Source organism: Nyctereutes procyonoides, unplaced genomic scaffold (genome assembly GCF_905146905.1).
Source record: "Nyctereutes procyonoides isolate TBG_1078 unplaced genomic scaffold, NYPRO_anot_genome, whole genome shotgun sequence".
Lineage (NCBI taxonomy): Eukaryota > Metazoa > Chordata > Mammalia > Carnivora > Canidae > Nyctereutes > Nyctereutes procyonoides.
This window is the reverse complement of record NW_026575128.1, coordinates 19,901,503-20,045,681: the sequence shown is the minus strand read 5'-3', so window position 1 is coordinate 20,045,681 and position 144,179 is coordinate 19,901,503. Positions and strand designations below refer to the sequence as shown.

The 144,179-nt window shown below is 41.2% G+C and overlaps 1 protein-coding gene, 1 non-coding gene and 2 pseudogenes across 2 annotated transcripts; 3 read left to right on the top strand and 1 right to left on the bottom strand.

Moving 5' to 3' along the window:
• Positions 1-3,320: 3,320 nt before the first annotated feature.
• LOC129520962 (U6 spliceosomal RNA) lies at positions 3,321-3,427 on the bottom strand. Its single transcript, XR_008666725.1, has one exon. It is a non-coding gene; the product is annotated as a U6 spliceosomal RNA (small nuclear RNA).
• A 26,515-nt stretch (positions 3,428-29,942) lies between these two features.
• LOC129520749 (14-3-3 protein zeta/delta-like) lies at positions 29,943-30,717 on the top strand (annotated as a pseudogene).
• A 48,443-nt stretch (positions 30,718-79,160) lies between these two features.
• Positions 79,161-119,892, top strand: E2F7 (E2F transcription factor 7). The gene is made up of 13 exons (XM_055342042.1): positions 79,161-79,204; positions 79,965-80,057; positions 87,424-87,702; positions 90,887-91,055; positions 95,379-95,669; positions 97,035-97,193; positions 98,650-98,784; positions 108,559-108,744; positions 109,218-109,290; positions 111,750-112,251; positions 113,526-113,781; positions 115,360-115,781; positions 117,135-119,892. Exons 2-13 carry the CDS (start codon positions 79,965-79,967, stop codon positions 117,339-117,341), a joined length of 2,772 nt encoding a protein of 923 aa, XP_055198017.1. The 5' UTR covers positions 79,161-79,204; the 3' UTR covers positions 117,342-119,892.
• Positions 102,380-102,876, top strand: LOC129520839 (small ubiquitin-related modifier 2-like; annotated as a pseudogene).
• Positions 119,893-144,179: the final 24,287 nt, after the last annotated feature.

The following is a 144,179-nucleotide window of genomic DNA, read 5'->3' as shown; positions in this document are numbered from 1 at the left end:
GGAACCACTAAAGAGCTTTAAGTGGGGGAATGACATGACAGATTTGTGAGTTTTTTAAAAATCTCTCTAGCTTCAGTCTGGTGATTCCAAGGTGAGGGGGGAAAAAAGCAGGCTGAACACAAAGTGAGCATAATTCATTCAAATAGTTTGCTATAAAAATTTGAAAACCCCCACTGAGCTGGATTTCCATCCAAATCTCACAGTGCACCACTTTAAACCTTACTTATGAACTTCACTCACATTTTTAATACTCAGGTGATGAATTCCCCGCCCCCCCTCAGGTGATGAATTTAATCACAGAAGGTTGCATTGTATTACTTACTTCATGTATTTTGAAATGTGAGTTTTTCACTGAGTCAGCATGGCCATATCGCTTAGCTCAGGAAAACATGTCAATCCTTATGCCCCTCAAAACTGCCATTAACACACATGGCATCAATTTTTTCTAGGTGATGTGAAATTAAATCATGACTCTTAGCAATGTATTCTAATCAGCTACTCCATTAACTGTTTTCAAATGGTAATCAACTAGGCTCCAAATGAACAGTTACATATTCAGCTTGCTCCATGAATTCTATGAATGCATAAACCGTAACAAGTTGTAATTATATTACTTTCAGAAGTCATTTACAGCAATTGAACAAACTAAGAAAAATTCCAAGATTCTTGTGTGACAGCGCAATTAAACAATATGAACTGCAAGACTCCACTTCATATTCTAAAATTTAGTTAAGATGTATTTTCTGAGAAAAGATCGTTTTGGAATACAGACATTGTTCAGGTTAAGGCTTTATAACTTTAAATTATGGACCACCGAGCAAAATTATCAGAAAATTTTTTGTTATGTGCCTTATTAAATAAATTTCTCTAACAGGGAGAAATCTTCTCTTTCAATACAGAGGTAGGTGTTACTCTCTGTAGCAAGAAGACTGCTTGGGAAAAGATAATTCTTACATTTATAGTACCTACTATGTGCCAGGTGCTGAGCTAGGGACGCTGTTTTTGACCTATGTCATCTGTTTCATACTGAATACTTGATAGAAGAACCCAACTTCCTCTAGTCAGAATCCCTCAATTTCAAGTAGTAGTTATAAGAGACTAGTAGCATTTCAATTACTTATTGCTACATAACATACCACATCCAAACCTTAGGAGTTTAAAATAACAACCACTATTTATTATCCTTCATGATTCTGTGGATTGATCAAAAAGTTCTGCTCTGTGGTGATGGCTTGGGCATTGGGTTAGTTGGAAGGTTTATATAGGAGCCTTGTTCCCATGGCAAATTGTTGGTGTTGGCAGCCAGCTGGGAGCTCAGTTGGGAGTGTTGGCCAGACGCTTTGGTTCTTCCCTATGGAGGTCTCTCTACATGGTTGCTTGGACTTCCTCATAGCATTGGAATTGTGTCCCAAGAAGAAACATTCTAAGAGTGAGCATTCTAAGAGTATAAACCTGGTATGCAAACACTTATTGTGGTAGGTAAAATAATGGCCCCCACAAAGACAGCCATGCTCTAATCCCTGAAACCTGTGAATATGTTATCTTCACGCAAAAGAGACTGCAGATGTGATTAAGGTAGAGATGGGAAGATTAGCCTGGATTATCTGGGAGGGACCAATGTAATCAGAAGAGTCCTTGTAAGAGGGAGGCAGGAGTAAGACTGATTTGAAGATGTTATACAGGTGGCTTTGAAAATGCAGGAAGGGGCCACAAACCATACATATTCACAGGTTCTAGTGATTAGGGCACAGACTTTTCTGAGGTTCATTATTCTGCTTATCATATTTCTCCAAAACTGAAATCTTTGTGACAAAGAGAGGTGAGAAGTACAGCATTAGTCTACTCTGTGCCCTGTCTAGGAATAAACCCTCAAAGGAGCAATTAGCACAGATAAATGCATCATCATTCTGCTGCTCACTAGCTCCAACAGCATTCTGAGGAGACAATTTATTTGAGATGTTACTCCTCCAAAATTAGTCACAGTTGGGTATTTCATAACCGGCTCTGCTTCATCATTAAAGGGCAAGTCTCCTCCAACGAGCAGCAATGCTGTTTTTACAATAACTCCATAAACTGCCTTGACAACGAAGAACAAAACCTGAAAATCAAGTATTCAAAATGAACCCATGATATCATTTAATGGACTGTGTACCCACAGCGGCAGATACATCCCTCTTCACTCTGCAAACATTTTGCACTTTTGTTTCTGCTCTGAATCTACTAGTGGCTTTTTCATTGTCAAACGCAATGTAATTAGGGCTTCTGTGGTGAACTGTGATTACCCTCTGTTTTAAAACACGTGTCTCCTACCTATAGATGCATAGAGACTAAGATGAATAGGTAGGCAGAGACAGCTATGCTTTTTAAGAAATCCAAACGCCTTACTGATACCTTTTAAAATATTAATTTTTAAAATATTGTATTGGACTCGGTTGGGGTGCCTGGTTGGCTGTCTGTAGGGCATGCGACTCTTGACCTCAGGGTCATGAACTCAAGCCCCACAATGGGCATGGAGCCTACTTAAAAAACAAAATAAAACAAAATGCTATTAAAAAAATGTATTGGACATGCTTGACAAAACAAAGCTGTAAAGAAAACGAAGCTTAAGAATTAAGCTAAGGAATACTGAGATATCCCAAGTGAGGAAAATTTTATCCCAACATCTTTGTTAATTGTCATTCAAGTAGGAGAAAAATAGATAAATGAGTTGGTGTAAAGACGTTTTATATTCACTGAAATCTTTTTATGACGCAAGTTTAAATTCTGTTCCCGAAAGGAAAATTTCAGAGTGCTGCCCATACCACCACCAGTGATGGAGACAGCCTGGGGAATATTAGAACCGCCTGGGAAGAATTAAGTTTGGAAGCTTTTAGCGAACTTCATACAGTGAGGTGGAAGGGAGCCTCCTTCTGGTCAACTATGTAGAAGAGCATGTTGGTTTTTACTGAAAGTTCTTTGCCTACGTTACAGCTGAAATTGCAACAAGCTTCTCTTACTGAAAAAGATTCTGCAGTATTAATACAGGAAGAGGAAAGAAAATAATCACCCCGAACTACCTCAGCAGAAATATGCCCAAACATACATGCACTTCAAAGTAAAGGAAGTTCCACAGTGTTTCAACTGCTAAATAATCATTTTACATAATCGTCAAATTCCAAAGAAAACATAGCCTACACATTAAATACGTTCTCAAATTATCAGTAGGCTTAGGACAAATTCTATAAGCTAAATAATTTGCAACTGAATTTTCAAATGACCTTTTATTTATTAAAATATGCATTAATTTAACGTAGTCTAGATGTAAATTTCTAACTTTTTTTAGAAATAAGGGATGCTTCACAAATTTGTGTGTCATCCTTGTGCAAGGGCCATGCTCATCTTTAACGTATTGTTTCAATTTTAGTATATGTGCTGCCGAAGCAAGCACTAGACTTTAATATTTATTATAATAAATGTGCTATAGGAGCATAAATCCTGATTCATATATTTTAATTTACAAATCCATCAGTTTGATTAATAGAGCCATTTTTCTCTCCAATCATGTTAAATTACATCCATAGCCAGAACCCTGAAGTAAATTATGAGCTCATTCAGGAAACATCCTGCCAAGAGAGTATTTGGCACACAGTAGGCAGTCAATAAATATCAAAAACGATAAACATTTATTCTATCAAAGCATACATAGCAGTATAGATTTTCAACTGCGTGTAAACTCTTCAATTGAAATGTTAACAACAGCCCAGTTGGTCCCTCATCCAACACACCTGAGAGTTGCTTTCCCTTCCATTAATTGAAATGCATTCAGGAGAGAGACGTTAATTAATATTAATCAAGTCTACCAGGAAAGTAAGGTGGTGCTATTGCCAATGTACTCTTGAGACCATATAATCATGATTTTAGAGTCACTGCATTCTTTGTTCCTTCAGTTTATGCTGATATTTAATTGCATGTGATAATCACTGATCGAGAAAAATCAGGTTCTACCTGAGGCCTACCTGGGTGAAGTCCAAGTCATTGTGAGACCTTATGTCCAATTTACCCCAGGTTCTGGTTTACCAGGTAATGTCCCACCGTGCTGCCATGCATGCCTGGCCTGTGTTAGTAGAGCCAGGCACGAGAGCCCTAACCCGTGTCCAGGAAGCAGAGGGAAGTCTTTGATTTCACTGGGAGGCCACAGGGCTATTGCTTGCATCCCCTTCTGGACCCATAAAGTTCCTATTTGTTGCAAGAGCATTTATTTGGAAAATTAAGGGACAAAGGGCTTGTTTGCTTTAAGAAAAGCAAAGAACAATCTCAATAATTTATGAGAAGTTTTATTTGATTACTGGGTCAGTGGTTTAATTTTGCATATGTTCTCATGAATGTAACCACTGTGTTTTATGTGAGGATCGTCTTGTAAACTACATGCACTGGCAGAAGAAAATCAGTTTGCAGCACCCAAGACAGTAGGGAAATTGGCAGCCACGGAAAACACCTGTAACGCTTTCCTCCCCAGCTTCACAGCTAACCACCAGCAGAGGAACACCCTTGCTCAAACACTCTCCTCAGCAGTGCTTAGCTCTTCTGTCAACCAATTACCTTCTGGCTAAATTTTGGTGTGAAATAATGACAGCATTTACCCTAGTGCTATTTTGTTCAAAATATTACCTAATTTAGTAATCTGTTTCTCATGTCTCATGTGCTCCTATCAATGGCAAGTTAATTAACAACAGAGAAATTCTGTGGGGTGTGTGTGTTTGCATGTGTGCTCACACATGCATAGGTTGACATGTTTTGTTTCAAGTGGCCGAGACCTACACACTAAAGTGTACTTATAGGAACTTAGAGCCTTGTATATTTACCTCATTCCTATCAGGGATGGGAAATCCAACAGTGCAGACAATTCCCTCCTGAAGTTGCCATTTTAATGCAAGTGGGTGCTGTCAATAAACTCCAGACAGCCAAAAAAAAAAAAAAAAAAAACCCTCCAGACAGCCTTTTTGGTTTTTGTAAGCAATCTTGGACCCTGTGGTTCTCTAAAGTGGTTATCAAAGGGTTATGATAGCACTTCATGGCTGCAGCTACTGTGTGTGATAAGAACCCACCAGATGACATGGTACTGGGCATATTCCCTTTAATCTCCTTCTCATATTGCTGAAACTGTGCAAGACATATATTTTATCCCTATTTTATAGATCAGGAAAGTGAACTTCAGAGAAGTTTAAAGTGGAAAAGATGATATGTGAACCTAAATTAGCCTGACTCCAAGGTTATGCTTTTTCCACTATATGCACAGCCACTGACTTTATATACTTCTAGGATTAGAGCCAGCCACCCAACCTTATTTTCTAAGCCCTGCTTTTCTGAGCAGTTAATACTCTTGAGACACAAATGCTCTACATATGGCTTTCCAGCTAGAAGTAGACACAGTCATTTACTCACTCTGCTGAGCTAAGGCCCAGAGAGTATCCCTCCAACCACCTGAGATATCGAGAGGGTAGGAACAAGGTTTATGGAACACAATACAAATAAAGCTTCTCTCAGTCACTCCTAAGAAAAATCTGATGGGCATCCTTCACTCATTCATTCAACAATCATTTCCTGAGGGACTCTTTGCCAGGCACTGTTTTATGTGCTGGACTTAAAATAATGAGTAAGAGATAGTGTTCACTCTCAAAACACTGGAAGTATTAGGGAGACAGTCTCGCAAAAGAGCAATTTCTATGTAGAGTGATTAAAAACTACATTGGAACAAGCATGAGATTAGTAGACACAAAGCAAGGGCGACCACTTGCTATGGAGTGTTTAGAACAACTTCCAGGAGAAAAATAGCATCCCAGCAGACTTTTAAAGAACAAACAATTGGCAAGCCTGGCCATTGAAGTGAGACAGTTTTCCAGGCAGAAAGGACAGGATACACACAGACCTAAAAGTGAGAGGGAACCTGCATGTTCCAAATCCTGCAAGGTCTCCTGTGTTGCTGGAGGGAGTAAGTGTAGAAAATAATGACACTGGACAGTTAAAACAGATCATGAAGGTTCTGGTGAGAAATGTTAGGACTCCATCCTAGAAGTAACATATTCCCGGACCAAAAACTTATGATTTACATCTCTTAGCCATCCAATTAGAGTCTAAGAGACCTAGGACATTGCTCACCTAACCCAACTAAGGAGCAAAACACTATTCTTATAAGATTTTTCCCTTTGCGCTCCTCACTCAGCCCTAAGGAGTAATTGTGTTGTTTTTTCCTTGGCAGTGACATGATTTTCCAGCAGTCTCACGAATACTCATGAGATAACCGGGAGGGAACAAAACAGGGGAGGGTTGGTGCCAAAGAGGGTGTCATTCATTCATTCATTGGTCCATTCATTTGTTCAGTCATTCATTTAACCCAGGCAATGCAGCAATAACCATTTAAAACAGGAATTGGCAGTCTATCACCTGTTAAGTCAAATATGTCCTATCACCTATTTTTGTAAATAAAGTTTTATTGGAACACACCTATATGTGTTCATTTATGCACTGTTTGTGACTATTTTCACGCTAAAAGAGTGGAGGTGGTTTGTTGTAACAGAGACAATATAGACCACAAAACTGAAAATATTTACTATCCTTTACAGCAAAAGTCTGCTAAGCCCTGCTTAGTTGATTTAAATTCCAACTCTGCCATTTGGGCTCTGAATCTCAGTTTCCCTTTCTCTGAAGCAGAGATGATAATAATTATGTTGTCTAATAGATTTTCTGTGAAGATTAGATCATTTTATGTGCAAAGTTCCCAGCATAAAGTAAGCACTGAATAAACATTAGTTGTTGGTGGTACTTATTCCTTCACCAATATTGCAGGTATGGCTGGGAAACTGGACAAGGACTACACTGGACATTGCATCCAGTCTCCCTGGCTGCTGAGATGTTTGAATGCCTGTTGGGTAGGCACATGGAGAGTAGAGTATCCAGGTGTGGATTACACAGGAAGAGTTAAGGCTGGGTATAGACATTTGGGAGTTAATAACATATGATATATTTAAAGCCACAGACCTGGATGGAATCATTGGAAAAAGCATATGTGGAAAGTAGAGGAGGGCCAGACACCAAATCCAGTTGAGGTTTGTGAACATAAATTTAAAGTTAGCCTAGAAAGCACTGTTGCATTTTTTCCCCAGCTACATTCAGTTGTACTGATCCAATGATGGAATAGGAACAAAGTTGAATTTACTCAAGGCTGGATTTCTCCCAGATCAAAACAGTAGGAGGAGTAAGGCAAAGGAGCTGAATATGTATACATGGAAATTATTTAACAATAGACCGAGAAATTTTAACCAGGTAAAGGTAAAGATGGATGTTGGCCAGTGAGATAACAGTAAAGTCAGTGGACTGGGGTTCCTAATGGCATCCAAGAATTACTGGAGTAGATTACTCTCACTTAGTTACACTAGAGTAAGTGAACTGGAGAGGTAGGAAGAGACGGTCAAAGAATAAACAAAAATAGTGATGGTGAGAAATTTAGTAAACTAATGGCTAAAATCCATAATGCATGGGGGGAGTGATGCGGAAGAGAGTAGATTGCTTTAAAAGGTGTGTGTGTGTGTGGGGGGGAGATGGCAAAGTATATAACCTAATTCCATGTGCTTCAAAGACCAGCGGGATTAAAGAGGAAATGGAAGTAATGGTATAAATCCAGCCTTAAAGCAAAAGTTGGGCACCTACCCCAAATAACTTCAGTCACAGATAAGCAAATAAGAGCGAAATGCTTACATAGTAGAGGCTACATGTAAATAATGTAAAGAAAGGTCATTACTAAGGTAACATTAGCCGCTGTAAGAAATAGATACAACCCAAATGCTCAGGGGCTTAACTTGATAGAAGTTTACTTCCTGCTCAATAAACTCAAAAGAAATGATCCCTTGGAAGAGGAAGGGCTCTTTTCCATGTAGTTATTCAAATACTCAAGTGGATAGAGACTCTTCCATCCTCAACACATGGTTTCTACAAACTGAAGGTTGCTGGAGAGGAGGGGGATAGGCGGATGGGGCAACTGGGTGATGGACATTAAGGAGAGCACGTGATGTAATGAACACTGGGTGTTATACAAGACTGATAGGGGATCCCTGGGTGGCTCAGCAGTTTGGCACCTGCCTTGGGCTCAGGGTATGATCCTGGGGCCCTGGAATCAAGTCCTGAACTGGGCTCCTTGCATGGAGCCTGCTTCTCCCTCTGCCTGTGTCTCTGCCTCTCTGTCTCTCTGTGTCTCTCATGAATAAATGAATAAAATCTTAAAAGAAAAAAAAAGACTGAGAATCACTGACCTCGACCTCTGAAATGAATAATACATTATATGTTAATTAATTGAATTTTTAAAAATGTAGTTTTTAAGGCTGCCATGGTTATTGACATCAAGACAGTAAAAGAGAAGGAGATGAAAAAAAAAAAGAGAGAGAGAGAAGGAGATGAGCACTGCATTATGGCTCAGGCCTGGAAGTGATCGACATCATTTTCTATCATTTAGTAATGTGGCTGGAAATGGAGTCTATATTTTGTGCCCAGAAATAAAATAAATTTGGTGACCTGCAGTAGAAGTCTAGCGAACAGTTTAATCAGGAAACTTTTGTGGAACTTTATCAGAAAAAAACAATAAATCATGGTATATTAAAAAATATCATGGACTCAGAAGTATTTGAGAAGTATTTGGCACTTGGGTGGTTCAGTCGGTTAAGTGTCCAACTCTCGGCTTCGGCTCAGGTCATGACCTCAGGGTGGTGAGACTGAGCTCTGTGTGGGCCTCCATGCTCAGCATGGTGTCTGCTTAAGAGATTCTCTCTCCCCTTCTGCCCCTCCTGCCACCCATTCTCTCTCTCTCTCTCTCAAATAAGTAAATAAATAAAATATTCTTAAAATTTAGCTTTATCATATACATGAACTTGAGCAAGTCATGGAAACTTATTAATCCTTATTTATAAAATCATGATAAATAGTAGTTTTCTTGCCTTAAAAGGTACTCCAAAATATCAAAATAAGATATCATGTATTAATAATGTCCTATAAATTCTGAAGACTGCATAAATGTGAGTTATTATTACTACTACTGTGAACATAAACTGTTATCTGCCCCATTCTTGTTCCTTTAAGTTAACTATATATTCCTGTGCAAACTTGCATTATAATTTTGTAAAAAGCTGCTTCAAATACCCACATTTCTTATCCAAAATCCTCATACGTGCATTTCACTTGTCCCCCTAAGTTCTGACTCTTGGCAAACCCAACCTTCCACTTCTCGACTTTGGTATTACACTTAATTTTCATTTTCTGCCTATCTCCTAGTATCGAGACTCAAGTTCTAAGTTTCCATCTTGTTTTGCCCTGTGACACATCTGCAGGGAAAAATCTATACCTGTTAACTCCTCTGCCTTCACAGAGAGTGACCTGGGTGCTCCGCTCCATTTTCTGTCGATGGCCACTGTGCTTCTGAAAGACTCCCATAGTCTTTGTCCTGCACAACCCTAGAGGCCACTGTTCATATAGTTGACCAAATTATTATAATGTTTTAGCAGATGGCAGCAGATATCTATCAAGACAATATCCCATCAAATAGAAGTTACTGTCTTGAAGAAAAGGTCCCTTTTCCTCATTCACCCTAAGGTACCACATGGATTTGTGGTTGATCCCTTATGTGAGGTCTAGTCCTGTCCAAATGTGAAGGAGAGTCATGTGACCTGTCCAGGACGAATAACCCAAAACTCAAGAAGACCGCACCTAAGGGATGCCTGGGTGACTCAGAGGTTGAGCATCTATCTGCCTTCTGCTCAGGGCATATATTGGTCCCAGAATCGAGTCCCACATCGGGCTCCCTGTGAGAAGCCTGCTTCTCCCTCTGCCTATGTCTCTGCCTCTCTCTGTGTGTCTCCATGAATAAATAAAATCTTAAAAAAGAAGAAGAAGAAGACTGCACCTAAAAGGCTCAGAACTGTGTCAGAACCTTGTCTCTTAGGTAAAAAAAAAAAAAAAAAAAAAAAAAATTACCAGTTCCTAATGATATAGAATTGTTGATTAAAAGAGCAATACAACAGTAAAACATGTGTTATCTATGTGCCTAACCTCATTATTACACAAAGCAGTATGTAGATTTCCTATCTTGATGGGTTGGTTCTTTAAAAAAACAAACAGAAAACCTTTGTTTCAAAGCCAAACCCAAATACTCCATTCCATCACAGTTAAAGTGAAAACAATGACCCCAAGTGTCCATGCTTTTAGACAACAATCTACTTATCTTCTGGATCACAATTTACATTGATAAGTCTATATAACTAATGTCCAAAGATCCTCCCTAGTTGAAAACCACAGCTAAAGTCAGATATAAAAAAAAAAGTCAGATATAAATATACACAGTGAACAGCAGTCAAAACATAACTTTTTTTTTAAAGATTTTATTTAGTTACTTGACAGAGAGAGAGAGAAAACACAAGCAGGGGGAGCAGCAGGCAGAGAGAGAGAGAGAGAAGCAGGCCCCCCACTGAGCAGGGAGCTCCATGAGGGGCTTGATTCCCAGGACCCTGGGATCATGACCTGAGCCAAAGGCAGGTGCTTAACCAACTGAGCTACCCAGGTTCCTCAAAACATCCATAACTTAAGAGGAATTGGCCCAAGGTAAATAAATAAGGAACATGCCTTGGCTTCTATCTATCTCAGTACACGTTAAGGAAATAATTCCTTTTCACACTACACTATGTTAATCAATTTACCTTATGTAGCCCCTTTCATCTCTGCCTATTCAATCACAATCATCTTTAAAGACACAGCTCGAAATCTACATTCTTCTTAAGAAAACAAATAACTGTGTGACCCCATTTATATGAAGGATTTAAAGTATTCAAATTCACAGTCAGAAAGTAAAATGGTGGTTATCAGGAAATAGGAGGAAGGGGAGATGGGAGTTGTTTAATAAGCATAGGAGATTCTGTTTTGCAGGACAAAACGGTCCTAGACACCTGTTACAAAGTAATGTGAATATACTTAACACTATTGACCATACTCTTAAAAATGGTTAAGATAGTAAATTTCATGTTATTTTTTACCACAATTCCAGACTTTAACTTATGTAACTTTGTAAAGCTGTAGCGATCAAAACTGTATGGTACTGGTACAAAAATGGACATCAGTAGAACAGAATAGAAAACCCAGAAATGAGCCCACAACTTTATGGTCAATGAATCCTACTCAATGGGAAAAAGACAGTTTCTTCAACAAATGGTAATTAGGAAAACTAGATAGTTGCATGCAAAAGAATTAAACTGGACCACTTTCTCATATCAAACACAAAAATAAATTCAAAATGGATTAAAGATTTAACTGTGAGACCTGAAACCATAAAAATCCTAGAAGAGAACACAGACCTTTCTGACATCAGCCATAGCAATTTCTTTCTAGATATGTCTCCTGAGGCAAGGGAAACAAAAGCAAAAGTAAACTATTGGGATTTCATCAAAATAAAAAGCTTTTGCACAGCAAAGGAAACCATCAACAAATTAAAAAGCGACCTATGAAATTTGAGAAGACATTTGTAAATGGCATATTTGATAAAGTATTAGTATCCAGAATATATAAAGAACTTATAAAGCCCCCAAAATGAATAATCCAATTAAAAAATGGGTAGAGACAAAAAAAAATGGGTAGAGACATGAATAGACATTTTTCCAAAGAAGATGTATATAGATGGCCAATAGACACATAAAAAGATGCCCAACACCACTGATCATCAGGAAAATGCAAATCAAAACTACAATGAGATCACTTCACGTCTGTCGGAGTGGCTAAAATCAACAACACAAAAAATAGCAAGTGTTGGCAAGCATGTGGAGAAAGGGGAACACTTTTGAACTGCTGGTAGGAATACAAACTAGTGCAGCCACTCTGGAAAACAATATGGAGATTCCTCAAAAAAAGTTAAAAATAGAACAAACCCTATAACCCAGCAATTGCACTACTAGGTATTTACCCAAAGAATACAAGAATACTAATTCAAAAGGATCCATGTATCCTGATGTTTATAGCAGCACTATCTACAAGAGCCACATTATGGAAACAGCCCAAGTGTCCACTGACTGATGAATGAATAAAGAAGATTTGGGGTACACACACACACACGCACACTTACATACAAATATACATATAACAGAATATTAGCCACAAAAAATAATGAAATTTTGTCATTTGCAATGATATGGATGGAGCCCAAGAGTACTATGCTATGCAAAATAACTCAGTGAGAGAAAGACAAATATAATATAATTTTACTCTATGTGGAATTTAAGAAACAAAACAAATGAACATGGGGGAGGAAATAGAGGCAAACCATAAAAAAGAATCTTACCTATGAAGAACAAACTGAGGGTTGCTGGAGGGGAGGTAGATGGGGAGATGGGCTAAGTGGGTAAAGGGGATTGAGGAGGACACTGGTTATGATGAGCACTGGGTGTTGTTCTGTAAGTGATGAATCACTGAATTCTGTACCTGAAACTAACATTACACTGTATGTCAACTAATTGGAACTTAAGTAAAAACTTTTAAAAAAAAGAAAAAGAAATAAATTTTTAAAATTCTTCATTCTTCTGAAATCCTTTGCTAGCCATCCTGCCTGAGATGATCCTGTCCTCTTCTCCCAAATTATCATCTGTCCTGTTACTTCTTGTTTAGTTGTGTGTCTACTTGCAACAACTACTTTCATCTGAAACTGTTAACTTGGTATTTTTAATATAACAAGTTTTTATATATGTGAGCCTTTATGAGAAAATGATAATGAAATTATTTTAAAATCAGTGTCTGCATCTTCTGTTATATCCTCTCTGTGCTCAATAAGCACCTACCATTTTAACTAGTTGAGTCATAGCAGGACCCATAAGATTTGGAGAGCCAAGGCTGAAATCTGAATTCAACGTAAAGGATAGTGCGAGAAACAGATAATAGTAAAAATCATCAGAAAAGACATTACTAGCAGTCAAGGACAATAAGCAGATGGTGGCCACTTTCATTTGCTCATCCTTTTATTCAATACAAGATTACAGAGTTCCTATGGGGAAGATACATCCTCGTTCTATAGGATACAGGATGATAAGAATCTCTGCCCTTAGGAATGTCTAATACTGTAGTTTCTGACTCTCTTCCAAGAAAAGCTGTAGCAAGAGTGGCCAGACATGTTGGTCCAGGATCTCAGGGTTAAAAGCCAGATATAGTAGAAACCCAAGGACAGAAACACATGCAAGGGAAACAGAGAAAAAGGAGAAGTTACGTTGGTTATCAGGTACAAGAATAGAGAACAAACGCCAATGTATGAGACAAAGACAAAGGTCAAGTAAATAGTAATGGAGCAAGAATTAATGACCAAGCCTAGACCAGGGTAAAAATTGGGTCTTTGGCCATTGTCAGAAACAGGATACCCAGATTTCTCTCTTAATGCATGCATTTCCAATTACAGTAGGTGGGTTCCCAAGAGTTAAAGGCCCAGGGTCAGGCAAAGTGGGCAAGTAGAATAAATCTACAAGCAATCAAATTAAAAATACTAAGTGCCACAGGCAGATGCCAACTGTTATAAGATGCTGCAAGAGGCCATATAATAACATAGCAGCCAGCCCAACTCTTGATGTCAGAGTTCCTCAGTTCAAATCACAACTATGCCAGTTATTTGTTACGTAATGTTTGGCAAGATAAGGATATGTCTCAGTTTTCTCGTTTGTAAAATAGAAACAGTAACTATACCTGGTTTACAGGTGGTGTTGTAAGAATGAAATGAGTTAATTTATGTAAAAGGTTGAAGAGAGTGTCTAGGACATAGTAAGCGATATAAAAGTATTACCAATTATGAGTTAAAAGCATGAATGATCACTTCCAGATGTAAGGTCTAGAAAAAACTTTGTATAGGAACTGGCATTTGAATTTACTAGTGAATGATTAGGTACAACTTGAATGCACGGGAAGGGAGCACAGGGGCAGGTCAAAGTGGCTCAAACTATATTTAGAGGAGAAAGAGAAAAAAGATGGTTGGAATATAGGGCATATATCAAAGAATAATAGGAGATAGAACTAGAAAGGTGATTTACAGCCAGATAAGATGAATGCCAGGCCAAGCAGTCCAAACCTTATCCAGAACGCAAGGCAGAAGCACTGTGGGATTCTGAACAAGGGAGGGGTGCAATAAGAGATGAATTTGAAAGTCCTTTCCTGCACAGACCATGAAGGCACTAAAAGCTATGTGCCCAGGCAAGGAGTACAATTGCTCAGGAGAGGTATTAAGGGTCAGAGAAGAGTTGTACACAGAAGGCATCATTAAAGTCCTGCAAAATGTAGAGTTTTAAGCAAGTATCCAGGGAAGGGAAATAAATAAAATCTATAAAATGCACAATCTATTAACATACCAAGTACATGCAGTATGCTCCTCTGTGACAACAGAGAATTGGAATCTCTGTTCATGACATTTTTTGCATCTATGTGGATTGCTCATCTCTACGCATGTTCCTTAAGAAAGAATTCAAATTCCTCCAAAATATTATCTCAGTCAGGATCCCCAATCTTATTTCTCTCCAGCCCCCAAAGCACATCCCATGCTACAGCCAAATGGTATGGCTATTCTCAACCAGTTATAGAAAAAAAAAAAAAAGACATTCTAAATCATAAAGCACCAGGAAAACTTCAGGATTTATTTATTATTTTTTTATTTTTTTTTCTTCATTTTAGGCTTCCATTCACCCAGTTTTCTCCTCCTGAAGAGTCCTTTTATCTTCAACTACCAAATTCCTATCTAATCATTGAGGCCCAGCTGAAACACTGCTTTCCTTATAAAGCCATCCTTATGAGGAGCCATCTCTCCAGCAGGAAATGATCTCTCTCTCGTCCGTTCTCTCAGCATTGGATATATTACTCTCATATCACTAGGATTCAATGCAAAATGCAGTAAATGCTATTTGTGAACATGTCATAACTATATCACTACTGATTGGTTTTCTTTTCTTCTTCTTCTTCTTCTTCTTCTTCTTCTTCTTCTTCTTCTTCTTCTTTTGAGAGAGAGTGTGGAGAGTGTGTGAGAGCAGAGGTGGGGAGGGGGAAAGAATCTGAAGCAGGCCTCATGCTGGGCATGGAACCCAATGTGGGGCTCCCTCTCAAGACCCTGAGATCATGACCTGAGCTGAAATCAAGAGTCGGAGGCGTTACTGAGTCATCCAGACACACTCATTACCAATCAATTTTTTAAAATTGTAATAGTGGGCAGCCTGGGTGGCTCAGTGGTTTAGCGCTGCCTTCAGCCCAGGGAGGGATCCTCGAGACCCGGGATCGAGTCCCACATCGGGCTCCCTGCATGGAGCCTGCTTCTCCCTCTGCCTGTGTCTCTGCCTCTCTCTCTCTCTCTCTCTCTCTCTCTCTCTCTGTCTCTGTCTCTCATGAATAAATAAATAAAATCTTTTAAAAATTGTAATAGTGCTCGAGAGTTTACAAACACTTCTCATCTATGTATGTGCAGAATAAACCAATCCTATTAACCACTTATTATTTAAAAAAACAAGAAAATTTTTATTATTCTCATTCCTTCCTGCTGATGAAAGAACAAATGAATTACCCAAGGTCACACCACATCAAGGCTTGAGCCCAGATCCAGGGAATTTGCTCCTGCATGTTCTCTCACCCATTAAGTTCCACCTATACCCTCCCTATGTGAACCCTTGACCTCCAAACCTCCCAGTGAAAAATTTGAAAATATGAAAAATTTCATATTTTGAGGACTTTTCTCATTCTTATTTTCTTGAATGTTTACAGAAATCCAATGCTTCATTGCATCTTTATTTTAATCTTTATTGCTTTTTCTGGTTACAATAGTAACGCATGCTAACCATAAAAATTCAAATATTTCAGAAAAGCATTACACAGAAAGCAAAGAATCCTGCAATTACTCAGTTCATTGGTGCTCCTGCTCTGCTAGCACCATGCCAATGAGTAGGATCTCCACTGTGGGCCACCCTCAAAGGCAGAGGCTCCAACACCTTTACCTTTTTAGTTCCCAGGTTATCATTACTCCACCTGCCATAGCAGACATTTCTGCTTTCACCCACTCCATGCCTCCAGCCCATTTATGATAGAGCTTCAGGCAGCCAGGACCACCTGATTAGAGGTGCAGTCAAAATGAAGCCTATTTGCCACCCTGGATACAGCAAACATGGAGGAATCGTGTTGTCCTTCTCCGAGGAGCAGACTGGATCCGGCCACGCTATACCCAACCACTACTAACTTAATATAGTTTTCTTAGTACAACGCTCAGCAATATAATAGATAATCTGCCCCACTTCCATCCAGGGAGGGAGCGAGGATAGAGGAATCCTCAGAATTTCACATGAATTTATAATATTCGATGACTTGGGATCCCTGGGTGGCGCAGCAGTTTGGCGCCTGCCTTTGGCCCAGGGCGCGATCCTGGGGACTCGGGATCGAGTCCCACGTCGGGCTCCCGGTGCATGGAGCCTGCTTCTCCCTCCGCCTGTGTCTCTGCCTCTCTCTCTCTCTGTATGACTATCGCAAATAAATAAAATAAAAAAAAAATTAAAAAAAAATATTCGATGACTTTCACTTAAGCATCTTGCTTTTCCCATAACTCACTTATAATAGATAGTTTTTCATTTTTCACTTGCTAGCTTCTGAGCTAGACCAAAAGGGACAATCTAGCAAAGGGGGAAAATGATTGAGTGGTACAGGCACTAATTCATGAAGTATAACATTTCTCTCTGCCAATTCCTTTCCCTTGTCAAATTTTTGCTGGAATCAATAGGTTATTTTTGGAATCGTTAAACATAGTACTGAATCAGGCAAATTATGCTACGAATAATATCACAAGAACTATTCAGAGAAAGAAAATAATAGATGATTAAGTGCCTACAAGGAATCTTCCTAGGATAATGTTTTCTAATGAATTATATGACGTGTATATTTAGGGAACTATTTTTCTCTTGAGAGGAACGCTGCTTTATTTACTTGGGAAAAAATCTGAATGATGCCCCCCACAAATAGTCAAATTCTTGGTTTTCAAATAAGTGTTTTCATTTAAATAACAAAGGTACAGGGAGAATAATATTCAATAATCTAATTTCATATTTTGAGGACTTTTCTCATTCTGATTTTCTTGAATCTTTACAGAAATCCAATGCTTCATTGCATCTTTATTTTAATCTTTATTGCTTTTTCTGGTTATAATAGTAACGCATGCTAACCACAAAAATTCAAGTATTTCAGAAAAGCATTACACAGAAAGCAAAGAATCCTGCAATTACTCAGAATTGCTACACTTCTACAGTCTCCAGCTATAGTTTCCACTTTTCTCAATCTGTTAACTCTCTCCTGACCTCTTGAAATCAGCCCAGTTCCTCCTTCCGTGTTACAGCCCTACCCTCTCCAGTTCACGTGCAAACATCCCTCATAATTTAAAAAATATCCTTGACCCTTCAGTATCTTCTAGCCTTACAATTGTCTCTCATTTCTTTCTCATCTGAGCATCTCAAGAGTAAGTTTTGTTTGTTTCTCAGATCACTATGATCTGATTTCTTTCCCTTCTAGTCAACTAAAGCCATAAGGTTCTAATGTCCAAATATAATAAACACATTTGTTATCTCAGAAATCCTCTCTCCAGCTTTAACACTCTTAACCTCTCCTTCCTTAAAATATGTATCTCATTGGTTTGATTACATTTCTCTGTCCTGATTCTCTTTCTATGTCTCTGGTAATGCTTTCTTGATCTGCTTTATCATTCCATCTCCCTCTGCTTGTCATTCTTAGGGTGAGGCTTTGTCTGTGGTTCATTTCCCTTCTTGCTCTGCATAAGTAGCATCATTTGAGTTATCTAATTGATCTCAAGGTTTTTACAACCACCTATCACTGATAACCCCAAAATCTTATCGCCAGCCCCTCCCAGTATCTTCAGGTTCCACATTCACACATGTACCTGTGTTTCCCAAAGGCACCTTTAAATGGACATTGTACAGAGTGAATTCAATCATTGCCTCCACCCTTTACCAATCCAAGAGACCTCCTGCTCTCATCCACGTGTCAGGTATTGACACCCTTGTGCACCTGCTCACCCAAGCAAGACACTGGGCATCATTTCTCACTTTTTCTTCATTTTTCTTACAGACTTAACCATCCAAACATATTTTGAATCTGTTCCCTTTTCTCTCATTTAAGCTCTATCCTTTCTTTTATACCTCTTCATGACACTAATTTTCTAGATCCCAGTCTTGGCCCCTCAGATACATCCCATACTGCTTTCAACATAAATTTTAGAAAACTAAAATCTGATCCTATTCTTTCCTGCACTAAATGACCAATGATCCCCCTCAGCTTTTAGATGAAAATTCAAGCTCTTTAGTATGGCATTAAGGTCTTTTATAACATGGCTTCTGTAATTTTTCTACTACCATCTCACAATTTGTGATCGAGCTATGCTAAACTACTTATGATTCCCTGCATACATTACTAGCATTACATTACAGTACTTTATACTCACTTGCCTGTGTAGTTCTTACTCATTCATTTCTTTTTTAGGAGAACAAAATAAAAGTTAGCTTTTACTGTTCCTGAGGCTCAAAGGACGTGCAGACTGGATTTCTGTTCTGAGAACAGTCTATTAGACTTCTGCAGAGCAAACTCCTGCTGGGGCAGAGGAGAACTAAGAAAAGCAGACAAAATATTTTTAAAGATTTGATTGAAGGCATATGAAAGATTCCAAAACAGTGAGGGTTTAAGGGACAAATATCCAAGAAAGAAGGGAAATGTGGAAAGGCGAGCTCAATTTTCCCCTCAAAGCGTTTTCTGGCATGGATTTAAGTTAGTACAGCCACTTTGGAAAACCATTTGGGAGTATCTACTAAAGCTGAACTGCTCATACCCTATAAACAAGCAATACTACTCTTAGGTACCTGCTCCATAGAAATGTGTAGCAAAAGGCTGTAGAAGAATGTGCATTAACAACATTATTCACAATAGCTCCAAACTAGAAACTGATATTATTAGAATAATGATTACATTATTATTATTACATATTATTAGAATAATGATTTACATTATACTTACACAATAGACTGCTATACAACACTGAAAATTAGTGAACTATTGCTATACACAGCAATATGAATGCATTTTCTAAGTAAACTTTGTATGAAAATGCCACATACAAGAGGACATACTGTAAGACTTCATTTATATGAAGTACAAAAATAGATTAAACAAATGCATGATGTTTAAAGTCCAGATAGTGGACTTTGTAGAGAAAGAACTGGATCCTGGTAATATTCTAATATTTGATCTGACTAGAGTTGACCTGGAGGTATACACTGTACGATCATTTGTCCAGCTTTATACCTATAATTCGTCCAATGTGTGTTATATATGTTATACTTCAATAAAACAAAATGTCTTTTAAAAAAGGAAAAAATGACATCTGTATCTAAATAGAAAATAGTATTATGTACAATTGAAAAGGGGATAGAAATATAAAGCTATGTTTTAGAGAAACAATTTTGAGAAATTGTATAGCTCAGTGTATACTCCTTAAAACCTATTACCATGGGATCCCTGGTGGCTCAGCGGTTGAGCATCTGCCTTTGGCTCAGGGCATGATCCTGGGGTCTGGGATTGAGTCCCACATCGGGCTCCCCGCATGGAGCCTGCTTCTCCCTCTGCCTATGTCTGTCTATCTGTCTGTCTCTCTCTCTGTTTCTCATGAATAAATAAATATTTTTAAAAAATTAAAAAAAATAAAACCTATTACCACTAAATTACTGGAAAACTATCAACCACAGATAAGTGTCCAAGACATACATATTATTTACTACCACAAAGAACTCATGCAGAAATATTATTTGGACACAATAAGAAAGCTTCTCTTTCCATAAAATATGCTATATTTTTCAGAGAAAGCCCAAATCAAAAATGGTTTTCAATTTTTTTCCAGCTGACATCACCTGGGAGATGCTATTCAAATTTCATTTGTTTTAGCATCTGATGAATGGTTTGGACTGAGGCTGCTAGAAGGCTTTTCCTGGACTTTGTAATAGGTAACTCTGTCTTTACAAAATGCTTCACTGTGTATGAGTACTTAGAAGACATTCCAGGTTTCTCACATTCGTGTTTTGATACAGACAAGGACTGCATAGGCAATTCTGTGCTTTTTCAAAGTGCTGGAAAAATATTTCAACAGCTTCCAAGATTTTTTCCTAGTCTCGGAGGTCAGGAAAGAGCTTATGTTGAAAGATCTTTATTAAAAAAAATAAGAACCAGATCAATTATCAATGTCAGATCAGTGTATTTAGATGGTAAAAATGGTGTTCAAATGAGCCACTTTCAGCTGGTGGCCCAGCAGAAATAGCAGAAGGGAGATGAGCTGAGAAGATGTAGAATTAGGCATCCACTTTTTGGCTACCTAGTGCCTCTACCTTATCTCAAGCTGTGGCAATTGCATCTAACCTTCCTGTGATAGACAGACACTAAGATGGCTCCAAATTAGCCTTGCCCCCTGGTATTCATAACTCTGTGGAATTCCCTCCCTTCAGTGAGCAGAAATTGTGACTTGCTTACAACCAGGGGACGCTCTGTCATGTTTGTGATTTCATCGCCTAAGATACTAACTTCCCTCTTGCTAGCAGACTCTCCCCATTGACTTTCACCCTTGCTAGCTTTGATGAAGCAAGCTTCCATACGGAGAGGCCTGTATAGCAAGGAGCTAAGGGTAGCCCCCAGGAAACAGCCAACTAGAAATTGGAACTCTCAATCCCATGGCCCACAAGGAATTGAATCCTGGCACCCCACAATCATGTGAACTTGGAAGAGGCTCCTTCCTTAGTTCAGCTTCAGAAGAGACCCCATCCCTGGCCAACAATCCTGACTGCAGTTTTGTGAGAGAACCTGAAACAGAAAACCCAGCTAAGCCATGCCTAGACTCCTGAGTCACAGAAACTGTGAGACCATAAATGTATGTTGCTTGAAACTACCAATTTTGTGGTAATTTTTTACACAGCAATAGATCATTAATACAGGTTCCAATATCTGTTTTACTCCCAGAAGGTCACTGAAATTTTAAGTGGGTTAGTCTCAGAGCAATCATAAATTATCATATTTTTAATAAGAAGCCCTAACTTGATAGGTTTTTGAATAGGAGAAAAGAGCAACATATTTCTAGAAATCAATTTTAATGCTATTAAATTCTGCCATTTTTGAGTGTCTGAGGTGAGCTGATGAACAGTTAGTGAACTTCTAAACATTTCTTTTATTTTAGTTGGCAGAGACACTGTACATTTTCATAACCTGTGGCAGACAATATTTTTCAAAGGTGGCTGCAACAATATCCTCCATCCTATGTGCTGTCATGCAATGTGACCTCGCCACTCCTCCATCAAAGGCAGTCTTGTTCCCTCCTCTTGGGTCAGACCTTGTGACATGCATGTTATCAATAAAATGTGCAGAAGTGAGGCTTCATGATTTCTGAAGCTAGGTCAATAAAAGCCACACAGCTTCTCCCTGTTCTTTTGGCAGTTTTCCTTCAGAGCACTTCCTTTCAGCTTGCTCCTTCCCCAAACCCAGCTGTTATGCTGTGAGAAGCCAAAGCCAAATAAAGAGGGCATGAGTATCCTACTCCAGTGACAGGGCCAGCTGAGCCTAGCCTTTAAATTCGGTACCAGTCCCATGAGTGAAGAATTCTCCTTACAGTTCCCCAGCATTTTGGGTCACCCCAACCTTGCGAGTTTTCCCAGCTGAATTTCCAGACATTGCAGAGCAGAGGCAAACTGTGATGATCAGTTTTATATGTCAAAGTTGGCTAGGCAACTGCACCCAGTTATTCAATCAAACACAAATTAAGGTGTTGCTTTGTCCCCCTAGATATAAGTTTTATATCTAGTGTAGATAGATAGATAGATAGATAGATAGATAGATAGATATAGATATAGATATAGATAGATAGTTTTATATCTATATAAGAAGGTAATTTTGTAGTCATGATTAACATCTACAATCAGTTGGCTTTATGTAAAAGACATTATCCGGGGTAATATGGGTTAGCGTAACCCAATCAGTCGAAAGCTTTCAGAATGGAATAGATTCCTTGAGGAAGAAGAAATTCCACCTGTGGCCTGCAATTCCACAGGTGGAATTTGCAGAGAAACAATAGAATACAATTGAAGACAAGAAGAAATTCCACCAGTGGCAGCCCCCGTCCAAGATACTGAAGCCTGCCCTTATTGAAAGCCTGCCCTGAAGGTGTTAGACTAGCTTAATTAGCCCCCACAATCATGTAAGCCTATTCTTTGCAATAAGCTTCTTAATACACATACATCCTGCTGATGCTATTTCTCTGGTGGAGTCCTGATACATAAACCATCTGGCTATGCTCTGTCTGAATTCTTTGCCCATAGGAAACATAGCTTAATAGAAAGGTTGCTTTTTTGATACCACTAAGATTTAATTATTTTTTATGCACCAACAGGCAACCAGAACTCTTCCTGTTATTTAACCAACTTCAATAGAATTCCCTAAATCACAAGAAAATGCTGATTGTATGTGCTTCGCAGATCTCACATATTTTAGGCAAAATATAGAGAAAGTAGACCACATTCTGGACTCTGAACACATTATCATTCATTATATCACTGACATTGAAATTTAAAAGACATTTTTCTATCTTTAGTCAAGACTATATTAAAAATATACAAGACAAAAGCTATTCCTGGAGAAAGCAACTAGATTTGTAACCTGGATTTTCCCCTGTTGTATCAAAGCACCAGTCGCACAAATAATAATGATATAACATTATAGTGATGAACAGTATTTCTTTAGCTGTAGCTCTACCTTGTTTTACACAACTTCTATTCTCTAAAACCTTCCCTTCCTTATCACTCAATTTTTCTGAGGATGCCTTATTTGAGGTTTCAATCAAATGAATATAAACATGTTTTTTTTTTCCTGCTTCCACCTGGTGCCCACCACATTTCCCCACACATCAGCACCCCTTGGCGGGTGGTGCCCCAGCGCCAGGCCAGCACCTGCTGTCCATGGTGCTGATTTCTGTGCCAGCCACCCTGCCTCCTCCTGACACAAAGCTCGGCCCCATGCCACTGGCGAATCCATTAAGCCCAGATAGTGAAGCCAGAGACTCAGACTTGCATTTTTCCAGGTGCTGCCATGAAAGGTTTTGAGCCTTCCCATGGTGGTAGGGGCAGGGTATGGCTGAAACTTCAAGCATTACTAATGTGTCAGTGCCCTAAATGTAGCAAAATTTCTTATTTTCTGTACTCACCTTATTCATCCCTCCATTTTTTGTACCATACTCTTTTTTTAAAGGGTACCAATGCAATGCTGCTTACTCTTTTTGATGTATATATTATTAATTCTTCTTTTGTGAAAATGGATTTTTACATTTTTATCTTTGGACCTTAGCTTCCTAGAGATAAACTCATAAGCATCATGCTGAAAAGCAAATTTCAAAAGCAGACAGCACATTGTACTTAAAATTGGTCCTCATTTCTGATTACCAAGCTTGCTTGTTAATTATGTTTCTTCTTAGAATAAGCTCATTCTCAAAAAGTTTTTTTTTTTTTTTAGAAGTTCTTGTAATAGACCCTGAATGAACCTACCCTGATGTGTTTAATTCTAAGGTAAGTAGCACTGAGGCTTTAGCTTGGAAATGTCTATGATACCACATTTATTTAAGAATTTAGTTTAGGGGATCCCTGGGTGGCTCAGTGGTTTAGCGCCTGCCTTTGGCCTATGGAGTGATCCTGGGGTCCCGGGATCGAGTCCCGCATCGGGCTCCCTGCATGGAGCCTGCTTCTCCCTCTGCCTGTGTCTCTGCCTCTCATTCTCTCTCTCTGCATCTCTCATTAATAAATAAATAAAATCTTTAAAAAAAAGAATTTAGTTTAGTTGAAGGAAAGTTGTGAGTTCTTGTTTCGCTTTCAGAAGTGAAAAACCCAGAATCCCAGTTTTAATTAAAACATCTTATTTGGGCATGTTGACTTATTTGAATTCACTGATTCTACACTTGCAAAGAATGTGTAGTTAAGGGATGGGCTTTGGAACAAGACTGAGTGTTTCCCCACTCTGCCATTTACTGGCTGTCAGACCTTGGAAAAGTTACTTAATCACTGTCTGTGCCTCAGTGTTCCTAGCTATAGGATGAGGATGTTGACAGCGTATACCCCACAGGATTTTAGTGGAACTTATTTCACATTAATAAGCACTACTGGCAAAAAACAGTGCTTAATATATAGTTGCTCTATATATGGATTTGTTAATATTATTTTTTTATTTATTTAAATTCAATTTAATTAACATAGACTCATTAGTTTCAGAGATAGAATTTAGTGATTCATCAGTTGCATACAACATCGAGCACTCATTACTTCAAGTGCCCTCCTTAATGCCCATCACCCAATTACCCCTGTTAAAATTATTTAACAATTGCTGAGCCTTGTAACTTTACCAATCACCCGGGCAAAGGGCTTCTCATTTAGTGACACTAGATGAGTAAGAATTGATGTGGTCTGAGCATGTGCCAAGGGTTTTGCTTATTTTAATACTTCTGTGCATTCTGCACAAAGGAAGGAAGATGCATATGTGCAAATGTTTGTACTTATTTGTAATAAGGCATTAAATTTTAGTACATGTCACAATTAGAAGAGTGTTTTTCTTGGGAGACGGTTTACAAGCAAACATGTTTTATTGGCATATAAATATCTTTACTATGTAAATATAGCCATGCATTTTCACCAGCAGCTGGCATAGTTATATGGTGCTAATATTTTAGATATATATGTGGCCAACATGTGAGCTCCCATGTGTCAGGCTATATTATTTAATTATAGTCCATTGACATAAATGTCAGAATTATTCCCATTTTTAAAAAGATTTTATTTATTTATTCATGAGAGACACACAGAGAGAGGCAGAGACACAGGCAGAGGGAGAAACAGGCTCCTCACTGGGACCCCGATGTGGGAGTCCATCCTAGGACCCAAGATCACGCCCTGAGCCAAAGGCAGATGCTCAACCACTGAGCCATCCAGGCGTCCTAGAATTATTCCCATTTTGACCAAGAGGAATACCTCCAATGTAGACAATCCTACTCACTGCTAATTTTTATATTTCCTTATCTATTACTTAAAAATACTGAGGTAATGAATTAAATTAATGAATTAACAAAACAAAACAAAAAGGTGTAAATAAAACTTGGATTCACACACACACATGCACACAAATATTCATAGAGGCTTTATTTCTAGTAGCCCCAAACTAGAAACAACCAAATTCTCTTTCAATGACTGAAAAGGTAAACACACTACAGTATATCCAAATCATTAAACACTACTACTTCAGCAATAAAAAGGAATGAACTATTGATACACACAATAACTTGGATGACTCTCAAGAGAATTGTGCTGAGTAGAAAAAAAAGTCATTCTCAAAAGATTATATATGTAATTCCATTTATATAAATCTCTTGAAATAAGAAAATTCTAGATATGGAGAATGGACTAGTAGCTACCAGAGGTTAAAAGACGGAGTTTAAGTGGAGGTAGCTACAAAATAGTAGCACAAGGAATCTCTGAGATGGAACTGCTTGGTCTCTAGGCTGTATTGGTTTCATAGGAATTGACACATAGGATAAAATTGCTTAGAACCAAGTACACACACATACAAAGGAGTAGATGTAAAGCTGACAGCAAAATATCAGTAAGATTATCAGTAGCAATCTCCCACTTTCCCACTTGATACTGCATTATATTTATGTAAGATGTTATCATTAGGAGCAACAGGGTCCAAGGCATACAGGATCTCTATTCTTACAATTACATGTGAATCTACAATTCTTTCAGAGTAAAAATTTTTACAAGAAAGAGGTGCATTTAAGAAGTTTCATAAAATATTATATAATATACCAATTTTTAAAGAGATTTATTTATATATTTGAGAGAGAGAGAGAACACAAGTAGGGGGCAGGGGCAGAGAGAGGGGGAAACAAGCAGACTCCGGCTGAGTGCAGAGCCTGATGCAGGGCTTGATCCCAGGACTCTGAGATCATGACCTGAGCCAAAACCCAGAGTCGGGCACTCAGGTGACTGAACCACATAGGTGCCCCTAAAATGCCAATTTAAAAGTGAAAAATCTAGATCTAAAAATAGTATGATTTCATTACCAGAATATTTACTATATCTGTTATTTTTAAAGGAGCAATTACATAATTCTGCTTCAATAATTATTTATTGACAGCCCACGGAGCTCCAGGCATAATAGCAGGCATTTCAGAAAAGAAAATATTATTTGGCCTTCAAGGATACTCTTGAGGCAGGTACTACAGTTCCTATTTTACAAATGAAGAAACAGACTGAATAATGTTAAGGAACTTGCCCAAAGTCCCACATAGAGTATGCAGCAGGTTTGGCACTTGTCCCCAGCCCGGTGCTTTTTCTAGCACTATACCAGATCAGATCTGTCATACAGAAATGTCCTAGCAGCACGAAACAACAGGATGAATTTAGGAACTTGCATGGCGCATTTTGTCTTAGGTTTTTATCATGAGAAAGGAGTAACTAACTGCTTGTTGCTACAATCCCTAAATTTTTAAAATTAACTTAAATTCAATTAATTAACATAGAGTGTATTATTAGTTTCAGAGGTAAAGTTCAGTGATTCCTCAGTCTTATACAGCATCCGTGCTGGGGCACCTGGGTGCTCAGTGGTTGAGCCTTTGGCTCGGGTCCTGATCCCAGGGTCCTGGGATCGAGTCCCACATCGGGCTCCCTGCAGGGAGCCTGCTTCTCCCTCTGCCTGCATCTCTGCCTCTCTCTCTCTGTGTCTCTCATGAATAAATAAAATCTTAAAAAAAATACACTCAGGCCTCACTACATCACTTACCCTCCTTAATGCGCATCACCCAGTTACTCCAGCCCCCACACCCCTCCCCTCCAGCAACCCTCAGTTTGTTTCCTATGCACGATCCCTAAATTTTAGTTCACTTTTCCTTTGTCTTCAGCCACAAGAAAATTCTAATTACTCTCCCACCCACGTCTACAAAGAGCATCCTGGTTCTTTCCCTACACTCATTTCATAAAAATACCAAACCTGACTCAACCACTAAATCCTCTTTGCCCACCCCAACCACTGAGCTGCTGAAGATAGGAAAACAATAAATAGTTTTCTTCAAGGAATGAGGAAGATGGTCCCTAGCTTTATAGGCCAATCTATTTATATCTCAATTTCCTCCCTCTAACATTGCAACTTACGTATCTTACTCTTTCAATGTTTGCCACATACCACTTAAAAATACGTAAAGTTTTTTTCCTTAGATTTTCTGTTTCCCTCACAATGCAGTAGCATATATTGTTTAATATTCATATTTTCCCAAGATACTATTTCCCAGTAAAAAAAAGGAATCCATTATCTGATTTTTTCAAGGTTGCCCTTGAAATATATTATATTATGCTAAACCAGAATGCAATTTCTATAAATGGCTTTTGTTTATATATGAACCAACCCCAGGAAATATATAGATCTTTCCAAAGGCAGTCCCAAAGCAGCACAGAGGTATAGGCGTTATCATTATTCCCAGCCTTCCTCACCTCAATAATGGCCCCTCCTCAGTCTACAGTTACTCAAACCAGAAAGCCAGGAGTCATTCTGGACACTGCTTTTTTCCTTCATCCCCATAGTCCATTTATTTATTTTTTAATATTTTATTTATTTATTCATGAGAGACAGAGAGAGATACAGAGGCAGAGACACAGGCAGAGGGAGAAGCAGGCTCCATGCAGGGAGCCCGATGTGGGACTCAATCCCAGGACCCCAGGATCACACCCTGGGCTGAAGGCAGGTGCTAAACCGCTGAGCCACCCAGGGATCCCCCCATAGTCAATTTATTAATGACATTTGTCCACTCTGCATCTGTAATACATGCTGGTTCTTTCCCCTTCTGTCCCTTTGTATCACCAACCCTAAAGGAAAGTCCACCACCATCATTGTCAAGTGGACAATGTATTAAGTCTCTTCATTTTCCTTCTTCCTTCCTCTTGTGTCCCTTCAGTCCATTCTCCACACTGAGGCCTGAAAGTTCATATCACTCATCTAAAACTCCTCAATGGCTTCCCACGTCACTTACGATAAAACCCAATGCCCTGAACAAGACGGAGGTTTGAGAGTCCCTACACTGATCTCGGTTTCTCACTCAGCCCACCCTGTGACCACTCTCCTCTTGTCCCTTCAGCTACAACCACATCAGCTTCCCTAGATTCCTCAAACATGCCGCATTCTTTCTCGCCAGGGTCTCACGGGTGTTGTTTATTGTCCTGGCACAGTCTTTCCCTTTTCTTCTCTCAAAACTGGCCATCTCCTCATCAACCTTCAAGTCTCTGCTCAGATGTCACTTTCCCAAAGAGTCTGGTGTCACCAGAAAACTTAAAAAATGGCTCGCCATCAGCCCCTTGGTTCTCCCTCATAGCACCCCATTTTTTTTCCTTTAAAGACGTTTTACAATCTGAAACTACATTCTTATGTGCATTTACTGCTTTCTCTCCTATTATATACATCCTAATAAGGCAAAGACTGCTTCTCATTTAATCACTTCATAACCATATCTATCATACCATAGATCATCCCCAAAATTGTTGAATGAATGAAAGTACAAATGAAGAAATCAAGGCTCAAAGATATACAATATTTGCTCAAAGTAGGAGTTAATAATCTTCTAAAACAGAACTAGAATCATAATCCCCTGTTCCCACCTAGCATTTGAGCCATTTTATTATACTTTTCTTTCTTTCTTTCTTTTCTTTCTTTCTTTCTTTCTTTCTTTTCTTTTTTTTTTTTTAGCATGGGGTGCAGAAGGAGAGGGAGAGAGAGAGAGAGAGACTCTTAAGCGGGCTCCACGCCCAGTGGGAATCTGACAGGGCTCCATTTCACAACTCTGAGATCATGACCCAATCAAAAATTAAGATTTAGACACTGACTGAGCCACCCAGGCACTTCTATCATACTTTTCTTTTCTTTTTTATTGACGATTTTATTTGTTTATTCATGAGAGACACAGAGATTGAGGCAGAGACACAGGCAGAGGGAGAATCAGGCTCCATGCAGGGAGCCCGATGTGGGACTCAATCCCAGGACCCCAGGGTCATGCCCTGAGCCGAAGGCAGAGACTCAACCACTAGCCACCCAGGTGTCCCTATCACACTTTTCTTAAAGGAGTATGAATTATTGTAGGGTTTTGTGGCATGAAAGTATAAAAATTAAAGATATTCAGAATTCAAAACCCTGACTCCAAGGCTGTTGCATTCCATAACTAAATGAACCACATACCATCACCACTATTGATTCAGCTCTTTTGAATGTGATTATTAATTCTTAATCAGTAATTGTTCACAGTTATTTTCAAATTGCAAAAGACCCAGAGAATAGTTGCTGCTTCAATGTATTTTTCACTGATGTGTAACATCAATACGATACCTTATTTTACTGTTAAATTCAAAATAATGAACGTTCTAATGGAGAGTTAATATGAGTAACTTTTATCATAATATCATAAATATTTTTTCTGGTGATTCTGTGTACTGTTTCATTTGTGCTTAGTAGCCTTTTAGTTATCTTTGTGTTTAAATGTGAGCAACTCTGAAAAAGAATGAATTTTATGTGCTTCCAAAAAAAGTCAAAGATGTGTGCTAAATTGGTTTGAAGTTTTTGAATTTTACATCACCTATTAATCACAGACTATACAACTTGGAAAAACTAAAGTCATAATGTTTGCAAGAAGTCATAAAAATGTCTAAGGAGGGTGTCTGTGGAGCCGCTGTAGCCTGTGAGCAGCCAGATTCACAGACAGAGTCTCAGCCTCACCGCTGCCGCCCAGAGACTGCTGAGCGCCCCTCTGTCCGCCGCCACCCACTCTGGACACAGAGCACCCAGTCATGGATGAAAATGAGCTGGTGCAGAAGGCCAAACTGGCCGAGCAGGCTGAGCGATATGATGACATGCCAGCCTGCATGAAGTCTGTAACTGAGCAAGGAGCTGAATTATCCAATGAGGAGAGGAATCTTCTCTCAGTTGCTTATAAAAATGTTGTAGGAGCCCCTAGGTCATCTTGGAGGATCATCTCAAGTATTGAGCAAAAGATGGAAGGTGCTGAGAAAAAACAGCAGATGGCTCAAGAATACAGAGAGAAAATTGAGACCGGGCTAAGAGATCTCTGCAATGATGTACTGTCTCTTTTGGAAAAGTTTTTGATCCCCAATGCTTCACAAGCAGAGAGCAAAGTCTTCTATTTGAAAATGAAAGGAGACTACTAGGGTTACTTGGCCAAAGTTGCTGCTGGTGATGACAAGAAAGGGATTGTGGATCAGTCACAACAAGCATACCAAGAAGCTTTTGAAATCAGCAAAAAGGAAATGCAACCAACACATCCTATCAGATTGGGTCTGGCCCTTAACTTCTCTGTGTTCTATTACGAAATTCTGAACTCCCCGGAGAAAGCCTGCTCTCTTGCAAAGACAGCTTTTGATGAAGCCATTGCTGAACTTGATACATTAAGTGAAGAGTCATACAAAGACAGCACACTAATAATGCAATTACTGAGAGACAACTTGACATTGTGGACATCGGACACCCAAGGAGACGAAGCTGAAGCAGGAGAAGGAGGGGAAAATTAACTGGCCTTCCAACTTTTGTCTGCCTCATTCTAAAATTTACACACACAGTAGACCATTTGTCATTCATGCTGTCCCACAAATGGTCTTTTGTTTACGATTTATGACAGGTTTATGTTACTTCTATTTGAATTTCTATATTTCCCATGTGGTTTTTATGTTGAATATTAGGGGAACCAGTTAACATTTAGGGAGTCATCTGTTTTCATCTTGAGGTGGCCAATATGGGGATGTGGAATTTTTATACTAGTTATAAATGTTTGGCATAGTACTTTTGGTACATTGTGGCTTCACAAGGGCCAGTGTTAAAACTGCTTCCATGTCTAAGCAAAGAAAACTGCCTACATACTGGTTTGTCCTGGTGGGGAGTAAAAGGGATAATTGGTTCCAGATACAGGTGTAGTTATTGTGGATACTTTAAGGTTTAGAGCACTTACAAGGCTGTAGTAGAAATGGGTATCCCATAGATACTACATGTGAACCACAAGTATCTGTGGAATACTCATTCTTAATGTGCACACCTTTGACTACAGTTGCAGAAGTGTTCCTTTAGTTGTGACCCAAATTACTCTGGATAAGGGCAGAAACGGTTCACATCCCATTATTTGTAAAGTTACCTGCTGTTTGCTTTCATTATTTTTGCTACACTCCTTTTATTTGTATTTAAATGTTTTAGACAACCTAAGAACAAATGTACAAGTAAAGATGCAGTAAAAATGAATTGCTTGATATCCATTACTTTATATATATCAAGCATAGCAGCAAAACAAAAATCCCATGTATTTAACTTTTTTTTTAGGGTTTTTGTTTGTTTTGGTTTGGTTTTTTGCTTTTGTGATTCTTTTTTTTTTTTTTTACTTGCCTAACATGCATGTGCTGTAAAAATAGTTAACAGGGAAATAACTTGAGATGATGGCTAGCTTTGTTTAATGTTATGACATTTTCATGAACAATCCAAGCATAATTGTTAAGAACATGTGTATTAAGTTCATGTAAGTGGAATAAAAGTTTTATGAATGGACTTTTCAACTACTTTCTCTACAGCTTTTCATGTAAATTAGTTTCTTGGTTCTGAAACTTCTTTAAAGGAAATTGTACATTTTTAGAAATTTATTCCTTATTCCCTCTTGGCAACTAATGGTCTTTTACCAAGTTTAAATACAAAGTTTATCATAACAAAATACTACTATTATAACTACTACTATTCCCAACCATGTCCCATATTCCTCCCCTACCCTGGGGGGGGGGGGAAGCTTTTTTTCAGAGACAGGGGATTGATTGGAAAAAAGTAATGTGTTCCATTTAAAATTTTGGTATATGGTATTTTCTAACTTAGGAAGCCACAATGTTCTTGGCCCATCATGACATTGGGTAGCATTAACCAAGTTTTGTGCTTCCAAATCACCTTTGTTTTTAAGAATTTCTTGATATTGTTATAGCCTACCTTCAATTTTGATCCTTTATTCTGTCAGGTACACAGGATTACCTTTTTTAGCCTTCTGTCTTGTCACCAACCATTCCTACTTGGTGGCCATGTACTTGGATAAAAGGCCGCATGATCTTTCTGGCTTCACTCAATGTCTAAGGATACCTTGCTTTCTTTGCTTGCATCCCACAAACTATTTCCCTCATCCTATTTACTGCAGCAAATCTCTCCTTAGTTGACGAGATTGTGTTTATCTCCTTGTAAGCCCTACCTATCCTGAATGGTCTGTCATTGTCTGCCTTTAAAATCCTTCCTCTTCCTCTCTTTAAATAATGATGGGGCTAAGTTATACCCAAAGCTCACCCTAAAGACTATTTCCTCAGTACCTTGCAGAAAACACCAAACAAAAATACCATTTTTAAAGAGGTGTATTTTTTTTTCTTTTAGGATGTAAGCTCCACAAGAGCAGGGACAATGTTTTCTGTATGTTCTATTGTGCCTAGTACACTGTAAGTGCTCAATAAATATTGATGATGGGAGGCAGTGAGTCTTGATGATAAGGTTGAGAAACTGAAATCCCAAATACAAAAAAAAATGTCTAATGAGTATTTGAATATCATAGACTTCTTTGATTTACAATTTTATAAAATTTGAAAATTGTTCTTTCTACTTTACCATATTTCTATGGAGAACAATTCCACTTAATTCTGGCTATTTTTACAGTCTCTAGACATGTATCTATCATTGCTAGCTATAATCATTGTTTTATAGTGATCCCCTATTCTTATATATTTTATTCATCTCCTTCATTAGATCACAACTGTCTTTGAGGGAAATCACATCTACTGCTATTTCTTTTGACACTTTCCACAAAACCTCACAAAACGCTATGCCCATTGTAGCAACTTAATAAACATTGGCTCATTGCCTGAGGGAAGCAATTGACAACTCAGTCATGAAGAATTCACAGTGGTGCATAAATTTATCAATTTATTTTTTACATTCCCATGAGAGGTGATGCACCAAAATACTTTCTAATCTTAGGTGAGATCCTCTTGGTAATCAGAAAAGAAAAGGGAAAAAAAATGTCACTTACATTCGTGGCTGGCTAATTTTGTGATAACAGGCTTTTCAGTGCATAGAAACTAAACTGCATGAATGAAAATGGAAAAGGATGTGTCTGTGTGGGTTTCTTTAATTTGCTCCTTAACTTACTACCTAGATTTGGAATATTTGATGTCAATTTAGGAGACATATATTAACAACCATACTTCATAAGAGAAGAAAAACATTTCCTAAGATAATACAAAAATGCAAAACAACATTTGTTTGAAGATGGATGGGCTTTGAATCTGGATATTCCTGAGTTTAGATCTCGATTCTGCATTTATTCATGGTGTGACCTTGCATAGGTAACTTACCCTCTCAGAGACTTGATTACCCCAACTGTAAAAGAGGAATAAAAAAACCCTACATGTAGCATTGATATGAGGACTCAATGAATTAGAACCTGTAAAATGTCAAGTACTGCTAGCATGAACAAATGCCTACCTAATGTCCTTCTTAAATCTTCTTCCATAAAATCTCTCCTTTTGCTACAGATGGTAGTTGCTGGAAAGGTAGCTGATGAGGGGAAGAAATATATAAATGATCAGATAGTCGCTGCAACAGGTAGCAATCCTCCCACACCAATTTCTCCTCTCCTGCCACTCCACCTCCTCACTGCAGGCAAGGTTCATTAGCAACAGCAGTCTCCTAAAAAAAATCAAGCTTAGGGACGCCTGGGTGGCTCAGTCCGTTAAGTGTCTGCTTTCAGCTCAGGTCATGATCCCAGGATTATGGGATCCAGCAGAGAGCTTGCCTCTCCCTCTCCCACTTTCTCTGCCTGCAGTTCTGCCTATTTGTGCGTGTGCGCTCTTTCTCTGTCAAGTAAATTAATAAAATCTTAAAAAAAATAAATAAAATAAAATAAAGTCTTCAAAACAAAACAAAACAAAACAAACCCAAACTGTTAAGGGCCCTGCACAACATTTATCTGCCTAGTTTTCCTCTTTCCCCATAACTTTCATTCTTAAATGGAAGATAAGGTTATGACATCTGCTCACCAGAAATCTTCAATAACCATTAGAGACTTGTCAGTCTCAAGTCTGGTCAATGCATCCTACCAGTCTCTCCCCGCTGCAGGTCCTCACGCGGTTCACCAGAACTCTGACCTTACAGCTTAGCTCTGGTGCTATCTTTCCCATGTAAAGAACACTCTGGCACTCCCCATTTTGTAAAGTTGAACTACTTACTATAGTTCTCGTGACCTTCCATAACTAAAACCCACCCGCCTATCTACTCTTTTCTCTTGATACATCTTGTCATGAGATCAAAGAGTTGTTGGTAAGTCCTGGACATGTCCTAAACCACATGCCTTAACTATTACTGTTCTTTCCACTTGATATGTCCATTTCCACTTTCAACCATTAAAATCCTAACCTTTCTATAAAATACAATGAACACATCTTACTATTTTTGGTTTAACCTATCTTAAACTTTCTCATCCCTTCTTCCTTATCTGAACACCAACTCAACATTCAAGTTCCAAATGTGGAAGCCATTTTCTCTTTGAAGCCCTCTACAACCTTCCCACCTCCATAACCTCAAGTAGAAGTGACCACCTGACACATATTCCCCTAAGGGCCTCCCTCCATCACAGCGCTAGTCTCACTTACCCATATTGCCCCCATTTACACCCCAGGCACCTCTGAAATGCCCAATCAAAACAACATCAAGGTTGGAAACTGCTGCTCTACATAGGAAAATTAACTAAAATTACTCAAGTTTGCAAAATACCTCATGAAAATCCCACCTTAATGTTACAAGTATTAGTTTTTCAAAAGACTGCCCATGGGAAATATTGGATAGAAAGAAATCTTAAATATCTTCATCCAAATATGAGACTGAGGCCAGAAGGAATATGAACAAACGGGACAGAAGACAAGAAAGAGGGCATACGCATTTGGGAAAGATTAAAACTAATACATACTGCACTCAGCAAACTTTGTTGACTGTAGACTATATTCAGAGCTCTGTGCAAAAAGTTATTTTAAGAGCCTAGGGATTATGATGATGTCAGATCTGAGAGCCTTTTTTTTTTTTTTTTTAAATAAAGGCAGACTGCCACATGCAGCACCTCATCTGGATGTGTCTGGAGTCTGGGAAGCTTCATTCCCAGACTTCAGAACAAATGTGCTCCCTACAAATGGACCTTGAGAGCTTGTTTGGAGGTTCTGACACAGCTACTCCAACACCCTCCACTGAAGAACAGTCCTCTTCTTTCAAGGAAGATTGTCCTCTTTGACCGATCATACAGCTTTGGGAAGGTCACACATGGAGCACTGAGAGAGGAAGGGGACACCTGCCTAGCCAGCCAGAGGGGCCAAATCAGCCCTGGTGATCGATGGAGTGACAGACGTCACAACCAGATTGCCCTCACATCTGAGAGACATTTCTTTAGAGAGAGAGAGAGATGGGGGAGGTTGAGAGGGCATGTGCACAAGAGAGAGACTCTTATACAGCCTCCACACCTAGCACAGAGCCCAGTGCAGGGCTCAGTCTCACACCCTGAGATCCTGCTCTGAGCCAAAATCAAGAGTCTGGCACTTAACAGAATGAACCACCCAGGTGCCCCCCGAGAGACATTTTTGAGCCTAGAATCAACACGAATTGGTGACTGAACATGAAGTGGAGTGTATGTGAGAGGGAGTAATCAGAGGTGATGACTCAGAAAGCAAGAGGAGGAGGATAGTGCAGTCACTAACCAAGATAAGGAAACACAGAGCAAAGAGAAAAATGGTATGGAATATATAATGGAGTGTGTCGACGGGAGAAGGGGGGTTCCAGAGGCCACAGTGGAAAGAGAGGCAATCAGTAAGACAAGGGCCAGGCAGGTGAGGTCAGCATGGATCAAGACGAAATGGCAGTGAGAGTTTGGGAAAGGATGGCAGGCCAAGGAAGGCGTCCTTGCCTTCTGGCTGATAATCCTGAGTCACAGAAGAGTCAGAAAACTATGTCAGGGCCTGGAGGGATGTGGTAACGATGGAATAGGACAATGCATCCGAGTCTGGTTCCAGTACTCCAAGTGGGACTCTGATTTCACAGTTCTACAGTGTCCTCCTAAAAATACTTTCCTAGATGCCTTATCCTGGAGAAACTCTCACCGTGGTTCAACGTCATGGAATCACTGCTTGGGGCGTAAGACATAATCAAAGGTATCTGGCTTTCAAACTGTGCTCTGCAAAGCCCTAAGGACTTCATGGAGGGGCTGCAGGGTCCAAAGAACACTGAAGGGATTGAGGTCTGAGTACCTACCCTCATCTAATCAGTGAGATACCCTCTGAATTTGTTTTACACGGGGGCTTCTCAGAAATAGGTCCTTACTAAAAAGAATTCCACAGTTAAGAAAAAAAGTTTGTTTTTTTAAAAAAGAAAAAGATTTAGAATTAACTGAAGTGTCTTAATCAATAATGAATTATAACTTAAGCAATTTGTTATGCATCATAAAGCAATGTGGTTTATAAATTTTCCATAAACTACAGTGGATTTAAGAGTATCCCATTAATAATGTCACTCTCACTGACATTTCCAGCTGCATTTTTGAGTGAGAGAAAAAAGAATAATGATATTACTAGTGTAGTAGGAATTTCACAAAATCCAGCTATATTCATGGGACTGTGTTATTGATATGAAAGTTCTCCTTCATAAGTGTTGATGGGAATAAATGTTGACAACTGGTGATTTCGTGATATCCAAGCCCTTAATACCTGTAGAATATTCAATTCACCCACTTCCAATCCAGAACCTGGGAAGAATAAATGACTCACTGAAGGCTCAGAGAGTGGTGTCCTTTCTAAGGCCCAAAAGTCAGACCTGTGGACACCCTTATACAAAGGAGTTTCATGTAAAGGTTTCATAGTGATAATGATTCAAACAAGGCTAAAACCTATTCAGAAAAGCCAAATCAGAGGAAGAGCATCACATCTAGCAAGGAGAAAGGGAGGAGCAAATAATTGAAGTACGGGTCAGGGTGGTGAGGAAGGGGACTGACTCAAAGCAAATTCAGGCCCTTAGATGTGTGGGGTGTGGAAATGCCAAGCTTTTCGGCATTAGCCGGGGAGGCAAATGGATGCTTGAGTCCACCTCAAAGAGCATTTACTTCTTTAAGCCTCAGCAACAATGGCTTTTTAAAACTATGCCTCAACTTAGATAAGAACTCATGGGAAGCTTCAAATAAGCAGAAGGGAAAAATACACTTTATAAGATTTGATTAACAGTATGGTTTCACAAGACCCTCAGCTACAACTATCTGTGAAAATCATAAAATATTTACTGGTGTATCTTATTTAGGGTCATGTTTCCACATGTACTGTCTCAGCCCATCTTCTAGGCGTGATGAGATTTGCAAAGTAAATAAAGTTAAACTCAAAATGGATGAAAGATCTAAATGTGAGACAAGATTCCATCAAAATCCTAGAGGAGAACACAGGCAACACCCTTTTTGAACTTGGCCACAGTAACTTCTTGCAAGATACATCCACGAAGGCAAAAGAAACAAAAGCAAAAATGAACTATTGGGACTTCATCAAGATAAGAAGCTTTTGCACAGCAAAGGATACAGTCAACAAAACTCAAAGACAACCTACAGAATGGGAGAAGATATTTGCATGATGTATCAGATAAAGGGCTAGTTTCCAAGATCTATAAAGAACTTATTAAACTCAACACCAAAGAAACAAACAATCCAATCATGAAATGGGCAAAAGACATGAAGAGAAATCTCACAGAGGAAGACATAGACATGGCCAACAGGCACATGAGAAAATGCTCTGCATCACTTGCCATCAGGGAAATACAAATCAAAACCACAATGAGATACCACCTCACACCAGTGAGAATGGGGAACATTAACAAGGCAGGAAACCACAAATGTTGGAGAGGATGCGGAGAAAAGGGAACCCTCTTACACTGTTGGTGGGAATGTGAACTGGTGCAGCCACTCTGGAAAACTGTGTGGAGGTTCCTCAAAGAGTTAAAAATAGACCTGCCCTACGACCCAGCAATTGCACTGTTGGGGATTTACCCCAAAGATTCAGATGCAATGAAACGCCGGGACACCTGCACCCCGATGTTTATAGCAGCAATGTCCACAATAGCCAAACTGTGGAAGGAGCCTCGGTGTCCATCGAAAGATGATGGATAAAGAAGATGTGGTTTATGTATACAATGGAGTATTACTCAGCCATTAGAAACGACAAATACCCACCATTTGCTTCAACGTGGATGGAACTGGAGGGTATTATGCTGAGTGAAGTAAGTCAATCGGAGAAGTACAAACAGTGTATGATCTCATTCATTTGGGGAATATAAATAATAATGAAGGGGAATATAAGGGAAGGGAGAAGAAATGTGTGGGAAATATCAGAAAGGGAGACAGAACATAAAGACTCCTAACTCTGGGAAACGAACTAGGGGTGGTGGAAGGGGAAGGGGGGGTGGGGGGAATGGGTGACAGGCACTGAGGGGGGCACTTAACAGGATGAGCACTGGGTGTTATTCTGTATGTTGGTAAATTGAACACCAATAAAAAATTAATTCATTAAAAAATAATTAATTAATTAATAAAGACTGGATGTTAGGAACAGTCGGGGGAGGGGGGGAAGGGGTGCCTGGCTACTGGGACTTGAAACTGAACTTTGCTGACAAGATACAAATTTAAAAACCAGAAACAGCATATTCGGAGCAAGTCATTGTATACGATATAAACAGAGTTCCCTGGGAATGCAATTGTTAGAGGGCATAACGCAGTGATAAAGCAAAGACAGAGCGAGCAGTTTTAACTACAGGCAGTAACCATAGGAGAGGAGTGCTCTAGAGCACTAAAGAGATAGAATTGGACACAATGGATAGACCAACACTCATTTAACTCCAGATTTAGAGTAGAAGTTGATCAAGCTTGTTAGTAAGATCCAATGTAGAGACACCAGGACCTGCCTGTCACTTCAATAAACTCTTGTTCCATAAAGACTTCTAACTCTGGGAAATGAACTAGGGGTGGTGGAAGGGGAGGAGGGCGGGGGGTGGGGGTGAATGGGTGACGGGCACGGAGGGGGACACTTGACGGGATGAGCACTGGGTGTTATTCTGTATGTTGGTAAATTGAACACCAATAAAAATTAATTTATAAAAAAAATAAATAAATAAACTCTTGTTCCTCTCTGTCATATCTCCTTCATTCATATGCTTGGCAACAAAAATATTATAGTAATTTATACCATCATTAATAATAAATAGAATATTTAGAATAAATAGAATAATAAATAGAATAAATAGAATAATATAGAATAAGTAATTTCATTTAACTGTCATAATAAGCCAACCAGTGTCATTAGGAATAATGGTGCCAACAGGTATCTTTAACTTTCTCTCTTTCTCTCTCTCAGCCACTCTCCATTGTTTGATATGGAAAGCTGACTTTTTTGAAATGTGCTAGGCCAACTCACTATAAATTCCCCTTCCAATCAGCTTGCCAGCACAAGCCACCTCTAAATAGAAATTCTGAAACTATCTCTGATTATTATCCCCACACATGAGGAGTTAAGACTGAAAAGTTAGGTGATATGCTCAAGGTCACATTGCCAGGATTCAAATCCAAGTGCTCTGACCATAGATACACACAGAACTGGAAGACTCAGAAACCTATTCCAGTAGCCATGTGGTTTGCCCTCATGAATCTGGTAGGTCATTCATCCCCACTCAAGCAACAAGCATCCCTTGAAATGCAGTCGTCAGCTGTTACTCATTCTTGTGATTCAGCTTCCCTTCATCTCAGCACCTGTTGACTGTGTTCTCCCTCTATCACTGCTACTACTCTTGCTGTGCCTCATCTTAAAAATTCCCAAAAAGTGAGGATCCAGTATAGTTGGTAGGTCATTATCCAAAATGGAACCCTCCTATAGTATGCTGAAAACATTTGAGGAAAGCCTCTGATGTGAAAGAGTTAAAACAAACAGATGGAAGAAAGCAAATTGGAAAAACTTTGCAGTGAGAAGAAAACCTCAAAATGTATTAATATACTCACAGAAATAAAGAGAAAAATATATCCAAGAACCAATAGGATGGATTTTTTTTAAAAGGCTATTTGGAAATAAAAGAGTTCTTGAAAAAAAAATTTTAAGATGATAATAGAGTTAGAGTGAATAAGCCAACAGTGGAAATAAAATGATATACTAAAAAAAGAAAATCCAATTAATCCAAAAGAAGGCAGAAAATATGAAAAATAACCAATGACTAAATGAGACAAACAAAAAGCCAATGGTAAAATGGTCAATTAAACCCAACCAGATAGTTAAATGCATTACATGAAAATGGTTTAACCACTACAATTAAAAGGCAAAGGTTATCATCTGTATTGATTGGGAAAGAAAGATCCAAGTATATGTTGTGTACAAGAAGCCACTTTATTTTTTTATTTATTTTTTAAGAAGCCACTTTCAATGTAAAAATAGGTTTAAAGTAAAAGGATGAAAAAAGATGTATGATGAAAGCCAGCCAAGAGCACAAAAAATGTTTTGGTATAATTGAAATGGTTCATATACTGATTAAACATACATTGTCAAAATTGACTAAACTGTTCACTTAAATGGGTGTGCTTTGTTGTATATAAATTATACACACCATATAGTTTAAACATCACCATGAAGCTGATGTTTAAAATATTTTTTTTTTTTTATTTATGATAGTCATACAGAGAGAGAGAGAGAGAGGTGCAAAGACACAGGCAGAGGGAGAAGCAGGCTCCATGCACCGGGAGCCCGACGTGGGATTCGATCCCGGGTCTCCAGGATCGCGCCCTGGGCCAAAGGCAGGCGCCAAACCGCTGCGCCACCCAGGGATCCCCGTTTAAAATATTTTTAAATGATTGTAGAAATTAAAGACACAATAGAAATCCTGAAATAAATATTAAGCAAATCTCTCAGAAATAGAAAAATACGGAAGTGGTCTATAGTAGAACAATGATAGGAACATCAGAGAATTAATTCAGGAGATCCAACCTCATTATATAGGGGTGTTCCAGAAGAACATGCAGAAAGAGGAAATAAAAATCAACTTCAGAAAATATTAACAGAATTGAAGGATGTGAGTTTCCAGACTGAATGCCCAACAGGGTGGATGAAAACAGACTCACATTAAGGTGCATTCTTGTAAAAATTCAGGCCACTAGGAAGAACAAATACAAAAAAAAAAAGCTTTCAGAGACCACAGGTTTTACACACAAACCATCAAAAATAATGATGGCATTTCAGCTTCTCATTAACAACAGCAGAAGCTGCGAAACAACAGAGCGATGCCTTTAAAATTGCACAGGAAAATGGTTTGCCTCCTAGAATTTTGTATCCAACAAACTATCACTCCTGACTATAATTGAGTCTGAAGGTGGAATAAATACATTTTAGAATATGCAAGTCTCAAAAACTTTGCCATTATCCTTTCTTTCTCAGGAAGCTACTGATGGATGTTATCCGATAAGATGCCAGAGCAGATGAAGAAAAAGACTCAGAACTGAAGAACCAGAGGTTCCTACACAAGAAAGGAGAGGAAGGAAATACCAGGATAAGATCCAAGGACAGCTGGGCAGCAGGGATTGAAAGCAAGTTTTGAAAGCCACTGCCTAAATTTAAGTGAGTTAGAAGTTCCTGGGGAAGTTATTTCCCAAAGATGAAACTGATAGAATTTCAGATGTGTTCATGAGAGATTTAGACAGCTGGGTGCGAATTGGGGCTTGAATTTGTGATAAACTCATTAAAAGAATAATCATCAACAAAAATAATTATGAATTCCAGGAAAATCCCAATTTGTCCATAATAAATAATTATATTACATTACTCAAGTGTAACTAGTATTTGCATAGTTGTAGTTCTTTAAATGCATATAGATCCAATACAATTTTTCAGTACTATGAAACTTTACTGAGAGGATGGCGGAATGGATGGATGGATGGATGGATGGTGTGTGTGTGTGTGTGTGTGTGTGTGTGTGTGTGTGTGATTGGGGTGGGCGAGGAGGGGAGGGAAAGAGAGCTAAGTCTTCACCTCCCATAGTCGGAAAGTAGTAGATAACATCTAAAACTGAAAAATTAAGAAGTAACAATCCATTAAAGTTATTGGTGCCTTTTCACAATGAGCCTTACAGAACTTTGTTTCTTTATACAATCTCAATGTAGCACTTCGATATAAGGAAAATTTTATTTAAAAAATATGGAAAAGCCTAAAAGATAGTTTTTAATAAGGCTAAAGCAAATTGGGAGAGCAGCAGTTAAAAAGATTTACAGGAGTGGATATCACATTGCTTCTCCCTGAATCCTTCATTCCTCCTGCTGAGTAGACGCATCACATAAAAATATGACTAGCAGTAGTAAAGCGAGGCCCTCACATAACTCGTTATATTATTTGTGAGACTGACACAGTCTTTCTCTGAAGAGCTCAGCTGTTGTACTGAGAATATTAAGCATGGAACATGTTAACGCTATGAAATTAAAAACAAGGGATGTGTATGGAAAGAGGAATGAGAATGAGAGATTACAAAGAGCAAATGAAATCAAATCTGCATTAGAAGATAATTAAGATCAAGCCCCTGAATAATTCTATAGCTTCCCCAGGACATTAATGATAGAAACTGGTAGTGTTATTAATTTTCTCATTCCCTCAAGAGGTCAGTATCCCCACTATTTATCACTTACATCTTTTGCTGTTCTGAAAACACTCAGATATGCTTTGACCATCTGAAGTTATCAAAAACCAATCTATGCCAGTTTACTAAGATTGCTTGAGTCTAGTTTGGGGAAATATATTATCAGAACTGCCTGTGGCTTAATCTCTCTGTTACTGGTGCTTTGCTCTACTCTTTGGAAGGCCAAATAATAAGTTAAAATAATCTGGCCTGGCTCAGTCCTGCATTCCTGGAACTTTTCTTTCTGTTTTGCCCTTTACCAGACATTGGGTCATGAACTTGGGAAAGACTGAGAATACCTGGCTATAACATTAACTCTTTGGGCTCTAAGTTTGTCTACTATTGAACGGAACTGACTAAAAATCATTAGCCAGAGTCAAGAACATCTCCCTATTCTCATTATAAGTTGGTCTGTTTATCTCCTTAGAACTCCCTTTAAAAATTAAAAAAAAAAACAAACAACGCTATTTAAATAAATAAATAAATAAATAAATAAATAAATAAATAGCAGGGCTTGAAAAAGAAAACAGTGATAACTAATTTTATCCTGACTTTAAAATACGAGAACAAAAATATATAAAAATAAAATAAAATACAAGAACAAAGAGAGTTTAATCAAAGAGGACCTGACATTAATTCCCTTTTATCACCCACTTTCTCCATGGTGCCCATCATGTTAGACCCTTTATTTAATGTTATCTCTAATCATCAATATAATTCTTTATGGTAGCTATTATATCTGTAAATTACAAGTCGAGCACACCAAAGTTTTAAGCAACCCAGTCTTCCCTAGAGCACCAGATGGGCCATAGAAGCAGCGTCATCAACTGGAATCCCATCTTTCCATAATTATAATCTTCTACTGTAAGGAGGTGTGTCCTGGTAACAAAATTATACCAATCCCAAAGTTGTTGCAAGGATTAAATAAATAAAAAATAACAATACAACTAAAGCTTTGAGACCGATGCCCTAAACATATGTGTTTAATACACGTTGGCTATTATTGAAATTATTGTCATTAGAGATTTAATAAGAATAGTAATCTTACCTTCCTTTCCCTTTTATTTCCTCTTGTCCTTTGGCCAAAAGGAAGTAAGAGATGCAATATGCCTTTAAATAGAAACAGGTGGCTTCATGACTTAAAGAGATTTAATTAAATGTTCTTTCTCCAGGAGATCTTCTCTGTTAATCAGTACACAGGTCTGTAGGACAGAACCTGTTCTGAAAGTCATAATCTGGCTATTTATCCAGAATTACTACCCTGTACAAAATCTACTGTCCTGTCCGGTTTAGTTCTTTGGTAAGACTGCTACTGAAGTATTCATACTGCTTCCTGTGAGTTCCAGGGCCAGCGTCATAAAGTGATGCTTATGACTCATTCCCTTCTCTCACCCACGTAGAGTAGAGGTGAGACCAAGATGAAGTTTGCATGGATTTCCAACACTCTTCCATTAGCTAACTCATAGCACAGTTCTACTTGGATAAAACAGCCACCACACTTCTAGAGGCTGTAGCAATCAGCTGCCTAAGTGCAATTATTCCCCTCAAGAGCCTCTCCTAATGTTACTTAAGCCCTCAACCAATCAGGCTTCATGCACTTATCTTACAGTTTTCCCTATGGGCTCCCTCCCACATTGTGACATATTCTTAACATTCATATAAATCTCTTCCCTTCATCCTCTCCCCACAAATACCAGCCAGTTGCAGGTGAGTTTTCTTTGTTCTCCTCACATGAGCTTCTCCACACCAGGGTCTTTAATTAAATCTTCACTGCCTTTCTGACTCAATCCCTTACCTCCCACCGCCAGGCTGTTAGTGGATTCACAGCTGCTGTAAGGCTCCTCATCTCCACCTCCTTCTCCTTCTCTCCTCTTTAGGCCTCTCTTGGAGTTTCTTCTAACAATGATGTGAGAAGTGAGTTCTTTGGTCTTCTCCTCAAGTGGCTGCCCATAGGAAAGATTAGAAAAGAAAAAAATAAAAGCTCAGAATCTGGGAAACAATATTTCATTACTTATTACTCTACAAAATACTTGCCCTAATCATGACAGTGCATAAATGAGTATAGATATAATTATTCCGTTATTAGAAAGGAACATTACAATAGTGCCTCTCATAAGACCCACATGTGTGAACGTTCATCCATATATGAATCCATCCAATAAAAATACCTGATTTACCTGCCATGTGCTAATCACTGTGGTAATGCCAGAGATACAAAAGGGAATCAGATGGAAAGTGGATTCAAGGAGGAAGGGCCAGACTAGGACCAAGGAAGCCAGGTAAGACAATAGTGCAATAGTGTAGTAGTACAGGCAAATAATGATAAGGTCCCAAAAGAACCCAAATAGGGGCAGTGGAGCTAGGAAGCAGGGCAGAGACACAAGATAAAAGGAGAGTATATCAGAAGGATTGTGGGCATTTTTTTTAGAAGGATGTGGGTATTTTTTGTGTGTAAGATTCAGGGGGAAAAGAAACAAAAGTCTAGAGTGCCTTCAAGATTTCTGGATAAGACTAGGTACATGATGTTATCATTCCCTGTGAGAGCGCTAGGAAAAATCAGTTTGGAGGGAAATAATGGATACAGTTTTGGAAACTGAGATACCTATGGCACATCAAGGTGCAGGTAACTACTAAGTATTTAGATTAAAGCTAGATATATAAGTCTGTTGGGTTAAATACTTGCCACAGAGTAGAATCTCAATGTCCTCAGTGGGTAGCAAAAGCTGTTTTATGAGAATATTCAGGGAGAATGGCTTGCAAGACAAAATTACCTTCACTTCAAGATACACTAAAATGTTTCCTTAGGAACATAAACCATATTACATTGGCCTGTCACAGAACTGCTTTAACTAAATTGAATCTTATTCTGATGCCATTATCTAAATGGAAGGTGTTTAGAAGATACAGACTCTGGGAACTCATGAGTTCATCTTCTGGAATGATGACATTGAAGATCTGATCCATATTCTTTGGAGGCCTCCTCATCCACCCCCGAGGGGAACTTTTGTTCCATCCCATTCCACCCAAGACAAAATCTTGTTCCACAGTGTTTACTATGATATGTAGCAATGGTTGGATTTCTAAACAACTGGTACCCTACAGGCATTTTTGAATGCATGACCATGATGAGATCTCACCCTCTTCTCCCTGATTTCTCAAAAGCTTAAGACTAAATTTAGGACTTACAGTGTAGTTAGCTCATTCCTCCTGGGTGATATTTTCTCTCCCTTATTTTTTTTTGTTCCTTCTGTCTCATACTGATTTTATGCTACTCAGTTGGATTTTCTCATATCCTTATTAGCAGTTTTAAATCATTCCTGAGACAAGATGTATTGTTTAGAAAGTATTTATTCATTTACCTCCCTTTAGACTTCATGAATCCTCAGCCTATAAATAGGAGTCACATAAGAGAATGAGACGTCCAGAGAGCACTCAAAAAGAACAGAAAAATTGATCATTCACATTTTAGAATGGAAACAAGAGGAGGAATTGGCAAAGGAGACTGGAAAGAAATCACGAGATGACCCTGAGAGAACCGTGCCAGAAAATCCAAAGAAAGAAAACCGACTACAGAGAATCAAATGCTGCGGAGATAAACTATAATGAAGTCTGAAAATAGTCCATTAGATCGGATAATTAGATGATGGCCAGAAATGGCAATTTCATTGACTTGGTGGAATCAGTTGCCCAACTCCTGAGGAATGAGTCAAAGAAGAAAATAAGTATAATCTTCCAGTTACAGAGTGAATATGTAACAGAAATAAAGGGCACAGCTAAAAGGAATATGTTGGTGATACTCTAACTGCACTGTCTAGGGACAGAATGTGGCTACACTTGCTGTGAGCATCGCATAATGTATAGAGATGTGGAATCACTATGTTGTACACCTGAAACTTATGTAACATTGTGTGTCAACTATCCTCAAAATAAAAAAAGATGTTTTTAAAGATAATTCTCATGAGGCGTTTGACTCAGAAGTGAATAGGAGATATTAACAGACAGCTAGAGGTTGACTTGTGACTAGAGATGAAGTTGTTTTGAATATAAAGAGGGGATCCCTGGGTAGCTCAATGGTTGAGTGCCTGCCTTCAGCCCAGGGCATGGTCCTGGAGTCCCGGGATCGAGTCCTGCATCGGGCTCCCTGCGTGGAGCCTGCTTCTCCCTCTGCCTGTGTCTTTGCCTCTCTCCTCTGTCTCTCATGAATAAATAAATAAAATCTTTAAAAAAAGGAAAGATTTGAGCATATTAAGACTGCAGGGAAGAACTGAATTAAGAGAATAGGAAAGTATGGGAAAGAGCAATATGAAGCAGTACATCAGGTTTGGGTGACTAAAGCTTAGGGGCAAAGATTATATTAAAGATTTCAGAGTCCAGCAGGTAGCCATGCAGGTAGTTGTAATACGGGACCTTCAAGAAGAAGGTCCAAGTAAATTAACAGTTCTAATTAGAGATACATGGCACCCAACCCAAGTCTTAACCCTTAAGACTAAAGTGTTGAATTTATCATCCATGTAGATAATCAAGTCATCCAGGATCATGCCATGACACGAAAGACTATGATCCAGATGCCAAATCCTCAACAAATTTGGAGTGATGTCAATTGGACAAGCTAGACGGTAGCATGGACAGAAGACAGTGCCCAAAATGGAGGGGGGGGGGTTGCGTAAAGGTAAAAGAGAGATGGTGTGCCTGGGGCAAAGGCAATACTGAGAATAGTGTTGCCCATGGGCTCTGGACAATGGGAGGCAGTTTTAAGCAGTCTCCTGTGAGACCTCTGTGAGGCAAGGCATGGAGGTGAGATTCAGAGAAGGAACTTCACGTAGGGCAAGAAAGGTGAGAGATGAACTGCCACTCTGTTTATTTTTTGGAGAAAGACTAAAGATGGGGGTTAGAATAAAATCACACCCGCACATTATACATTCCCCATTTCCCTGAGAAAAAAAATGGAGAGGACGATAGCACACACAAGCCTCCAGATGATCACCTACATGCCAGTTTAAGGATGTCCATGGGGAAAGCAGATCTGAAATGTTGAAGAGATGGAAGCTTTTCCTGACGCACTACAGTGGGTAGCAGCTGCCACAGTGTTGGTTACCATGATGTGACCCAAAACTTCTATGTATGTGGAAGAGGAAGAAGGAGGGAGAAGGGTAAATAAGATGACGACATCACCAGTGAGTGATTTGTTGGAGGTGGGGGGGTAGAGGGCGGTAGAGAAACAATGCTTTTAACGCATTAGTAAATTAAAAGTTCTAATTAGAGACACATGGCACCCAATCCTTTCCCTTTAGAACTCATTGTTCGAAGAGCTCCACAATCATCCTGGGGGAAGAAACCCTGAACTAGTTTGTAACCTTTCATAAATCAAAGAATATCAAATATACTTGACCATCTTGCTTATAACTTTTATTTAAAAAATTAGTTTCTTTCATGTGTACAGCTAAAGAAGATACATATTAGTAGCTCCAGTCACTTTGATGTTCTAATAATTCTCAGTGAGAATTTTTAAAAAGATTTTATTTATTCATGAAAGACAGAGAGAGAGAAAGAAAAAGAAAGAGAGAGAGAAGTAGAGACATAGGTAGAGGGAGAAGCAGGTTCCCTGCAGGGAGCCTGATGTGAGACTCGATCCCAGGACCCCAGGATCACGCCCTGAGCTAAAGGCAGATGCTCAACCACTGAGCCACCCAGGCGCCCCGTCTCAGTGAGAACTTTTAAATGAAATATAGAAGTCCATTAATGTTTCATATGGGGTTCAAATTCTTGGGCATAGAGGGGGATCCAAGTAATCAGATTTTTCTGTAAAGATGATTTTGTATTGCATGTTATCACACTTAAATCTTACAGAGCTTTAACTTAGAGCTTTGAATACTGCACAATCCACGTAGCAGCCAGATTGACACACTAAATCTTAATGTTTCTAAATTAAAAAGTCAGTAGCTATTTGCCAACTAAATTTTCAATCTGCTACATCAATTCATGCATAAAAACTATACCCTGTGGAATTCTACATTTTTATAGCTCTCTTCCTCATAATGAATAATGTATATTTGATGCAATATCAAGTTCTGCCCTTTTTGCTTTAATTTTTTTATATTTATGTAATTTTGTAAGCGTATAATTTTCTATAAAGCTAAAAAAAAGCACTCTTGCAACGGTTATTTCCATCAGATTAAATGTGCATTATAGAAACAATTATAGTATTAAAAATATTGCTGTCTTCCTTTCACCAAAACAACCCACATCCAATTTAGAATCTGAAGCAGCCAAACTGCTCTAATATTACTATCTCATACATTTGACTTACAATAGTTATGTTTTATCCATCATAATCATCTAATTTTTAAAACTGTAAGCATCATGGAATACCTGGTTCAAAGTAGAAGCAATCATTTAAAAGGAAGTTGCTGTAAGTAGATATTCCTGAAAGTTAAAAAGTGAATGCTATTATGTCCATAGACATTTTCTGCTACCGAAGTGCAGCACTCCAAAACAGAAAACTGAACCATAGAAGTAGGAGCACAGTTTACAGAAGAAATTGGACGTAAAAGTTTTTATGGTATTTAAATAAGCTTTCTCAGATCCATCATCTCTTACCTGACCAGCCAGTGACTCCTACACCATCACCCCACCCGTCGTCACCTTACTTCGACTTCCTTTTAGGTTGGCAGTAAAATCTGACAGTGTTTTCTTTTATGGCTCATTTTATTGCTATCATGCTAAAAATAAGAATAAGAATCCATACTCCAAGAGTACTTTTACAATCCTTCCTCATTTTTCTAATACTTTTGTGGGAATTCTTATAATTATTTAATCCATACCACTTAACTTATGAGTGTGAACTTAGAGTTCTAATTTCCTTCCTTCCTTCCCTCCTTTTCTTCCTTTCTTCTTTCTTTCCAAATATAAGCCAATTACTCTAACACTTTGTATTAAATGATACATTCTCGGGGTGCCTGGGTGGCACAACTGGTTAAGTAGCCAGCTCTTGGTTTCAGCTCAGATCTTGCAGTTGTGAGCCCCTGCCTGGGGCTCCACACTCAATACTGAGTCTGCTGAAGTTTCTTTCTCCCTCTCCCTTGGCCCCTCCTCCCACTCTCTAAAATAAATAAATAAATCTTAAAAAATAATATATTCTTTCCCATTGATTTTAATGACAACTTTACCACATACTAAATTCTGACATTAATAGTTCACACCTTCACAGTGCTTACGACAGGCCAGGCATTATCCTAAATACACATATCGCCCTTATAGCAAGTCAGTACAGTACAGACTAGCTTACCTCTGTTTGATGGATATGAAATATGAAATACAGAAGGTTTAAGAATTTTCCCAAGGTCATACACTACAGTGCTCTCTTCCGCTGTGTATACCTCGTCCTGAACTCTGTTCTGTCCCATTCTCAATCCCTCAGCTGGCATCACATAATTACTGTAGCTTTACCCTACATTTTGACATCTACTAGGGAAAATACCCTTCACTATTTCTTTGCTGTTTTCTTGCTGTTCTCAATCTTTAACATAAATCACATCATTACCTTCAGAAGTTAAAAAATATACTTTGAATGGAACTGTATGAAATTTACAAATTTGAGGCAGAACTGATAACTTTAGAGCACTGTATCATTCCATCCAGGAACATGCCAAAACTCCTCATTTATGTGGATCTTCTTTTTACGCCCTGTGAAAGAATGCTGAGGTTTTCTTCATATAAGTCTCATATTCTTGCTAAATTTATCCATAGGCATTATATGTATTCCATATTTTTTCATTATAGTCTCTGCCTCTTTCAAGAAAAATATAAATTGGAAAGTTCTGTATTCATGCATATTTCTCACATTTCTACTGAATTCTCTTAATTTGTTTCAAGAAGATTTTCAGTTAATTCAGTTGGATTTTGAGTTATTTATCTTCTGAGGAGAAAGATAATCATATCCATTTCTTCCTAATATCTATATTTCTTTAGTTCTCCTGTGGTATTGCTTTGATTATGACCTCAACAACAATACTAAATAAGGCAGTAAGGCAGAAAGGATTAGTCGTCCCCAACTATCTAGTCTCTTCTTCATCCATAGAAAACCCTAATTTTTACATAAACACATGACTACTCAGAAGAAGGGCTACAGTTTCCGGCATTCTTGGCAACAAAGGGTGGCCATGGAACCAATTGTCAACGTCAGCAGAATTATCATATGGCAACGTCCATAGCATTCTTTAAAAACAGCAAATACATTTGTCTCCCTTCTTCCTTACTCATTGTCCTTTCCGCCATCCTCTGCCTTAAATACAGATCTGATATCCGGAACTTGAGTTGCCATCTTAATTTTTTAGAAGGAAGGCTACACCCTAGGAATGCCAGACTATGTCTGGGTACCCGAAGAGGCCATGGAGTAGATCCACTTCACCACCCTTGACTGCCTTTCTCCAGTTTTCCTGAATAAGAGAAATAAAGCCAAATCTAATCCTAACAGATATGATTGTGATAGTGATGATCACCCTTTTTCCTGAAAATAATGGAAACACTATCTGTGTTTCATTACTTGGTATAGTATTTATCATAGGCTTCTCACATATATTGTTTCTTAATTTAACAAAGTTTCCCTCTAACTCTCATTGATGAAAATTTTAAAATCAGAAATGACTATTACTTTCATCAAATGATTCTTCAGCATTTATTTAGATCAGCACCGTTCAACAAAGCTTTCTACAGTGATGTGCTAATTCATAGCCACTAGCCATATGTGGCTACTAAGTACTTAAAATGTGGCTTGTGGGAATGAGGAACCAAATTTTTTTTATTTTTTTAGGAACCAAATTTTTAAGATAATGTTACTTCAGTCATTCAAATTTCAGTTGGAATAGTTACGTGTGGCTAATGCCCACCATGTTGGACAGAGCAAAACCAGATGATCATACAGATATTCTCTTTTAATTGATATAAGATATTGAAATAATAGGCATAGTAATGCTAAACCATCTCTGGAACAAAATCTACTTGGTAATGCTAGATTTGACTTGCTAATAAATTGTTAATGTAATAAGATGGAGAAAATTGCATTCACCCAGATTCCTAGGGAAAGCACTATATTTGTATAGAAGAAATGCTTCATGCGTCTCTTGGGGTGGTATATAGGACCTTGAGGAAATGTGCAAATAACAAGGATAATAGAATTTGCTCTCCATAATGAAAGGGTATAGAATATTAAGTCCCAAACAGAAAAACTGAGAGGGACAGAGTGGAGACTGAGAGGCTGAGTACTGCACAAGGGAGAAGGAGAACAAAATAAAACATTAGTGACACTATAGAAAAGGAATTGGGAAGAAGAGAAATTTCAGGTGGAGGTGTTTCTGCAGGATTCTGCATTATTCTATAGAATAATGGGATATAATGATATCACATTACATCATGTGATATAATTCCTGTTTTGGTCTCCACAGTAAGTCCATAAAGATTATTAATGTTGTGAGGTGTGTGTGCATGTGTGTTTTATCTATTGGATGTCTTCACAGATATTTTATTTCTATGTCCTTCTAGACATGTGGTAGGATTTAATTTCCTCAACCTCTTGAAATTACAATGGCTCGCATTAGCCAATAAATGTGAGTGAAAAAAAATAAAAAAAATAAATAAATGTGAGTGACAGTAACATGGTTGGAAGCTCTTAGTGTCTATACATGGTTTTCCACATTTCCTTTTCTCTGCCATGGCTGTTGGTCATGTTCCAGAAAATGGAATGTCTGGCATGTATGACCTTGAATGAGGACTATATACAGCAGGGCCCACACCCGTAGTAAGGCACAGTGTGCATGGGAAACAGATCTCTGTTGTTTTAGGCCACTAACATTTTTAGATTGTTACTGCAACGTAACCTAGTCTATCCTAACCAATATGGAAATTGATAGTATGGAATAGTGTGTTGCTGTATTAAAAAGAACCAGTAAGAACACTAAAATATTTGGCTCTGGATTAAGTAATGGGAGGTGGATGGTGAGGAAAACACTGTTAGAGCATGAAAAGATGAAAATCTATTTTATGCAGTGAGAAATCATTTAACGTAAGGTAAAGAAAACAAAGACATACAGCAAATATGAGAATTATGTTCAGAAAAGAATTGTGGTTATACTAGTACATGAAACTGACTGAAATCACGTAGGAAAGAAGACATCAATGTTTTTGAGGGTTTTGAGACTAAAAACAGTTATGGCTGTTCTAGATTTAAGACAACCATAGGTCCCAAACTTCTATGGAATGGAAAGTGGGTGAATATAGCTGCTCCAATCAAGGACATAGTCCTTGATGCCCACTTCACATATAACCAAAGGGAGGAAAAAACAAGAATCTCTTAGAGGTGGAAGCTAGAAACAGTGATGAAAAATGGATGGTCAAATGCGCCAACTCAGTGCTAGTTCAAGGAAAAATCCCTACATCCAGAAAAGGGGAGCTTTTCCTACTACCCAATCCCTGTATATATTGAGTGTGTGAGGGGCAGGCAACATTTTGGTTCAGAAGTCTCCAGAAGCTACACCCAGGCTTGCCGTAGATTAAGAAGCATTACCTCCTTCTTGGTTAAGAGACTATCACACATTACCGAGATCCTGGACTTTGACACTCATTCTATTAGACTATTGAAATTTTGAGTAGTCTCCCTTGGATAGGAAAAAAATGTACTTTGAATGTAGAAAGAGTAAACCAAATAACTGGTGACCAGAAAGGAGTTCTCTAGTAATCATTAGGACTATTTGCAAATATTGCATTTCTTTCTACTTCCAGGATGAAGGTAGGATTGTTCTTACCCAACTTGCAAGCGTTAGATGTAGACATATGACTACCTTAGCCAATGGTCTCTAAGTAGAAATTCTATATATATAATATATAATATTGTATATAATATATTATATTTTATATATAAATAATATATATTATTATATTATATATATTATATATTATATAGTTTATTATTATATATAATAGAATCTCTGTGACAATGCATTAAGAGCTAGCAGTCACTAAATAATTTTCCAAATGGTTGACACTCTGAAAGCCTATATTCCTGTGTGAAAAAGTCCCCAGCTGACCTTCAGTAGAGGAAGCAAGAAATAAGCCCTCGTTGTCCTAAACCACTGTGAATTTGGGGTTGTTACCACAGTAAAACTTCTATATATCCTAACAGATAAAATGTGGTTGGGTTTTCTGAGCACACCAGGGAAGGGGGTGAGTTCTATACTCAGTGATGCAGGACCAGAGTCATCCTGTGGAGACAAGGAGACAGATGTCTTCTGGTTTATATTCAGGATGTAGGCATCTATACTCATGTGCACTCATTGTGTTCTTTTTGTGCTATGATTTTTCAGTTTTTATCTTAGTTATGCTAACCTTAAAGATGGGTAGAGAAATTTTATGGGTTCCCCCCCCCATGATTTGGAATGGTGAGAGGAACAAAGGAATTATCTGTCCCTTAATTACTCTTTTAAGTTCACCTATAAAACCAGTATGATCAAAAGTATTTCACTTGCAGGTGAAAGATACCTAAATTAAACTAGCTTTAGCTTAAAAGAAGAAAAAGAAGAGGAAGAAGAAAAAGAAAATTTAAAAAAATTTATTGCACCAGGGACTCCGGCAATGCTGGGAAATGTTCTCTTTTCTTTGATTTTCGTATCTGTATCTGAGTGAGGGGCTAAATTTGTATGGGAAGCAATAGCTGTGACCATTCTGTTATGGATTCACGTGATCCCCATTAGCAATCCAGAAGAGAACTTTTCCCACAGATACAAATACAAAGAAAGAACTCCATTTGGGTCACATGCCCCAATTTGAATTCATATATTCAAAGATAGTTGCAAATACGGTTCAACATGATGGATTTGTTTCTGTGGCCAGAAATCAGCATACTGTGATTTCCTGGTATCGTAGTATCATATAATGGAGGTGAGGGAGGATTCATCCCCAAAAGAAGGAGTGGTACCTGACCAATTCAGGAAAAAAAGAAAGAAAGACAACAGGCAGATACATAGTTGTTAGGTAAAAAAAAAACAAAAAAACAAAAAACAAACAAACAAACAAAAAAAACTCCATAGATATCTGCTCTCAAAAATATGGGCTTAGCTCTGGAGGGGAACAAATCTTTGGCAACATTTTTCAAATCCTTCCACAGTCATTGGTTTTCCTAACTGTACTTGAGTCAATTTTGATAATTTATATATTTTTTAGAAAATGTAGATTTTCAACTTCGTTGAAAATGCCTTATAATGTCCATCAAAATGAAAGCCAATGGCATAATGCCAAGAGCAAATCTGTAAAAGTGATTCTCTGGGGGACAGAAATAAAAGTATTTCAAGCTGCAGCTCTCTCTTGGTTTGGCTTAATCCAGGAATAAAATTGAGTGTCTAGAGAATGGATGGACTGCATATCCTTCAGGCAATTCTCCATATATATTACTTTTCACAATTGAGCTTTTGATAGGTACTGGGCAGCATAGATTTCTAGGTTATAACCTCTGACAAGAACTTGGAGCACAAATTATTTTACAGTGCTCAATTTCATATGTTTCATTGGTCAGTCAAAATGGAGAGAGTTGACAGTCTCGTATGAAAGCTGAGACATCTAACTAGGATATATGTCTGAGGAGAAAACATAGTGTAAGTCCACAGAATAAGTACTCATGGATGGAGCCCAGCTTTCCTCAGAACAAGACAACTGAACAAAACACAAGACAGAATGACAACATTCTGTGAGAGCTGAGAGAAGCTACCATGCTGCCATCAGAGGGTGGAAAAGAAAAGGGTCATTAGGGTTTCATCAAGGGAGCTGTCGTAGGGATGGGCATTGTGAGATGAGGGGGATTTCCATGGGCAGAAGGAAAGCAGATGAGCAAGAGAGAACTTCATGAGCATGTCCATGAGATACATTTCTTGAGAGTTTAGGAAATGGATGAAGGGATAAAACAAAGGCTGGATGAAAAGAGGGACCAAAGTATTTATTGTCCAGCCACTGTGGTGTAAGGCCGTCCAAGCCAAACACTGAATGATGTGGCAAGTGGCGCTGAGGTACCAAAGTCCATGCATGTCCCAGCTCCAGCTGAGCTTCCAGAATTCAGCTTTACGAATGACCCTAGATACAATCACAGGAAGCAGAGGAAAAGTTCAGCCAACACTGAGAAATATTATAATGTTGTCATTTGAGGCCACTGCATCTGGGTGTGACCTATCCCACTAGGTATACCCTCAGGTCCGGAACTGCTTGCCTGGCCTGTGCTGCCCTTGTACTAATGTGAGCGAAATAACGGGTCTCTTCCTGGCTCTAAATCACCCTTCGCCAAGGCCTATGAATCTTTTTCTTCTTTCAGAAGGAGGACCTCAGCGGTGTCGGTATGGAAGGAAAGAAGTTAACAGCGCCAAGTTGTTAACTGTACTGTGCCTATTAACATTCACCTTGTATGCATTTTCACTTTTCCCCACATTATAAAATGCTTTCCTTAATTATGATGTCAGTGATGCTTTCAATGACTAGATGTTCCAAATCCAAGGTTCTACATTTTTCCCATTAAGATGTACATGATGGCTGACATTTCCATGAGTGAACCCTTGCATGGGCTGATCTCATGGGCTCTGAAAGCTTACTCCACTGGCTATAAAATGCTCTCGCCTCCATTCCTTAGTGCAGCCCAGTCTGGAGGTGTTGACTTCACGAATATTTGTGAAAATCTAGAATGCAATTCAAAAATGTCCATGTAGGGGCGCCTGGGCGGCTCAGTCAGTTAAGCACCCGACTCTTGATTTCGGCTCAGGTCATGGTCTCAGGGTCCTGAGACGGAGCCCAGTGTTGGCTTGTGCTCAGAAGGGAGTCTTCTTGAGATTCCCTCTCTCCCTCTCCCTCTGCCCCTCCCCCGATGCATACTCCCTCACATGCATGCACTCTCTTTCACAAATAAATGAATCTTTAAAAAAAGGATACTAAGAAAACATCATGGGAAGTTTGTTGGAATAATTTGCTCCTTGATTCAACTTTACAAGACAATGAGAGAAAAAAATACCCTGATTCTTTACCTACTCCACTCCCCTCTACATAAACTGTCCTTCCTTCTTTCACTTCTAGATAATTTAGCCTTTGATAGCCACTTGCTCTCTTTAATTCTCTCTCAAAAGGCAGTATCTATTGTTCTTTCAACTGATTCTTTTTAAAAGATTTTATTTATTCCTGAGAGACACAGAGACAGGCAAGCCACAGACAGAGAGAGAAGCAGTCTCCCTGTTAGGGAGCCTGATGTGGGATTCGAACCCATGCCCTGAGCCAAAGGCAGACACTCAACCACTGAGCCACCCAGGGACCTCCTTCCAACTGATTTTGATGCACTTTTCAATGTCTTTCTATGATGGAAGACTGCATTTTATCAAATTGGTTCTTTACATGTCTCTCTGGCTGTAAGGACATGTCCAGTTACCATCTTTACTCTTCCAGTTCCAGGATCAGTACACAACAAATAGCAGGCACTTTGTTATTCTTGGCAGAACTGAAATTAAGTATGAAAACTAAAAATATTACCTGTTTAAGAAAATGTAAGCGAAGTTAAGCAGAAGAAAATATTCTCATGATTAATTTACACAATACCTTTCTAAGAAAGAAATGATTGGTGAATATAATTAATTATAAATTAATTGTAAAAGCAATGGTGGAGAATAATAGAAAAAATGAGAACCAGAAACAGCTCAAATAAAAACAAAAATTGTGATTAATTCTCAAACATAATTAATAAAGCAGTGACAAACATTGCTTTTTTAGCTTTCTAATATCCTCTATTCTTTCTAGAACTTGAAATTTGGTTTATTTTCTTAATTTTTTTTTTTTACTTTTGAAATCTGGCTTATAATTTGACCCTGGGCAAAAAAAAAAAATTTTTTGACCCTGGAAACCATTACTATATTCCAGGTCAGCATATTATCTATTAGGGGATCCTTCGTCAATAATTTCAACGCAAGGTCTTCAATGGCAGGAGAATGGAGAAAAGAAGAACAAAATAACTGACCAGTTAGGACTTTCCTCCTTTTCCCTATCCTTACAGCCATTGAGGAAATAGAGATAAATTAGAGATTGGAGACAACTATTATAAAATTCCAGTTAGTATCTTCAGGTAACTCAGGAGCTATCATAGTCACTGGGACAAAAATGGATGTTCATGAAAAGAAAAATCAATGAAATTTCTGAAAGGAAGAAGCTCTACCAGTAATTCCAAAGCCTGCCTGACCGTAGCTCCAGAATCAGTAGCCATATTTCCAGGAAGACACCCCACTGGTCGTGCAAAAGAGTAGTGCTAGACTAAGCTGGGATCTGACGCTGATTTTGTCAGCCATCTTTTAAACGACCTTTATTAAAGTATAATTTACAATTATAAATTGTATATTTATAAATTATAAATTATCATAATTTATAATATATCATATAATTATATAATTATCATAAACTACACTTATTTTAAGAATACCGTTAAAAGAGTTTTGACAATTGATAACTACCACAAGTTGTAATCATCATCACTATCCAGATACAGAACATTTCCTCACCCAGGAATGTTCAGTGGCTCTTTTCAGTCAGTCCCACCTCACTCCTGGACCTGGGGAAACTCTTACCTGCTCTCTCTCTCAGGGGCTTAGTTTTTGTATTTTCTAGAATGTCAGTAAATGGAATCACACAGTACGCATGCTTCCTTGGCTTCTTTGCTGCATATATTTTTGAGAGTCTTCCATGTCGTGTGTTATTCTCTTTATTATTGAGCAATAGTCCACTGCATGCTATACCAGTTTGCTAGTTCACTCACTTGCTGATGGATCCTTGAGATGTTTTCAGTGTTGGTGCTACTATGAGTAAATCTGCAATGAATTAATGAGCAAGGCTTTGTGTTGACATGTATTTCTATTCATCTTAGTTAAATACCTATGCACAGAATTATTAGATGATATAATTGTATGCTTAAACTGCAAATTTGTTTTCCAAAGTGTACTATTTTACACTTCTTCTAGTAATATATGAGTTACAGATGCTCCACATCTTTGCCAACACTTGATATTGTTAACCTTTTTCATTTTCTTTAGTCATTCTGGGGGTTAGTAGTCATATATCACTGTAGTTTCAGTTTGCATTTTCCTGATAACTAGTAATACTGAGCATTTTTTATGTGTTTTATTGGCCACTTGTGTCTCTTTCTTTTGCCAATTATCTGTTCAAATCCTTTGCTTATTTTATTATTGGATTGTTTGTCTTCCTATTTTCGGGTTGTAAGAGTACTTTATATATTCTGGATACTGGTACCTTTTGCACAAATATTGAAAATAATTTCTCCCAGTCTGTGGTATGACTTTCATTTCTTCAGTGGTTTCTTCCAAAGCATAAAGGTTTTAATCTTTATGAAGTCTAATTTATCCTTTTAAAAATAATTTATGGCTTGTACTATCAAAGAAACTATTGCCTACTCCAAGGTCATAGAGAGTATCTCCTATACTTTCTCCCAGAAGTTTTATAGTTTTGTCTTTTACATTTAGGGCTGTGAACCATTTCAAGATAACCTATGTAAATAACGTAATATACATACTGAGACTCATTTTATTTCTCTCGATACCCTGTTATTCCAATACCACTTGCTGAAAATATAAGCAGTGGATCCATTGAATCACTTTGAAGTCATAATCAAAAATCAATTTATATTCAATTTGTATGTATATTATAATTATATATCTATGTAAGTCTGTATAATTACTTCTATATTTCTGTATAATTACATATTTTTTCAAAGGTTTTATTTATTTATTCATGAGAGACGGGGGTAGGGGGGGAGAGAGAGAGAAAGGCAGAGACAGGCAGGAGAGGCAGGCCTCCTGCGGGGAGCCAAATGTGAGACTCTATTACACCCTGATCCAAATGTAGACCCAGGTGTCCCTGATTCTTATTTTTCAAGATTGTATTGAATATGCTAGACTTTATGCATTTCCATGGAAATTTGATAATAAATTTGCCAGTATCTACAAAAAAAAAAGGCTACAGGAATTTTGATTGAGATTATGTTGAACCAATAAAACAATTTGGGAAATTTTGAAATTTTAATAGCATTGATTTCTCCAACCCATGAAACTAATATATGTTCCCATTTGTTTAGATCTTCTTTAATTTTCCTTAGCAATACATGGTAATGTTCTAGGTGCAAATATTAAATATAGTTTGCTAAATTTATTTCTAGGCACTTAATTTTTGTGCTATGTATATAGTATTTGTTTCTTTTGATTTTCCAATTGTGTATTGCTGATATAAAAAATTCAATAGAATTTTGTATATTGACATTGTATAGTGCCATCTGTCTAAATTCGCTTCTAGGAGCTTTTTATAGATTCATAAGGATTTCTTACATATAATATCATATCTTCTGAAAATAGAAAGTTTTGCTGCTTTTCCTCCAATCTATATACCTGTTATTTGTTCTTCTTGCCTGTTGCAACAGCTAAGACTTCCAGGAAAATGGTGACTAGAGGTGGTAAAAACTATACCCTTGCCCACTCCTAATGTTAGAGGGAAGCCATCCAGTCTTACACTAGTAAAAATGATGCTAGTTGCAGATTCTTCAGACTCCCTTTATCAGGATGAAGAAGTTTCTTCCAGTTCTACTTTCCGCAGGATTTTTAAAATCATTATTGAGTGTTGAATTTTGTAAGTAATTTCATTGTACCTATGGCAATAATAATCGGATTTCACACCTTTTATTATTTTTAATATGGTGAATTACATTAATTGATTGTTGAAGGCGAAATTAATCGTGCATATCTGGGATGGGATAAATCTACTTTGTTCATGAGGTGTTATCCTATCTATATATTGCTAGGTTTGATTTGCTAATATTTTGTTAAGACTTGTTCTGTCTGTATTCCTGAGGGATTTGGGTGTTTAATTTCATTATCTTTTAATACATTTGTTTTCAGAGGAATTCTGGCCTCATAAAATGATATGGAAGTGTACCTTTCTCTTCTATTTTCTGAAGACTTTTATGTGTGACTGGTATTATTCTTTCTTAAACTTTTGGTAGAATTCACTAGGAAGTCCATCTGAGACTAGAGTTTTCTTTGTGGGAAGGCTTTTAATTACACATTCTAATTGTTTAAAAGATACAATGCTACTCTGATTTTATCTTTCTTTTTTTATTTTTTGTGACTTTCACTTCTGTTCATTTTTGTTTATTCCATTTTAGCAGTGCATTTCTGTCACTAAGTCTATTTTATCTGGTGCAACTGTGTAAAAAGTTCTGTAGGCTATATACTTAGGCATGAAACTTGAAGCTTTGTTTATGCTAGTGTATCTTTATTTTCTTTTAATCTCTGCTTTTATTATACTTTTATATTTTCTTTTCTTTGGTTTTATTCCATTTTTTTCTTTTAAAAAATTTTTTTTAAAGATTTTATTTATTCATGAGAGACACAGAGCGAGAGAGAGAGAGAGAGAGAGGCAGAGACCCAGGCAGAGGGAGAAGCAGGCTCCATGCAGGGAGCCCAACGTGGGACTCGATCCCAGGTCTTCAGGATCACAACCTGGGCCGAAGGTGGTCCTAAACCACTGAGCCATCGGGCTGCCCAATTCCATTTTTTTCTAACTATATGCTTTCCTTCTTGATTTTCAATCTACATTCTTAAAAAAGCATTTATTACTATAAATTTCCCTCTAAATGCCTTTCTTGCCCATCTTTCAAGTTTTATCATTAGTTTTTTCATTACCATTGATTCTAGGTCTATTTAATCATCATTATCATTTCTTTTTGACCTAGAGTTACTTAGACATACATATTTTTAAGTATTCAAATACATTGCTTACTTTTTTTTTACATTTTTGTTATTGATTTTACACTAGATTGCATTGTTGACAGAAAACACGAGCTGTATGATACTTACCCTTTGCAATTTGTTGAGGCTTGCTTTATGGCCTAGCCCATAATCAGGTGGGCTGGTTGGTTTGTTCCCTGTGTTCTCAAGAAGAATATGCATTCTTTAATCATTGGTTCTATAAACCAACGGTTCTCTATGTATCTATTAATTAAGGCTAAATGTGTGACTCAAATCTTCCATATATTCACTAAACTTTTGGTCTACAACTCAAATATTTCATTTGTCCCCTTCTTGTGTTATTACATCAATTTGGCTCTCTACATTTTGAGATATTATAAATTTTATACTGTATTTTATACATTTTATTGAGTTCTATAAAGTTACAATTAGAATTTCCCATTGAAATAAGCCTTGTGTCATTACAGTGTGACTCTCTTTAACAATATTTCTTGTCTTATATTCTACTTTAATATTAACATAGGAAGTCCAACATTTTTTGGTTAATATACCTTTTTAAAATTATTTTATCCTTTTACTTTCAACCTTAGTCTTTATGTTTCAGATATGTCTCTAACAAGCCTCTGTCTTTTAGCTGATGAGTCCAATAGATTTATAGATATTGTTACCTGGACTTGTTTCCATTATCCTGCTTGTGCTTTTTCCTTTGTTGTATTTTTGTATGTTTTTTTTATTCTTTCTTCAGACAAATTATTGGTTTACTTTTATTTTTAAAAAATTTTAGGGTAAACAATATGTATCGTAAATTTGCCTTTTAAAATCACTTTTAAGTCTACAATTCAGAGGCATTAATTACATTCACAATGTTGTGCAACCACCACCACTATCTATTTCCAGAACTTTTTCATCACTTGAAACAGAAACTCTGTAACTGTTAAGCAATAAATTCTTCATTCCTTCCTTCCTCTAGCCCCTGGTAACCTTAATCTATTTTTCAGGTCTATGGATTTGACTGTTCTTGACATTTCACATAAGTGTAACCATATCATTTTTTTCCTTTTGTGTCTGGCTCATTTCATTCAGCATAGAGTCTTCTAAGTTCATCCATGCTGTAGCATGATCAGAACTAAATTCCTTTTTATGGCTTAATAATATTCCTATGTATGTATATACTGTATTTTATTTATCCATTCATCAGGTTATGGACATTTGGGTTGTTTCTACCATCTGGATATTCTGAATAATGCTGAAATGAACATATGTGTACAAATAACTGTTTGAGTCCCTATGTTCAATTATTTAGCTATATACTTAGGAATGGAATTGCAATTTGCTTTCTTATTTGGTTGTTTCCTTCTACTGATTATAGATTACAGACTCCATATCTACTCTTTATTGGTTAATTTTTAGGTAATATTTTGTATTCATAATAATTAATCAAAGCTACAGTCAGTATTTTAACCCACTCCAAATAACATAAGGAATTTAGAAACTTAACTCTGATAGCCTCCTTTCTGACTTACATAGATTTATTGTCCAGAATTAGATTCTGTGTTCTTTTTAACCCCATAAAGTATTATTATAATCATTATCAGTTGTATGCTGATATGATACGAATTAAATAACCACTGAAAGACTCTAAATAGAGCATGTAACTTTAAAAAACAGGAGATTTGAAAAGTGAAATCTTGATCTAAGTCTTTCAATGTAAAAATATTGATTTTTTAAGTTAGTCATCAAATAAAAATAAGGAAATAAAAATTCAAAATTCTCAAAAGAAAAACACACACAAATTTTTAATACTGCGAAGAGCAAACAAAACACCAAGGTGATCAATTTCAGCTCAAGTTTAAAATCTATGATGTAAGTTGACATTGACGTAATGTCTAATTCTGGTTTGTTCACACCTGTGTACTGATAAAAAATGATGCATCATTTACCTGACTATACTAATTGGTTTCTAAACTATGTCATCTTAAGTACCCTAGATCCTTTCCTTGATGCTTTACTTGTGGCTCCGCAGACCAATATGGCTCAACCACTTCATTGGTCAGCAACCAGTCCTCAAGTACCTAACACATGGCAGCCCAGTTCTAGTCACTGGGGACAGAGGATTGAATATACAGACAAAAATGGATGCCTTCATATGTGAACAGACCTCTCCAAAGAAGACATACAAATGGCCAATAAGCATCCAAAAAAATGCTCAGTATCACTAATCACTAGGGAAATGCACATCAAAATCAAAAGACCACCTCACACTCATCAGGATGGCTATAATGAAAACAACAACAACAACAACAACAGAAAATAACAAGTGTTGATAAGAATATAGAGAAATGGGAATCCTTGTGCACTGTAGGCAGGAACGTTGAATTGTGCAACTACTATGGAATAGAGTATGGTGGTTCCTCAAAAATTAAAAATAGAACTACCATAAAAAAATAGAAATACCATATGACCCACCAATTACACTTTTGGGTACATATGACAAATGAAAGAGATATTGTGCACCCATGTTTATAGCAGCATTATCTAAATTAGCTAAACTGTGGAAACAACACAAGTATCCATAGATGAGTAGATAAGCAAAATATGATATATACACACTTTGGAATATTATTCAGCCTTTAGAAAGAAAGGAAATTCTGACACATGCTATAACACAGATAAAACTCTAGGATATTATGCTAAGTGAAAGAAGCCAGTCACAAAAAGAAACAAATACCATATGACTCTATTCGTATGAGGAACTTAAAGTGGTCAGAGTCACAGAGACAGAACATCTGGTGGTTGCCAGGGACGGGGAGAAGGGGCGCAATGGGGAGTTAGTGTTTAATGGGTGTAGAGTTTCAATTTTACAAGAGTTCTGGAGATGGATGGTGGTGATGGTTGCACAAAAAAATGTATGTTCTTAAAAGCACTGAATAGTACACTTAAAAATGGTTTAAAAATGGTTAAAATGGTTAAAAAACATTTATGTGTATTTCTTACCACAATAAAAAAACTGAAAAAAAAATTCCTTGGCATTTACACATAGAAAGAAAGGAAGTGAACAAATAAAACATATACTAGGCCAAATGGTAAAAGTGTTCTAGAGAAAAGCAAAACAGGGGAATAAGACAGGGAATGCTAGGGAAGGGGGTTGGGGAGCGGTTTGCGGCAGTCAGGGAAGACTTTACCTCCCCTGCTTAGGGGAAAACTGTGGCGGAGGGGTGGCCGCTGAGCCAGGACTACTCTTCCCAGCCCTCCTAAATCTTGGCAGAGCCACATGAGTGATTCTCACCAATCCAATTTAAGTAGACATGCTTTCTCTTACCTCTAAGCCAGGGTTTATGAACCTGATATGCCCCTCTGCTGGCTCTTCCCTTTTCTGCCAACTGAAACAGAAGAGTCTGAGGCTTAAAACAGTGCTGCCCAAGAGAAATATAACGTGAACTATATATGTTATTTAAAATTTTCCAATTGGGGATCCCTGGGTGGCGCAGTGGTTTGGCGCCTGCCTTTGGCCCAGGGCGCGATCCTGGAGACCCGGGATCGAGTCCCACGTCGGGCTCCCGGTGCGTGGAGCCTGCTTCTCCCTCTGCCTGTGTCTCTGCCTCTCTCTCTCTCACTGTGTGCCTATCATAAATAAATAAAAATTAAAAAAAAATAAAATTTTCCAATAGCCACATTAATACACCTTTAAAAATGGCAAATTCATTCTAATACTGCATTTTTGAACCCAATATTTCCAATAATTATTTCCACGTATATTCAAGATAAAAAATATTAATGAGATGCTTTATATTCTTTGTACCCCCCCAAATCCAGTCTGTGTTTTACACTTACAGAACACTTCCATTTTTCAAGTACTCAGGAGCCACACGGGGCACCACACCGGACAATAGATATCCAGGGGATCCCTGGGTGGCGCAGTGGTTTGGCGCCTGCCTTTGGCCCAGGGCGCGATCCTGGAGACCCGGGATCGAATCCCACATCAGGCTCCCGGTGCATGGAGCCTGCTTCTCCCTCGGCCTGTGTCTCTGCCTCTCTCTCTCTCTCTGTGACTATCATAAATAAATAAAAAAAAAATTTAAAAAAAGAAATCCAGAATATGGTGGACAGCCACCCATCCAAATTTTATTGTTTCATGAGAGAAAAATAAACTTCCTTTGTGTGAATTATCCAAAGGTTTGAGATTCATTCGTTACAGAAACGGATTCTTTGAGGTGGCGTAGAAAATAAAATACTAAAATATAAAGCATTTGGCTTAACATTTAAGTAACAAGTAGCACAAAAGACATGTTTGGGGCCTTGAGGGTGCAGAAAGCAGACTGCTTCTAGATATCAACCAGTAGGAAATAACATCTAAAATGAGCAAAAGTGCCCATTCAGTCATTTTGGATAAGCAGAGGTTCGCGAGGCTAAAATACAAATTGTGTTCCCACCAAGCCTCTTGCTTCAAGGGGCCTCAAGTTAGCCCCATTAAGAGAGAAATAAGTATAGGGGCAAGGAGGGGAAGAAATAGAGCGGACTGAAGGATAATTTCTAAGAACTTTGGATGTGGTTACTGGCACATGGAACTAACTAGAAATCCTGGGAATCATGTTTCCAAAGAACAGCGATCTAAGCCTTAAAATGCCTGTGACTAAAGCATCCTCCTAGGGACCTCAAATACCCCCAGCAGGATGGAGGCTGTGAAAGCTGTGCTCACTCCAAGGAAGCCGGATTCCTTACAGCTGATCTCAGCGCTAGAAAGATTCTGGACAAGAAAGAACACCCCGAGGGTAGAGCTCAGGACCACAGCAGCCAGTGAACAAGTTCCTCCCATGCAGCAAACCCCAGTCTAATAAAGGACACCTCCCCGCCCCCACCGCCCCGCCACCTCCAGGGCAGGTAGCCTGCATAAGGCCTGCCCAGCTGGAGCCCCACAGCTATGGACCAGTTACTGCTACACACCTGCTAGTCCTCCCTTTTCCAAATAAGAGTTTCGGTGTTATCCTCTTCGTGACTCCTCATTTATGGGAGGTTTATGGTGGGGGAGCTGGGCAGACAGTTTGCCTCTGAATTCAGAGGTCTCTGATCCCAAAGAACGTATGGCCCAGAGGGCCCGGACCTTGTCCTGGATGTGGCACCTGGATGGAACGCTGAGTTGGCTCCTTTAGAGGGAGGCCACCCAGGTACTTGGTGGCCACGTGGCAGTCTGTGCAGAAATAGCTGCTATGAGCTTCTACTCTCTACCCATGGCGTTATTGGGGTGCACTATTGGGGTGCAGAATCAGGGATTACAGTCTCAGCTCCCCTTAGGCCCAGTGTATCTGTGTAGCACGCTCTTAAGAGAAAGTGAGTAGAAGTGATACCTGCTTTGTCTACTGTTTCTCCTTCCAATAGCCAGAAACAGAGGTGTCCGGAGACTGTCTAAAGACCGTGCATGCAAATGGAAGGAGTCTGGGTCCAAGAGTTGCCACATCCAGGAACTCTAGTTGGCATTCAGGGACAACATTGTCAGACTGTTGCCTGAGCGAGATTGACTTCTGTTTTATTAAATCACTGAACCTGTAAAGTTGCTTCGCTAGAGAAGCTTGCAGTAACTTAATTAACGTGCCCTTAAGAGAAGTACAGGAGAGAGCTACACATCTCTAGATGACAAGCATTCTGGGCTAAGGGAGCAGCTCAGTAACGGTGCGGCCGCTGGGCAGCAGAATGCCAAATGTGTCCAAGGATTAGCAAGGAGCTGAGCGTGGCCGAAGCAAAGCAAACACAGGGAAAATCGAAGGTGATAAGATCAGAGTTGTAAAAAAGAGGCCAGATCCTTAAAACCTTGCAGACCAGTGTAAGGACTTTAGCTTTTACTCTGAATGGGTTGGAAAGCCATTGTAGTATTTGGAGAGGAAGAGGGACATGATCTGACATTTTAATTTGGATCACGGTGGCTGGGGCTTAGGGAACAAATCGCACGAGGACAACAAATAGAGAACTCAGCTTTGAGACTAGGAAAACAACCCAGGGGAGAGATAGAGGTGGTTTGGAATTGGGAGATTGTGGTGATGGTGGTGGGGGTAGTGGGAATCAGTCGGGGTTTAGTTTCTGGCTGTACCTTTAAGGTGGTGCCAAAGGCTCCCTGTCTGAAATTCAGGCATAAACAATATTTATGCTCCTGGGTGGCTGAGATCAGAAAACTACATTGAGCACCAAGAGTACGAATTCATTTCCAGCAGCTCATAAAGCGCTTGGTGTCCTCTGGAGTGACAAGGGAATAGTATTATTGTCTTGGCACAGGTATTAATAATTAATGTGCAAAAGTAAATGAAACTAACTGAAGGCCTTACGAATGCTCTCTGAGTATCCAGCCCATAAAGAACTCCTCACTGAGGTTTAATGCTATGAAAGCATATGCATCTTCGGTGCCACCTTTTATATTAACCAGGAGATTGTCATTGGCCTTAGAGACAGGTTGCTTTGGCTTCTTTCAAGCAGCCAAGTGTGGTTGTTGTAAAACAAACACACAAAAATCAGCTACCTCTGAGGTCAGTTTTATAGCCATAAAATTCAGTGAAGCTTCTTCACAGGCTGCCGCATGGAGGTTTCTTTCTTATTTTTCCATTGCAAGTTTAACAAGAAAATCATAAGAGAATAGTGAAAGCAAGATCATTCTTACTATCGTGCAAATTTTAAGTCATCTCTCGCTTTTACATTTGTAATTTTAGCCCTATCCTTGCAACGTGTGGTATCCGCCACCAGTAATATGGTCTTCTCTCCTCTCCTCACATCTCCCAGTCGGGCTTCAGCTGAGCTTGTAATTGTTTCCCTCCTTTAGAGGAGTCACTAGAGAAAAAAAAAGGTAAATCATTTCTATAACTGCATTTTTCCTCGACTAGCAACTTTGCTTGGCTTACGCTGACATTGACTAAGGTGAAATCTTTCTGAAATTTTTCATTATTAAAAAAAAAAAACACAAGATTACAAGAAGTTTAGGAAAAGAGCAAACACAAATTACCCTAAGTGGATACTCCAGCATCATGTCACTGTAATTGCAAACATCAATAAAATATTTAACAACCATGAGACAAGTAAAGAAATCATTAAAGTGGAAAAACACATTTCCAGAGTAAATTTCAACAAGCTTAAGAAAACAGAAGTAGCCACGTGGGAACATAATTAAACAATAAGAAAACCAGTAAAAGTGGGCTTGAACATAGGAAGAAATCCTCCTGGAGTCAAAAGGATAGGAAAATTTAATTTCATCAGCCAAAAAAATGTTAAATAACTAAAATAAAGAGGAATTACACACATACACACACACACACATATGGACACGCACACACAATATTAGACCATTTTGCTATGCTGGTGTAGGCCTAAGGGGGAAAAAATAAAAGCAATAAAATATTAGATATTATTTGCAAAAAACAAAACACACAAGGAGGGGAAAATACTGTTACTTTGCTTACTTAAACTACATAAAGTATAAGATAAAGTTTATGTTCTCTTGTGCATAAGGACCTACAACTTTTAAAAATAACATTAAGTAGAAGAAACATAATTTTTTGGCATTCCTTTGGTTACAACACAATCACTCTTGATGAGGCTTTTATAACAGACAACATCTGGAGAAGAGAGAAAGAAAACTTAATTAAAGTATGCCTTTAAAATGTAGACCAGAAGAGTAGGTCCTAATTTGTAGGGCCTGGTAGGTTCCTGTGTGACACAGTGTCATTCTTCAGATGGGTGTTCCGCTGAATATAAGAACAGGACAAAAGTCTCCATTCTGCTGACTCAGAAGCAGCGATTTATTTCAAAGGCCTGCTCTAGATAACCAGTCTCAAGATTTTATTCGTATCTTTTAAATCTTTGACAGGAATAATAACCTAGGGATCCCAAACAATTTTATTGTTGGTCATGCAAGCTGCTGTTTTCCACATTATTTCTCCTTTTATGAGGAGACTCTCTCTTCCTACCTTGTTAGGAATGGAGGGTCACCTCCCATTCAAGCCTTCCTCCGGGAAGAAGAAACAACTCCTGCCCTGATCTTACCTGATTCCACTCACATCTGCCCCACTCGACCAAGCCTACCCTGAGCTCTTTCTTCTTGGGGCCTATGTCTTCATAGGCCACACTGATAGACCTATTAGAAAGCTGTGAGGTCATTAGTGACTATGTCTAAGACATGGCCATGTTACTTTGTGACTAAAGGAGTAGAGAGAGCATCTTGGGAAATATTCATTGAAAGATACCAGACTTTGGTCCAATCAAAATGTCTCTGTCATTGTTGGGGGGGGGGATGGGGCGGGGAGGAATCAGGAGTATAACATAGTGTCTACAATCCAGATTTGGCCTCCAGCCCGTCCCCATGCTTAGAAAAGGGATAAGAAGTTAAAAAAACAAAAAAACAAAAAAACCTACCAACAGAGATTGTTCTCACACTCCCTAGTTCAACACAGAGAGGCCCTGGCCTGATATGACTTTGCTGGGGGGTGGGAGGAGAGCGAGAGAGAGCCCCTAAGGCCACCTCCCATATTCCATGCAGCAGCACCTCACCGAAGCAGTAGCAGCAAGGCCAGTCCTAAAAGCAATGAAGATCCAGTTCTGGTTTCATGTGATGGCCGCAGTGGCCACACCGATGGAGGCACAATGGCATCACAGTGTATCCCCAAACTGAGTGCCAATGGCTTTGGCACCTGGAGGTGGTGGCCATGCTCCCTCCCTGGAGATACCTGTCACTCGTCACTAGTAAAGGCAGAAAAAAACCAACATACGGCAGCCTCGGGTATCAGACAAGATTGGAAGGACCTGTTTGAGAATATGTATGACGGGGACTCCCAGAATTCATGAGGAGGCAGGAGGGAGTCTATGAACAAGGCTAGAAAGTTCAGTGTATTATATGAAGTAGTACAGAGAAATTAACCCCATTTTCTTCCCTAGGGATCCGCTGAGCAAAGATGTCTTAATGTGCTACGTGGGCAACGTTGATTAAATGATTACTCTTTCCAGGAACAGTTTACATTTTTAACAGGGACTTCCTGTAGATGGCACATTAACCTCTGTACATGAACATTTCCCCCTGATTGTTTAGAGAAGACCTGGGCTAATGCATCTCCATTTGAGCTCAATATTCGACTTCTCTAGTTTTTCCAAGGTGGAAGGCCCTGCATGTAAGGTGGCTCTGAGTTAGGAAGGGTAATATCTGTAGTATTTAAACATAAGTTTCTAGTTCTGAGCTGCTAACCCCAAAATCTTCTTTCCACCACCTCCAACCCCAACTTCTTTTCAGTGCACAATGGAAACATCTTTGTGTGGTCCTACAAACGGTTACAATGAATAAATGCTATGAATATAATGCTATTAGGTAAGCGTAGAAAGTACATTTAGCCATTTATTTCTAAGCTTCGAAGAATGAAGGTTACAAAGGTCAGTCTTTGGCCTGATATTTTTTAACATTCTCCTTACTAATGTATGTACATTAAATAATGTAGTAAGTAGAGATGTGTTCAATTTCATCAAATGTGGAAATAAAAAATGATTTCAGCAATATTCTTATATATCCATACTAAGTGATAAGGACTTACCACCAAACAGTTTTAAGATTATAACCTAAAAAAAAAAAAAAGAAAGAAAGAAAAGAAAAGAAAAGAAGATGATAACCTAAGTATCTTTATCTAATAAGTATTTGGAATGAATTGGCAGGTTCAGAGGACTTCCAAATCAGCCCTACCACTTTAATTTATATTATTTATTTATGTATGTATGTATGTATGTATTTATTTATTTATTTAATTTTATTTATTTATTCATGAAAGACACAGAGAGAGAGAGAGAGAGAGAGAAAGAGGCAGAGACACAGGCAGAGGGAGAAGCAGGCTCCATGCAGGGAGCCCGATGCGGGACTCGATCCCAGGTCTCCAGGATCATGCCCTGGGCTGAAGGCGGCACTAAACCACTGAGCCACCCAGCGATACCCTATTTTTATTTTATTTTTTTAAGATTTATTTTAGAGAGAGAGAGAGAGCAAGCAAGCACACGAGCCTGAGGGGCAGAAGGAGAGGGAGGGAGATTCTCAAGTAGACTCCCCAGGGAGCACAGAGCCCTCACAGGGCTCAATTTCAGGACCCTGAGACCACAAACTGAGCCAAAATCAAGAGTCGGCCGCTTAACCAACTGATCCACCCAGGCGCCCCCAGCCCTACCACTTTAAAGAGAAAGCTGGGGCCTAGTAGAGGCAAGACTTTTATTCCACGTTACCCAGCACATTTGCCCAAACTTTGTCTAGAACTTCTCTATTCTTCAAAGCAAATTCTTTCCCTCTCTAAGGCTTTGGAAATTAAGGTGAAGCTTGTCTGCCATTTTCTCCAGAATCTCAATTCCAGGGTAGTGGTCAATCCCCGTTTTTACTGTCCCACCCACCGTACTCCCTCCAAACCACCACCAACATCCAAATCTGCAGCATAAATGTGGTGTCATGTAAAGGGGGCCCCATTAAATACTCTCCACCATCACATTGCCAGAAACACCTTACCCAGCTCAAAATTCATCCTGCCTGCCGTGGTCTGGAATGTTTGTTACAGCACGACTCCCTCTCTACATCCTGGCCTACAACATGCACGCCTAACTACACACACACACACACACACACACACACACACACGCATGCACACCAAATAAGCTATCTTTTCATTCAGTGATAACACAAATTACGTGCTCACTAAGGAAAATGACCTTGCTGTACAGTACGAAAGATGACAAGGAGTCTGTAAAGATAAAGAATGAATTCCTCTGTTCCCTGTGGGACATGTAAGCACAGCTTAGGCACCTCTCTTAGAACAGTTGGACATCTGGATGCAATTTGAGATGGGAGCCATAACTGCCCTTTGGTATTAATATGATCTTTTTTTTGTTGTTTTTTATTGTTGCTAAGGCTATGAGCAGGAACCAATCATGGACTTATTCTCCTGACATTGTTTATAGTCTGCCTTCTCCAAACTTGCTAGCAGCTAGAGAAACAAATGTATCGCATTCCCAGGCCCATGAATGGCTGAAGAGAGGGAGGCCTTTTTAAATGAGAGGCCTCAGTTTAAGAACTGATAAACTGATCCACTCCTAGAGACTTGAGAATTGCCAGGATGTGAAGCCAACGTCACTCTGTGGCCTGCATGGACAAAAATCAGTTTCTAATTCCCTTGGTGACTGGACTTTTGAGAACAGATGCTCCACCTAGATGACGCTATTTGCAGGAATGGGAGAAAAGGACAACCATGTGAGAAAGCTGAAATAGTACCTGGACGACTGACTGTCCCATGACATGAATTCTATTTCACTACATTGTATTCTTACTGTGAAGTGAAATAAATCTTGGGATTTGGGACCTCAAAAGTATAAAATATTTGCTAGTTTGAGACGTTATGGATTAAGCCCTTTTTTTGAGATTTTATTTATTTATTCATGAGAGACACGGGGTGGGGGTGGGGGGGAGACACAGGCAGAGGGAGAAGCAGGCTCCATGCATGGAGCCTGACGTGGGACTCGATCCCGGATCTCCAGGATCACATGATCTGAGCCAAAGGCAGATGCTAAACCACTGAGCCACCCAGGGATCCCAGATTAAGTCTTTTGCACAGAGGATTGTCACATGTCGTCTGTATATACTCTCTTGATCACAGCTCTTGCTGTTCATCCTTCTGTTATACCTCTACCTTACCCATGAGTTTTCAATGACCACCTCAACTCCTTCCAAAAACCAACGACATAGCCACAAGTCAGCAGGAGTCAGCCCTTTGCAACTCCACACCTCCTCCAAAGGGTGACACACCTGCTGAATCTTCCTCTCTTCATTGATGGCAGAGGATCCATTTCTGAAACCACAGAGTCAGAAGCACTCGAAAAAAAATTGACGAATAAGCATACAACCAGCATGATGGTAAGGAACAAGACACTAGGCATTGAAATTATAATACATAAGCCCAATTCCAGAGCAGGTAAACTAGAAGTCTCTGGGTGTGGGACTCAGGTCCTGGTATTTTAAAAAATCTTCCCAAGAGATTCTCTCTCTCTCTCTCTCTGTTTTAAAGATTTTATTTGTTTGTTTGTTTGCTTGTTTGTTTGAGAGAGAGGGAGAGAGCACAAGTGGGGATGAGAGGCAGAGGCAGGGAGAGAAGTAGACTCCTTGTTGAGCAGGGAGCCCAATGTGGGGCTCCATCCCAGGACCCCAGGATCATAACCTGAGCCAAAGGCAGATGCTTACCCAACTGAGCCACCCTGGCAGCAACCCCAAGGGATTCTAAAGCATAGACAGGGCTGAGAACTTGGGAACTACTACCGTGTGGGTACTACAATACTGTTCCAAAGTCAGTGACCTTCCAGGTAGAGCTTATAGAGGTAGAGTCACAAAATCAGCATGAAACCTGGTGTGGGAGTTTTAAAATATGGCCCCAAATTGTTTGACATTTCTTCCACCGAAAGGTAGGGTGCATCAAAAATAAATGCAAAATGGATGAAAGATCTAAATGTGAGATAGGAAACCATCAAAATCCCAGAGGAGAACACAGGCAGCAACCTCTCTGATCTTGGCCATAGCAACTTCTTACCAGACACACCTCACCAGAGGCAAGGGAAACGAAAGCAAAAAATGAACTATTGGTACTTCATCAAGATAAAAAGCTTCTGCACAGTGAAGGAAACAATCAAAAACTAAAGGCAACCTACGGAATAGAAGATACTCACAAATGACATATCTGATAAAGGGTTTGTATCCAAAATCTATAAAGAACTTACCAAACTCAACACCCGAAAAACAAATAATCCAGTTAAGAAATGGGCAGAAGACACGAATAGACATTTTTCTAAAGAAGACATCCAGGTGGCTAACAGACATATGAAAAGATGCTCAACATCGCTCATTATTAGGGAAATACAAATGAAAACCACGATGAGATCCGCCTCACACCTGTCAGAACAGCTAAAATTAATAACACAGGAAACAACAGATGTTGGTGAGGATGCGGAGAAAAGGGAACCCTCTTGCGCTGTTGTGGGAATGCAAGCTGGTGCAGCCGCTCTGGAAGACAGAATGGAGGTTCCTCAAAAAGTTAAAAATAGGACTACCAGCGATCGCACTACTAGGGATTTACCCAAAGGACACGAAAATACAGATTCGCACCCCAATGTTTATAGCAGCATCATCAACAATAGCCAAACTGTGGAAAGAGCCCAAATGTCCATCTGTTCGTTAATGGATAAAGAAGATGTGCTACACACCCCCCACACACACACAGAGGAATATTACTCAACCAACAAAAAGAATGAAATCGGGCAGCCCGGATGGCTCAGTGGTTTAGTGCTGCCTTCAGCCCAGGGCCTGATCCTGGAGACCCAGAATCGAGTCCCACGTCGGGCTCCCCGCATGGAGCCTGCTTCTCCCTCTGCCTGTGTCTCTGCCTCTCTTTCTCTCTCTCTGTGTCTCTCATGAATAAATAAATAAAGTCTTTAAAAAAAAATGAAATCTTGTCATTTGCAACAATGTGGATGGAGCTAGAGTGTATCATGCTAAGCAAAATCAGTCAGAGAAAGACAAATACCATATGATCTCACTCACATGTGGAATTTAAGAAACAAAACAGATGAACATGGGGGTAGGAAAAAAAAAAGAGGGTGGCATACCATAATGGACTCTTAACTATAGGGAACAAACTGAGGGCTGCTTGGAGGGAAATGGGTAGGGTGTGCGTCCTTTCCTGTCGAATATGGCTGTATCTTTGACTGCTTCATCCAAAAAATACAGCAGAGTTGATGCTCTCTTTGTTCTAAGGCCACATCATAAAAGGCAATACAATTTCCACTTTGTGGGTGTGGGTACTCATTTTGGAGCCCTGAGCCCCTAAGGATGTTCAACTGCCTGAGCCACCATGCCGTAAGGTAAGGAAGATCTGGCTGTACTGAGAAGCCACTCACAGGGAATCTTCTGGGCGCTCCACCCAAGCTCCCCTCCCCATCAGTGTCAACTGGATAAATGAGAGATTGATAGATCATTTACAAATTGTGGGGCTCGAAAGCATCAAAGTAAGTAAGTGTACTGGGGTGACATCTCTGAATTCACCCACCAAACACTCATTTCCCAGTTTTCCTCCAAATTTAAGATCACTGTTACTTTAAGCAATCGATGAAATTATAAGTGTCTGAAGCTACGTAAGGAGTTTTTCTTGTTCTGAATAGCAAAATGAAATAGAAAAAAAAAATACTTTGAAACGCCAGAAAAAGGTGTACAACAAAACTGCCGAACCTCAAAGAAACAACCACTATTATTTTGAAACATCAGAGAAACGAATGGATTTTAATAAATTGAATGTGGGTCTAAAAAAGCCTAATGGTGGTCCTGAAAAGGAACATCCATGTCCTAATCCCTGGAACCCACGGATGTCTCCTTAATGGGAAAAAAAAAAAAGTCTTTGCAGATGTAATTAAGTTAGGATCTTAAGAGGGAACTATCCGGAATTCTACAAAGTGGAACCTATATATTCAGTAACAAGCGAGCTTGTAAGGGATTCACGAGAGATTTAACAGACCCAAGGGGGGCAAGTAATATGACCACAAGGCAGAGGGCTGAGTGAGGCAGCCTCACATCAAGGGTTGCTTACAGCCACCAGAAGCAGGAAGAAGCAAAGAACAGACTCTCCTCTAGAGCCCCAGAGGGCATGTGGCCCAGCCAGCACCCTGATTGCGACTTCTGGCCTCTAGAACTGTGAGAGAATAGATCTGTATTATTCTAAATCAATCAGTTTGCGGTGATTTGTCACAGCAGCCAGGAGAAATTAATACAGTTGGGGAAAAAAAATTCATAATAAAAATTTTCTGCTTGTATAGAAGTGCAAAATTTAATAAATTGCAATTTTATTCTTTATACTTGTCTCCTCCTGCTTGTACCTACAAGATAGATTTCAGTTCAAAATATTATTTCTAATATGAAGACATCAAAAAAAATTTTAAAGATTTTATTTATTTATGAGAGACACACAGAGAGAGAGAAAGAGGGAGAGAGAGGCAGAGACCCAGGCAGAGGGAGAAGCAGGCTCCATGCAGGGAGCCCGACATGGGACTCGATCCCAGATCTCCAGGATCATGCCCTGGGCTGAAGGCAGCACTCAACTGCAGAGCCACCTGGGCTGCCCAAAGACATCAAATTTTTATTACTATTGTTTTTTTTTCTATAATATTTCCATGTTGGCCTTTTAAATAGGATCTGTTTTTTTTTTTTCTAGGCTGTATTTATCAGCAACCTAAACAGTACAAAGTGAAGGACTTGACTGAGCATTCTAAATTCTGCAGACGGTGCATTTAAAAAAATATATATATATGTATATATATATATACATATATATGGGAAGTGAAGAGTGGAGAGCAGAGCACTAGCTACGGAAAGGATAAAGAGAATTATATATATGTTTATATATAAAGAGAAGTATATGATTTGTAGGGCAGTGTCTGTTAGATATGCTTTCAAAAGGCTGCCTCAAATCCCAATAGCAGGACATCCTACAACATGACCTACCAGGATTCCTCAAAAGCATGGAGGAGGAGACCGTGTCCCAGCCCAGCCGTGGCCACTGAAGGTAATGCGGCATCCTGGAACAGACAGCAGGAAACAGGAAAGGAAATGTGAATATCGACCCCAGTTAAGCATAACATGTCATTACCGGTTGATTAATCCCAACAGAAGCACCACACAAATATAAGGCGCTAGTAAGCAGGTACAAGTGGGTGCAGGGGAGATGGGCCCTGGGCCTCCTGTCTTCTCAACCTCACAGGTTTTCAACCTGCAAACCTGAACCTGCGGTAGCAACAGCTCACACACCCCGCGCAGCTGCCTCCGTCGGGGTTCATCTTCCCAAAAAGAAACTAAGGCTGAAAGGCGGAGGCGCTGCTGCGGATCCGGGCTTCCCGGGATGGGCTAGGTAAGAAGGCTTTTGGCCCTTCACTACTGGCGACGTTCTTACAAAGGAACACCACCAGAAAACTTTTCAGGATTTACCAAAAAAAAAGAAAAAAAAGTAAAGAAAAAACCAGCTGGTGCGGCTTGCAGTGCAGGGTCCTGGGCTAACCGGCGCGCCATCTGCTCGAGCGGCCTGGCCTGGCAGCCGCGGGGTCCCCCGCGCGGGGCGAGGACGTTCGCCCAGACAAGCCCGGACCGCTTCGCGGGCGCGGGGGGCGGGGGGGGAGGGGAGCGAGGGGGCAGAGGGGGTGTGGGTGGGGACCCGGGGGCTGCAGCCAGGGGGGCGGGGCGGGGGAGACCGCCCCGGGGGCGGGGGGATCGTGTTCTCCAAACTCCATCTGGCTGCCCCTCCCGGGCGGTGCCCGCGGTCTCCCAGCGCGGCAAGCCCGGGCAGCCGGCGGGCCTTTTATGCATAACAAAAGCGCCCTCCTCCCCTCCTCTCCTGTGTCTCCTCCCCCCTCTGCTCTCCCCCTCCCCTCTTCCCTCCCTCCCCCTCCTCCCCCTGTTCCCCCCTTCTCCTTCCCTCTCCCCCTTCTCTCCTCCTCCCCCTGCTCCCCCTTCTCCCCCCTCCCCTCCTCCCTCTCCTCTCTTGCCCCCTGCTCTCCCCTCCTCTCCTCCCCCTCCCCCTGCTCTCCCCTCCTCTCCTCCCTCTCTTCCCCCCTCCTCTCCTCCCCTCCCTGCTCTCCCCTCCCGTCCTCCCTCTCCTCCCTCTTTCCCTCTCCCCCTCCCCTCCCTTCCTCTCCTCCTCCCTCTCCTCTGCTCCCTCCTGCTCCCCCTCCCCTTCTCCCTCTTCTCCTCCCCCCTGCTCTCCGTCCTCTCCTCCTCCCTCTCCTCTGCTCCCCCTCCTCTTCTCCCTCTTCTCCTCCCCCCTGCTCTCCGTCCTCTCCTCCTGCCCTCCCTCCCTCCCCTCCTCTCTCCTTCCTCCCCTCCCCTCCCCTCCTCCCTCTCCTCTCCGCCCCCCTGCTCTCCGTCCTCTCCCCGTCCCTTCCCGCTGCTCTCTCCCCTTCCCCCCTTCCCGCCCCTCCCCCCTTCCCGCGTCCGCGGCAGGAACGGGCTCCGGGCCCGAGGTTTCCAGGTACCCGGAAGGGGGCGGGGGCGAGGCGGCAGCGCCGGGCGGCGGCGGGCAAGAGGCGCGGCGCGGGGCGCCAAGACCCGGGGGGCGGGGAGCCGGGCCGTGCCGCCTCGCCATTGGCTGGGGCCGCCCGCCGCCCGCCGCCGATTGGCGGGTTCTCAAATTCGGGCTCAAGGCGCCAGAGGAGGTGTTTTCGCGGGGACCGCGGCCCGCGGCTGGAGCGGCGGCGCGGCCGGACGCCGCGGGGGCCCCGCCACTCGGGGCGCTCGGAGCGGGGTCTGCGCGCCTCCCCGCCCGCCCGATGCCGCCGCCCGCCCGCTGACCGCTCGCCGCGCTGCTGCCGCGCCCGCCTGGATCGCGGGGGCCCGGGGGCAGGAGGCCTCCTTCCCACGGTAGGGGTGAGCGGCGGGGCGCGGGGGGTGCAGGGGCGCGGGGGGCGCCGGCCTGGATCGGGGGGGCCCGGGGTCAGGAGGCCTCCTTCCCACGGTGGGGGTGAGCGGCGGGGCGCGGGGGGCACGAGAGGCGCGGGGCCCGCGGGGGGCGGGCGCAGGGTCGCGGGGACCCTGGGGGATGCAGGGACCGCGGGGGTCGCGGGGACCCCGGGGGGCGCAGGGGGGCGCGGGGACCCCGGGACCCACCCGGCGGCCGTCCCGCCTCCCGTGCGGCTGCTGGCGGGGATCGGGGATCGAGGCCTCGCGGCGCGGACCGTCGGGGTTCCAGCCCCCCTCCCGCGGAGCCCTGGAAGGGACTGGCCTTCCCTGCCATCTGAGGGGCTCGTTGCGCCCCTTGATCCTGGGGTTTGCTCGGGGGCCGGGAACGGGCTGCGGTGAAGCCTGGTGGGTTCCCGGCCGCTCAGATTCCCTCCCCGCCCCCGATTCAAAACCCCCTCGGAGCCGAATTCCTCCCAGTTCTTTGCGCCAAAATTAACTGACCCAGGAGACCCTGTACTTTCTGACAGATCTGCCCTACACTCTCCCGACTTGGTAACTTTGTTTTGTGCTGTTGCTTTTCGTTAAAAAAAAAAAAACGCATTTTTGTCGATTTTTTTTTTTTCATCCCAGGTTTTTAAGTAATTTCCCAGCGCACTTTAAATGTTCGTGTTCATTCATGTGCTTCAGAGTTGGGGGGGCGGCTTTACTCCTGGGAAGGTGTGAAGTTCATGTTCATGAGCAAGTAACAAAGAGGTATCTTTTTTTTGGAGGAGAAAACATCTGATTGTAAGATCATACTGTAATGTAATTGTGCATTTCAGATGGAGGTAAACTGTTTAACCCTAAAAGACCTGATCAACCCCAGGCAGTCCAGACTAGATTTGGCAATCGAAGATGGGGACAATGCGCAAAAGGTAAGTGCACTTAACAACCTTAAAGCTCTAATGTATTTAGGATGGCAATGTGGAATTCAATGAAGTGTTCCAGCGTGCCATTTGTACTTGCCTTTTAAACATCATGATTTCGATGAACGTTATAGAAATGTATTTTTTTAAAAAAGTTTTATTTATTTATTCATGAGAGACACACAGAGAGAGGCAGAGACACAGGCAGAGGGAGAAGCAGGCTCCATGCAGGGAGCCTGACTTGGGACTGGATCCCTGGACTCCAGGATCACACGCTGGGCAGAAGGCGGCGCTAAACCGCTGAGCCACCCAGGCTGCCCAGAAATTACTTTTTTAAAAAATGGAGGCATCCAGACCATTATTGTTGAGTTTCTCACTCATTGTGCAGTGGGAAGAGGCTAAGTTAGATGTAATGTTGGAACCAGTTTATATGAATCGAAGATGTGCTGCAATCAAAAGTTTATAATACTTAGAGTTGTCAAGAGTGGAATTAGGTAATGCTGTGCAGGAATGGTAGAAGCCTCAGTTCCCAAGAAAATAGACCTTATACTGTAGATGCTGGACTGTGAAAGTGCTGTGAAATGTTCTTCTTACCGATGAACCAGCACCTAGCGGCTGTTCCATTCACCCAAAATTATGACCTGTGCCCTTCTTTGATATATAGGGAGATAAAATGACTTAGCTCACTAGCATACTCTGAATATTCAACGGTGCTCCTGCTGGTTTTGTACTAAGCCTTTCCCTCCCTTTTTGTATCCCTTGTGATTTTTAAGACCGTGGCTGTGCCTTCAAGAAACATAATGAAATAAAGTGGCCATAGTAATGTCCAAACTGTCACCATATCTGCATCAGCACAGCTGCACTCACCAGCCAGTGCCCTACTGAAAAGGTGAATGTGTAAGCTCGTTAGTGAATGTGTAAGCATTTTTAGGCAGAAGTCAAGTAGATAAATCCAGAAACTTTGGATACAAATAGGAGCATAGCAACTTACTTGGGCATTGAACTTCTCTGGGTTCCTGGTATTATTTTTAGGTTTAGTATCAGTAGTGAAACTGCCAGGTTGCAAAGTACCTGTTATGTGGACCTTTGAAGAATGCTTGACAGCTGATAACTTTGGATAGGTGTGCTGTTGTATGTTTTTTGTAGATTTTTATTCCTAGCACTCAAAAATTTTTTGTTAGGAAAAGAAGTATACCGGAACATTACTGTTCTCAAGAGGACTTTCTAAAAATGGCCTATAAGCCCTGTGAGGATGGAAATACCCAGACTTTGAAATGTATAATCAAAGTTTTGGCTTTGGGAGTTTCAGAGCTAAAGTTTTTGTTTTCTTCTATAATTTGGATGGGACAGCCTTGAAGGAATGTGTATACATTTTTATAAAGCCTGAGTCAGTGTCCACTTCTTTACTTCTGGGTCAGTGATTTTTTATTAAGTGCCTTCCACAAGGGCACTCTACTCTAGTTAGCATCAGTGAGTGCTACGTCCCCTTGAACTTTGACATTTTAATGCTTGTAGAGAGAAACTCAAATTGCTCAAAAGAGATCGGAAAACCAGTTAAAATGTCTGAAATGGAATGTATGAGCAGGGATTATTTCACCTCTCAAAGAGAAGGCAAGGGATGAGAACAGTGCTTCTGTCCAGATATTGGGGGGCATCAGTTGTCTCCTTTTTACTTTTCTATATAGTGAAGGAAGGAAGGAGGATTTTAGGGATGGTGAGAACACGGGATTTGCAGTAACATAGATCTGGGTTTGATTTCCCGCTCTGCCATTTATTAGCTCCATAATCTCGAACTAATGTTTTTTTTCGGTCACTCAGTAAATATTGATGTTCCAGGTGTTGGGATACAGTGGTTTAGGTTGCCTCACCTCTCTCAAGCCTGTTTTTTCCTTCTGTAAATCAGAGCTAATAAATAGCACCTCCCTCTTCAGGTGTTTGTAAAGCACCCAGGAATACACACTGTTGGCACTGTCCTCGGTGGTACTGACAACTCAGAGACAAACACGTAGGCCCCTGCTCTCACTTCCCTGGGAGACTTTCAGGGTCTCAGTTGCAAAACTAACCAACTGATTGGTAAGTGCCATCATAGGACCAGGGTCAAAATGTTTGGCAAAATGAAGGAGGACGAAATAAATTCACAGGGAACCCGGGGAGATTTGGGAAGCTTCACAGCAGAGGTAACATCTGGACTAAGCCTCAATGGCTGAGGATGTTCAACCTACAAAAAAACAAGAGTGAGCAAGACGGAGATGGAGTGCAGAGGAAACAGCATGAGGTGTAGGTATTCAAGAAATGTTCAAGATATTCAGTGGCCAGAAGCTAGTCGTGCTGAAGTGCTCCTTTGAAACCCTCTGAGAGATGCCTGGTACAGCGTTTTATGGGTCAGCTGGCGTTTAAAGGAATTCTTTTTCCTGACTTTCTGCATGTTGGTCAACAATTCTAAGTACTGTATTATGCATGCATCTTCTTGCTACTTGAGAATTTTTTTAAACATGTAAGAGTTTTCAATCACCCAAATCTACAGAACCTGGTTATGAGATAATAAACAAGACTCTCCTCTTAAGTTATTTATGGCTCATTTAGGGAGGCCAAAGGAAGAAAATGGATGGTTTGCACACACGGGTGAGCAATAAGGATTGAGCTGTTGGGGTGCTTTGGGAAGGAGATAACAGCTCAACAAACAAGGGCTTGAAGAAATGAAAGCTAACTTAGGCAAGTGGACAGGAGGGGAACCAGTAAGAAGTAGAAATAAGCAAGTACATTTGGGGACAGTGGCCAGACTTAGTGAGCACTGGTTTTCTATGAATGTCATTCACCACTTATAAGAGTGATGAAGAAAAAAGATGTTTGATTTGAAATATGTGTTTGTACCTGTGGGATTATAGGTAGATAAATATGTGCAGGAGGCATTGGTTGCCTGGTTTTAGAATTCATGAGAGGTCCTAGCCAGATACAAATGTGGGAACGGCCAACATACAGGTTGATTTTATTTAGTTTTTAAATTCTTTTTAAATATATTTTTTTAATTTATTGGGATGCCTGGGTGGCTCAGCGGCTGAGCGGCTGCCTTTGGCTCAGGGCATGATCCCAGAGTCCCAAGATCGAGTCCCGCATCGGGCTCCCTGCATGGAGTCTGCTTCTCCCTCTGCCTGTGTCTCTGCCTCTCTCTCTCTTCTGTGTGTCTCATGAATAAATAAATAAAATCTTTAAAAAAGATCTTTTATTTATTCATTGGAGAGAGAGCACAAGCGAGAAAGTGAGCAGGGGCAGAGGGAGAGGGAGAGGCAGACTCCCCACTGAGCAGGGTACCTGATGCAGGGTTCAGTCCCAGGACCCCGGGATCATGCCCGGAGCTGAAGGCAGACACTTAACCGACTGAGCCACCCAGGTGCCCCGTACAGCTTGGTTTCAGAGCCATGTACGTGAGCGTGGGTAAACTATCCCAGAGAGTGCGAACAGAGAAGAGCGAAGGGCGGAGGCTGTAAGAGTGGAAGAAGAGGAACCAAGGAAGGAGACTGAGAAGAAGCAGTCAGAGAAGTGGGAAGAAAACCAAGAGAGAAAGTGTGCCATTTCCGAAGGGCTGCATGTTTGTAGAGCACATGGTCAGCAGTCACTGCGGTGAGGTCAAGTGAGGAATCGCGCTATTGATTTGGCAAGTGAGAGTGGGCTGGGTGAGAGCAGTGGAGCAGAACGGCCTGGTGGTTGAGGAACCCCTGGGAGATGGGCAGGAGAAAGCCCTTGGTGTGGATTACCCATTCTAGAACGTGCTCTGATGGGAAGGAGAGTAGTTGTCTGATAGCTAGCAGGAGGCCTTCCTAACATGGGTCTTCGCAGCGAGCCCCGAGCCATCGGTGGGGTTTCAGCGGATAGCGGACAAGGTAATGGGGTAGGGCAGGTTCAAAAGAAAAGCAAGTGTGCCGTCGGCACACGCGGAATGGGCTCGAGATGGACCTGGAAGAGCAGCTGGCCAAATGTCACCAAGGGCCTGGACAAGGCTGACAGCTGGATGTGCTCCTTGAGGGGCCGAGATCAAAGCTGTGTGAGAGACCCAGGCCGGGCCGTCCCAAGTGCAGAGCCCACGGCCCTGGACGCCAGGCCCAGGCGCGATGCTGACCGCGAGGTACAGGCCGCCCTCACCGTGGTGCCCAGTGCCATGCCTGGGGCGCCCGGGGATGGGAGGGCCAGTGGGAGCCCGCAGATCCGCAGCACCGCCTCCGGGGGGCTAGCACATCACCCCACTGCCATCTATGATGACCCGCACAGTCCTTCCCGCGTCGGGCCGGGGGCCAGGGGTCCGGCCTTTCTGTCGCTGCTGCCTTTGCCGGCATCATGACAGGCCAGGCCCCCGGAGGCTGTGATCCTGGAGGAGTCACCCTCTCAGCCCAGAGCCTCCAGCAAGGGCTCCCTGTCGGCCTCCCTTCGGCGGCCGGCGAAGGAGTCCTGGATCCCCGAGGAGATCTCCGTGCATCCCTGTGGCCACCGACGGCGGGCCGGCCTTGCTGGAACCCTCGCTTCAGCTGGGACCCCTTCTTTTATCGATAGGGAGACTTGGGCCCAGACAGAACACACAATGGGTCCCGTATCAAAAAAGACACAAAGCTGAGATAAAAACCACGTTTCCAAATTCTGATTCCCTTCCCACTTACGGTGTCAGGACTGCGTTAGCCAGACAGGTGCAGCAGGGTGCACTTGAGTGCAGTGGCCTTTCTGCCCATCTGAGATCTCAGAATGCAAATCTGGGTGGCATTTTTTTTTTCTTTTGATGTGGAGGTGTGGTCAATCACAACCTCGCAGGTAACCTAACTGCCCTCCTGCTTTAAGTTTTACTTAAACTGCAGTGAAAATATATCGAAGTGTTGGAGGAAATAATCCACCTAAAGTGTTCCTCTGTAGGGAAAAAGCAGGAGCTCCTCATTCCTATGAGTAGAGGCAGGCACCCTAGAGGCAGTGCAGGAGGAGGGTGGGTCTGTCCACCTCCAGAGCCGGGGCCACACCCTCTGCCACAGGGATATTTTTTGGAAAACTGGTTTATCAAGGCACGGTGTCCTTTCAGCATCTCTAAGGGGAAAGGCACTGGGCCAAAAATTGTGAGGAATGAGACGTGTGGAACTTGCTCCCCGACCTCCAGAACTGCACGGTCTCATTAATGAGTCAAGTTACGCACCAAAGAAAGTTAAATGGCCAAGTGAAGTGCTGCATTGCATTAGCTCTGAGTGCCAGAATGAACAGTAATAAAGAAGAGGAGGGAGGGGAGCAGGGAACAGCTGAGTTTTATTGAGAGCTCACTATAAGCCAGGAATTACTCTAATTACCCTCGACGTTGGTATTTTTATGAACTTCATTTCCAGTTGAGAGAATTAAGATACAGTGAAGACAAGCAGCTTGCCCACGCTCCCGCTGCTGATAGGTGGCAGAGGCAGGTAAGCTGGGCCCAGAGCCTGCATTGCAGAGCTACTTCCCCATACCACCTCTCCGTAGGTGCCAGTGGGGATCAGTGGCCTGCTGGGTGCCTTTTGTTGGAGCTGTGATGATGACCTCCCAGTGTGCACCCAGGACAATATCATTTCTAGATGCAGGATTTCAGAAACCTGCTGTCAGCTGTTTCTTGCTTACCAATGACTTTTATACTGGATGAAGGTCATATGTTACCTTGGCAAGTTACTTCTCTGTGCCTCAGTGTCTTCATCTGTAGGCTAGAAAAATAATAGCAGCTAGATCACAGGATTGGATGAGGAGCTAATAGATGGAGAGTGCATAAAATGGATAGTAAACACTCAATACTTTCCCTTCAGAGTTCCCTTGTAGAAGACTTCATCAGAATTGCACACTAGGAGGGACGTGTCAAAAGATATGCATAGAAGCAGTGCTGGCTGCTTACTGCTGCTGGGGTGGGAAATCATCACCTCCATCCCACCTCCCTTCTTTCCAGTGACGCCAGGGCAGAGCCTCACCGTGGCCAGCTGGCAGCTTCTGCTGATCCAAGTAACCATGAACTCTTGCCTGGAGGTGAATTCTGCTACAGAAAGAGCAGTCTTTTCCGTTTTCAAATGACAAATCCTTATTTTAGGGGGAAGAAGCTTGTTTTCATTACTTGGTAGTTCCAAATGTAGCTTTCATATACTTAACTCCTTGATAGTGGACTAAAGGACATAATGGATGCATCGTTGAGCTTTTCTTCTAATTATCTAAGATGGTCTACTCAAAGTGTGGTCTGAGGGCTTTGGGCTAGTCCACAAACTATTGCTAAACTGCAAAAAAGTAAGAACAGAACTTGAGAGTCAAGTAGTTAGAAAGCTCTGTAGCGATTTGATTTTGCCCCGTATGGCATCAAAGCCTATGATCAGTGGTCTCTTCCTGTTGAACAGGCGTAGATTGTTCGACCAATTCAAATGGAGACTCACAAGTGGTGGAAGCTGCAGATAAGTCCTGTGAAGTAAAACCATGTATCCGTATGTGGGAGTTTGGAAATAAAAAACCCTGGTCCTTCACCATGGACAGTTTGGAAGCTCTGCTCTAGGGAAATAATAGCCCTCCTGGTTGGTTTGAAATGTGGCATTTTGTTGGATACTTTTCCGTAGATCCTGCTACTAATTGCTATATTAGCCCCGCTGAACTACAAAAGCATAGTTATATTGCACTAGTTAGTGCAAACTTGTAAATAAAGAAGCAATATGGACTCAACTCACAGTTGCCCTCATCATCCCCAGCTATTACAAGTATCTACCAGGGACAGATACACTCATGACTCTGTTTACAGAGATGCCATGAGAAGTATGTTTAAAAACTAGCTGAGGGGCGCCTGGGTAGCTCAGTCAGTTAGGCACCTGCTCTTGAGTTCACTTCAGGTCACAATCTCAGGGTCCTGGGATCAGCTCCACACTTGGCAGGGAGTCTGCTTGAGATTCTCTCTCCCTTCACTCCTCCCCCTTGCTTGCTCTCTCTCTCTAAAATAAATAAAGTTTTTTTTAAGCTTTTATTTATTCATCAGAGAGAGAGAGAGGCAGAGACACAGGCAGAGGGAGAAGCAGGCTCCATGTGGAGAGCCTGATGCAGGACCCGATCGCAGGACCCCGGGATCACAACCTGAGCCAAAGGCAGATGCTCAACCGCTGAGCCAAAATAATTAAATAATGCTCCTAAATAATTAAATCTTAAAAAAAAAATGAAAGCAGTAGGTGATGATCATTTTCTCACTGAATCACTCTTGGATTCCGTGAATCCTCCTATTTTCATTAGTCCTAGCCTGATATTTTTCAGCCCTGAACATAGGGTCTCTTTGTATCTTCATGTCTCGGTGAATCATGGGAACAAAATGCTCTTAGCTTATACCTGCCCTTTCTCTTTTTTGCTAAAAGGTCTTTTTTTTTTTTAATAGGAAAACATATTTGTTGATCGCTCAAGGATGGCCCCGAAGACTCCAATAAAAAATGAACCCATTGATTTATCAAAGCAAAAAATCTTCACTCCAGAAAGAAATCCCATTACTCCAGTTAAGCTTGTTGACCAAAGGCAGCAGACAGAACCATGGACGCCCACAGCTAACCTGAAGATGCTCATTAGTGCTGCCAGCCCGGACATAAGAGACCGGGAGAAGAAAAAGGGACTGTTCAGACCCATTGAAAACAAGGATGATGCCTTTACAGACTCCCTGCAGGTAAACAGGCTGCACTCCTCAGGCTTTACAGAATTTTTAAATTTTTACTTGATTATTTACATGTCATAAAATTCTCCACTATTCAGTTATTCTTGAGCCAAAAGCGATATTAAACTTAATGTCTCTCTCTCTCTCTCTCTCTCTCTTTACTTTTTTTGCTATTGGGGTGGTTTAATGGCATGTCAAATATCTGTAATGGTAAAATGCCTTTAGGTAGGTAGGCAATATCTTTCATCTACAAATCCCTGCTTACTTATAGATATCAAAATATATCAAAACTCAATATCTTATTTATAGCTGAAATGGAATTCTGTCTCATTTTTTTTCATAATGAATGCTTTTTTCTCTTCTGTATGCTACTGCCTTAACTACTCCCAGTACACATTTTTAAAATGGTCATTTTAAAAGCCAAACCATTTAGTAAGTTTGATTCAATGAAGAAGTTTGGATTTTTTTTTTAAATATACTTGTTTTGTTTTTTTTTTTCTTTATTTATTTATGATAGTCACAGAGAGAGAGAGAGAGAGAGGCAGAGACACAGGCAGAGGGAGAAGCAGGCTCCATGCACCGGGAGCCCGACATGGGATTCGATCCCCGGTCTCCAGATCGCGCCCTGGGCCAAAGGCAGGCACCAAACCGCTGTGCCACCCAGGGATCCCCTGGATTTTTTTTTTAATGCTGCTGCAAATTGTAATTTTGTTCTGACTTTGAGGGAAATTTCATTATTTTTATATATGTTCAGTTCTTTAGTTTGAGGCCTTAAAGTTAAATCATCTTTAAATTATCTGTCCTCTGGGGAACCAGGGCTATAGAATAAACAGCATATATATATATATATATATACTTTAAAAAAAATTAATGGTCAATAATTTTCACTCTCCCATCAAACTTTTTCCAAGATTTGTTTAGAAAAGTTAGTTATTTCTCCATTTTTCCTCCTTTTGGGGATTTTTTGTGCTATAAAAATTACCAAAATGAAGAAATTGGAACAGGAGAAGAGAAAAAGATGTCCTGAATCTGATTTTGGGTGTTAAAGATATTACGTACATGATAAGTATATTTTATATGACCAAATATTCTATCAAAAGGTAGTGAAGAATCAATTTAAAGAAGATATTCCTCAGTAATTTTTAAGACTATAAAGGGATTCTATGCCCCAGAAGTTTGAGAACTACTGTTCTTGAGTATATATATCTAGTAGTGAAATTATTAAGTCATTGGATATGCAAATATCCAAAGTAATTGCTTTCCCAAGTGCTATTTTCATCCACCAATAATACATCAACATTTGTTGATCCACATCTCCTCTGACGCTGTTGACACTGTCAAATTTATTAATTTCTGCCAATCTAATGGGTATACAGTTGTGTATTTTTGTGGCAGTCGTTTGCTTTTCCTTGGTTACTAATGCATCTAAGCCCTTTTCCACATGTTTACTGGCCACCGTGTTTTTTTCCCCTCTTTTGTGAAGTGTCTGTTCATATTTTTTGCTGATTATTATTGGGTTCTTTTTTTACCATGCTGATATGTAAGAGTTTATTGTATAATCTTGAAAACAAACCTTTTTGTGTTCAATGTGTTACATTTCAATTTGGTGCTTGTCTTTTTTGACGTTGCTTGTAATCAGTCATCCCCGCCGTACGATTTATGCAGTCCTTCCTTCTTGTTCTCCTAAGTTGGTAGTGCTATCTCTGTCATCTGTTTCTTGGCTGTCTTCTGTTCCATTGGGCAATCTGTGCATCCCTACACCAATACCATGTTTTAATAAGGCTTGATATCAGGTAAAGCAAGACTCACCTTATTTTGCTTCAGAGTGTGTGGGCTATTCTCTGCTTTTTGTTTTTCTGTATATACTTCAGATCGGATTTTAATTGTTATTGCATTGCATGTAGATTAACTTGAGAAGAATAAACCTGTTTATGATACTGAGCCCTCCTATCCATGAAGATAGTATATTTCTCTAAGTTTTGAGTGCTTTTTCCTAAGATCTATGTTTTAATATTTTATACAAATAGATTTTTGCTAGATTTGTTCCTAAAAATGTCATCATTCTTATTGCTGTTGTAAATAATGTCTTTTCATTTCATTTTCTGTTACTACTGTATGGCAACACGGGTGGTTTTTTAAATGTAGTTTTGCTTTTACAGCTACCTTGCTGAGTTCACTTATTATTTTTCATAAGTTGCCTAAGATACTTATGAGTTTTATATGTAAACAGTTCTGTCTTCTGCAGGATGTTTGCTTATTCTTTTCTAATCCCTTACCTCACTTTCTTTTTCTTGTCCTCATGCACCGGCTAGGATCTTCAATATGATGTAGAAGAGGAACAGTGATAATGGGCACCCTTATCATTTTCTGGATTTTGAGGGAATGCTTCCAAGATTTTCCCATTAAGACATGTGTTTGCTGTTAGGTTTTTATGGATACACTTTTTACTAAAGAAGTTCTCCGTTTCTAGTTTTCTTAGGCATTTTTGAGAATCATGAATGGGTGTTAAATTTAGCAAATGCTTTTTCTGAAGCCATTAAGATCATCATATCACTTTTCTCCTTGAATTTGTTCATTGAAAAGCCTTTTACTTTATCAGGCTTGAATTGAGCCTTTTTCAAATGTGGGTTGATGAGACTAGGACACTACTTTAGTGTACTTAAAGAATAAGGAGCAGTAAGATTTAGCTGCCCTTGTTCAGTTCCATCAACCCTTAGCCAGTTGTAAAAATAAAACACTTTGGTGGCACAGTGCACGCCAGTGATCTCAGACATTCATGTCAATAGAAATCACCCAAGATCTAGATTCTGATACATCAAGTCTGGGATGCGGCTTGAGATTCTGTATCTAACAAGCTCCTGGTGATGCTGACCTAGTGAGCACATTAGTAGGGAGGGTGTAACAAGCCATAAACAACTTCGTTTTTCATTTTTTCAGCTTTTAACCAAAAGACTCATCCTCAAGTTTCAAAGGAGAAAAAATTCAGTCCAAAGAAAACAATCAGTAAAATGTAAAGAAAATTGGAGTAGGAAATTTCGTATTTTAACCAGAATCTAGGATGGTATGGACTGGGACATCCCCCTCAATTTGCCAATAACTCATTCTCACTTCTCTATGCATTTCTCTTCCATTTTTCATGCAATTTCTCTGTTAGGAATTAACTGTGACATCTCTCCCGTTTGTCTGCCTTTTATAGCTTGACGTTGTTGGAGACAGTGCTGTGGATGAATTTGAAAAACAACGGCCTAGCAGAAAACAGAAAAGTCTAGGACTCCTGTGCCAGAAGTTTCTAGCTCGCTATCCAAGCTATCCCTTGTCAAGCGAGAAAACAACCATCTCTCTAGATGAAGTTGCTGTCAGTCTTGGTATGTATCATCAGATTACCTAGAGGCCTGTCTATAGCCACAGTGGGAAACTGGTTTCCTTGGGCAGGCCAAAGTCTTCAGATGGCTTCTCTAAGTAAAGAGCAGACTCCAAGCAGTAAGGACAGAGGAGCAAGTTGAGCTTCCTTCTGTCATCGAATTTCTCATCCTTATGCATAGGATTCCAGGGAGTCTTCTAGGCCTGAGGGTCAAACAAAAAAAATTTTTTTTCTAACCTTATAAAATATTTGTATAAAAGACTCACATTAAAAATTAATATATAATTTTAATTTCATATTATTACAAACAAGATAAAAATTAAAAGTATCTTGCTGTTTGTCCTTAATAATGCTTCGGAGAGTTCAGACCTGGCGTTATTTCTGTTAATCAAACAGGATTTGAGAGCAAGAGCATTAGATTTGAAGCAATAGACTGTGATATTCACAGCGCACCTGCCAAACTAGGAGAAGCACATCTGGACATAGCTCAAACAGCTAAACCTTATAACAAAGAGGAGGAGTGCATGTGTTCACACGGCTTGGGTGTGTGTAATGTGCAGTGGTGTTTGGGTGGTAAATAAGTAGACTGCTGCCTCAGAATAGAGACCCCTAGTGGACATTGCAGTTCGTCTCAGGGTAAACCTATTGTTGACAGTAATTAGCAGAAATCACAGTGATTTGAAGGTCTGCGATGTCCCCTTAAAAAATGAGGTTGTACATACAGTTAAAAAGAAAAAATCAACTAAACAGGCCTTATGATACATTATATTTTTAATTTTTTTTTTTTTTGGTTCTCTTTCTTCCCCTAGCCCTGAGAAATGTGCCCCAGTAGATGATTGTCAATCTGAATTACTCAAACTGATGACTAAAAATATTTTAGTTACTGGAAACTGAGATAATGAGGAAGCAGTGGGTTGTGATAGAAAGACCATGGGCTGGGCTTTGGGTCAGATGGGGCTGGGTTTGAAGCCCAGCTCTCCAATTTATAGGCCATGAGAGTTTTAAAAAGTTAATTAACCTTTTCCTGTCTATAATGTAAGGATCATAGCACCTACCCTTGCAGAAATGTAGCAAAGTTGGGGATAATGGTAGCAACATGCCCAGCTTGTGACCTCGCCTGGGTAACTCTGTGACGTGGAACAGTTTCTGTTCAACTCTTACTAGATCTCTCTGCCCTCCCCAGATTGCCCTCTCAGCCTCTAGGAAGAGGAAGTATGGTGCCTCGATTGAGGAGTCCAGAAGTAGAATACAGTATTTGGCATTGGTGCCAATGAAACAAGAAGGGGAATGTGATCCACTTGAAATAGAGGCTTAGGATACACCCAAACAAGGCACAGGGTCCTGGAAACTAGTCTTACAGAGGACGAGGGTAAAATAATAGCACGCAGTGTCCTCCCTGGGGTTCGTGAAGCCAGGTTCCTCCACGTACCAGCCTCCATCTGGGGACCTTGCACTTAATGTCCATGCAGGAGATAAAAGGTTGGATGTTAGAAGGCTATGTTTCTGATCCAGGGGTGGGCCTGGGGGGAAGGGCAGACAGGAAACTGGACTCCTACTCCATGTGAGTTGAAGGTGCCCATGTTATGGCTGGTAGGAGCAGAACTCCAGAGATTTTTGCAGATGGCTTCCTAATGCCTCATGATCACCCACTCCTGCCAAATGAACCTGCCATCTCTCTTCACGTGAGGTCCAAAAACGGAGTCCCTTCTTGGACGTTATTTCAGTGGCAACCACTTCTTGGGGTTCAGTCTAAACTCCATGCTGTGTCCCAGGTCACAGCTATAAGAACAGATGCTAACCAGAAATGTTCAGAGCATTTCAATCGCATTATTTCCCAGATTGTGGTCCCATGTAGATTTGACATGGATATTACAGGTAAGAAGTTAAAGAACTAGAAGTGCCTGGCTCAGGTGGGTGGTTCAGTTGGTTAAGCATCCCACTCTTGATTTTGGCTCTCAGGTCATGATCTCAGGATTGTCAGATTGAGCCCCGAGTCAGGCTCGGTGCTGAGCACTCAGGGGATCTACTTGAGATTCTCTCCCTCTTCCCTGCCCTGCCCACTGCTTGAACTCACTCTCGCTCTCTCAAATAAATAATCAATCTTAAAAAAAAAAAAAAAAGGAGGTAAAAGAACTAGGAGTGACCTCAGTAAGTGGACAATAGAACAGACTTAGAAATGAATTTATTGGGCTGAGAGATGCTCTTGAGAAGCTCCATCGAGGACTTAGGGAAGCATGATAATAACTGCTAAACCCTTGAGGGCATAACTAATGCCATGACTAGGATTAATAGGATTGTGTTGATACAGAAAGGGAAAAAACCTTCCTGACAGAGCAAGCCACTCAGTAACCTGAAGTTCTTGAGACCTGTGAAATGGAACTTCTTAGTGTACCAGCCAGTAGACCATTAAACTCGGTCCAGATTGAAAAGATGATTATCTAGGCAGGCAGCTACCTCATTGGCTTTTACCAACACCACCTATTAAACACCCATTGTGCACATTAAACATTTATCTTACCCTCCAAGTGGTCAGAATCTTCCTTTATTTTCCCCTTCTTAGGATTTCTATCTACTAGATGGGGATTTAGCAGTTTGTATCTAATACAAAATAACAAAACAGCCCAGCATATGGCTGGACCTGGGGTGTCTCAGTTGCATTCACATGACATTTCTAATGGGAAGGTTTATAGAATGTTACACTCTAAACAAGATGTGCTAATATATGAAAACAGACTGGAATAAAAAGCCAGGCGGATCTGGACAAGGGACTGCTGACTGCCCCTGCCAGCACCTTCCAGCAGGCATCTGGCACTGAAGCCTGAGCTTCTGAGGGTGAAGAGCTTCTCAGGGTCATGAGCCGAAATGTTCTGATTGACTGTGGAATGCGTCTTTATGCATATGATAGAACTTTACTTCACCTCCAAAGTTTCCATCGCAATTTGCTCAATTTCTTTTGTTAAATCCTAGAAAGACCAGAAGCTACATTCACTGAGTCTGCTCGGATTATGTAACCGCTCCTGGCAAGTGAGCAGAAAGAGGGCATCTTTGTAGCTGGACCAGTTTTCTGGGAGCTGCCTGCAGCCTTTTGTTATGGGGACTTAGATGAGAGCAAAGGAGCCAGTGGGTTCCAGAAGCCTTAAGGGCCTGTTGCACAACAGGATGAGTCAGAGGAAAGTTTTAAACTCTGTTTCTGCTGTGACCTCTCATGCTAGCAGGGATTTTAGGTATTTCCAATGGTGTGCAGAAAGCATTTACAAAATAATATACAAACAGTAGATGAAATTCACACCCTGTCTTAGACCTTTTACATTTATGGCCACATTTAATCCTTGTGACCTTATGAGATGAATACGAAAGCACAGAAAGATGAAGTAACTCCCCTGGATCATGCAACTAGTAAGGGATAAAGCAGGGTTGATTCGGATCCAGGCAGCCTGACCTCAAAGCCCCCATACATAACGGCTATAAATATTTTTGGTAAATGTGATAGGCAGCTCATAATTCTAGCTATTTTGAGAGCGTTGGGAAAGTGCATATACAATCGATGAACTTCATGGTCAGCCTGTATTGTACTATCAGCCTGTGAAGAGTCTGTGCTTCACCACTGGGCTGTTTGGCCCAAATGCCTGTGAGTGAGAACACAGGGACAGTTATCGGTGGCCAAGATGAACAAAAGGAAACTCGTATGTTGTTCAGCCGTGGCTGTGGCTTCCTCCAGCAACTTGAGAAGGGTGCCCGAGCTCTTGACTCCTGAGTTTCCAATGCAAAATAGGAAACAAAATATTTGCCATCTGTTTTCCTAACTGTGCCATTAAGAGAGTTAAGAAGATAATTATTTCACATCATTCAAACTCCAGGAAGGGAGAGAATTGTCCAAATGAGGTGTCATGCATTGGACACAGTTTATTTTACAGTCTGCATAGTTAGGAATACAAGTCCAAATCAACCAGACAGCGTTCATCAAGTGTCCGTTAGACACAGTAGTACATGTGTTGCTCAATCCCTGTTTATCATGCTGAAATGTTTGTGTGGCTTACCTAACAGGTCTAAAGAAAAGACATATTAGTGTTTACGTAATAGAGATAGAACTCTATCATCTGTGTCTGGGTGGATGTTTTATCCTAGCTCTTGTTGAGGATTGGATCCCAAGAACAAGAAAGAAAAATCATTTCTGTTGCTTGCATCTTTGTGAGTTGAGTTTGTAGAGCATCTGTACTTGCTATTATACGGGATATCATGTAGTTTACAGACATGGTCCGGGCCCCCAAGGAAATTTTTAATCAAAAATGTTTGCCTGCACAATGGTCAACTTTTATTTTTCAAACAGGCGTTGAAAGGAGACGTATCTATGACATTGTAAATGTGCTGGAATCACTGCATCTGGTCAGCCGGGTGGCCAAGAATCAATATGGCTGGCATGGACGGCACAGCCTGCCAAAAACCCTGAGGAGCCTCCAGAGACTGGGAGAGGAGCAGAAATATGAAGAGCAGATGGCACATCTCCAACAGAAGGAGCTAGAGCTGATGGATTATAAACTTGGAGAACATAAAAAAGATGGCTACCCAGATTGTCAGGATCAGCAGTTACTGGATTTCTCTGAACCCGACTATCCCTCTTGTGAGTACACTGTAACCACCCAAGTAGTGGCAGAGGGGGAGCGATGGTCTCTTCCGTAGAAATTCACTGCTAAGGTGGGAAGTGCCAGACTGATAGCCCGGGAGGGAGATGCCCTGCTGTCTACTGGAGAAAGGGAGACAGATGGCTCCCCAACCGGACTTCCCACTTGACCTCACGTCAAGCTTATCTAGTGGCAGTTCACTTGGTATTTGGTACGTTTGGACCACAGATCGCTGACAGTGCTCCCAGTTTAGATCGACAGCCCCATGCTGATTTCTGTTTGTGAGCCTGTAAGGAATTTCTACTGTGAAAGAAGTTATCTTTTCAGAGAATTAAATTTTTAAGATTATATTTAGAGTAGATTGCTTAGAAGAGAACCTTTTGGGGAGAACTTGATAAGAAAGACTGATAACCCCTCCTGTCATTTGATGCTTTTTAAAAATGTGTATCTATATTGTTCTTCCCTTCCTGTTTTAACCGTGGGCCTCCAGCATTCTCACCCTGTTCCCCATTGCTAAGATGATAAAGTACAAGTATCACTCACATTTCACTTGCAAATATAATAGGAATGGAAACATGGGCCTGGTTTTCATTAGATTTACTGCCTCGTGCCTTTTCGCTCCACCCTGTGAGCCAGTTCTTATCCTAGTCACCAGAGGAGACCGCCATCTGTCGGGAATGGTTTGCCTGCCATCTGCAGCAGCACACGTCTGATCGGTGTCTCTCTCCTGTTCGTTCGTTCAAAGCTTATTTCTTCACTTACTTCTGAAAAGCAATGGACGAGGCAAGTGCCTACTGTGTTTCAAATATTCTAGATATTGTGGGCACAGAGATATAAAAAAAAGTTCTTGGCCTTGAGGGAGGAGTTGATGTTCTGAAAACAGTCCCTGAGGTCTGTCCAATCCTATTACCCTTCTGCATTAATCTTTTCAAAAAGTTGCTTCTGGAAAACTAACTCATGGATTGCGTTCTGTGAAGTAGGAGTATAAAGCTTTAAGAATAGTGTCAAATATGCATTTCAGGGTTTATACCTACTGTAGAGTAATTTTATAAGCCATGAGAAAATCTGTCTCATTTCTTGGGGCGCCTGGCTGGCTCAGTTGGTAGAACATGCAACTCTGGATCTCGGGGTCATGAGTAGGACCTCCACGTTGGATGTAGAGATGACTTTTAAAAAAAGAAAGAAAAGGATAATCCACCTAATTTCTTTACGAGCCATCTTTTTGTAATGTGTGTCCAGTCGGCTTCTGCCTATAACCAGAGTGATCTTTCCATCTGCTATTAGGGTCGTGGTTCTGGCAGACCCTGAGTACCATCTTTCACGTGGTAAATTGTTTTGATACTTTCGTTTCATTCCCTTTGTAGCATCTGCAAACAGTAGGAAAGACAAGTCTCTGAGAATCATGAGCCAGAAGTTTGTCATGCTGTTCCTTGTCTCCAAGACCAAGATCATTACTCTTGATGTGGCGGCCAAAATACTAATAGAAGAAAGCCAGGATACCCCGGACCATAGTAAATTTAAAAGTAAGGATCTTTACCTAAATCCACTTATCACTACCACAAGGGTAGGATTTCCTATGTGGATGTTTTCTGCCTCTGAGTTTGAAAAAATAATTTTTTTTTTCTTCCTGCACCCTTGGGGCTGTGAGAGGTAAGTTAGTAAATACTAGAATCCCCATTAAAGTTCTGTCTGAAGCCTCTTCCCCAGCAGTTGGAGTGGATGGTGGAAGCAGATGCCAGCCCACAGGTGCAGGTCAGGGAGGGTGTAGGACACGTTGCATTTCTTTTTAGTATCGCTGCCTCCAAGACGGCATGTCTGAGTTTTCTTTCCCCTTTTTTCCTCACCCCCCCCCGCCCCGCCCCCTGCCTACTCTCCTGATGGGTGGAGATGAAAGTTGTCTGCAGGTAAGAACCAGAGGAATGACCAGGGTAGGGTAGGGGTGGTGGGACACGGCTGCTGGGCAAGGAGAGAGCTTCCAGGTTTCACACCCAGGGCGGCTTCTTTCTCTGTCAGCCTGGGTGGAGCCAAATAACCTTGGCTGCCGGTAGCCCCTTCAAGCCCCAGGAAGCCATGAGCTCTGCTTTCTCTGCTTTTTCTGTTTCCATTGGAATTATAGCCACTGTGCAGGAGAAACACCTAGATAGAATTCAGCTCTATCAGGATTGGGAAGAAGATTGTTTCTGGGGTGAATGTTTGATGTTTCTGGACCATAATCACAGCTCCTTTCCTTGATATTAGCCTCAAGGTCAAGTAGATTTCCTACCTGGAAATTAAGTTCTTGAATAGAAATACTCTCTGGGTATCGCCCTGCATGTCGAATGCCTTATCAGCCCTTCTGGATTTCTCCTCTAGTCCCGGCATTTTTAAATGTCTCTCCCCAAACCTCCTAGGCTCAGGGAATGCCCACCCCACCCCACCCCCGCCCCCACCATGTGGCCAGGATTCAGGTGAGGATCTGCCTGTCATCAGCACAGCTGGACCTCATAACCACCTTGAGCCCCAAAACGCTCTCATGTGCCCAGGAGCACGGCCTCACAGGAGGCTCTAGGGAATCCCTGTCGTTTTTACAGGCCAGCTGCCTGCTAGAGCTGGTGCCACCACCTGCCCGGAGAAACTCAGAGCAAGCTTATGCCATGCCACACATCAGAATTACGTTTATGAAGCCTTTAATTACAGCCCATTTCCCTCCCTTGGTTTTTTTCGCAATCTCAGCGCTCCCTGCTTGTCACCAGGTGCCTCTGACAAGGGGTGTGAAGTTGTGGAAGGGGAAGGACATACTGACCTTCCCTTAGTTTGTGTCCTCAGATACATCAGATACATAAATCCCAGGTGCTTGGGTGACAGAGCCATCGGCCTCTGCTGCACCCCGCTGCTTTCTGCTGGAGCTGTGGATGGGGCCCAGGAAAGTGACCTGTCACGTAAACTAAAATGTAACGGTGTCCAGACGACGTGACCATAACTGTGTTTTATATCTTTAAGCAAAGGTACGACGCCTCTATGACATAGCCAACGTTCTGACCAGCTTGGCTCTGATAAAGAAAGTGCACGTAACCGAGGAGCGAGGCCGGAAACCAGCCTTCAAATGGATTGGGCCTGTGGACTTCAGCTCCAGTGGTAAGGTCGCATGGTTTTGCCGGGCGTCCGTTTTATTTACAATCCCCAATTCCTTTTCCAACTCAGGCAGCTTCCACACGGTGAGATTGATCTTCATTTCCCACAACCCATGTCACTGGTCAAAACTAGACAAGTGGTGTCACTCGGGACAGTGAGCGATACAGTCCCTAAGTGGTATGTGCGGCCGGCGTCCGTACCGCAGGAAGGGAAATCCTGAGAGCTTATAACGTGGGGGTTTCTGTAAGTATTACATTCTGGCTCATTAGCATTTTTCATCTTATTCCAGCGTTTCTGGACGTTTGGGATTGAGGGTTAAAAATAACACTTCTTATAAACTCTCGTCGTTTCTGCATCAGCAGAATAAAGCATTATTTTCTTTGAAATTCCAGGTAATGTGAAAATTATGTCAATTACTATCACAAAACTAATGTGTGGTAAAGATGGCCTCTAAATATAGTGTAGATGGGGATCCCTGGGTGGCGCAGCGGTTTGGCGCCTGCCTTTGGCCCAGGGCGCGATCCTGGAGACCCGGGATCGAATCCCACGTCGGGCTCCCAGTGCATGGAGCCTGCTTCTCCCTCTGCCTGTGTCTCTGCCTCTCTCTCTCTCTGTGTGTGTGACTATCATAAATAAATAAAAAAAAAAAAAATTAAAAAAAAAATAAATAAATATAGTGTAGATGTAACGAACCCCTTTTTGGTAATTTATTTAACAGGTTACAAATGTCATAATTTTACTTAACTAGAGCAAAAAGGGTATTAATTCTACTTATCTGACAGGTAAAATCTGAGCAATTGGGGACTGGATCCCACTGTACCAGCTACTTTACATATAGCTATGCTGCCTGGAAAAAAAAAAAGCCATTAAAGTTATTTTTAAATTACCCTTCCAATTTTGGTATTAGAGGCATAAATTCCTGCCACTTAACCCAGGCTTATAAAAGATACAGCTCTCTGCCTCGCTCACAGCACATTATTCACTTAGGATCTAGATGAAACCACTTAAAATCAAGTATAACTAATTCAACCCAGCAAGTACCTACTGCATGTGGACTGTGCACAGTTACTAAATGCCAGAGGTTTAAAGACGCCATCCCCACCTGCATGAATTCTCCAGGTTTGCCATTTTCTACTCCTTTGCCTTTGGCTTCTAGTCTTTTCACCTGTGAAGCCCTCTTCTCTTCGACATGAAAATACTCAACTTTCAAGATGGGGCTCAAATGTCACCTCCTCCGTGAAGTTTGCCCTGCTCACCCAGAGCAGACAGTCTCATGGGAGCTATTGCAAGTCATAGTATTGTGCTATTGTACTTGGTGAGGAGGATGGCGTGCCATTGCCCCAGCTCTGTGCATTTGAAGCCAGACTCGGTCTTTTTTTGATTTTCGACAACCGTAATAAGATATAATTCATGTAAGATATCAGATATAATTCACATAATTCATCCATTTAAATTGTACGAGTCCATGGCTTTTAGTCCAGAGTTTTGCAACTATCACCACAATTCCCTGGAAAACAAAGTCACCATCCCCAAAAGAATCCCTGTACACATTAGCACTCACCTCCTACTTCTTCCCAACCTCTCCCTTCTGGCACCAGGAAAAAATTAATATGTTTCATCTCTATAGATTTCCCTATAAATGAAATCATACAATACCTGGTCATTTGTGACTGACTTCTTTCACTTGGCACACTGTTGTTAAGGTCCTTCAACCTTATACCTCCTTGCTTTCAACCGTGGAAACCATGCTGTTGTATGGATATGCCACATTTTATTTATTCATTCGTCAGTTGACGGACATTTGGATTTTTTCCACTTTTTGGCTATTACAAATAATGCTGCTTTGAACATTGAGGTAGAAGTTTCGGTATGGACATCTGTTTGCATTTCTCATGAGCATATCCATTGATGGTTTGCTATGTTTAGCATTTTAAGGAATGCTCAAACTTTTCTAAAGAGGTAGATGCCTAATGAGTTAAAAGAAGACTCCGTCTTTTCATCCATGATCACCCTATCGTACCCAGATCAGTGCCTTTACTCACTTTAGTTGATTAATGAGCTTCTCTTGAAGGTATAATTAGCATGTATTTGAAAATTAGAGAAACAATTAAGCCCGACACATGGTGGCCCTGGCTCTCTGGGAACTCAGAGATGATATGGGTTACATTCTGACAGACAAGACTGTTAGGTTTTGGAGGGAAGGAGAGCTTTTTAGTTCAAGGAACAGATACCGGAAAAACAAATCTGGCATGTGTTTAGAGAACGACCACACTGATTTAAGTGGAGGGCATGGGATAGGGAATAATGACATAAAATGTGATCAGTTAGGACCACATTTTGGAAGCTCCAAAATAAACCAAGAAGTTTGTCCTAAATGTAATAGGCAGAAATGACAAAGGATCTTTCGTTGGATTAAAAGAGAAGAGGAGCTCAAAGGTGGTAGTGTCATTGAAGAAAATAAGGTAGCCAGGGAGCTGAGCTGGTGTTGAGAAGTCAAGAGTTGGGTTACCATGGGGACGGCAACTGGAAGACCTCTGCTCTGATCAGGGGAAGAAGTCTTGGGACCAGATCAGGAGTGTCAGCATGACTCCCGTTCTCTCCCCGGCAGAAACCTGATATTTTTTCCGTATATCTAGTTTCATTACTGACAGTACCACCATCAGCATCAACCCAGCAATCGAATCTAGAACTCCAAGTTACCTTTGATTTTCTTAATTCACTCTCCTTCACTTCCTGAGTAGCGATTTCTCACAGGTGCACTTAATATCTCTTTTCCTCTCCTCCTTCCCACCATCCTGGCCTTTTCATTTTTTCACAGCTTTTTTGGGATCTTATGACATAGAGTAAATGGCACATCATTAAAATGACAATTTTGTAAGTTTTGCGTTGTGTGCACCTGTGAAATAATCACCATAGTCGAGATAATGAACCTATCAGCGCCCCCACCCACCCACCCCCCACCCCCGCCCCGCCCCGGGAGTCTCCTGTCTCTTTGTAATTCCTCCCTCTATGCCCCAGTCCCCCAGCCCCAGGGCAACCACTGATTGCTTTCTTTCACTTTAGTATTACACATATTTTCTAAAATTTTTTTATAAGGGAATTATATACAGTTGATGCTCATTATTCAAAGTGTCTATTTGCAAATATTTTACATACTCAAATTTTTTGATAATTCCAAAATCAATACTCACAGAATTTTCTCAGTTGTTCACAGACATGCAAAGTAGCAAAAAACACCTGTGTTCCCAGCTGAGGTAGAACAAGGCAACACCCTGCCTTCTTGTCTCTCATACTTGTTTCGTACTTGGCTCTCACGGTCTAAACAAGTGTCCTTTTCATGGTCTTTTAAGTGCCATGTTTTCACATTTTTTGTGCTTTATATTGGGGATTTTGCTGCTAAAATGGTTCCCAGGTGTTGTACTGAAGCGCTGATGATTCTGAGTAGAAGACTGTAAATGGCCTATAGAGGGAATACATATGTCAGAGGAGCTTCATTCAAGCATGCGTTCTGGTGCTGTTGGCTAAGAGTTCAATGCTAATGGATCAACGATAAATATCTTTAAACAAACAAATATAAGACAAGGTTATGTGTTGATCAGCAAAAATGTTGTGACCAGAGGCTGGCAGGAACCTAACACTGTATTTCCTCTAAGCAGTGGTTCAGTTTTTGCTAATTTGGTGTTCATGGTAACTTCATAGAACATAATGGCCATGAATAACAAGAACTGACTGTAGTGGCTTGTGTGCTCGTTCGGTGGGGACCTGGTGCCTCTTGTGAAGTGGCAGCTGAGGAGACTCCGGCACTCATCATGGCTGACGAAAAGCCCAAGGAAGGAGTGAAGACTGAGAACAACGATCATATTAATTTGAAGGTGGCGGGGCAGGATGGTTCTGTGGTGCAGTCTAAGATTAAGAGGCACACACCACTTGGTAGACTACTGAAAGCCTACTGTGAAGGACAGGGTTTGTCAATGAGGCCGATCAGATTCCGATCTGATGGGCAGCCAATCAATGAAACAGACACACCTGCACAGTGGGATGGAGGGTGAAGGGACAATTGATGTGTTCCAGCAGCAGACAAGGGTTGTCTACTAAAAAGGGAACCTGCTATTTTACTCCAGAATTCTGTTCCTCCAGACCAAGAAGCCTTTTCAAATAGCCATAATTTGGTTCCACCACACCCTGACCACTACAGTAGAGTTTTCTCTATTCTTTCATTTTCCCTTTCCCCATTCCTTTATTGTTCATAAAGTGACTGTGTGTGTGCACAAGCATATCACGTTTTTTTTTTTTTAACTAAATGGCCAATGGTATGTTTTGATCGACATCAAATGGAGATGGGATAGGGGAAAAGACTGCTTCTGTGAAACTACCCCCTCTCCCCATTAGTGGCATGCTCAGTCAGCTCTGACCTTTATATTCCAGTAAGTTATGTTGCTCTCACTGTTTAACAAAAAAAGAACAACATAAAAATCCTTGCATACGTTGTTCTATTGGAGAATTTTAATGTTTTTCATTTATCATTGTAAAACCAAGGACAATTTTATAACTTTTTTGTATGTAGCTGTTACATGTAGGGCAATCTGTCTTTATGTAGGGATAAATTACTCTAAAAGAAACAAATCCTAGATCGTTTTCCCTTCATGTCAAACGTCTTGTTGTTTAAATAAACTTCTTGTTTAAAATGAACAAAAAAAGGAATTGACTGTAGTGTATATACTCTTTATCAAGCCTCTTTCACTCAGCGTAATTCTTTTCAGATTAATGATACTGTGGCATGTATCAATAATTTATTCCTTTATATTGCTGAGTAGCCCATTGTGTGGATATATCATTTTTTTAAAAAAGATTTTGTTTATTCATGAGAGGGAGAGAGGCAGAGAGAAGGCGGCTCCGTGCAGGGAGCTCAATGCGGGACTCGATCCTGGGACCCCAGGACCACATCCTAGGCCAAAGGCAGGCACCAAACTGCTGAGCTACCCAAGGATCCCCAATATATCATTTTTTCCCCCAATATATCATTCTTTATTCATTTACTTGTTGGTGGACATGTGGATTATTTCCAGTTTGCTTTTACATGGTAAAAGTCACCGGTGAAACCATGTGGGCAAGCAGGTTTCTACGTGAGCAGCCTTTTTAACAACAGATTCAGTATCTTTAGCTATAGGGCTCTTCAGCTTATCTCTAGTAGATCTTTTCTTCTTTGTGTCCAGTTTGCTCTTTTTCTAGTTTCCTAAGGTAGAAATGGTAGTCATTCAATATCATTCTTTTTTTTCTAGTAAATATTTAGTGCTATAAATTTCGCTGTAAGTGCTGCTTTATCTCTATCCCACAAATTTTTATATGTATGCTTCCTTTGTCTTTCAATTCAAAATACTTTATGATTTCCCTTTTTTGTCTTTGATTCACAGGTTATTTAGATGTGTGCTCATTTCCAAATCTTTTGAGATTTTCCAGATCTTTTTCTTATACATTTCTAACTTCATTCCATGTGTGGACAGAATATACTTTGTATAACTTGAATCCTTTCAAATCCATTGAGGTTTGTTTTATGGTACAGATATGGTCTATCCACATGCACTTGAGAGAATATGTATTGTTTTGTTAGGTGGAATGTTCTGTAAATGACAACTAAGTCAAGTTGATTGGTCAAAGTCTTCTCTATCTTCATTGATACTACGTTTATTTGATCTATCAGTTATTGGTAGAGGAACATTGAAGAGTCTGATTATAATTGCAGATTTGTGTTTTGCTTTTTTTTTTTAAGATTTTATTTATTTATTCATGAGAGAGGCAGAGACAGAGGGAGAAGCAGGCTCCATGCAGGGAGCCCGATGCGGGACCCAATCCTGGGTCCCCAGGATCACACCCTGGGCTGAAGGCAGCGCTAAACCGCTGAGCCCCCTGAGCTGCCCCATAATTGCAGATTTGTCTATTCTTTCCAGCTCTATCAAGTTTTGCTTTGTGTATTTGAAGCTGTCCTTAGGTGCATAAACATTAAAGATTGATCACTATGTCTTCTTGGTGAATTGACCCTTTTATCTTTATGAAATGGCCCTTTCTTATGCCTGATGATATTCTTTGCTCTGAAATCTCCTTTATCCAATGGTAATATAACCACATCAGCTTACTTTTGATTAGTTAGCATAGTGTATATTGTTCATTTTTTAACTATCGGTACCTGTATTTAAAGTGAGTTTCTGGGGATCCCTGGGTGGCGCAGCGGTTTGGCGCCTGCCTTTGGCCCAGGGCGCGATCCTGGAGACCCGGGATCGAATCCCATATCGGGCTCCCGGTGCATGGAGCCTGCTTCTCCCTCTGCCTGTGTCTCTGCCTCTCTCTCTCTGTGACTATCATAAAATAAAAATAAAATTAAAAAAAAAATTTAAAAAAAAATTAAAAAAAAAATAAAGTGAGTTTCTGGTAAGCAGGAGACAGTTAAGAGCTTTTTAAATGTAATCTGACAATTTCTGCTTTTTAATTGAGTTTAGACCCATTTACATTTTAATGTGATTACTGATATTTGATTTTAGTCTATCTTGCTATTTGTTTTCAATTTGTCCCATTGATTCATTGCTTCTTTTTACTCTTTTTCTCCTTTCTTTGGGATTTATTATTTTTCTTCTTCCATCTTACTGGCTATATTGGCTTCTTAGCTTTTTTGGCTTTATTAGCTATAACTCTGTGTTGTGTTATTTTAATGGCTGCCTTAGGATTTATAGTGTGCACCTTTAACTTATCACAGGCCACCTTCAAATGATATTATACTGTTTATATTCCATAAGAACCTCACAATAGCCTACTTTCATTTTCTCTGCCTGGCCTTTGTACTGTTGTTGCCAAATGTTTTAGTGCTCTGTATGTTAAAAACTCCACAGTGCATTGTTTTTATTTTTGTCTTAAAGTCTTATGCCTTTTAAAGAGATTTTAAAGGGGGAAAAATTGATATCTACCTACGTAGTCACCACTTACGGTGCTTGCCGCTCCTTTTTGTAGATGTTGATTTCTATCTGGTATCATTTTTCTTGGCCTGATGGACTTTAACATTTCTTACAGTGCAGGTCAGCTAATAATGAATTCTTCCAGGCATCTTTATTTTGCCCTTTTTCCAGCTTTATTAAAATATACTTGACATACATCATTGTATAAGTGTAAGATATACAGCATAATGATTTGCTTACATATATTGTGAATTGATTACTGCAGCAAGTTTAGTTAGTATCTCTCATATTAATACAATAAAGAGTGAAAGAAAGGAAAAAATCATTTTCCTTGTGATGAGGACTCTTAGGACTTACTCTCTTACCTTTTATATGAACATATGGCAGCATTAGCTATAGCCATCAGGCCATCGTACTTATCATGTAACTGGAAATGTGCACCTTTCTCCTTTGTTTTGGAAAGATATTTTCAGCGGGTAAAGGATTCTAGGTTGAAGGTTTTTTCTTTCAGTACTTGAAAGAAGCTGTTCCACTATGCTAACTTGAATTGTTTCTGGTTAGAACTCTATCATCATTTGTTCTTCCATATGTAATATATCTTTTTCTCTGGTTGCTTTTAAGATTTTTTTCTGACTGGTTTTAAACAATTTGATATGTGTGCTTTGACGTACTTTTTCTTCGTGTCTCTTGTACTTGGGTTTGTTGGGCTTCTTTGATCTAGGGATTGAAAGCATTTATCAACTTTGGCAAATTTTCAGCCATCATTTTTTCAAATATTTATTTATATCCTTTGGAGACTCCAGTTATGCTTACATTTGACTGCCTGAAGTTGTCCCACAGCCCACTGATGTTTTGTTTCTTTCATTCTCTTTTCTAGGTTTCATTTTGGATGGTTGCTATTGCTACATCTTCAAGTTCACTATTTTTTTTTCTGCATCATCTAATCTGCCATTAATCCCCTGTATTTTCTTCTCCAGCATTAGTTTTTACCCCTGGAAGTCTGATTTGAGTCTTTATATTTTTGATGTCTCTACTTAATGTGTTCAGGCTTTCCTCTGGTTTCCTGAATTCACAGAATACAATTATTATGCCTGTCTTAATGTGCCTGTCCACTAATTCTATCATCTGTGTCACTTTTGAATCCATTTCAGTTGATTTGTGTCCAAACTGTGGGTTGTATTTCCCCACTTCTTTGTGTACCTGATGATTTTTAATTGTATGCCAGACACTGAGATTTCCATTCTATTGGGTGCTAGACATTTCAGTACTCCTAAAAATGTTCTTCAGCTTTGTTCTGCGATACAGTGAAGTTACTTGGTAACAGTGAACCTTTCAGGTCTTGTTTTTAAGCTTTGGTAGGCATGGTCATCAACAGTCTTTAGTGCATTATCCCCACTACTGAGGCAGTAACACCTTTTTTATTATTTTTAACCAGTAACTTAGGAGTTTTGAGATTTTTTTTCCATGCTGGCTACTGGCAAAGGGCACTATTCCCAGCCCTGGATAAGCTGCAGATGCTATTCCTTCTCCTTTTAAGTTGTTCCTTTCCTGACCTTGGGTAGTTTCCTCACATGCATGAGTGCTCCACTGAATATTTAAGGGGCGACCTTCTGGAGATCTCCAGCATGGTTCTCTTCTATGGCGTTTTGCTCTGCAAACTGTAGCTGCCCTGGCTTTTCCTTGGCTTCCAGCTCCAACCTCAACTTGGGGAGATTTCCAGTCTCTGTCCAGGTTCCCTTCCCTATACTCCAACCTGGAAATGCTCAAGGCAGTAAGTGAGGCCAATCACAGGTCTCACCTCATTTGATTTCTGTCTCTAAGGATCACTGCCCTTTATCTCCTGCTGTCCAATGTCTTGAGAGCCACTGTTTTATATATTTTGTCTGATAGTTGTGTTTAAGGAAGGAGGGTAAATTTGTTCCCTGTTACTGTCTTGACCCATTTTCTTCTCATTGATTTTGTAATTTTTGTTTTTCTAAAAAGATCGTTTTGGGAGTTTTTGTTATGAGAAAAAGAAAACTGTGAAGGTGACTTTTTAAATGTTTTAGAAAATGCAAGCCTAGCTGACCCTTGTCATTTATTAAGGTAGTCTTATAATTAAAATGTGCATGCTTTGAACCTAGAAAAATCGCACAGATGAATGGGGTAGGAGTGACTGAGCAACAGGGACTATTTCAGGTTAAAAATATAGGCCTGGTTCTGTATTGAAAATTCTGTTCTGATTTTACTCAGGCTCCTTTAAGCATAAAATGGGCCTCTGAGGTGCTTCTGTTCTCACTGGTCTGCAGCTTTTCAACCATGAGGTTTTTGCTGACCTTATTCCCTTGGTCACTTGGTAACTGGGCCTCCTATTGCATAAGAAAGACATAATAAAGCATAATAGGAAATAGAAATTCTTATAGTCATTGCCATAGAGCTGTGGCCCAAAAGGCTGATATCAATTATTGTTAAAATCCTTAAATATGCACATTGGGCTGAGTATGTTTGGGTTTTCCTTTGATATCTCTGCCCAAAGAAAGCATCTGAAATATCAGGTCCATTCTAATTTGGGTTGGAGAACATCTTGCTCTACTTCTGTTGCAGTTGAGATAATTTTAGAATATATATGGATTCAGTTTCACTTTATAGTCTTTTACTAACTCTTAAAAAAAATTAGTACATCAAAAGAAATTGGGGTTTGACACAAGGCTCATAGAATTCCTTTGATTGTCTTAGTTTTTAATTTACAGGGCAGCTCCATTACAATTACAGACTCTCAAAGCTATATCTTAAAAAGGCTGAAATCATCCTGAATTATAGCTCTATAACAACACTACCAATTCTCTCATTTATTTAGATGAAGAACTAGTGGATGTTTCTGCATCTGTCTTACCAGAATTGAAAAGAGAAACATATGGCCAGATTCAAGTCTGTGCAAAACAGAGGCTGGCTCGACATGGTTCTTTCAATACAGTTCAGGCTTCTGAGAGGATCCAGAGGAAAGTGAACTCAGAACCCAGCAGCCCTTATAGAGAAGAACAAGGTATCTGCCTTTTCTTACTCTGTGGACTCTGTCCATTGTGATATATCAGGCATTTTAAAATAAGCTGAGTCTAGGCCCTGCCTCTTTTTGCCACTTACGTGAAGCAGAATGACGGTTGAGGGTAAAAGAGTTGCTGACTTCACGGTGAAGGAACATGGCCCCGTGCCTGAAACTCCTCCTAGTCCACCAGTGAAGATCAGCTGGTTTGCCAAGGTTGGTCTCTTTGATGCATGTCAGACATTCATCACATTTACCAAGCCACACTTGTTTTGTTTTGTTTTCTTTCTAATCGTTGAGGAGATCTGAATTCCCCATTAACAGCTTGCTTCTGGAAATTTCTCTTTGAACCAAAACCAGAACGGATTTGAGATAATCTTTTAATCCCTGAGCAGTGAATAAGGAGTCCAGCTATATGTAATTGGTGTGTATAAGTCTCTTGCCATATTTTGTTAGAGTCTTATTTTCCTTTTCAGGATCAGGTGGGTACTCCTTAGAAATTGGAAGTCTGGCAGCCGTTTACCAACAGAAAATAGAAGACAGTTCACAGTGAGTAGTCTTCAAAAATTCTGAATGCATTCTTTTTATTTTCTGCTGTTGACTTTGACTGCATTGGTATGCCACTCATCAGAAGGTCATTCTAGCAGTCTCGTTCATGAGGTCAGCCGTTTGTGTATTAAAAACTTTGTAAGTTTCCCATTTGTGCCCAACATTATGCTGGATGTATAGCATCGGAGACACAGAGTACAAAAAAATCTATCCCCTAAGCTAAATAAAAGCTTCGAGGGGAAAAAAAATAAAAACACACACTGAAAAAAGACAATTGACTATTAACGTGGTGCCAAGAACTGACAATTGTTCCCAGAGTCACATCATCACTGTGGCTAGCTTTGCTTATGAACCAGCAGGTCCCGTTCCAAAAGTTTTGTGTATATTACCTCATCTCATCATAACCACAGTCACTGTTATCCTCATTTTACAGAAAGGAAACAGAAACCCAAAGAGGTTAAATAATTTGCCCAAGGTCAAAGGGCTAAGAAGTGACAGCAGGATTCAAACCCGGGCTGGGGGACTCATGTTTGGGGTCTGATTTGGAAGGAAATCACCTATTAAAGGGAGAAAGCAGAGGAAATGCTAACGTGGGAACAAGACAGGTTTTTCATGACAGATTTGGGAAGAAACAGATTTTGAGGTCGGATTAGATATGGGGACCGTAAATGGGATGCGTTTCGCTATAACAATCGGTACAAATAGGATGGAAAAAGGAAACCTCATTCGTGAGAACTCCAAGTGTTGGAGGTGAATAGGTCAAACTGGCAAAAAAAAAAAAAAAAAAAAAAAAAACGAAAGCAAAAAGCTTTGAAACTTAGAAGAGGTTGGGTTTATGAGACAGACACTGTAGAACTACAGTAGGTTTCCCAGAGAGGAGCCCTCTGGGTGGGGTTGAGGCGTGTCATGGTGCAGATGGAAAGGAATGGGAATCTGTGTAAGACGGTGAGTCAGCAAGACTCCCCAGAGCAGGAGGAGACCTCACAAAGACCACTGGGGCCCAGGTGATGGTGCTCTTATTGGTGGGGAGGGGAGGCTGAAGGCAGATGACTGGAGGTAGGATGGTGGATGGGACCTCAGTGGGGGCATTTTGAGCTTCGCAGAGCCAGCAGTGATCGCTCCTTCTGAGGGACTGTGGTTGGAGAGGTTTGCTCATCTCTGCAGCCCGGGCCCTCCATTTGACTCCCAGCGGCATGTGGACATGAGCCTGGGCAAAGTAGGGCTTACTGAGAAATCCCTGTCCTGTTTACCAGTTTTGTTTTGTTTTGTTTAAAGATTTTATTTATTCATGAGAAACACAGAGAAAGAGAGGCAGAGATCCAGGCAGAGGGAGAAGCAGGCTCCATGCAGGGAACCCCATGTGGGACTCAATCCCGGGCCTCCAGGATCACACACTGGGCTGAAGGCGGCGCCAAACCGCTGAGCCACCCAGGGATCCCATTTACCAGTTCTTAAAGGACTCCCTTTAAAAGGATTTTCCTCGTGTTTCCAAAAATCACGAAAAATACAAACGTTTTTTAATATTTAGAAATCTTTCCATATAAAAGGCCCAGACATTGTTTATAATGTCATATCAAGTAGGGCTTAATCTTGAATGCGTTATGCCTAAAAATTGGAATCCTGAGCAGAATGGGACAAGAATGACAGAAAATAACTTAGCTAGTAACTTTGTTTCCTCACCCCCTGCCCACTTCATTTATCTCACAGTGGATTTGAGACAAACCAGACGTGTCCTTTAAGTGAAACTCTGGTCGAGTCTTGGCTGCCTACCTACCCAGGGCGTCCTAGCCTACAGGGATGAGCGTGAGGCCAGCTCCATCACGTTAGAGTGGGGCGGCTGACCTTCTGTAGGCTGGTTAGTCTCTGAGACTCACTCTTTCTCCCTCATAAACTGGCAGGGGGTAACTACGATTAGAATTATGTAAAATCAGGGACACCTGGGTGGCTCAGCAGTTGAGCATCTGCCTTTGGCTCAGGGTGTGGTCCTGGGATCAAGTCCCGCATCGGGGTCCCCACGGGGGCACCTGCTTCTCCCTCTGCCTGTGTCTCTGCCTCTCTCCCTGTGTCTCTCATGAATAAATCAAAATTTTTTTAAAAAGAATTATGTCAAATCATTGTAATAGTATGTTAGTCACGGAGAATCTGTGGGCCTGCTATGGGGTAGCACGCGTTATGTGACAGAACTATGTGAGGTGGAGGAGGCGGGAGGAACCAGTCTGGGCCCTAACCTGAAATCTCCCCAAGGGCTCACCCAGGCCATCCCTAACCATGCATCCAGGTTCTGTGGTCATCCGCCTCCGGGGTTGGCTGCTGGGTGCTGGGTGTCAGGGGAACACTGTAGTACCAGCTTGAGCAGCATTATCTCACTTCTGCTGGGGCACGTCTCTCCTTAGGAAGACAGAGAATCAGGAGCTGGTTCAATGAGATGACGGGACCCATTATGTGTCTTTCTCTTGCAGGGGGAAAGCCGTTGCCACTAGTAAGAGAGCGATGCCTCCATCAGGCAGCCTGGACCCTCCTGCTCCTCTCCCCGGCCTGTCTGTTGACTCCGAATATTGTGTTCACCCTTTAGCGCACCAGGTATTTTCTGTGGCCCAATTGGACCTGCAGGCTTTCCCCGCGCAGAACAGTCTGCACGGACAAGTGGGTGTCTCAGCAGCTTCGGCCGCCTCGGACGTGGAGAGCCTAAAGCCAGCCCTGCTGGCCAGCCAACCCCTGGTGTACGTGCCCTCGCCGTCCCTGCTCATGCTGTACGGGAGGCTGCAGGAGGGCCCGGCCCCCGTGTCAGGCTCGGGGGCCCAGAGGCCCAGCAGAAGCTCAGGAGTCCCAGAGGACCGGCCACCCACACCCTCTGTCCAGAAGCGCCTCGGTGAGAAGAGGAAGCCTCAGGAGGAGGAGCCAGCCCCTAAAAGACAGAGCAGGGACTACGAAGACAGCCCCCTCGCTCTGGTCATGCCCAAGGTAAGGGATTTGGGTGCCTAGTGACATCCTGTTAACTCAAGTTCCTTCCCGATCAGAGGCACAGAGACTAAGAAGCTCCTGAGTCTGGAATGTGAGGTGTTGCGTGTTAAGCCAGGACTGGCGCTGGCCATAAAATCTTGCCATAAAGTACCGCCATAAGAGAAGTCATCAAACTCCTACTTTGCATTAAATGCTAAAAGATGTTAAAAAAAAAAAAAAAGACCCATAATCCCACCACATAGAGTCAATCACTGTTAACGTGTTTGTATGTTTCCTCCCTGTTTTGCTACCCCTTCCCCCCCTTTTTTTCCTTCAATGAGTTGAGATCCCTGAAATAACCATCTGAATCCAGGAGGCACCTGAGGTCCAGAGTCCAGCGTCCAGCGTGGGTGCTGCCGGTCCTTCCGTGTCTGTGTCAGTTCTCATCACTGCTCACAGATCCTGCTTCCCCGGCTCCAAAATGAAAGAGACAAAATTATGAGCGGCTCACACCTCCTGCTTAGTAGCCATTCGGAGGTTAATGAGACAGGACAGCGTCGGCGCTGGGTCAGCGAGGCACACTCGTGGAAATCAGTGTGCTGTTTAAGACCCTTTCTCTTCTGTTCCTTTCCCTTGCCAGAGTGAATTTTTCTAATTTTGAATCTAGCCTGGGGTTGCAGACCAGCAGCGAAAGCCTGGCTGGTATATATGTCTTAGATCACCCAGACTGGCTTTGGGCCAGTCCCGCAGTTCTTACTGGGCCACCGAAAGCCTGGCATCGACACCCTTTATGCCTCAGCAGCTCTGAAATTTCTCTCATAATCTCAACACCATGGCCAGCGCGTTATTAAAACTCCATTGTCTCTGTGCTTAAGAATCATAAGCCTGCAGGGCAGCCCGGGTGGCTCAGCGGTTTAGCGCCGCCTTCAGCCCAGGGTGTGATCCTGGAGACCTGGGATCGAGTCCCACGTTGGGCTCCCTGCATGGAGCCTGCTTCTCCCTCTGCCTGTGTCCCCACCCCCACCCCCCCACCCCCGTGTCTCTCATGAATAAGTAAATAAAATCTTTAAAAAAAAAAAAAAAAAGGAATCCTAAGCCTGCAGAAGCGCATGATGTGACAGTGATGCGCAGGCCATTCCTATACGCATGACTGAGACAGTGGACATACGCAGTTCAGTGTGGCACACAGCTATCCTGGACTTGGTGGATGTGTTAGCTATTTTGAGAAAGCTGTTACTGAGATTCACTACTGGGATTTTTACTCGCTTTTCCGGTTCCTGGTTGATTGTGCTTAGAAACCTTCAGAGGCCACAGACCTCGCCTCCGCCACGACCCTGAGTAATGGCAGATCTGGGGCCCCCAAAGACATTCACATGGAGGCCCAGGCCTCTGCTGCAGAGGAGGCTTCGGGAAAGGCCACGGCAAACTGCCTCGCTTCTTCCGAGTGGGGAAATCCTTCGAGAGACACAGAGATGGAAAAGTCTTCAAAAGAAAATGAAAGCACCAAAGAGCCCTCTTTGCTGCAGTACCTTTACGTGCAGTCGCCGGCTGGTAAGGGATGTCATCGTGTCTCAGGGCCCCTCGGGGTGGTCAGATCATAAATTAGATGTCTACATTTCTGTCCACGTCACCTGACCAGAGTGGCTCATCAGTCAGCTGCTGTTTATAAAAGGCCTCTGAATCGTTTTACTCTCAGCCCTTTCTTTTCTCCCATCTATGAAATGAAGGTAAAGGCTGCCTCCTTCCCCTTTGGCCAACTCCAAGAATACCATGAAAATAATTAGGGCCGGTGATTTTTTTTTTTTTCAAACACATTAAACCTTATTTGCTAAAAATTCAAAAGATCATCCGATTTTTATAATTCAGCTGAATCTGATACTGGTTCACTTTACTGAACACTATGAACCTGTTGGCCACCATGTACAGCTGCAATGCTGACGTCTTGAATATCCAGAGGTACCGAGCGTGTCATTGCCTTCGAGGGCCAGGTCTGGAATGAGAGGGCTGCACGTTAGAGCCTCTCAGTCCCTGCATGAACTTAAGTTCTTCGCCATCCTCGCTGGTAAAGCAGCACCAGCACTGGCACCTGTGTCATGGGGGTGCTCTCAAAATCGAACTAAATTCTAGAAGGTAATCCATCTAAAGCACTTCGAATAATAGTGTCTGACAGTAAGACTCCAGCACTGTTCGTATTTTAAAATAAAGCTGAAATATAAGAGGTACCTAATTTTTAAAATATGCACCGTGTACGTAAAGCTGCTCTCAATGCAAACACTTGATTTTCCTGAAATTTGCATTTGCTCACAGGTTAGATGGGTGTTATTATTCAGATACCTACAGAACGTTCTTTATTCCTTTAGCAAATACTTTTTGGGGATTTAATGTAAGCATGATACTCGGTGGTGCAGATATATTGATAAACAGTAAACAGACTCAGTCCCTGCTGAATGAAAATGACAGCCCAGCACAGGGGTTTTGAGCTTTTTCTGGGCCAAGAACCTACTGACGCTGTGGTAAAGCCCGTGGATTCCTCCTCAGAATGTTTTAAAAATGCATAGAATTAAATACATAGGCTAATAAGGGAAGCCAATTAATTTGAAATACAGTTAGAAAAGAATAATGTAAATCATAGTAATAAGATCTGACCGCAGGTCTCGTGTTCTCATAATTTCAAAGTCCTGATGATCTTCAAGTCCAGTAAGCACCTGCCACAGCCGAAGTCATACGGATATACCTGTGCTTTGTGCTAGTGACAAAGTCAAGGTACTCCTAACACTGTGGGCTTTGCGGCCTGTGATCTAAGTTGCGGGAAATAGAAAGATTCATTAGAAGTTCATGAAAATAAAGAAAAAATTTCTCCCAAGTTCCCTTTCCTCCTGGATCTGCACACAGCGGACACATGTGAACTGACCCAGTCGGGGGACACGGGCATCCACCAGGTGGTGACACACTGATGAGGGGCGTCCTCCGTGGCCCGTGCCAGGGAGGAGCGGAGCGGGGCAGGGAGAGCACGGGGGGAGCCGGCCGGTTGGTGGGAGCCACTCGTTGGCAGGGCCACGGGGGACGGGATCTGGATCAGGACCTCTGTTCTGCTCACTGCCACCTTGTCCCGTTCTGCTCCCGTTTCAGGACTGAATGGCTTCAATGTGCTCTTGCCCGGCAGCCGGAACCCCCAGGCCGGGGGGGCGCCCTCAGGTCAGCTGCCCCCCCTGGGCATTCCGTGCATGGTCCTGCCGTCTCCCACGCTGGGCCCGTTTCCCGTGCTCTACTCTCCCACCGTGCCCAGGCCGGTCTCCTCTGCCGCCGGCGCGCTCCCAGGTGCGGGGCCTGTGCATTTTGGGGTGCCCGGCCTGGGATCCACGGCTCACCTCCTCATCGGCCCCGCAAACGTGGTTAACCCCAAGTCGTCCACGCTCCCCTCCGCAGACCCGCAGCTCCAGCGTCCGCGCTTGCTCGGCCTGAGCCCGGAGGCGCCGGGGCCACACGGCATCGTCCAGCCCGGGTCCCCGGGGTGCGCGGCGCATCCCGGCTCCGCGGTGAAGCCACAGCAGGTGAGTCGCGCCCTGAGCCCGGGAAGACCGTCGTTCTGTGACCCGGGCAGCCCGCATGTCCCTAGCGTTGCTGTGAACGCCGTGGCTGCAGAGCAGACGCCCGAGGTCACGGTCGCCTGGTTGCCTGCTTGTCCTGTAAAGCACAGGGGCCCAAGTGGGGGATGCTGCGCTTTAGAGACAAAACTACTTTTTAGTTGTCAATCTGTTCCTTAAATCAGAGGGATTTATCCTGAGGATAGTTCGGGGGCTTTGTGATGAATGCTGAATATTCAGGTGATTTCTCCGGGCTTTCACTCCGTTAGATGAATAAAAGGAGACCGCTGCGAATTTTCCTCGTTCGGCTCTAGAAACGGTTCAGGGAAACAGAAGTCTGGACGCTAACAAAGACTCCTGGCCTCTGTCGTTCTCAAAGTGCAGCGTTGAGGAGGCCGTCGATAAGCAGACGCGAACGCACACAGATGTACACGCACGGGTTTATGATCAATATTAATTAATCAGTGCTCTGTGTGCCCTAGTCGTAGGCCAGCCAATAGGCACGTTGGTTCCTCTGATGCCTCAGGCGTTGTTCAGAGTGGTTACTTCCTCTGTGGAGAAAGGGTTTTCTGTTGTGGCCGGAAATATCTTAAGCAAGGTAGTCGGAGGCTGGCGGTTTGCTAGGTGAAGCCAGTTTGTCTTTCAACAAGGCGGTGAGGAGGAGACGTGGTTTCTGATCCCCGGTTGCGTGCCAGGCACCGATCCAGGCAGTGAAGGACAGTAAACGGGACAATGGTCCCTGCCCTTTTAGGGCACCTTAAAGAGATCAGTGTTTAACATTGACCGCGAGAGGTTACATTCTGGCAAGTAAACCAGAAGAGCCTGGATGCACGTACTGACCATAGGCCCAGCGTGGTCTAACCCGTGCAGCCCTGTAGCATCGGCGCTCTCGTCAGCCCCACCGCATGGACGGAGAAACCGGGGGCAGACCGGTTAAGTGGGCTGCCCAAGGCCGCAGGCAGGTGGTGCGGGCGCCCCGCTCCTAAGCCCTCGCTAGGCCGCCCGAGTTTCCAGGCGTGATGGGCGCTGGGCAGGAGCTGGACAGGAGCTGGGCAGGAGCTGGGCAGGAGCTGGAGAGGTGCTGGGGAGGAGCTGGGCAGGAGCTGGAGAGGTGCTGGGGAGGAGGTGGAGAGGAGCTGGGCAGGAGCCGGGCAGGAGCTGGGCAGGAGCCGGGCAGGAGCTGGGCAGGAGCCGGGCAGGAGGGCGAGCCAGGCAGGAGGGACGCCTGGAGATGGTGACGCCGCAGGGCAGGGCAGGACAGGGCTCGGCTCCCAGGGGGAGAGCGGGTGGCCTCAGCCCTGGTTTTCTGTGTGCCCTCAGTGCCCCGGCCCCGCGACCCCCGTGACCCCCAGGACCCCCAGGAGCGAGCGGCGCACACAGCGCGAGACGTTCTTCAAGACTCCGGGCAGCCTGGGGGAGCCTGTCCGTCGGAGGAGAGCGGGCAGCGCGGCCCGGCACAGCCGCTCGGCGCAGAGGCGGCTCCACATCCCCGGGCCCCCCGGGCCCCCCAGCACCCAGGCCGACTGAGGCCGCCCGGAGCCTTCACCCCCAGTTCTGCTGGTATCTCCCCCCCCCCCATGAAGCCTCTGTTTTCCCGAAAGTGACTGTTGCTGATTGTGCGGCGAGTGTCACCGGAGCCCCCGGCGGTGGTTGTGACTCCAGAAGGGCCCAGGGGCCGCCTAGCACTTACCGGGCTGAGTTCTCGGTACACATCTGTGGTGCGAGAAACTTCTTTTCTGCAGTTCAAAAAAGCTACTGCTTCCTTGGGCTTCATCGGGAAGCCAGCTCCAGTCGTGAATCCTATGGTGTTATTTATTTTGTTCCTGAAATGGGATTTAGTGCAAAAAGTTTACAACGACAGCAAAATGCATGCTTTTCAGGGTATGACGACTTGAATGTTTATGCCTTTTTTTCCCCCCCTATAATTTGCCCTGCACTTACTTCACAGCCTACTAATAACGTGGATAAATGTATACGCGTGACGGAATGTTAAGACCACAGTAACTGTGAACGGCCCACCTTTTGCTGTAATGGGCTGTGCTGACCCCGTCTGGGTAGGAGAAGCAAGAGGAGCACAGTAGGGTTTTGCTGTTTCTAAAAACCCTACCGTGTGTAGTTTCCTTCATTACATGCCCCTTGGCTTTTTTTGAATTTAAATGTTAACTGTAGAGTATCCGGTATGGATGCCTTCTAAGAATTGCTGTTTATTGAATAAATCAGGATGGTAGCAAGTGATTACATGGAAAATTGGAACCTGGATGGGACCTTTCGGTAGAATTCTGAAGCATAATGATGTAGAGATTGACAGAGGACTGATGGGTGACCGTTTCATTTTTTCTTTTTCTTTTTTTTTATTTTTGGAAGGGTAAGAGGGAAAATTGGACACATTATGTTCAGCATCCAAGAGTCTTCAAACCAGTTATTTTTCAGAGTGTTTCTGAAAAATAAGAGTGGTGAGTGCAGGGATTCATTGTTCTAGCATGAATACAATTCTGGAAACTATTATGCAATACCCCTTTGTTAACCCGTATTGCTTTAGGATGTCAGTAAGTAGCCAGGCTAGCTCTTTGTATTTCTAGATTTATCGATGTGTACCTCATTCTTCTCTCTTCCTTCCTCTTCTTTCTTCCCTCCTTCCTTTCTCTATTTCTTTCTTCCTTAAGCTTCTGTCTTAGATTTGGAATCTTGGTGTAGGATTCTATTTTATGTTTATTTTTGGACCCAATAAAATGTTTTATGAAATAAAAATATTAATTTAAGAGGCTCTGGGAGTCTGAGTAAAAGTAGCTTTATATTAACTACAGGATAATATTAACCTTATTACCCCCCACAAGATTTTTGAAGACTTGAGGTAGGTTAGCCAGATTAAATAAATTTGTTATTATATAAAATTTTTATCAACACTAAACTTTTAAAGTTTACAAGATGGCTTTTTTTCTTTCTTTTCTTTCCTTTTTTTTTTTTACAGTCTTTTCTAGCGTTAAACGGATAAAATTATGGTTCTAATCATCAACAATCTCCCAGTAATGATTACCCTGAGCTAATATGAGGAGTTCCCCCATTGAAACAAGCATATGTCTTTTTCAGTTAAATTACAGGACACACAGCATCTGTCTCTGCACAGGATGCATGCATGTTCAAACCTACCACACTTAAGAACTTCCACGGAATATTTTCACTTGAGGGGGTCTACAGTTAGATGAAATCACGATCTGATTTTCCCCTCACTGTTTTTGGATGCTTGCCACTTATTACTTTAACTTTTTTGCTCTCCTTTATTATTTTTTTATTCTGTTCATATGACCATATAAACCTCAGAGAATTCATGGTTCTTGAGGGGTGTTAAGAAGCAACCCCATAAATCAGAATATTACGACTCTGTGGACCATACTCAGCAATAGAAAGCAAAGAACACATTCCTTTTGTATTCAGAACCCACTTTTAAATGTGGCTTTGTGATATGTAAAAAAATAAACAATGCAGTGGTTGTTGCTGTCAGGAAGATGTATGTTTCTTACAGAGCAAAAGATGGTAGTGAGGCTGCTAAGCTAGACTTGGGTATTTGGGGTAGTGAAGAAGCAATGGCAATCTTGAGTCTATCATTGTATAACTTAGTAAAAGAAAAAAAAAATAATTGTTGGGGATCCTGCTAATGAAACGCAGCTTTGAGTTGGCACTGAGGGAGGTGTGTGTGCCCTACACTGTCCAGGGTTTGTGAAACCCTTTCATTCTGGTACAAGAGTTGGGAGTATAACTGTTATACTTGAATCTACCTACCAAGTTTACATTTCTCGATTCTTTTTTGTAAGGTGCTATTTTCTGTATTTAAGTAACTTTTTTTTTTCAATGTAAAGCTGCTTTCAGCTAATCTTATTGCACTGCTAGTTTTGTGTAGTTGTTAATTTTATTGCTGCTTACTGCTTTTGTCTTCCTGCTACTTCGCTCTGCTCTCTTTTCTCATGGTTATATTATCTATAGCTACCTACTTGTAACTTGACTACATGTAAACTGATTTTTTTCTCTTAGAAAATTATTAAGCTTTATAAAATAGCAATAAAAATTAATTCATTTCCTAAGAGTTGTTGGTTGTATTTGTGGGTGGGCTATGTCTACCGATTTCAGCAGAACCATTAACAGCTGCACCGTAGCTGACCAGGCCCTTGTGAACCAAGACCTGCTCCTCCCAGTACTTCCCAAACACCAAAACTTAATGTGTCAGAATTACACAGGAGCTCGAGAGGGTAAGAGGACTGAGCGCCTGATTTCTACTGAGTCAGTATGTGGGGTTTGGAGCTTCTGGAGGATTCCAATGCTAATCTACTTATTAGAATCACAGGTGAATGCAGACCATGTCCCCAACTTCTCATCACATCTGCAACGTTACATTGCTCATTCTAGCAATGCCTACCCTTGGTTCAAATAAATAATAATAATTATTATTTTTTAAGATTTTATTTATTTACTCATGAGAGACACAGAAAGAGAGAGAGAGGCCGAGACACAGGCAGAGGGAGAAGCAAGCTCCATGCAGGGAGCTCGACGTGGGACTCGATCCAGGGTCCCCAGAATCATGCCCTGGGCTGAAGGCAGGCTAAACTGCTGAGCCACCTGGGCTGCCCCTCAAAACCAACTTCTATTGTTAACCCTCATTTTCAAATTAACCTCCCAACAGGCCTACTGTGGTTTTCCCTACTTTATTGTAGTTCCAGAGTCAGTCAGGTTACGTTGTCAGTCCTTCCTGCTAAATTATGAGGTGCTAGGAAAGAAATAGCTTTGAAATTCCAGTATCAAGCCTAGTCTTGGTATTCAGAAGCCTCCAAAATGGTGAACAGAGGGTCTATAGGACCCCGCACAACAGGGGTTTGCCCTTGTTAAAGGGTTTAGCCCTTTTGCTAAGGCTGGAAGATTCAGCCCCTGCCTCTTATTTTAATTGTGACCTCTTCCTTCGACACATGACTTCCTGCCCCAGTCTGTAGCCTCCCTTCTCCCAAGGCATATACAGCTGACCCTTGAATAACATGGGTTTTAGGGGCTACCAACCCCTGTGCAGTAAAAATCTCCAAACTTCTGACTCCCCAAAAACTTACTAATAGCCTATTGTTCGCCAGAAGCTTTACCAATAACAACACATTTTATATAAGTACTGTATGTTGTATTCTTACAATAAATCTAGAGAAGAGCAAATGTTATTAAGAAAATCATAAAATATAGTTATAGTACTGTATCAAAAAAAAAAAAATCCATGGAAGTGGACCTGCAGTTTCTACACAGACCTCAGCATTAGCATCTCACTAGCATGTGTTCAGCGGTAGGTTATGTTAGAATGGGGTCATGCTGTTATCACAGGCATCCCCCAATACCTTCTCCATCCCCCCCTCCTTGTTTAATGGTGTCAATGCAGTGAACAAGTGGGACTCATAGTCATGAAAGCAGTTCTGTCTTCCGGTGTTCCCTTTGACCCTGTAACAACCCAGGTGTAGCCCACCTGCCCCTGCATGAACATCAGGCCGGGAGCTATGACTTCTCTGGTTACTGTCCAGGACAGAGGTTCTATAGTCATTTTAAGTTACAAGGACAGGGGATCCCTGGGTGGCACAGCAGTTTAGCGCCTGCCTTTGGCCCAGGGCACGATCCTGGAGACCTGGGATCGAATCCCACATCGGGCTCCCAGTGCATGGAGCCTGCTTCTCCCTCTGCCTATGTCTCCGCCTCTCTCTCTCTCTCTCTCTATCTCTCTCTCTGTGTGTGTGTGTGACTATGATAAATAAATAAAAATTCAAAAAAAAAAAAAAGGACAGTATCACTATATTATGCAATGAGCATTTAAAGCTTCTGCACCTGGGGCTCAAGATGAGCAAGGAGGGCATGGATCTTTGTTTCTACTGAGCATTTCCCCTTCCTCGTGAGCTGGCCTGGATTTCTAACCTCAGCAAGGTCAAAGCGTGGGAACGTTTGCCTAAACTTCCTGTGATGCAGGCAATGCATTTTCCTCCAGCTGCTCTTCTTCAGTCTCTGGCAGTCTGCTCCACACAGGCTCGTCGGCAGGACTTAGAACAGTCCCAGGCTGGCTGCATCCCCATCAGCCCACGTGTGGTGTCCTTTGCCCTGATTCTTGGAGAGAAGCTCCAGCCAAACTCACATCAGCATCTCCTTTTGCTGCCAAGGCTGCTGGCTCACCCACATTCCCTACACACCCACCCACCCCTCCCCCCCCCCCCCATCCAGAGTCAGACACCAGAGAAGAGTGAGAGGCAAGCAACACCGCCCAACACCTCCCCTTTGTGGTTCTAGGGAGGCCGAAGTGTGGAACCATGACATTATTTCTCCAAAGAAATCACAAACTCCATTTTTATTTCCATTTACTCAACCCTTTCAAGGCCTATGGTGAAGGGATTCAGCCATTGTGTATTTTATTTGCAAAACCTGCTGGATCAGTTCTTTGGACTGCAGCATTTATTAGAATTTGGTCCTACAGCCAAGCTCGCTATTCAACATCCTGTCATGATAGTTATAAATTTCCATTCTGGGATCCTTGGGTGGCTCAGCGGTTTGGCGCCTGCCTTTGGCCCAGGGTATGATCCTGGAGTCCCAGGATCAAGTCCCATATCAGGCTCCCTGCATGGAGCCTGCTTCTCCCTCTGCCTGTGTCTCTGCCTCTCTCTCTCTCTCTCTCTCTCTCTCTCTCTCTCTCTCTCTGTGTGTGTGTGTGTCTATCATGAATAAATAAATAAATAAATCTTTAAAAAAATAAAAATAAAATAAACTTCCATTGTCCAAGATCTGCATTTTCCTCTATGACTGTATGACTGTTAAGCACTTAATATCTCATAAAAGCAATTTTTGATAGCTATTATTTTTTTAGTGTTAAGATCAGTTTGATTAGGTCAACGTATTTTCTGACCTGAAAATACTTAAGGACTCAAATAATAAACCTAAAATAGTTTTCTTCTTTCCATCCCATTTTGTAAATAGCCTGTTAGTAATCTTCAGTTGAACTGGAGCATCCAGTCTTTCCTCAACTATGCCCTGGAGAACTCAACTGTTAATAGATATTAAGAATCAAATAAAAAAAAAAAAGAATCAAATAAAAACGGGTAATCCCAGTTACCCATTTAAACAGTTTATCTTTACTACAGGATTTGTTAGACTTAAATTTACAAGAAGAAATATATATACAAAATTTTTAAACTGGTTTGATAGATTTTTTTTTTCTTAAAGTGCAAAACTACAGTTTGGCAAAAGTTACTTTGAGAAGCAACAGATTAATCCACTAAGCAACCCTCTAGGACTTTCTTACTCTTCACCGAAAAGAAAATTCAATATTAGCTTCTTAAAGTCAGGGACCATAGATTATTTATATGACAGTGTCTGCCACAAAATGTGCACCCAATAAAAAAAATAAGGAAAGAGCATTGCAGGATGAGTTACCACAAAGAATTAAAAAAAAAAAAAACAAAAACAAAAAAACAAAAAAACAAGAAAAAACCCAACAACTTCAAAGGCTTTTTCATTGCATGGTTCTAGATACCTAACAGTTGTTAAGTAATTATAATATAGCTTGTAGTGTTTTCTTTTTTAGTTTATTATTTTTTTAGATTTTATTTATTTATTTATTTATTTATTTATTTATTTATTTATTTGAGAGAGAGAGAGAGAGCGCGCGCAAGTGCAGGCAGGGGCAGAGAAAGGAGGGGGACCATCCCAAGGAGACTCTGAGCCAAGCCTGGAGCCCAATGTGGGGCTCCATCCCATGACCTGAGACTATGACCTGAGCCGAAACCAACAGTCGGATGCTCAACTAACTGAGCCACCGAGGTGCCCCTCTCTTTTAGTTTAAAGAATGGCCTCTACCAAGCCGCCAACGCTTATAAAATAAATTGAATTGTCATAACTCTGCTTCTGAGCATCCAGAGGCATCCCACGCAGCCTTTCCTGTCCCTTCACAGTCTGGCCCCAGCCTGCCTTCACAGCCATGCTAGAGATTATTGACCCTCAGGTTCATTCCATTCCTCTTCCAAGTTCTTGATCACAGGTTCTGAAAGCCTGGGAACTACATTTCCCAGATGCCCTTGCTACCAGGTTCTAGCTGAGCTTCTGTCTGTTAAATACTCTCATGCAGGACTTGGTAGAGAGGAAGGAAGCTGGGGCTGTTATTCCTCAAGCACAGATTGCAGCGCCCTGAGATTCTGCAGCAACCACACGTGATCCAAATGTCTAGCCCAAGGTCATGGACCAGCTGTGATACTGGCCACAGTTTCATGCTGTTCCCAACCATACTCCCCCAACCTCTGTGTAGCAGCCATGATGACAATCTGAACCCCTCACAATAACCCCAACTTCTGTTTTCCCTGCCTTCCAGTGATTTCATGAGCACCAAATTCCCTGTATTAAAAACTTTCTGCTGGAACTACCTGGAATGTTTCCTAAATTCTACACAAATCCCAGCGGTCTCCTCTCCACCATTGCTCCCTCCTTCTCTTCCACTCACCCACTGTCTATCATGCACACAATCCTCATATCCCTCTTTGCATCCCTGCCTTTGCCCCAGCCATCCTCTCTTCCTAAAAGACCCAACTCCCACTCTCACTTCTCTTTCTCTATGGGGCTGTTTCATATGCATCTTCCAAAATCCAGTTCAAATGTTCCTCCCTCAGAAAGAAGGAGCTGGTTTCCCCACCACACTGAGACACCCTCCAAGGCAGGGATTAAGTTTTTCTTATATACAGCCTAGCACCTTGCTCAATGAGTGTGTCAGTAAGTGGTCAACCAAGCTGAAGAGTACATAATCATGCACCCTGTGACTGGGGTAGCCTCAGGTGCATTGGCAACATGAAAATGGTGAGTACAAGAAACAACAGCTTCGAACCAGCATCAGATCGTGCATAGCCCTACTCCACCAAAGTCATGCTAATCATTCACTCAATAAACCTTCACCATTGGGAATGCAAACTAGCACAGCTGCTGTGGAAAACAGTATGGAGGTACCTCAAAGAGTTGAAAACAGAGCTATGACCCAGCAATTGCCCTACCGGGTATTTACCCCAAAGATACAAATGTAGTGAATCTGAAGGGGCACCTGCGCCCCAATGTTCATAGCAGCAATGCTCACAATAGCCAAACTATGAAAGGAGCCCAGATGTCCTCTGACAGATGAATGGACAAAGATGTGGTACAAGGGAATGCTACTCAGCCATCAAAAAAAATACTGTCATGTGCAATGATGTGGATGGAACTAGAGGATATTATCCTAAGAGAAATGACTCACTCAGAGAAAAACAATTATGTGATCTCACTCACATTTGGGATTTAAGAAAACAGGATCACAGGGGAAGAGAGGAAGAAATAAAACAAGATGAAATTGGAGAGGGAGACAAACCATAAGAGACTCTTAATCATACAAAATAAACTGAGGGTCACAGGAGGGGAGGGAAGCAGGGGGGACTGGGTAACTGGGTGACGGACATGAAAGAGGGCTTGGGATGTAATGAACACAGGCTATGATCTCAGGGTCGTGGATCCAGCTTCACGGTGGGCTCTGAGCCCTGTGGGGAGACTGCTTGAGATTCTTTCCCTCTGCTTCTGCCCCTTCCCCTGCTTTTTCCCTCTTGCTCTTCAAATTAATCTTTAATAAATATATACAGAAGAGTTTGAACAGCACTTGCTTTCTCATCATATAAATGAGGTAAGTACTGATGATCTTTCCTATGTCTTGATGGATTATTACACTCCTTTCTAAGTTTGGGTGAATTTCCAAATTTTATCCTTTGTACTTCTGAGTCCATCGACTATCTCCAAGAGTTCATTTAATGTCAACTGTTTGCAGGCATCACTTCGTCTGGGGCATTTTCGTCCTTTTCACCATAATCGCCACTTATGCTGATGAGCTCACCTTCATTAAATGCCTGTAGCTGCATTTCTAGCATCTTTCAAGTGGTGACACCGTCAACATCCACACTGTCCACTATTTCTTCCTAAACTATGTGGATATTCGATTCAAATTTCAATTCAAATAGTATCACTTTTTTGTTTCTTTGCCCCACTTTCACCTTTGCTGACCAATCCTGAGAAATCATTTTATTAAAATGTCATGTGTTCTCACCATCGGGTGAAAGACGCAACATGACTGTATATGCTTTGCTGTCTGTGTGAACTGAGAGACTCTGCAGGAACAACGAACTGAAAGGAGTGACACTGGACATGGGTCCTGGTGGGCATCTGCTTTTTAGGTAGTGATTTGTGGGCTGAAGCAGCAAAGTGTGTACTTTATGCAATTGCTTTGGTTAATATATTATAGTGACTAAGATTTGGGTCCTGCTATTGGGTGGGTGGGTGGGTGGGTGGGAGGACTGGTGTTATTTACCTAAACCGTGGTAAACGGATGTGTGCGTATCAGAACTGTACAAAGCAAGGACTGCTCGTATATATTGTGTGATCGAAATTAATTTTAAGCCTTGGGGCAGAAATTAATTTCAGTGAATTCAATCCCCTCCCCTCACCGCCCACTCCCTGCCTCTTTCTAGAAGCAGCCCTTTCAGCAGCAAGAATTTAAAAACATATTTCAGACAGGCTCCGACAACAAGGGCCTTGGGCGTACATCACTGGAGGTGTAGAGGCAGGACGACTCCAGCTCATTTTTCACTCCAATCCCTTTTGTTCTGCTTTATCCTATATGCCAGTTGTATCCGACTACAGCAATTACAGTTTCATACAAGCCAAGTTTAAAGGAAGAGAAGAAACAAATCTTTGAAAGGGCCTCCAGAGGAGTAAGAGAGAACTTTCACAGAGTTCCTCCAGAAAGTCCCTCCTCATTATTGGCCCAAATTGCCTAACATGTCCATTTCTAGACCAATTATGAGCAAGGAGTAGAACATTACCCTCATGCCTTTTAGACCCATCCCTGCAGCTGGAGTGCATGGGCTCTACAGGGGTGGGGTTGACACCTGAACAAAACTGGGGTTCTGTTAGAATGTAATAAGCAGGAAATAGAGGCGGGCCTGCAAGAGCAATTTCCCTCCAGTCCCCCCGTCTCCCTCCAGCCATGTGGCTTCACAGCACAGGTAGGGGGACGAACCGCTTCTCAGTCCTGATCTGTTGGTTTTTGTTTTTGTTTTTGAAAGATCTTATTTATTTTTTATTTATTTGAGAGGAGAGAGAGAGAGAGAGAGAGAGAGAGAGAGAGAGAGAGAGAAGAGCACAAGATGGGGCAGAAATAGAGGAAGAAGCAGACTCCCCATGGAGCAGGGAGCCCAATACAGGGCTCAGTCCGGGGACCCTGGGATCATGACCTGAGCTGAAGGCCAACGCTTAACTGACCAAGCCACCCAGGTGCCCCAGTCCTTATCTGTTCAAACTGACATCAGCTGAGGTGAACATTTTTCCTTCTGCTCTGTGGTCCCTCATATTTCTTTGACATCCACGAGGACTTCCTTACACCCACTTCCACCTCCCTGGGATTTCCTACTGGGTCTTCCTCATCCAACCACAGGCTACCCCAAGTCTGTTGGGTCTCAGGCAAGGAAAGCTGCTAGTTTTCTAGGGTGATGGTCTTCCAAAAGCCTCCTGCATGCCTCAGGGGCCCAGAAAAGTCTTGTGAGGCTGTCTCTGACTCTGCCCAGATGGTCTCGGATAACACTGGGCATCCTGTCCTGTTAAGCCTGCCCCCCCCTTTGGAGCCATTGTTTATAAAGCTTCAGCTTGGCATGCAAAGGCAATTAGCTTTTCCAACCCTGCAAGGCCACTCTAGGGAAGTGTTTCAATCATTTCGAGGACATAAATCATAGAGAAACTCTCCTCTTATACATACAAACACATAAAAAGGTATTTATCATTCCATTTTTGTAACAACAAAAAGCTACAAAGTTCCAACAACATGGACAGTGATCTATTCACATCACATACTACTAGAAAATACTTTCAATGAAATAACCAGATTTGCACGCATCAACATAGGTATATCTAAAATATGTAATATTGAGTGGAAAAAGTAAAATGTAAAGAGACTTGTACCTTTTACATTATGTATATTTTTAAAGCACTTTTGTAATAAATGTATAAAAGAATAGATGCAAAGAATACACTCGCGCATCAGGGTCATTACTTCTTGGAAGGCAGGGACTTAAAAAAGGGAATGAGATGGGGCTGGTGAGGGGCTTCAGCTGCATCTACAATGTTTTATTTCTCCTTTAAAAAAATTCTATTTATTTTAGGGAGAGAGTGTGCAGAAGCATGCATGCAAGAGGGGGAGAGGCAGAAGGAGAGGGAGAGAATCTCAAGCAGACTCCATGTAGAGAGCTGAGGCTCACAAAGGGGCCCATCTCAAGGACCCCAAGATCATGACCTCAGTCTAAACCAAAAGTCAGACCCTTAACCCACTGAGTCATCAGACGCCCCTATTTCTTTTTTAACAAGGGGATCTGAAGTTGATATGGCAAATGTTAACAGTTGGTAATTCTAGAATATAAGTCCTTATGTTTTAGTTTATGTGGATTTCTACTTTTCTGTATGTTGGAAATATTTTATAACTTTAAAATTAAAATTTTTATATTTTATACATTCATATTTTAATTAATAATTTTAGAAAATGATCAGCATCTCCTTACTGGAGGTTGTAACATCAGTCAGGATATCTGCTGCCCCTTCCTGGGGGATGTCTGTATATCCTCACCGTGTTGGACTCGGGCTCTACACCTACTTTTCCAAAGAATTGTAGACGGAAGTGATGAGGGTCCCTTTGGACTGTTTTTGGCTTTAAGAGACCACTCGTGGTTTTTTAGGGCTGTTTTTCCCTCTGCCAAGAAATCACATGTCCCAAGGAAGAGCTGTGCTGTCACATGCTTAAGCAAGGAGCAGAGGCATAGCCAACCTGCAATGACCACGCAGCATGAACTAAATAAAACTTGTTCTCAAATCACTGAGATTTGAGATTACCAGCTTAATTTAGGCTCTCCTAACTGCCACAATTTAAAAAGCATAATAAGTGAGGAATCGACAGTAGCATGGGCTTTCCAAAATCACTATTAACATCTCACAACACCATCTTTCTTTCTTTCTCTATCTCATGTGGAAGACTAAACAAAATAAGGAATAATTATTTAAACTCAATTAATTCAACCCTGAAAACTTAACTCTGCCCACCTCAGCCCCTGCTGCCACAGCCCAATTTGGTATGAGACTTCAGGCAAGTGTCACCATAGAGAGGCTTTTGGGATAAACCAGTGATTTCAAACTGGGATGTATTAAGAATTTTCAAGGGATAGAAATACATTCAAATAATTTATAAGAAAATCGACTTCCAAAAAAGAAAGAAAGAAAGAAAGAAAGAAAGAAAGAAAGAAAGAAAGAAAGAAAGAAAATCGACTTCCCTTCCATCTTCTAATTCCATTTGTATTCATTTTTAAATCATATCATAACTGATAATCTTGGTAATTTCTAAGCCTGATAAACTTAATAGCCTTGGTAACCTCTGGCCAACTGCTACTCTTGTATGACACATTATAATGTGTTGATTTTTTAAAATAATATTCTGTTCCCATCTCCCCTTTCTAAGCTCTTTCTCCCATTAAAGAAGAGTTTATGTCCCACCAGCCAAAGATTACAAAAATGCACTGTTTGGAGTATAAAATCTATGGGATGTCCATCATAGAGATGATTTTAAGTATTAGTATCTGTGCTGAGAAAGTAAACAATCCTAATGACTGGGTATCAAACCTTTTTGCAGGTCAGGGAGCTTCCAATTCATTTGCTGTCAACACCACTGAAGCAAAACTAAGCCAGTTGTTACTGATTGTTAATGCAAACAAACAAATAAATAGAAGAACAGTAGGTCATTCTGGGCAAGTAACTCAGAAATCAGTTAAAGAATTGGGTTACATTGCCTAATACAATGTCTTCTGGTCCCATTACTTATGTCTGTGAATGAAGTTTCTTGAAGCTTACAACTGGAAAAAAAAATGTTAAATATATAAGATTTGGATGCTGATTTTGATCCCTTTCCCATTCTAGCAATAATGAATATTCATCATAGATAAGTGAACTAATTTTTAAAACCCCATCTAAGATATAGATTTCTAAATAAAGCACTACTTTTTTTTAATTTTTATTTACTTATGATAGTTACACACACAGAGAGAGAGGCAGAGACATAGGCAGAGGGAGAAGCAGGCTCCATGCACCGGGAGCCCGACGTGGGACTCGATCCCGGGTCTCCAGGATTGCGCCCTGGGCCAAAGGCAGGCGCCAAACCGCTGCACCACCCAGGGATCCCTAAAACACTACTTCTTAATGCTTAATCATTATTGATCAACATTTGTAACATATTTGTGTTTTCTGAATAAATTGTGTACTAAAAAGTATAGATAACTAAAGCCTTATAATCACAGAAAAATTTTGTCATTTACATTCTAATTTATAGACTGGGAAGAAGATGGCCGAGGAGTAGGGGACCCTTGTTTCATTTGGTCCCTGGAATTCAGCTGGGTAGCTGGCAAATCATTCTGTGAACTCAACCTGAGCTCTAAGAAAAGACGTGCTGCAATTCTACAAATAGAGAAGTGACCAGTGGGGTCCCTGGGTGGCTCAGCGGTTGAGCATCTGCCTTGGGCTCAGATCCTGGTCCTGGGGTCCTGGGTTCAAGTCCCACATCGGGCTCCCTGCATGGAGCCTGCTTCTCCCTCTGCCTGTGTCTCTGCCTCTCTCTGTGTGTGTCTCTCATGAATAAATAAATAAAATCTTTTAAAAAGTGTCCCGTTTTTGCAAGGTGGGAGGTGCAGAGAAGTGACTTGAGGGGTCTGGGAAGACAGACTGCAGGGGGACCCTGGGGCCTGGCTGCTGCAGGTGATAGAGCAGCGGCCTGGGCCTCCAGCTCTGTGTTGCCATAGGCAGGGCCGGGGGTCAGTCAGGCGCCCCCTCCAAGCAGGGCCCCCCAAGCGGAAGCACCGAGGTGAAGCCCCCTCTGCCCGGCAGGGCCTGCGTGTGCACCACAGGGGCTGCAGGGCCTGGAGACCCCGAGCCAAGCCCACTCTGCTGGGGAGACATCCAACCAGGCCCGCCCTTGGCAGGAGTAGCCGGTACCCCAGCCCACACCGGCCTTACCCACCCCACAGAAATGAAAACCTCCAGGGCTGGGAGAAAAAAGTACAGAGAATTCAAGGATCTTTTCTCCTGATCTCTTAGCCTTTCAGCTTCAAATTTCTTTTGTCTTTTTCCCCTTTTCAGCTAGTGTCTTATTTTATCAATTCTTTTTCTAAGTTTTTTGTAATTTTCGCTTTTACATTTATGTTTTATACGTATGTATTCTTCATTTTTGTCTTCCTTTCATTGTATGCAGTTTTATTTTTGTATGTATGTAAGTTTTTCTTTCTTTACGCTTTTGAGATCTAGTTTCTCCCAACAAACAGACCCAAAATACATCCAGGACCTAGTATGTTGCTCTATTCTGTCTACCTGTTTTGATTATACTCTCTCTTATTTTCCTTGTTTGGTTTCTGAACTCTTTTGGTTTGTTTAGAATATATTTTGCTGGGGTCATGATTGATGTTTTTGTATTTTGTTATCTCATTCATCTATTCTTCTCTGAACAAAATGACAAGACAAAAAAACTCACCCCCCAAAAAGAACAAGATGTCGTACTGACTGCCAGAGACTTAATTAACATGGATATTAGTAAAATGTCAGAGCTAAAATTCAAAATAATTATTATTAAGATACTAGCTGGGCATTCAAGTCCAGGAGGCACAGAGAATCCCCCTTAAGATCAATAAAAATAAGTCAACACCTCAACATATATAATAGTGAAGCTTGCAGATTTCAGAGTCAAAGAGAAAATCCTGAAAGCAGCTCAGGACAAGAGCCTTTAACCTACAGAGATAGAAACATAAGGCTGGCAACCGACCTATCCACAGAGACCTGGCAGGCCAGAAAGGACTGACAGGATATATTCAGGGTGCTAAATTAAAAAAATATGCAGCCAAGAATACTTTATCCAGCAAGGCTGTCATTCAGAACAGAAGGAAACATAAAGAGCTTCCAGGACTAACAGAAACTAAAAGAACTTTGATCACTAAACCAATCCTGCAAAAAATATTAAAGGGGATCCTTTAAGCAAAGTGAGCCCAAAAGTAACACAGACCAGAAGGAACAGAGACAATATACAGAAACAGTGACTACAGGTAATACGATGGCCCTAAATTATTATCTTTCAATAGTTACCCTGAATGTAAATGGGCTAAATGACTCAATCAAAAGATACAGGGTATCAAATTGGATTAAAAAAAAAGCAAGATCCATTGATATGCTGTCTACAAGAGACTCATTTTAGAGCCAAAAACACTTCCAGATTGGAAGTGAACGGGTGGAGAAGCATTCAACATGCTAATGAACATTAAAAGAAAGCTGGGTAGCAATCTTTATATTAGACAAATTAGATTTCAAGCCAAGGACCATAATGATAGATGAAGAGGGATATTATATTATAATGAAAAGATCTATCCAACAAGAAGATCTAACCATTGTAAATATTTTATGCTCCTAACTTGGGAGCAGTCAGTTATATAAACCAATTAATAACAAAATCAAAGAAACACACTGGTGATAATACGATAATAGTGGAGGACTTTAACACCCACTTACTGCAATGGACATATCATCTAAGCAGAAGATCAATAAGGAAACAAGGGCTTTGAATGACACACTGGACCAGTTGGACTTCACAGATATACCCAGAGCACCCCATCCTAAAGCAACAGAATACACATTCTTTTCAAGTGCACATGGAACGTTCTCCAGAATAGTCACATACTGGGCCACAAATCAGGTCTCAATCACTACCAAAAGATTAGGATTATTCCCTGCATATTTTCAAACCACAATACTTTGAAGCTTGAACTCAATCACAAGTGGAAATTTGGAAGGAACACAAATATATGAAGATTAAAGAGTACCCTGCTAAAGTATGAATGGGTCAACCAGGAAATTAAAGAAGAATTTTTAAAAATCATGGAAATGAATGAAAATGAAAACACAACTGTTCAAAACTTTTGGGATACAGAGAGGCGATCCTAAGAGGGAAGTACATAGCAATACAAGCCTTTTTTAAGAAACATGAAAGTTCTCAACTCGACAAACTAATCTTACACCTAAAGGAACTGGAGAAAGAACAGCAAATAAAGCCTAAACAAAGCAAGAGACAAAAATTAATAAGGATTAGAACAGAAGTCAATAAAATAGAAACCAAAAGAACAGTAGAACAGATCAACAAAACTAGGAGGTAGTTCTTTGAAAGAATTAATAAGACCAATAAATCCCTAGCCAGACTTATCAAAAAGAAAAGAGAAAGGACCCAGTTAATAAAATGATGAATGGATGAAAAGAAATCACAAACACCATCAAAGAAATACAAACAATTATAAGAACATCTTATGAGCAATCATATGCCAACAAATTGGGCAATCTGGAAGAAATGGATGCATCCCTAGAAATGTATAAACTACCAAAACTGAAACGGAAAAATAGGAACCCTGTAAAGACCCATAACCAGCAAGGAAATTGAAGCAGTAACCAAAAAATCTCCCAACAAATAAGAGTTCAGGGCTAGATGGCTTCCCAGAGGAATTTTACCAAACATCTAAGGAAGAATTAATACCTATTCTCCTTAAAAAAAAAAACAAAAACAAAAAAAAAAAACAAAAAAAAAAAACCTATTCTCCTGAAGCTGTTTCAAAAAATACAAATGGAAGGAAAACTTCCAAACTCTTTCTGTCAGGCTAGCATTGTCTTGATCCCAAAACCCGACAAAGATCCCCCCAAAAAAGGAGAATTACAGACCAATATCCTGACGAATATGGATGCAAAAAGTCTCATCAAGTATATTAAAAGGATTATTCACCACAACCAAGTGGGATTTTTTTCCTGGGCTGCAGGGGTGGTTCAACATCTGCAAAGCAAAGTGAGACACTACATTAATAAAGAATGGATGAGAACCATATGATCCTCTCAATAGACGCAGAGAAAGCACTTGACAAAGTACAGCATCCTTTCTTGATTAAAACTCTGCACAGTGTAGGAATAGAAAGAACATACTTCAATATAGTAAAGGCCATGTACAAAAATTCCACTGTGAATATTATTCTCAATTGGGAAAAACTGAGAGCCTTTCTCCTAAGATCAGGAACACAACAGGGATGTCCACTCTCACCACTATTGTTCGCCTTGTACTAGAAGTCCTAGCCTCAGCCATCAAGCAACAAAAATAAATAAAAGGCATCCAAATCAGCAAAGAAGAAGTCAAACTCTCACTCTTTGCAGATGACATGATACCTTATGTGGAAAACCCAAAAGACTCCACCCCCAAATTGCTAGAACTCATACAGGAATTCAGCAAAGTAGCAGGATATAAAATTAATGCACAGAAATCAGTTGCATTTCTACACACTAATGCTGAGACACAAGAAAGGGAAATAGAAGAATCAATCCCATTTACAATTGCACCAACACCCATAAGATACTTAAGAGTAAACTTAACCAAAGAGGTAAAGGATCTGTACTCAGAAAACTATAGAACACTCATGAAATAAATTGAGGAAGACACAAAGAAATCTTTAAAAAAAGTTCTATGCTCATGGATTGGAAGAATAAACAGGGTTAAAATATCTCTGCTTCCCAGAGCAATCTATATATTCAATGCAATCCCTATCAAATTTTTTTGCAGAGTTGGAACGAACAATCCTAAAATGAGTATGGAATCAGAAAAGACCTCAAATAGCCAAAGAAAAGTTGAAAGAGAAAACCAAAGCTGATGGCATCAAAATTATGGACTTCAAGCTGTACTACAAAGCTGTGGTCATCAAGACAGTGTGGTGCTGGCACACAACAGACACATAGATCAATGGAACAGAATAGAGAACCCAGGAATGGACCTTCAATTCTGTGGTCAACTAATATTCAACAAAGTGGAAAAGAGTATCCAATGGAAAAAAGATGGTTTCTTCAACAAATGATGTTGGGACATATGAAGAATGAAACTGGACCACTAAAAAAAAAAAAAAAGAAAGAAACTGGACCACTTTCTTACACCATACATAAAAATAAACTCAAAATGGATGAAAGACCTAAATGTGAGACAGGAATCCATTAACATCTTAGAAGAGAACCCAGGCAACCTCCTCCTTGACTATAGCTGCAGGATTTCCTGGCTAGACGCATCTGCAAAGGCAAAGGAAACAAAGGCAAAATTGAACTATTGGAGGGATGGGGTGACAGGATGATGGGCCTTATGGGGGGCATGTCATGTAATGAACACTGGGTATTATATGCAACTGATGAGTCACTGACCTCTACTTCTGAAACCAATAATACATTATATGTTAATTAATTACATTTAAAAAAATGAAAGTTTTGCACATTCCACCAAAGGAGCCAGCGAAAGGCCAAAATTCAGAAAATAGATAAATAAGTAAACTCTAATTTATATACTTAGTTTTGTTAAGAAAAATATATATAAAAATATATGTAGCATTATATGCATAACATTTTATACTTATATAGAATATATATGTATAAAACATTAGGACATAAGTCGGCTGGGGAAGTGGAACTCAAATATAAGTTTCAGGGAGAAAAGGAATTATGTGACTATTACTCATTAAAAAAAAACTTTCTCATGTAATTTTAAAATAGTGCACACACACGTAAAATCCCTATGGCATTTAGAGGCCATTGTGCACATTTAAAGGAATGATACGGCGGTTTTATTTTAAAATGGTGATAAAACCATAGCAGGTTATATTCCTAACAACCATTTCAATTTATAACGAAGACTTTTACACATCAACCTATAAATAGACCAGAATTTTTCAAAATTATCCGAAGGGGTAAGTCCAAGAGCAAACCACCTGCAGGCCAGCACCAGGTTCCCCAGCGATGGAGCCCATCCCTCAGCCTTCAGCTCCCAGCAGGTTCCCAGCATTGTCCACCTGGTGGCAGTAGTGTCTGTTTAGAAGGACAAATCTCCAAATCCAGAGGACTTCTAAATCGTCACCCTATTCCATTCCTAATCCACATGCTCCATAAACAGTTTACACATTGCGTTGGAACAACGCATGTCCACTGTAACTCACCACTGCTGAATTCCAAAGTATTTCATTAAATTTTCCAGTCATGTAACAAATGGGCTAGAGCTGTGTTTACCAGCGCTGTACGCACACATCTCTTGGCCCACCTGGGAGTGGCCTGTACCTTAAATTCACTTTTTATGCTCCTCTCTGTTTTTCTCTCTCCCTCTGCCCACCACACCCTCCAGCTCCAGTTGCTAAGCAACTAAGAGAGCTTTGCTGTTCCTGAACACTAACCATTAACTGCCCTCGTTTTCTCTAATGAGAACATGGCTGCAGCCCAAATTACCTCCTTTTCCTGAAAAACAGTGCAGGATGCTTATGACTTATGCTAATAGTAAGGCAAATCACACCCCAATGGAAAGATTCAGGAAAAGGAAACCCGGAATGCTCAAGCGGCTCTGAACACACTGTACTAATAAGGATTCCTTTTTGCCTTTTTATTTTATTTTTTATTTTTTTTTAAAAAAGATTTACCTATTCATGAGAGACACAGAGAGAAAGGCAGAGACACAGGCAGAGGGAGAAGCAGGCTCCGTGCAGAGAGTCCATGTGGGACTTGATCCTGGGTCTCCAGGATCATGCCCTGGGTTGAAGTCGGCTCTAAACTGCTGAGCCACCCAGAGATCCCCCTTTTTGCCTTTTTAAAAAGGAATCACTGAGCACCTATTATATGGTAGGCCTTGTGTTACATACTTCACTTTTATTATTTCTTTTAATCCTCAAAATGTTATTTCTTTTAACACTCAACCCTAATTTTTGAGGGTTTTTATACCCCAGGAGAGATCAACTTTATTTGATTAATCGGGATACAAGGTATGCTATTATTTATTTATTTATTTTTTTTTAGTAAGGGCTGTTGATAAAAGGGAAGAGGGAACAGAAAACTTTGATAGATAGCCATTCATCAATGGTTCTTAGGCAAATATTGGCTTAATTTTTTTTATTTTTTTTTAATTTTAATTTTTACCTTAATTTTCCAAATAGGAAAGCTGTGACCCACAGAAATGAAATAATTTACCTATGATACAGAGTCAGCAAATGGCCCCTTTGGATTATGTCAGACTAACACCATGCCAGCACATTGCCTCTTGTTCATCTTGAGTTCAGAATGTTGTAGGCACTACTATCTTACTACTCGTTAATTCATGAAAAGATGTCCTTTGTCCAACATGTAGAAATATGAAAGGAACTTCTACTGTGAAACTCTGGTAGGCTTTTCTCTATGCATGAACAGAATGTTTGCAGTCTTCTGTGTAGACTGAATTGGACCAGCTGAAGTTTAAACCTTGCTTTGTCACTGGTATGACCCAAGAAATTTACCTCCTCACTTTGTGCCTCGGTTTTTCATCTATAAAAATGAAAAGAGTCTGGACCTCTTTTGTCTGAACCTGGGTGGCTCAGTGGTTCAGCATCTGCCTTCAGCTCAGGTCGTGATCCTGGGGTCTTGGGATCGAGTCGCACATCGGGCTCCCTGCAGGGAGCCTGCTTCTCCCTCTGCCTGCATCTCCACCTCTCTCGGTGTGTCTTTCATGAATAAATAAAGTATTTTTAAAAATGAAGAGTCTCCACTTCATAGAGATGATTCGAAATTTAACGTCATATATTGGCAAGCATATGTCTAAACTGTTGTAACAAATAGACTCTCAAAATTCAGCGTAAGAGGTTAACAGCAGTTCTGGCAGTTCTGCTATCTTGGACAAATGACTTTCAAGATCACCATGAGCATCACCTCCATCTAAGTAAGCTGGAAGTGGGCAAGAGTGGGAGATGTATGTTTGCAAGGCTGGCTGGGCAATATAACCTGGCTGAGCACCCAGGAAGAGGACCTGGAATTTGAAGAACACCTGGCTCTCTCTGCCCAGGATCACGTGTACATAACTGTCTCTTACCACACACCTATAATAAGAGTTCAGTAAGTATCAGTTTCTTCTCTTCCTTCTTTCCTTCCTTTCTTTTCTCTTCCTCTGTCATCCACCCCTCCATATGGAAAACATTTCTCAGATACAGTTTTATGACAATATGACAACTCTTCAATTAACATTGGACTATAAAACAAAGATGAGATGGTTTTCATAGCAAACAACTTCTTGTCAAGCAACAATCTGAGCCTACTCAATAAATATTAGCTACTTTAATTATGATTATGATTTCCTCGTTTTTTTTTCCTTTTTTTTATTGGAGTTCAATTTGGATTTCCTCTTTTCTAAGTCATCACTGGCTACTTGATCTACTAAACCACAAAATAAAGAAATATTCAAAACAATGCTGGATTCTCCATATTCCATTTTTTAAATATTCTAGAATATTGTAAGTTCTCAGAATCTCAAGGGCCTTTCAAGGTCAATTTGTCAAATTTCCTCAGTTTAGAGGTGAGACAAATAAAACATAAGGAAGTGCTATACCCAAAATCACACAGCTAGTCAATGGCAGGGCTGAACTCTTGACATCTAGTCAATAGGAGGAGGGAAAAAAATGTATCCAGGGCCCTTATCAGTGCTCAAGAAATGGTTGTAATTACTGAAGAAGTGCATGCAAAGTGCTTTGAGAACCCACCGGAGCTTAACAGAAGTGTGGAAATAGTCCTGTTCTCCTCAGAAGGCTGATGTTAAAATGGCAATTTTATCTGGAATCAATACCATTTTTGGTTGAAGTCATTTATCAATTTCCAGTTAAACTATTTCAAGGCAAGAAAAAGACATTAGGAGAGTTGACTTTAATGGAGGAATGAAGTCAGAATTGGGGCAGGTCCAGAACAGGATGGGGGAACAGGTGTGGAAAGACAAACTTAAGTAGAACAAGGATATTTACATGGAGTGGGGACAGGGTGGTGGTGGTGGTAGAGGGGCTTCAGAGGCCAAGAACCAGCCTAAAGGCTTTGAACATCTAAGAGAAAGGGTCTCTCTTTTATATATATATATATATATATAGTATTTATTTATTAGACAGAGATCAAGGGTAGAGGGAGAAGCAGACTCCCCACTGAGCAGAAAGCCCAATGTGGCGACTCGATCCCAGGACCTCAGGATCATGACCTGAGACGAAGGCAAATGCCTACTCGACTGAGCCCCCCGAGGCAGCCCAAGAAAGGGTCTCATTTTAACCTTATTTATTAAACACGTGAGAAAGTACATAGCAAAAAACAAAAAACTCACAAGGCACATGGACTGATGTCATCACACCATTTTATTTTATTTTTTTATTTTTTAAGATTTTATTTATTTATTCATGAGAGGCAGAGACACAGGCAGAGGGAGAAGCAGGCTCCCTGTGGGGAGCCCGATGTGGGACTCGATCCTGGGAATCCGGGATCATGCCCTGAGCCAAAGGCAGACACTCCACCGCTGAGCCACCCAGGCATCCCCATCACACCATTTTAAAGATGAATGAATTAGTGCTTACAGAGCAGAATGGTTTGTGAAAGGAAATTCCAGAGCCAGAACTTAAGTTTTGTCTTTGGACTTCAAATCCACTAAGCTTTCAACTAACATGTGCAATAGGAAAGGGAACAGTGAGTTACCAAAGACAAACTTCCTTGACTTTATAATATTACTGTCATAGGCCATGGATGGAATGTAAATATAGCCCCGATTCTCCATCCACCCTTATTTGATCATGCTCATCGCAATGTGACTGCGCTCTTCCTATCATCTGGGAAAGTCCATTTCCCTACCCCTTAAATTTGGCTAGACTGTGACTTACTCCAGCTAAAAGAATGAAGTAGAAGTGATGACATGTCAAGCAATACCATAGGAGACTGTGTGGGTGTGATCTTTTTCTGCTTTGGCCTTTTGCTCCCACCATGAGAAAAAGTCTGGGCTATGCAGGTGTGAGATGAGAGACCATCTGGTGAAGAGTTGATCTGTACAGAGACCTTTCTATACCAGGCAGCTCCCAACCAACCCATCAACCCACCGGAAACACATGAACAAGCCCAGCCCGTACCAGTCAAGCCCATCCCAGGTCGGGCCATCCAATCTGCCCAGTGGACCCCACAGACTAGTGAATAATAACAAATGATTGTTTTAATCCGTTACATTTGGAAATGATTTGTTACTCAGCAACTGCTAACTCAACCATTGATACAAGGGAAGGCGAGTAATCAGAACGAGATTGAGGACCGGGCTAGCCCAACAACCCATAAAGATACACACACACGTTATAGGAACCTGTTAGAAATACATGCCAACGACCTCTAGCTTTCACAGCCGTTACGTAACTGGCAAAATGGATGTTGCTCCTGCTTATGCCAGAGTCGAAAATATCCTGAAGTGAAAAACCAAAAATTACTTTTTCAGTCACAACCACGCCCCCATTAAACAAAAGATGAATAACTAAAAAAAAAAATTTAATCCGAAAGACATCCAATAATTAGATTGTCAGGGAGCCTCTATTTTCATTCAACTTTGCCTGCTTTGCATGTGGATCGTGGCATAGACGTGCTCTTAGGGCAGTGTACTAAACATCCTCATTTCTTGGAAATGTCAAAAGTTAATAACAAGCAGAATACTTTCTTAGTCCAGAAATAGAAAAGTTATTAGGGCCTTCAGAGGTAAGATCAGGTCAAAACCTGATAGCTGAAAAAGATGTCTCACTCCCTGCAATCTATAAGCCTTCCTTCCTTCCTGAACAATCCATCCTGTATCACAATCTAGCCTCTGGAATATCAGTTCCAGACACCAACTTGTCATCAGACTTTGCTGAGTTTGGAGTTTGGAAGATCAAGTTTCAAGAAAACCAGGCAAAGTCATTTACGAGCTATGTGAAAGTGGAAATTCCATATGGTTTCTAACTTGTAAAAAAGTAAAATAATACTTGAAAAAAAAAACCTCCATCTTTGCCATTCAAACTTGTTTTCTTAAAGTATAACCTTTTCTGGTAGTTACTCTCTAAAAGGAAGTATTTTAAAGGTCTCTTTTGGTCTCTCTTGGAAATTAAAGTCACTCGAGTTCACTTTTGGTCTGTGTCAGCAAGCATTTCCACATGCTGTTCGCCAGCCATAGAATGTACTGGACGCAGCCTGCCTTTCCTCAGCCCCAGGGTAGCTGGGAAAAGGAGAATGAGATGCCAGTTCCATTTTAGATCTAGCTAATATTGAAAACATTTAAAGGGAGCGTGAGGAGCTCAGCTCTCTTATGTTGAGGCAGTGGTCCCCCCACATAGGAGGAAGCCCTGTCCGTGGTCAGGAGCCTGTGCATTGGATCCCAGGCCCAGCTCCACCATCTACCTGCTGCGTGAACCCAGGATCCTCCTCCGTAAATGGGCATCATTCCAATATCACAGGGTGGTGTCTAGGAAGGTGTGCCAGGGGCCACCTGGGTGGCTCAGTGGTTGAGCATCTGCCTTTGGCTCAGATCCTGATCCCAGGGCCCCGGATCGAGTCCCCCATCAGGTCCCTGCAGGGAGCCTGCTTCTCCCTCTGCCTGTGTCTCTGCCTCTCTCAGAAATAAATAAAATCTTAAAAAAAAAAAAGTATGCCAGGTACCTAATAATAAGCAACTACTTATTGAGCTGAGCACTGCACTCAACACGTGACACCTCATTTAACCCTCAGATGAGGAACTGAGGGTCACAGGGTTCATGCTTAGGCTGCAGTTCACCAATGGCAGAGCTCGTATTGGAACTCAGATGCGTCTGATTCAAAATCTCTTCCATCTCTTCTCTCCTTTGCCAGCTTGTTACAGGGACAAGATGACACTAAGGGGGGCTGGCCAAGATGTAAGAGGGAAGGAGCTTGAACTGCTGGCTCCGCACGTGGAGGAGAGTCAATTGTTAACCTTGTTTCAGTTGTTGACTGAGAGAGAAATAAACTTCTACTGTGCCTGAGCCATTGTAGGTTGGTCTACCCCAACCAGCATGTTGACAAGTAACCCAGGAAGATTCTGGTTGCAGGAGGGCCTGGGTGGCTCAGTGGTTGGGCACCTGCCTTCGGTCCAGGGTGTGATCCTGGAGACCAGGGATCGAGTCCCACATGGGGCTCCCCTCATGGAGCCTGCTTCTCCCTCCACCTGTGTCTCTGCCTCTCTGTGTCTTTCATGAATAAATAAATCAAATCTTAAAAAGAAAAAAATTCTAGTGGTATTTGTCATCTGGGGCCAGAGGTCTTAGGCGAGCTTTCCCAAGTCTGGGTTTCAGGACCCAGCAGGTCCTCTAGCCCTGCTGCAGCCCCAAGCCGGAGGCGGCTTCAGATTCTGCTTCTAAGTGGTTATTTTAGAAGCTTATGTACTTTGTCTGCTTTGGAGGAGGCCGGCTCTCTGCTGTATGAAGAGAGGATTAAGTTGACCTCAAGACCGAAGAGTGAAGCAGGCAGGGCTGGGGCAGGGCTGACAGGCCACCGTGCTACCACTGCCAGCCTCCCTGTAAGCCATGCCATCCTGGTTGTTAAGCATTTTTACTGTCACACAGAACAGTGGGCACCGTTGCAGTAGCTCCCTTAAGTTATATACCTGGATGTTCCTTGCCTTCAAGTCACGTCTCATAAAAATCCCCCCATTTCCAACACTCTTTGCCCCACTTCCCAGGCTTGGGAAGTACAGCGGGTGGACACACAGTAACGGAGAGACGGTCTGCGGCAGAAGACCTGGAGCAGGATCCTGGCCAGCCTCTGCCTTAAAGGAGATCTTTGCTAATTACGTATGATTCACAAGTGTTCCTTAAAACAACAACAACAACAACCCAACTTTCTAGAGAAACACAATCCTCATGAGTGGCTTCAGCTTTGCATCATGAGTCTTGTATTAAGAGAAAACCCAACTGGTACAATTTGTTTAAACTGTGATACTTTCTAAATAAACTCTTTGTAAAAAAAAATGAGTATGTTAGTTGAATGACGTTGGATCGACCTGTGGGGGCCTAATCTCCCCACCCTTGGCGGAGGGACCATACACGCATACACAGGGAGCGCTAGAGCAGGGACTCAAGAGTTTGGTCTTCCATTCCTGGCAGTCTGGGCTCAAGTCCCAGCTGGGCCACAAACTAGCTGTGAGATATTATGGGGTATATTATGTGGCCTCTCTCAGCCTTGGTGGGCTAAGTGGACGTAATGATAATCACCTAGGGCTTTCTCACGATGGAAGGGCGTTAGGACATACAGCCCTCAGCAGAACAAATAAACTCTGGGACAAACATTGCATCAGTGTAACAGCCAATTGGGTGGGAATTTCCCATCAGCTTGTCAGAGGATCCTTGGCTAAAGGGCAGAGCTGGTGACACCTAGAGCATTCCTACTCCTCAGGATGTCCTTCTTGTCTCCAGCCCACCTCCTGCATCCGTCTTGTTCCTGGAGAAGTCCTTCACATGGAACAGTAACATTTAGGGTATTACTTTCTCTCACATCCCATCTGGATTTGATTTTCAGTCCTTGCCTTTCTTCCTTTTGACCTTTGACACATCTGGGTTTTTTTTTTTAAAGGTATCCATCCATCATGTGATTGGTGTTATTTGACTGATTGAACTCCAAGAGAGCTACAGCGTTTCCCTGTTCCCAAGTTCTAATGCACATTTTACTGTCCGCCCCAAGTATAACCACAAGTATTAAATTCTAAGCTCCTATTGCCTACTCCTCAGGGAGAGGAAACCAGATGAAGAATGATTATCTCCACAGACCGGCTTGGATATTCCACCGAGTGAAAAGGACTTAGATGCTGTTACAACCAAGGAGCGGTGTCCACCACGGAGGGAGAGCCTCATTCCAGTGATCCCCGTCAGCCGAGGCAGTGACGCTATCTGCGTGGCCCTGGATGGTGGGAGGTTCACATCCATCCTCATTTCTTCTTAGAAGGTGGCAGCCTTGGGATCAGCCCAACAACCGGAGAGACTGTCTCAAAGGGGTGATCCTCCCCGAGGTGTCTGCTGCAAGAGGACAACGTCTCTGGGTCTTGAAGACTTGCCTGGTCCTAACTTCTGCTTTGTGCTAGAATCTCAGGTGTAGTGGTTGGATAGTAATCTGCCAGATATACCAGATGAGTGAAATCTTTTAGTTCTCCCCTTTCGACTGCCTTTTCCTCCGTCACCTACCCCCGCAGCACCACACCTCTTCAGGGCGGTCAGTTGTTAGGTATTCATTCTCCCACCGTCAACACCCCCTCCTTCCACGTAGCCACTTCCCTGGTTAACGTCATGTAAGCATTTCTACTTTGCTCTTAGTATTTCTTGTAATGGACTAGAGAGCAGAGTAAGTAGGAGGGCTGATTATACCCGATGCAATCTTGCCCCTTTTCCTTACGTTCAAGCATCCAGTAAAATGCCTTTGGCTTCCCTT

Excerpts from the sequence above, each read along its gene's own strand:
- E2F7 (XM_055342042.1), top strand. The coding sequence starts at position 79,965 with ATGGAGGTAAACTGTTTAACCCTAAAAGACCTGATCAACCCCAGGCAG. Across the intron at positions 98,785-108,558 it reads TGTGGACTTCAGCTCCAGTG|ATGAAGAACTAGTGGATGTT; the intron begins GTAAGGTCGCAT and ends TCATTTATTTAG. Across the intron at positions 115,782-117,134 it reads CCGCGGTGAAGCCACAGCAG|TGCCCCGGCCCCGCGACCCC; the intron begins GTGAGTCGCGCC and ends GTGTGCCCTCAG.